The 142,437-nt window shown below is 45.2% G+C and overlaps 1 protein-coding gene across 2 annotated transcripts; it reads left to right on the top strand.

Annotated features, from left to right (window-relative positions):
- The first annotated feature begins 24,776 nt into the window (after positions 1–24,776).
- On the top strand, positions 24,777–92,122 carry T3dh (Type III alcohol dehydrogenase). 2 transcript variants are annotated; one of them, XM_075690789.1, is made up of 12 exons: positions 24,777–24,987; positions 25,871–25,911; positions 33,810–33,925; positions 35,715–35,869; positions 52,148–52,344; positions 53,660–53,843; positions 56,143–56,295; positions 60,424–60,522; positions 65,471–65,549; positions 77,393–77,489; positions 82,723–82,880; positions 87,493–92,122. In XM_075690789.1, exons 3-12 carry the CDS (start codon positions 33,872–33,874, stop codon positions 87,574–87,576), a joined length of 1,260 nt encoding a protein of 419 aa, XP_075546904.1. In that variant the 5' UTR covers positions 24,777–24,987; positions 25,871–25,911; positions 33,810–33,871; the 3' UTR covers positions 87,577–92,122. The 2 variants fall into 2 exon arrangements, with proteins under 2 accessions (XP_075546904.1, XP_075546903.1); XM_075690788.1 differs by lacking the exon at positions 24,777–24,987 and adding an exon at positions 25,122–25,332.
- Positions 92,123–142,437: the final 50,315 nt, after the last annotated feature.

Genomic DNA, 142,437 nt, shown 5'->3' with positions numbered 1-142,437 from the left:
TTAGCGGAACGTTTCATGTGGGGTGCGCTCATGCCGTGCGTTCATGCTGGGAGCAGGAGTCGCTAAACATACAGTGAGGCGTTGTAAGGCGTTGGGGCTCTTGGGTCCCTCTTCCGTTCAGAACGCGCAGCGAAGACGAACAAAGACAGCAGCAAGAGGGCGTTCAACTAGCGCGCCCGGCGCTCGCGTTTACGGCGAAGCGTTCGTTGAGAGCGACGTTGCATAAGCGGGGGCGTCAAAAGTCGCGAATGGAATTCTCTGGATCGTCTTCAGACTCGGTTCGGCCGAAGAGTTTGGCGGCGTATGACTCGACAGGCTGTAGTCGCGGGCCCGCCGCGATGTCCGGCTCGCTTTTACTTCCCCTCTCCCGCTCGCTTCGAGAAGCCGCTGCGAAACCTGCCGTTATGTTTCGCGCTTTCCTTCTTACCCTCGAAAATTTCAGAAAACTGTTGTTGTTGTGTGACTTCATGTCACAAGTACAGTGTCTGTATCAGCTGCACAGAATTTTATTTAATAAGAAAGGTGAATTTTGTAAGAATATTTCCCGATCGAGATTCTATGAAGTTACGTCTTTTTGTGATTACTAGGAACTCGGTAGCGCGAAAAATATGGTAGATAAGTAATAACCATATCCTTAATAATCCCGTAATTAGTACTTATAGAGGAAGCACTTTAATTCGAGAATTGAGGACTCAGAGTCATTTTAATAACTCAACAAAACTTCTTGAACGAAATCGTTTTGGGTGCTACAACCTACAGTACTTTGGCGATGCGAGCTGCACCCAGTATATGGCAGCAGCGAAATAAATGTGAAATAGTGGACCAGTGACGTTGATCCCTTAATCCTCTCCATTGCGAGTGCAAACCAACAGTAGTGCAAGCTTTCGCTGGTACGGGCTTCATCGCGGCCTTTTTTTTTTTTTTTTTTTTTATCTTGACGCCAGGAATCGACGCGAAGCGTGCTCTATTCTGTTCCCAATCTTGCGGTGGTGCCGCAGCTCGGATAATCACGTTTGTCCGTATAGCAGCAAATGAAAACAAGGCTTTATTGATCAGAATGAAGAGAACTCGTAATTGTCATAGCATTGAGGCCCGCGCAGCGGGGAGGCAGGTAGCATCTTCTAATAGGGTGGGGAGATCAGCGTCACTGACAAAGAATTTAGTTTTCGTTCAGGGCTGCCCACAGACAAACTACTGCGTGCCATAGTACCTACGACGATTTTTGTGAAGTTGTTGTTGGGCAAGATATAAATGTCAGGCTTCAGTTTTGCAAATGCAGTATTGCCGCTAAAATTGGTAATTAAAACTTTATTATAAAGATATTTATTGTTACTTGGGACGTGGGTCATGTTTTCCATGATGCCGCATTTGTATTGGCTGCCAAGCCTTACAGTCTGATAGAAGATGTGCACATGGGCTTATCACACGTTATCAGTGCAGCACCCTGTGTTATTTGGCGCAGGAAAAACAGCGTGTATATTTGCTGCATTCGCGATCTCTGGGAAAGAAAGCGAAGGAGAGGGGGACCCGGGGAACGTGCGCGGTATCCAAGGCGGCTGTATACTGGTGCTGAAACCCGGAAATTGTCGATATCCTCGCCTTCCTCGACTACATCAGGGGGGGGGGGGGGGGGGGGGTGACAGAAGACCTATGGGCCCCGGGTGCCAGACGACCTAGCTACGCCACTGTTCATAGGCCGCATTTCTTAACGCATCATTTTATTTTCTAACTTCGTCATTGTTTCGAACGCACCTCGCAGCTCGCACGCTGCCGCGTAGCTGTTATCGCTAGCATCACCGCTCATTGCTGCGCATATAAAAAAACAAGAATGCGAGATGGAAGTCAGCGTAGCAAATGGGCAGCAGCTGTTCATGGCTGCAAGGCCACCGTCACTCACCAGGCACTGCGACTCTGCCTTGCAGATTACGGCTGGTTTGAGCTTTTTTTTTTCCCCTCGTGGTGAAGTATTTCCTATGCTGTAAACACTACAGTAGGATGCAAATTAAATTATGGGGTTTTACGTGCCAAAACCACTTTCTGATTATGAGGCACGCCGTAGTGGAGGACTCCGGAAATTTCGACCACCTGAAGTTCTTTAACGTGCACCTAAATCTAAGTACACAGGTGTTTTCGCATTTCGCCCCCATCGAAATTAGCGGATTCGATCCCGCGACTTCGTGCTCAGCAGCCTAAAGTAGGATGCAACCTAAAAAAAAAAGCAGCAGTTGGCACCCTATGCACACGGACCGCGCGACGTTGTGTTACTCCGCTAGCCACTCACGGAAGCAAACAAAGTCGTCGTCATGCGACGTTTTCAAAATGGCGTCTTACTTTATAATTCCAGAGCGTCTGCTGTTCTTGAAGAGTCTTTTCATCGGCGGAAGCGATGAGGTGTGCGACAGACATGGACAAAGTGTATGGTGTCTGAGCATTTCACTCGTCAAATGTCCGCGGTACCGTTCATTTCACTGCTTACCCCGTTTTTCTCATGAAACTTCATTGCCAACCGAAGTGAAACTTTGCAATAAATAGTTGCAGCTAAGCAAGCGTTTTGTTTCAGTTCCATAAAGAATTAGGCTTTCACCCTTCCACTATAATATACGAGTCGAAACGTACAAAATTACGCGCTTATAATTTTATTATTTGTGGTTACTGCCTTATTTAGGTAACAGAGTAAATTTCAGGTGCGAACTATTTGCAACGCCTCGCGGAGGAACAGTGGCTGGCGGCTATGAGGGCGTGGTTGGGGCTTCACTGCAGACTATAGCTGTTTCCTCAATGATTCAGCGCGACGAGGCTGAACAGAGGCCCAGTTATGAGACGTCGCCAGTGAAGCAAAACTGGCAAGACCGCGTAGGCGCGCGTCGCTTTCGTGTATGTCGCTGTGAGATGGGGGCCACTGGCTTAGTGCAATGAAGCAAATGCAAACGTGCGAATGCAGTGTGCTGCACGTTTTCACAGCAGAACTCTTACTGATTCAGCGAGTAATTAGAGGCACCTCTCTATGCAAACGGTCCGCAATGCAGTCGATAATTTTTCATGAACTTTCACCCTCGCATTAAACAAGCAGCAAACAATAGCAACGGATTTCAACAACGCAGGTTGCATAACGGAGCAGTAACAATCTGTATACAAGTCAACAGGACGTATTAGACTAATAGAGAAACTAGTAGACGTCGTTTGTACACAGGGCCTATTTAATGTCTTATAGGTCAATCAGTAGAACTAATCGAAATTTCTATTGGTCTCATACAAAACTTATACAATACGAAACTGTATTAGACTAACACAAGCTTCTATTAGAATGTTTGCTAGGGACTGGTCTTTTGCTGGTGAGGTTGAGCATCTAGGCTTGTGGAAATGTTCTATAGCATGTGGTATTCCTGCTGTTTCCGTGCAGTGAGCGTGATTTCCGGATGCTCAGTGTCAAGCGCAAGCCACGATAAAGAATAGATGAGCCAGACTTTCAGAAGTGCTTTCGTGAACCGTAGTTAGATTTAGCGTCGGTGATGTAGCTCTCGCGAGTAACCCATAGATATGAGTAAATCTTGGTGCCATAGGGGAAGGAAAAAAAATTATGACGATTTCACGCCCTGTGGCAATCGATGTAAGCGAAGCTTTCCGTCCTGGATGCTTTGATTGACCATAATTAGTGGTTATGTTGGCGGCTAAAGCTTAATTTCCTCAACGTTTAAGCTAACACGGGGGTGGTGAGTTGGCGTTAAACGTTACCTTGCCTGCACCACTGCTGTTTGTCTGCGTACTACACAGAACACACACGGAGAGGTGTTTGCTTGACGCGTTGTTGTGCCCAATATTTTATAACTTATGAGAGGGTTGAACATTTCCTCACATTTCCTCACATGTGGCAGAAGTATTAAACTTGAAGTGGATGACGGGGCTGTACGTTTCAAAACCACACTCGGATTATGAGGCAAGCCGCGTTTGGCGGACTCCGGATTAATTTTGACACCGTGTTATTCTTTAACGCGTCCCAAAATCTAAGTGCACGTGCGTTTTCTATTTCGCCCCCGTCGAAATGCGGCTTCCACGATTGGGATCAAATCCACGACTTCTAGCAATGCCAGCCGCAAAGCTAACGCGGCGGCCACAGAAGTGTTGATTTGACAGTCGACAACTTCCGTAGTGTCTCCTGGACCTTCCGGTGCGTTTGAATTAATGCGGCTCTGCTTCTGCACGCCCTGCGTAAGTTGCCCCCTTGACATATTTGCATGGCGTTTATATTTCAGAAATAGCAGCAACGTACTGTACGGTATCGCGAACTTAAAGGGACCCTGAAACGCTTTTGACGATTTTCTACAAACGTATTGAGTCGTTAGAGTAGGTCCTTCTGATCATTAATTGACACATCTAAGTGCTCCGCGTAAAGCGTGTAATTTATTATAAGGTTTTAAATATGCACATCGCTGCCGATCGCAGCACACTGCTCGGCGGAATTTTAAGCCGCCCCTACCCATATGACCGAAATCACCCATACGACGTCAGTGGGGCGAGCTATCCGATTGGCTGACAAGGGCGCGTGATCGATAATTTTTCCAATTTTATGATAAACAAATGATCTTCGTAATAGTTGGAATGTTAGTTAATTTGTTTTTATGAAAAGAAAATAACATAAATAGAATGCACAAGAATAATTTTTCAGTACACTTAAGCACTTCCGGCACACAGCTAGGGTGGCTAGAAGGGGAGGTGTGAATACCGGTGGCGCTTTCCTTCGGGCGCGCGTGACCCCCTTGCGCACCGATGCCACCAGGGGGAATGTGGCACTGCCGCTCGCGGCGGGGGACTCGTAGCCGTGCTGGCCTGCGCCTCCGCTGTCAGTTGGTCTCGGCGCCCCTTTTGGAGTGTTCCTCGCGACAATCCGTAATTCGAGGGCGAGATGCAGTCGGCAGCGAAAAAGAAGACGGAGCTTTGTGCCCGGATGTGATACTGGGTGCAAGAAAACCTCAGAAAAGGTATCTCTTCCGTGCCCCTGCCTGCAAACAAGCATTTGCCAAACGGGATCGAGTGGTCCCAATGGTCAGGCCAGGCTCATTGAAGCTATGACGTCGAGGTTCCCTGCAGAAGTCATGAGGTTATTTTAACATAGTTTTTCTCTCAAAATGGTGCATGATTGTTCTCTTTGGTATTTCAGATGGGGCAGCAAGAAAGAGGCCACCCTTGATGAAACTCTTCCGTTTCTTGATGAATGGGAGGCTCACTCCAATGGGCTCGGCTTTCTTAGTAACAGTACTTCTGGGGGGCTGACGATGACCATCCATTCAACAAAACACCTTCTAAAGTACCTTACCGACAATGCTGACATCATGTACATGATGACTTCGAAACTGAGCCAAGACCGCCTAGAGCAATGTTTTGGCGTTGTGAGACAAGCGAGTGGGGCAAACAATCATCCTACCCCACCTCAATTCATTCTAGTCATAAGGTGTGTATACGTGCAAGCTTGGTAAATAGTACCAATGTTTTACAGAAGTTCGGCATGCTTAAGTAACAAATGTTGCTTGCGCACATCCAGGTGTCTTAGTTTCTAGAACCTCACAAGGAGCGACGGCAATGTGTCGTCGGATGTCCTTGTTGGAGAGGTGCTGGCTGAACAAGAAAGCCACAGTGAAGACAGCGTGAAGGCTGTGCCAACAGATGCCGTGCAAGTGGCTGTGGACCACCAAAGTTATGTAGAGCACCGCAGCGACGCACGGCTTAAAGTTTATTACATTGCAGGTTATGGGGCGAGAAGGCGTGTTTTGCCCACACAGTGTGAAGACTGCAAAGCAGCATGTCTTAGTGATAAAGGCAATATCCCCAGAGAACTTCCATCAGAGGCATCCAAAGAGTGGCACCTTGAGGGCCTTTTATATCCCTCAGAATCGTTCTATAAGCTGGACAATGCCCTTGAAAACAAACTCACTCGTTTATTCAGTATAACACCCGCGTGGGTGCTCAGGTGTTGGGCTGCTGAGCACGAGGTCGTGGGATCGCATCCCGGCCACGGCGGCCGCATTTTGATGGGGCGAAATGCGAAAACACCCGTGTCCTTAGATCTAGGTGCACATTAAAGAATTCCAGGTGGTCAAAATTTCCGGAGCCCTCCACTACGGCGTGCCTCATAATCAGAAAATGGTTTTGGCACGTAGAACCCCATAATTTTTAATTCAGTGTAACACGCTGGCATGCCATATCTGTGGCCGAGATTTTGCAGTCAATTGGTTAAACATCAAAGATTGGTTGCCTAGACCATTCTGCTACCCTGACAGCCTCAGTTATACGTTTTTATTGCCTCACAAAGATTCACTTTTTGCTTAAAGGTGTCAATCGGCAGAGCAGTGAGAAGAAACGGAAAACACTGAAACCTTGTGTGTTGTAAATTTTTTTCCTCACTTGTAAATAAACGATTTCATGACCAGATCTGTTGCTTCACCGTCTGCAATCATAGTAAATTGCTTATATGAGCGTCAAAATGACATGCTACAGGTCTGCAAGCGCAGACAAAAAGTGGTTTGTAAACACGTCCAGACGTTATCAGGTAATGTCTGCAGTTTACAGGTCTTACGGCACGCATAGGGTGATTGACTGCTAATCTCGAGGACGACGGTCGCATTTTCAGGGAGGCGATAAGCAAGGCGCCTGTGCGCCGTATGATGTCAAAAAAAAATTATGGGGTTTTTCGTGCCAAAACCACTTTCTGATTATGAGGCACGCCGTAGTGGGGGACTCCGGAAATTTGGACCACCTGGGGTTCCTTAACGTGCACCTAAATCTAAGTACACGGGTGTTTTCGCATTTCGCCCCCATCGAAATGCGGCCGCCGTGGCCCGTATGATGTCAGTGCGCGTTAAAGAACCCGAAGTGGTCGAAATTATTTCGAAGCCCCCACTAGCCCCTAACACCCAAAGCCAGCTCACGAAATGCGCACAGACGAAACGCGTTTGAATCTCGATACAGTGCGAACTGGGCCCTTAAAATTTCGCAGGTGTAACGATGTGGGCTGACATAACATTGTTGTCATGATAAAGATTAATTCTTTAACGCTCGCAGAAAGCGCGCGATACCAGAAACGGGCTCACTTTCCCTTCGGTGGTAGAGATGCAGCCGACGCGAGGCTGGCGAGGCGCTCATTTCGGCTGCGTGCTTACCCCGCCTTGGTCAACAGCGCCGCCCCGCGGCATCGGTGCGCTGTGGGGTCACGTTTGCGCCGCCGGTATTCACACCTCCCCTTCTAGCCACCCTAACACAGCGTGTGTCGTCTGCTTGTGTTACAACGTACTCCATTTTGAAGAGAGCTCCGCGGTCAGAGTCGGTCTGTCTTTTCGCGAGCACTATGATTCGACTTTGTTGCCTTGTGGACTGCAAACGTAGCGACTGGTAATATGCCAAGCTGCGACATCGTGTCCCTCTGTAAGGCATCATACGAGTGAATTGGCTGCTGCGCATCGGACTGCCGCTATCCGATCGGCGCCAGGATTTGCGCGTTTGTGGCCGTCACTTTACACCGGAAGATTACTAACGCAATAGCGTTTCCCGAGTCCGGTATTAGGGAAAATGCAAGCGCAAGGGGACAAAGTCTGGCCGCTTGACTTTGCCGTAATGGAATGAGCCATGAGATGAGCAGAAGCGCAAATGCGAATGGTCTGCACGGTGCAGCCACCTGGTGGCACAGAGCTCAACCATACAGAGTAGCGGCAACGAAGTGTATTCTTCTTTGCTGCTGGCGTGTATTTTTCGCAGGAGTGTAATCATGAACACGTTGTTTTTATAAATGTTTAAAATGTTTTACACTTGGTTAGAGCAATATTAGCGCTTTGTTTGGCTGGTTAAGCTCTGCACCAACAAGTGTATGGACCGTGCAGACCGATCAGGCCGCTCACGTACGTCTACGCTAAAGTTCCTTCATCAGCTTGAGTTTATGCCTACAGTCAGTTGCCGAAATGACCAGCTTGCCTGTGGTTACCGGAATACAAGACACGTTCGGCACTACGACAGAATGCTCGCAACGCACGCTGCTTCGATAGCTCTCGCTTGGGGTCGACGGCCAAGCGGCTAGCGGAGCGGTCTCGCGCGGGCGGTGGCGGGCTCCAAAACAACCGGAAGTGGATGATGTGACGTCGCATTGTGACGCTAAACCAGTGAAGGCGGAGCTTAGCCCCGCTCGCTCGGCGAACGAGTTGAGGAGGAAAAGCATGGCTAGGGAGGAGGGTAACTTCTAATCGCTTGTAGCTCCATTAATACGTAACGCTTCACTTAAATTGTGGTGCGAATGTTCTACTTAAGCTATACCCTACGCGTCTACAAAATTTGTCCGAACCGTTTCAGGGGCCCTTTAAGCTTATCCTGTTTCCCCGCAACCGCTGTCGGTTTCCTTGCCTTCTCACGTCACCTCCCCCCTCTCTCGTATGCGGACTGCCTCTTCTCTCTCTCCTTCTCTCTGCAGTTCTATCTGCGTCCACTCTGGTCTGGGCCGTTAGTAGACAAGGAAACGCTGCAGTTTCTGCAACGCTTCTGAGGGAAGTCACGGATGATTCCAGCTTGAAAGAGCGTAAATTTGGGCATGTTGGTATTCCATAACTTTTACGTTTTTAACGCACGAAAAGGGACGAGGACTTTAACTCTTGACGTGGGGGCGTTTCCAGCGCTCTTTCCGCTCGGACGTGTTTTTCCGTAGCTCCGGATTTTCGCCCCGTTTTTTTTCCGCTACTGGAACTCTGTTGTTTATGGACCGCTTTGGCGGTTCGTAATTACTACTGGCGCCAATCCACAAGGTCCGTCGTCATCTACACCCTCCTGCTGCGTCGTCCAGCTCGAGTTCTTGCGCGGCTTCGCGAGTGCGAGTGCCCCCGCGGCACTCGCCGCGTCGGCGCGGAGCATCCCAGCTGCTTCCCGCTGCGTCGAAAGAGCGGAACGTTACCGATGCAACTGCCATCCAATTCAGGAGCGTCTCCTTCGTGGAGACAAGTGCAACGTGCGAAGGCGGTACCCTGAGCATGGATACCACCAACATGGAGCAGAACAGCCCTGCTGTCGTGGCGCACACCTCGGCCAAGAGAACGAAGGAAGCTACTGGCCTTCCATCGGATGAAAATGTAGCTCCAGCAGCCACGAAAGGACCTCGCTCATCACAAGGCCTGCCCGCACGACCGACACGCACGTCTTCGGAGTTGCCAACGACATCGTGGTACAAAGTGGTTATCAATCCTCGTGCTAGCTATGACATGTCCACTCTGCACAACCGTATCATTCAATCGGTCCTGGACGCCTGCCTCGAGACTTCCCGATTTCAAGGTTTTGCTCTACACAAACCCACTAATACGGTTTCAGTATGGGTGTCCGCTATGGCACCAGTTTATAAACTCGAAGAACTGCAACAAATACAAGTCTCGGAAGAATGTGTCCTTCCAGTACAGGCGTACCTCGCCAGTGGTACCGATTTAAGACGCTACGTGGTTAATGGCGTTGGCCTTGGAAAGAAAACGAGAGGCTCCTGCAGGAACTATCGTGTCGCACACACAAGGTCGTGGCTGCTCGCTATCTAGGCAGCGGTCGTACGTGCCTAATCACGCTTCAAGGTCCTGATTCCCCACCTGAACGTATCCTGTATTACGGCTGCGTACTGCGCCCGCGTCCGTTCAAGCCTTCCGTTGTGTACTGCTACTCTTGCTTTAGACAGGGACACATGAAATCATCCTGCCCCTACCCACCCAAGGACGACTCCATGGAGCCTGAACCGTCAGCATCGTTTAGATGCGCCCTATGCGAAACAAACGATCATGACATCACTTCCACGCGTGTCCTACGAAGTTGAAGGCCACTGGAAGGTTCGACAATGCCATTCTCGACAGCCAGCAAGGACCCCTCGAGATCCATCAATGAAACGAGTCCCTGTGTACAACCGTTAAGTCGTTCTGGCCTCGCTGGAAGAGGACGCTAGCCAGGTGACAATAGCAAGTACAGCGACAAGTGATGCTGCCACTCGCACCTATAGCGCAGCTGTTAGGTCGTCCACTTCACGACCGCAACGGGCATCACAATCGATAGAAGACACGCCGCTTCCTTTGGCAGATGAAGAGTTCGAGATCGACGCTCGCCTGACCAACCTTGAAAAGAAAATCGAACGCCTCAAGGAATGTCGTACAGTGCTCCGGCGTCGTCATGACGGAGCGCTGCCGTCGCATTCGCCGTCGACGTCTAGTCCTGCTCATATGGCTAACCCGGCAACTGTGTCGAAACCTCTTTCGCCCCAAGAACTCCTGCGCTTCGTTGCGCAACAGCTCCAGCATCTCACCTCTGTTCTACTGGCCAATCTTAACCTATGATTCCAGAAGGCATCTTACAGTGGAACTGTCGCGGCATCGCGGGGAAGGTCGCAGAGATGCGTCAGCGTCTCAGATATGGGAAGCTGCGTGTTTGGGCAGTACTGCTTCAAGAGTCCAACGGCCTGCCACCCATTCCAGGATTTGTGGCATACTCATCGCCTTCAATGTTGAATCGTGTGCTACGCCTGATGTCCCTCCAGGAAAGGCTGCAGCGTATGTAAGATGCACTCTTCATCAGACTCGCGTTGATCTTTCACGATGGTGTACTCTATGGTAAGAAGTCGTGGCCGTATTGGTTCATCTCCAACGCACGGACGTTATCATCGTTTCGTACTATGCCCGCCCCTACAGCGGTCGTGCGGCTCGGTTGTATCTCGACTGGCTGGTGCACCTATGGCAGAAACATCCTGGTTGCCCCATTATGGTCGCAGGAGATTTTAACGCGCCCCACATCACATAGGGATACGCTATTTCCAGTGTGCGTGGTACATGTGTGCTAGACACATTTATGGACGCCAAATTCACTCTGCTTAATAATGTGTCAGTGCCTACTCGTCGGCGTGACCACCCTCGCGTGCCGCCACATTCACCGGACTTATCTTGGTGGCTAGGAAGGACGACCATCTCGTGGTCATGAGAACCCGACTGCTGGGGTAGCTACGATCATCCGATTAACCTTGGCTTGTCTTCGGGCGGAACAGGCCGCCTCCGCCGACTATGTCGAGTGGTGGACTGAAATCGATACAGGGCGGTGTCAGAAAGCAATGTATCCAACTTCATGCTGGACCCGTCCCATTTCTTAAGGCGGCATTAGTTGAGGCGACACGTACGTCGTGGGTTGATGAATCGCGAACCACTCCTGATTTGCAACTTCTTTTGCAAGTTCTGCTTGGCGTCGCGCCGCCAAGCAGAACTTGCATCAGAACGTGACCCTGCATCAAATATCCTTCGCTTAGAGGCCCAACGCCTTACTGCAGTAGCTCGGCGCCATGAACACCGCTTAGGACGTGGCCGCTGGATGGACTGGTGCTCTTCTCTCGGACCTTCGTCGTCCAATGCCTCCATTTGGCGCACCTTCCGAGTAATGGAACGTGGTCGGCGCCCTCCAGAGCCCGCAGCCTGCGCCCTGTTAGCATCGGGCCAGACACCAGCAGTATTCGCAGAAACTGTCGCCCACACCTTTTTTCCGGCTTTGGACACAGCACCGTTTCCCTTCGTTGTTAAAAACTGCCTTCCCGCGGACGCACGCACGCCGCCTGCGCTCTCCGACATCGAGGGTATACAAGCTGTCTTCACTATGGCGGAATATTTAGCGGCAATAGACCTGTCCAAGCCATGCAAAGCACCAGGACCGGATGGCATACCGTATGAACTTTATAAAAACACAGAAGGCAAGGTTCTCGAAGTGCTGTTGAGGGCCATAAACGAAGCTTGGGCTACAGGAGTCATTCCCGATTCATGGAGGCATGCAGAAATGGTCCCTATTCCCAAACCCGGAAAACCCCAAGATAATATCGCTCATATGCGCCCAATAGCACTAACCTCAACGTTAGGCAAGCGGATGGAGCGTATGCTCGCGACACGTATTACATGGTGGCTCGAGCGGTACTCATGGTATCAGCCTCGCCAAATCGGGTTCCGTGCTCATCTAGGCGCAGAGGATCTAGGCGCAGAGGATCTGCGTACCTATCTTCTATGGTTCTGATCGGAGGCCGCTCCCGAAGAATGTGCACGATTCTGGCAATGGATATTCCTAAAGCGTACGACCATGTGAGTCACGAAGCAATTGTCGGAATTCTCCATTGGCTTCAGTTCCCTAACCGTGTCTGCACATTCGTCGAAGCCTTCCTGTGCGCTCGCAACTTCTCCATTCGCCTGGCTGGCCAAGCAGCAGGTCAGTTCGTCGCACATCGGGGTGTCCCACAAGGATCTGTGCTCGCACCAGTCCTTTTCAATATTGCTCTCCTTCCACTAGCTTGGAAGCTAGCCACGATACATGACGCACAGTACATAATGTACGCAGATGACATCACTGTCTGCTCAGTTGATCCTGAAATCTGCCACCAAATACAAGCGCTCCAAGAGGCCCTAAACATGACGCATAACTGGTGCTCAGATAGGCCTTGACATTTCCAAGGAAAAGACGACGTACATGTCAGTAGCGAACAAGTATGGGCGCCGTCTACTGGCACTCCGGCCTCTTCAGTTACCTCGGCATCAGCAACCATTACACGAGACTTCAACTCTCCGTGTACTCGGCCTTGAAATGGATTCCTCCGGATCTGCGGAACCATGGGTCAAGAATGCAAAGCAACGGGCCACAGAAACGATACAGTTGATACGACGGATTGCGAAGAAATCTGGCGGAGCGCCCACCAACATGGCTCGCCTTCTTGTCCGTTCTGTATTGCAACCTCAGCTCGTCTACAGAGCCCAGTTTCATCATCTCACGAAGGCACAATGGGCTCGCCTTGAGGCCATTAATAACGAAGCCATGCGGGCCATAACGGGACTACCACGTCTCACTCAGTTGCCAACCCTACAGGCTGAGTCCCAACTCAACACTATTGACGAACTCGTACACCAACGTCGATGCGTGCGCGCCCTAAAGTCATCATATTTCTGCTCGGCTGCTACACTGGCCCGGTACATGGGACATGGAATAGACAATCCAGCATCTATGAGATCCGATGTAGCTCCGTGGAAAATAGTTACAATTAAATGACAATAAGCCTCTTGGTCGTCTGTATAGCCCGGTTCCTCGTCAGGCGAATGCCCATGTTTCCCGCCTTCATCGCCCTGATGGCAATCAAGACGATGCGAATCTTGTAGCATACACTGATTCCAGCGTTGATGGCACCATGATTCACACAGCTTTCGTGTGTCCATTGATACCAGAGGCAGACCAGACGTGCTCGTATGTTGCCGATCCTGCACCACCGGCCTACCTTGCCGAGCTTGGCCGCGTTGCTACCTACTGTTCAAGATGCCCGATACTCTCAACTCATCATTCGCACATACTCTACTCAAGCCATCCACGACATACGTAGGATATCTCGGTCCACTCTATTCTCAGACAGCATTCACCGCCTTGCTGCCACTACGAATATCCTCATACGAGTCCAGCGGGTGCCTCGAGCAGCCCTGCCGGGTCTCCTTGAAGCAGATATCGCAACCCACCCACAGATTACAACATACCCACTTCCACATTTTCCTGAAGACGCCTGTGGACAACTGATCCGGGAAAAGGAAAACCTCCGAAGTACCACACGAGCTCTCATACCTCCGTGTGGGTCAGACCTCCGTGGCGGGTTAACCCGCCGAGAGGAGGTTACGTTAAGGAGGCTACGTGTCAGGTTCGCGCTCACCCCGTCTGTGACCGCTCTCTGGCCACAACAGTACCATGGCCCTCACGGCTCATCGCGCCCATTTTGCAGCACGGAAATCCAAAATGTGACAGTGACACACCTATTATGGACGTGCCCAGGACTTCATCTAAGCTGTCCCCGCCACCTCCGGGCAACAGGCCTTCGGCCTGGCCGCCCACCCAAACTTGAACGTTGGATTCATGGACCACATCATCGTTCACTCCTAGATTTTTTGCACGAGTCGAATCCGTTCGTGTATTTTTAACATCTTTTGTATTATGCCTAAGAATGAATTAATTTCCGGTGAAGTAAACTGCTCATCCTGTCGCCCGCGTTTTACAGTCCTAAGGAGACCTTCGGCCACAGCTGCTATGATATTGTCACATGGTCGTGACGTCAAGAACACAGTAGCAATTCTGTGAAAGGCAAAACTAGATTTTATTGGGCAAACCTATGCCCACAAAACAGGCTACACTTATAGCACAACGAGAGCGGCGAACGCAGTCGGCGATCTCCGAAAAATCTGATCAGCGGGTCAAGCGCGTCGGCTTTTTTAGATCAGTCGTCGAATCAAATCAAATCAAATCAAAGCTTTATTTCATCTCTCAAACAAAGAGAAAGGGGGTGGCGGGAAAGAGCTGCATTACTGCAGCTTGACTAAGCCCGGCCCCCTATGGTACAATTCGACAGTGTGCAGCAGAAGTATAGGTACATAACATAAGTCAAGGCACTGAACAGGAAATGTCAAGGAGAAAAAGAATGGTAACATGGACGTACAGGCAGTAATTTTTTTTTTGTGCAGGACAACAACAACAAAAAAAATTGACGAAAATAGAATTACATACGAAATGATTTCAGAAAATAAGCTGTGAATGCAGTTAAAAAATGAACAAATATTGAATACATCAGATGTATCAAACTCGATATAAATAGACGACATAAGCATATGTGCATACATACACATATACATACACTAATACTAATGTATACCAATACCAATGTACGTACTAATATGTATACAATAATCCAATACAAGTACAGGAATCACACAGCGGGATTTTGCGAGAGAAAATAAGTGAAGAAAGAACGAGGAGACATAGTATCCGGGTTTAATCCACTTGTAGTTAGGGTGTTTAGTAGATCAGCTATGCGGTAGGACACAGATTGCTGTCCATAATTAGTACGACAAAAGCTTGTTAACCAAATGTCGGTATGTCTCGTGTTATAGGGAATTTCGCGACGATTCAGGTTAAACAACTTTACATAATCAACATTTCCCCTTCTAAACGTTGTTCTGTACAGGCATGCTTGACGAAATGAATAAATGAATTCAACCGGCATTATTTTGTATTCGTAAAAATATTTAGACGTGTGTTCTTTGGAGGAAAGATTAGCTACAGCACGAATTGCTCGTTTTTGACATAATTTTACTTTGGCGATGTTTTGTTTTGATGTCGTTGCCCAGACTAGGTGACAGTAATTTAGCGTATAAAGAAAAAGTGAGTTATATACAGTTCGTTTCACAGTGGTAGGCAAGACATGTCGGTGTCTATGTAACAGTCCCGTTATTCTGTTTAGCTTTCCGCAAAGAGATTCCACATGTTTGTTCCAAATCATATTTTCTGAAAATATAACTCCTAGTGTTTTAACGTCATTTAAAATTTTAATTTCCTCACTTTTTAAATACAACCTGTCTTCAAGATTTAGGGCCTTATGCTTTGGGCGAAACATCATCGCTTGCGTTTTTTTAGCATTAAGGCCGCCCCACATTCAGCGTTTTCCCGGCGTTTTCTGGCGTTTTGTCACCCGGCGTCGCTCGGCGTCGACGCTGAGGCTGGCGCCAAGCCAAAACGTCGTGCTCAAGGGACACCAGATCTCGCCGCCGCCGTCGGAAGCGGCTCGACAGCGCCGACCAATCAGCGCGTGGCAGGGCGTGGCCGCGCTGCTGGCAACTCGTGCAAGAAACTTCCGCAGATTCGCAGTTCGCGCCGCCATTGCTGTTTGTTTGGTTGCTTCAATCATGCTACCGGCGAACATCGATAACGAGCTTCTTATAGCCATTGTAGAAGCAAGGCCGATATTGTGGCAGACCAAACACAAGGAACACAAGAATCGTGTTAAAAAAACGTTTTGTGGATTGAAGTCGCCGCCATCGTCCTGCCGGGTGTACCAAATGAGAAGCAGGAGCTTCTTTTTTAGCAGCAAAAGCTGCTGCCTTCTTTCCATGATGTGGCGTATGGCGTCTAGCAATAAAAAGCACCTACTTCCCCCTCTATCATAGAATAAAGAACCCTCGATGCTCAGCTTCGCACGCCGACGCGCCGGCCGCTCGTGATGTTCACGCCGATATTGCTGCCAGTTTTCTGAAGCTTAGCCTTGTGTAATTTTTCTACACAGCCCTGAATATTTTATTTAGCGTAAAACTATGCAAAAGGCATAAGTATTGCATTGAAGAATACTTATGACAGCTCTTTTCATTGATATTACACAATTAGCTTAGGAGGTATCTGGTAAAATAAATCTGGTCACATTGTGCGACGCTGCGCTGGCGCTGGTCCGCGTGCCGCTCGTGTGGCTGGACGCCCTCTCTGGCGCCGTTCATGCGACCACGCCGGGAGACGCAACGCCAAAAACGCCGGTAGAAACGCTGAATGTGGGGCGGCCTTTAATTCTTAAATAGTTTCTATCACACCAATTTGCGATATCCTGGAGCACAATGTTTGCATAATTGACCAGAGTGTCCGGATTTGTGCCCCTGAAAAAAATGGTGGTATCGTCTGCATAGCCTATCCATTTGATGCTTTCAGCGGTCGAAAAAAGATCATTCATGTAAACAATGAAAAGAAGTGGTCCGAGAATGCTCCCTTGTGGGATGGCTTTTATTTTTGAATTTGAATGAGTATGGCAAACGTACTGACACCGATGTTGCAGATAAGAAGACAAAAGCTCGTTTGCGTGACCACGTACTCCGTGTTGTTCAAGCTTAGCTAAAAGTGTAATATGATTAACAGTATCGAATGCTTTGGTGAAATCTAAATATATACCTAAGACTAGTTCTTTTGCATCAAACGCTGTAGCTATAAATTCTTTTTGTGGTAGTAAAGCCAATTCCGTTGATTTGCCTTTGAGAAAACCATACTGTGATGTCGAGATGAGAGAGTGTTTGTCTAAGTAACCATACAATTGCTTGTGTAGGATTTTTTCTAAGCCCTTCGAAAAGACAGGCAAAATGGAAATGGACCTAAAATTATTTGGGTCGTTTTTATTTCCACCTTTGTGGACTGCTACCACTTTTGCAATCTGCATCTCCCTCGGAAAGCAGCTCTTTTCTAAGCATAAGTTGTAGATTTCAATTAAAATGGGCGCAACTATGTCTATAACAAATTTGACTGGTCTAACTTGCACATCATTTACATCACGTGCTATAAAACACATTCTTAACTTCATTTTCACTTGTGGGGAAAAACACCATACTACCAGAAAATTGTGCTGTTTTATGAATCGAGGGTATGCCTGTTCTGTTGCAACTTGTAGGCTCTCCAACAGCTATGAAATGATCATTCAAAACATTTGAAAGATCTGCTCCGCGGACAATGCGGTCGTTCACAAGCATGCTGTTAACATTAGAACCATGGGTCTGTTTTATAAGACTGTTTAGTCGCTTCCAGAACAGGGCCGAGTTGCTCACCACATCGTTAAAATAGGCTTGGTAATACTCTTTTTTTCGCGGCGTTTAGTTTAGCGTTGAGCTTATTTCTAAACAGCTCGAAGGCCTTAAACTTGTCAACGTCTTTGGTTTTCACAAATTCCCAGTACATGCGGTTTTTCAAATTTATCTGCCTGTAAAGGGAAGTGTTTATCCGAGGTTTTCTAGAGTTCTTACATTTTCTGATTACGATATCTGGAAAATGTTTTTATATATAATGTTAAAATCCACAATGAACGCTTCGTACATGCTATCTGCGTCAGTACAAGATAGAACTTGACTCCAATCATGAATTTGAACTTCCATTCGAAAAGCATGAAGGGAACGATCTGTAATATGCTGCGTATGCACAGGAATGCTACGTTCACGCTTTTCTTCATTTCCATCAGAAATGAAAGAAAAGACAGGAAAATGGTCGCTAATATCGCACATAAGTGTTCCACTTGACACAATTTCACAGTCTGCATTTGTGATAAGCAGATCAAGTAGACTCGATGTTCTATCAGTGATGCGGGTTGGTTCATTTATAACATTTTTAAATCCACTAGATGTGAGAATTGACTGAAGATCACTACCAATGCTGGAAACAGATAGCAAATCTATGTTCAGGTCACCGCTGAGATATAGTACATATTTGTTTTGGGACACGAATTCTAACATTTCCTCAAAAAAATCTAGAAAAACTTGACACCGAGCGTTAGGAGGCCGGTAGACCACTGATATAATCCTGAAGCCGTTTTGCACAGTTAATATTTCAAAATTATCATTTGAGACAGAGAATTCCTTCAGAACTTGCACGTCGTGAGTGCGACTAACCAACAGCAACACGCCACCACCCCGGCGTTGCGGACGGTTTAGTACGAAGGTTTCATAACCAGTACGCGTAAACGGAACGTTCTGTCATGAATACCAAGCTTCAGAGACCATTATGGCGTCAAAGTGAACATCAGTAGAATCAATGAGCAAATCTATATCATCATGCTTATTTTCTAATGATCGTGCATTAAGATGAAGGAAGGCTGGGGAGTTCTTGTTTCGCAGTGTTTTTAGGTTTTTCGGCGCAACAGCCATCTTGGCGCAACAAGAAAATAAGATGTAAGCTTGGGATTGAAAGAGATTGCTCTGATAGGCTTATCACGGCTCCTCAGCATTGTTTGTCATGAGCTGTATGGCATCGAGGCTGATGAGCCGAAGCACAGGGGGGCCATCTTCTCGACGTGCGAAGACTTTCCCGTCTTTGGTCCATACGTGCTTCCACCCCGCCTGCCTCTTTTTTGCTGTTGCAACGCCAAGTATCTGCTTGCTTTTTCGGATGAGATGTTCGTTAATGTACACGGCACTCGCTTTCCCTTGCCCCAGCACAGCAGTCGTGATCCGCATTTTCTTTGCTTTCGCAAGGACTGCATTACGCTTTTCTCGCCTCACGAACCGCACGACAATGTTTTTTTTTTTCATTTCCCTTTGCGGTTGGTACCTGATGACAAACATCAATGTCACTTTCGGTCACAGCGTCACCGATAAACTCAGCCAACTTCGCGACGGCTTCAAATGGCTCATAGTGTGCAGAGACGCCCTTAATTTCAATGTTGTTTGTTCGAGAATAGCGTTCGAGGTCTTCGATTCGGTCAGTTAACCTGCGGTTTTCCTCCTGAAGAGCTTGGTTGCTAGTCTTCAGTGACTTAATTTCTTTCATCAGTTCTTTGACCTCTCTGTGACATTCAGCCACTGTATCACAGGTATCGCTACAATACTGAACACTTTTCTTAAGCGTTTTGAATTCAGCAAGAACTTCCTTTCTGAAATTAAACAACTCTTGTCGTGAACTGTCGAGGTCGTCTGTATCCTCGCGCTTTCCCTTCGAGGGCGGCATTTCTTAAAAATTGGAAGCTGGTAACACCTGTAAACTGGTAACACACACACATACAAAAAGAAGCAACGACCAGTACAATAGCTGTGTTCGGCAGCGGTGCGGAAGGAAATAGGCGTGAAAAACACGTACAGAAAACTTTGCTTACCTGCAAAAAGCAGGAAAGTCAATGCGTGTGACCGTGTCGCACCACTGCCGAACTAAGCGTCTACGGCCGTATAGCAGGGTCCTTTTATACTTGATCCAGGCGGGGGTGATGTCGGCGCATGCTCGGTAGCAGGTCCAGGCTGATAGCAGTCGGCGATGACAATTTCTTTCTTGGCAGATTAGGATCCACCCCTTGGCAGTGCAATCTTGTCCAGCGTTGAAAACATGCTTTCGATGCAGCCTCCAGCCACCGTGTAGTCAAGCTGCAAAAAGCAGGAAAGTCAATGCGCGTGACCGTGTCGCACCACTGCCGAACTAACGGCCTGCGGCGTTTCCCACTCGAACTCAACATCACATTTAGTTAGACGTGTCAACGGCTCGGCGATGCATGAAAAGTCCTTGACAAAGCGCCTGTAGCATGTTCCAGATTAACCGCTGGGACCCGCGCGTCTTCCACAATGTTCTACACTATTCGCGTCGCGCATACATGCAATCAGATTACACAAGTTGTGGTGAAAGACAGTGGACGGAACCATCGATAACATTCCAGAAACTTCTTCTACATGCAGGCGCGTCCTGCGCTGCGCGATAACTTTTGTTAGGCGGCCAAACGTGGTCGCCCGATAAAGATAAGTACACGTGTCATTACCCCCCTCTTAAAAAGCATCGACCCGATGTTGCAAACAAACGAAAGTAATAAAAAAACAAGCACTCGTAGCAAAGAAAACAACAATATAAGGAAGTTCGTAGGTGTCCATAGAAGGGCTTAGGGCGCACCACGTGGACCACTTCAGATCGTGCGCGGCGCCGCTGTGAGTGCGAAATGCCGTCTGGCACGACCTCATAGTCCAGTGCGCCAATACGTCGGATGACCTTGTAGGGTCCGAAATAGCGTCGCAGTAGTTTCTCACTCAGTCCTCGTCAGTCCGCGTCGAGCGTCGTCGTCGGGTTCCTGCCGTAGACCAGCTTGAACGGCATGATCTGTGTTGTTTCTTGCACCGCCGTGTTGTAAGCGAATGTTACGTACGGCAGGACGGCATCCCAGTTCTTGTGTTCGAAGTCGACGTACTACATCGCTAGCATGTCGGCGAGGGTCATATTCAGCCGCTCCGTAAGACCATTCGTCTGCGGGTGATAGGCCATTGTCCTCCTGTGCCTTGTCTGACTGTATTGCAGAATGGCTTGGGTGAGCTCCGCTGTAAAGGCCGTTCCTCTGTCGGTGATGAGGACTTCTGGGGCGCCATGTCGCAGCAGGATGTTTTCGACAAAGAATTTCGCCACTTCGGCTGCGCTAACTTTCGGCAGTGCTTTAGTTTCAGCGAAGCGGGTGAGGTAGTCCGTCGCCACGACGATCCACTTATTTCCGGTTATTGACGTCGGAAAGGGTTCCAGCAAGTCCATCCCGATCTGCTGGAATGGTCGGCAAGGAGGCTCGATTGGCTGTAGTAATCCGCTTTTTCGCTAGAATAGCAGCTTGGGCTTGTTGGTTTTCCATCCTGCTAGTAACAGCGCAAAATGTAGACAAGGGACGAGACAAGAAGACACCACAAGCGCTGACTGTGGTCACAACTGTGACCACAGACTGTGGCCACAAGCGCTGACTGAAGTCAGCGCTTGTGGTGTCTTCTTGTCTCGTCCCTTGTCTACATTTTGCGCTGTTACTAGCAGGGTGTAGTAATCCGGCTGGCCTTGTCAGCGGTGTTTTGCGTCGCTGACAGTGTCGGCATCTTCTGACATAACGGGCGACGTCGGCGGTCAGGCGCGGCCAATAATACTTTTCTTGTACCCTCGATAGTGTCCGCGAAAATTCGAGGTGTCCAGCGGTCGCATCGTCATGTAGGGCGTGCAATACTTCTGGACGAAGTCCTGACGGGACAACAAGAAGCTAGTTGGCGCGGACAGGTGAGAAACGTTCTTCACGAGTAGATTGTTTTGAAGCGTGAACGAAGATAATCCGCGCTTAAATGCCCTGGCGACAACGTCGGTGTGCCCTTCCAAATATTCGACGAGGCCTTTAACTCTGGGTCTGCCCGTTGCTGCTCAGCGAAGTCTTCCGCGCTTATCATTCCAAGGAAGGCGTCGTCATTCTCGTCATTTTGCGGCGGCGTGTCAAAGGGGGCGCGTGATAGGCAATCGGCATCGGAGTGTTTTCGTCCGGACTTGTAGGTTACAGTGATGTATTCTCGTTGTCTGAGGCTCCACCGCGCCAGTCGTCCTGAAGGATCCTTTATATTCGCTAGCCAACACAACGCGTGATGGTCACTGACGACTTTGAATGGCCTGCCATAAAGATAACGGCGAAATTTAGCTGTAGCCCAAACGATGGCGAGGCATTCCTTTTCGGTCGTAGAATAGTTGCCTTCCACTTCTGACAGCGACCGGCTAGCGTAAGCTATCACCTGTTCGGCTACGTTTCTCCTCTGGACTAGAACGGCACCGAGGCCTAGGCTACTAGCGTCAGTATGGATTTCTGTATCGGCGTACTCGTCGAAGTGCGCAAGTACCGGCAGCGACTGCATATGCGTCGTTTGAGTTCTTCAAATGCGTCGGCCTGCGGCGTTTCCTACTTGAACTCAACATCACATTTAGTTAGGCGTGTCAACGGCTCGGCGATGCATGAAAAGTCCTTGACAAAGCGCCTGTAGTAGGCACAGATGCCAAGGAATCTACGCACTGCCTTCTTGTTGATGGGTTGCGGGAACTGTGCGATGGCAGCTGTATTTTGCGGGTCGGGACGGACATCAGATTTGCTGATTACGTGGCCTAGGAACAGAAGCTCATCGTAAGCGAAGCGGCATTTTTCCGGCTTCAGAGTAAGCCCTGATGACTTGATGGCCTCTAGTACTGTGGCAAGCCGTCTGAGGTGATCGTCGAAATTTCCGGCGAAGACGACGACGTCATCCAAGTAAACGAGACAGGTCTGCCACTTCAATCCTGCTAAAACCGTGTCCATCACGCGCTGGAACGTTGCAGGCGCCGAGCACAGTCCGAATGGCATAACCTTGAACTCGTAGAGGCCGTCTGGGGTGATGAAGGCCGTCTTTTCACGATCTCTTTCGTCGACTTTGCCAATAGCCAGACTTGAGGTCCATCGACGACAAGTATTTAGCGTTGCAGAGCCGATCTAATGCGTCGTCTATTCGTGGGAGGGGGTATACGTCCTTCTTCGTGATCTTGTTCAGACGACGATAATCGACGCAGAAACGTAGGGTTCCGTCCTTTTTCTTCACGAAGACTACAGGAGATGCCCACAAAACAGACTACACTTATAGCTCAACGAGAGCGGCGAACACAGTCGGCGATCGTCGAAAACTGATCAGCGGGTCAAGCGCGTCGGCTTTTATAGATCAGTCGTCGAACGTTCCAGATTAACCGCTGGGACCCGCGTGTCTTCCACAACGTTTTACACTATTCGCGTCGCGCATACATGCAATCATATTACACAAGTTGCGGTGAAATACAGTGGACGGAACCATCGATAACATTCCAGAAACTTCTTTTACATTCAGGCGCGTCCTGCGCTGCGCGATAACATTTGTTAGGCGGCCAAACGTGGACGCCCGATAAAGATAAGTACACGTGTCAATATACTGTGGAAAACCGACCTGTTTCAGGCGATCCTCTTGCGCCAGGGAACTGGACAAACACTTGTTAGGACATGAGCGGCGAAGCGCATTCATTAGGGTTGATTTTGTGGTGCTCCTCTTATCCAACTTAGAGTGGCCTGATGAAAATGGCAGTAGCAGCTTGTTCGCCCTCGATTCATATGCCCAGCACACCTGGTGTCCCTCAAAAAACATTCTTATATCGAGGAATCGCAATGTACCATCCTGTAGCGTTTCATGCGTAACAGTGAGCGGTTGCAAACACTTCTTAAAAAGATCTAGCACTTGCGTGACATCAGGACAAACCTGCCCGCTAGAACTTGAATCGAGTAGCACGTGGTAGTCACACAGCTGTCAAATGTCTAAAGTGTCGACAGCCAGGGAGCTCCAGAGGGCATTGTGCACATTCGACGCGTTGGGGTGGAAACGAGTTTCTCCCGTCGCCTTTTCTCTCTTACTCGCGCTGTCATCTATATTGGGGCGAGGACTTGCGGAGTCGTCATCTGTCGGAAGTGCCTCCCTTGCGCAGTATGAGGGATAACGCGGCGCGCGCCTCATAGGTTTGGTTTACGGCGCTCAATAAGAACACCACGCGGCTGTCAAAATACTGTCAAAATAATAATCTTGGGAAAACTGGAAGCACAGAATAGTTTACAGACGCTATCTCTTTACCGAATATGTACAGTGAGCGCCACAGCGCGCGGTCACCGCGATGTAGTCTCCCGAATCAGCTTTTTGCGTAAAAGGTAGGCAGACGCTGAGAGTAAACTATGTGAAATACGTTCTTATAGTGGGCTGTCTGCATAACAACTAACTATCAGCGATCGCACGGGTTCGCAGCGACCTACTGCGCGTCTGCATGCATGTGCGCGCACAATGTTTTGCTTTCGCTGCGAGCGCGTTTTCACACCGTGCCGTGAGCTTTAAGCCGCAGCATATGATCATTTGACAGTACACGAGCAACAATTGTTGCGTGGACGCTATCAGAGGTGTTCAAAAATAATTTCATTATGGAGACTTCGACGCTTACGGCGGACGAAGCAGTCTCCGCGCGTTGAGGACGGCGAGTCTTCACGGCCTCAACGGCCAGGCGGATTGCTCGACGCTGGTCGTCTTCAGCCGATCGATCTCGAGCAAGGCCTCCCAGGCTTCTCTACTGTCAATGTTTTCCTTGGCCCCTGGGGAGCCAGCACACTCCCAAGTGATCCCTCCACGAGGCTTACCCCGACGTGTATCGCGACGACGCCTGCCCGTCCAGCGGTCAGACCTCCACTCTACCTCACATGCTCTGGGAGTGCGGGTCGACATACACCCAAGTTCATCAAGGAGTGGGACTCGCTTCTGCGTAGCCCCGCTCTAGAAAAGCAAATCCTGGCCGTCCGGCGTGCCCGCGACCGGGCCAGTGGGCTAGACCTGCCGGTCCCGATGTGGGACCAGCCAGGTGCTCGACAAGTTCGCGTCCTCGCCGGACCTGCAATAAAGTTAATTCACTCACTCACTCACTCACTTATCCCATAAAGTCTTTTTCTTTCTCTATGCTTATCCCTCATGTCATGTCACGCCGACGGTGGCGCCAGCTTTTCCAGTGGCGAAGCTCGCCCCCAATACACGCTCTGAACCACCAACTCTCTTGTGTCGTCTGCTCGTGCCGTCGGCTAGGCCATCAGTAAAAGCCACCATGCTGCCGATCCAAGCCCGCGAATTCCCATCCCATGTCCTATCTGCTGTCAACCCTGCTGCTCTGCTACTGCCGCTACCCCGCAGTGCAATGCATCGTACACGGTGTCAGTAGCAAAACTAGAAACGCAAGAAGTATGTACCCCGCTCACCACTAAAGTTGCGATTGTTCCTTTCATGATTCCGTCGATTCCGTCCGACGAGCAACACAACGCCGACACGCCGACACAACTCGAGTACAAGGCTATCAATGCGCTGGTTGTAGCAGAACAGTCCCGTGTTATTTGGGAGGGTAAGAAATTTTATGCGTGTGTTTACAGTTCTTATGAATTTCCTAAAATCATACCGGCTAGCATTCGTATATATAGCATGCCGTGGATCTCAGAGGCTGGGTTTAACGTCACCTCCTCCGACAAACCTGGCTCATTTTTGCTCATACGTAAGCGGATGGCGGTTTCTTGCAGACGCCTCCGTCCCTCCGTGTAGTGTGGTTGTGTGGTTTATCACCGCGTTTGTCGCGCAAGTTCCCGAGGGTTTGTGCTAACGTAGCCGCTCAACTTTGTGCTAAAGCTGCCACCGTCCCAATGTCCAACACACTTCGCGTCGTCAACTTGCTCCAACAAGTGTCGCGGGCATCGTAAGTGTGGCAGCTTCATTTGCCCGTTATGTCACGCAACGTGCGGCTGTCGTGTTGGAAGTGGTGCGATATGTGTTCAGCGGCTTTCACAGCTCTTGCCTCCAGTCTGTGCATCAAAAGGACGTTCGGCCGCGACCGGCGCGTAGCCGCTTTTGCAGAGCGGTGGCTTGTGCTTTCAGAGTGTCGCAAAAGTATGTATAAATAGAGAAGCCTACCGCTATTAAATCGCTGCAGTTCGGGTCACCCGATCTATCAGTGCATAAGTAGCCACTTAACGTAGCGGTCAATTAATCAAATTTACCTTGCCCCGTTGGCGTATGTCGAGCCATTCCGCTGCTGCATCTATCATTGGTGGTTTAACTTGGGCGCTTCGCTTTAGTTTATCGGTTCTTTTAGTTAGCGTTACAAGAGTTTAGATTATTTCAGTCTTGCTTACTCTATTGCTTTCGGTAATCAGCTGGTAGCAATCTGACGCATTTCTTTTTCTGTTATTTTATGCCGCTTATCTGTGGTATGTTTTTTCCACCTTGATATGTAGATGCCGGTGTCCAGCTCACGCTGCAGTTTCATCCGTTCAAGGTGAGCCGTAGGCGCTGATGAAAAGCGCCGTATCATTCGGCTCCTCTGTTGTCTTCATTGTGACTGCCTTGGGAAGTATTCAAAATACTTGATATGTTAGAAAAATCGAAGCTCTTACAGAGCGCTAGCATTAACCATACGAGCGCTGGTGGCGTGATGCATTCTTGTTCTTAAAAGCTTAATTCTCAAAATGAAGGAAAAAAAAGCGATTAACGTTTATTACCAGTCGATTACAAGGAAACTAACTGTAAAAGCTGCACCAGAAATTTTATTACGGTTGCTGTGGCCACCTTATTGTGATTTCAGCTATGACACATTCTTTTGACATGCTGACACTTGTGGTGTAGTATTTGTTAGTTGCAACTTTTGTAATACTTTTCTTTTTTGCATTGCATGAATCCTCTAATGATCGTCTCTCTCTAGGACAATCAGAAGCTCTAAGGGATAGCCCAGCTCCTTCAAAGTGGTGGCAGCTACACACTGAATGAAACTAACGTGGTCTGCATGCAACAGGAACAAGAATGTATTGAATGAAGACGAACAGTCATTAAAATTAAAACGTGTAAAAGCTTGGAGAAGTGTTCACAGAAAGATGAAGGAATGAGCAGGGTATTTCGACATCAGGCACTTGGAAAATAAAGAAAAGAGCAGTGCAAATGCAATGTAAAATGCATGTGGCACACAGTCATTAACTAAAGCAGCAGGCTTTGCATTAAGTGCTACTTCAAAAGCTGTCTTTTTCTTGCCTAGCCTTCTGTATACACTTGACTTACACTAAAGTGGCAACTTCGGCTTGTTGATAACCCATTACGAGCAGCAGGTACAGCACATTGCAGACAAGGACAAAAGAAGCGATGAGACAGACTTGATGCTAACTCGCATCAGTTTTTGAAGCTCGTAACCTGTTCATATGCCAGACAAAGTTCGCTGTGCCTGCCAAGCAACAGCAGCATAATGAACGACTTCAAAGTCTTTCACCGCATTGGCAGATTAACAATCACAATACACAACCTTATCTCACATGTGTACCACTACTTAGGAATGCTAACAGCAGGCAAGGAATCCAGTGGCCTTGCGCCTACATAGGTATATTTCCAGCCGTATGAACAAACAATGAAGTCACTGGAAACATAGAGGAGAATAATTGTTTAATTTAAATGTAGAAATAATAAAGGAAAATGAAAGTGCACAAAAAGATAATTTGCACAGGTGGAAGCCATAGGTTTATATTGGCATTACTATTGGTGTTTCTTTATCATTATTATGTATAACCATCTCTATTTTTCAGTTCTTCAGTGGGCTGCCTAGCAATGTTCTTTATCTTGTCCATTGCCTGACAGGAGGTCCTTGTAAAGCCTTGTACTCTGGGACTTTCTGTATCTTCATTTATGCATTAGTAACCCAGGAAAACATCGTTCTGATTCTATTGCACAGAAAGAAAAAGAAGTAAAGGCCCACCTGCTATCATCGGTAGCGGACAACCAGCCTTTACATTTTGCTATAGTGTGTACATACAGTAAGAATCTCTGGACCCAGGCAGACCGCCAATGTAAACTGACTCTTGGAACATCTAATGCCCTAACCCTCTCGAATGAAGCTAGCCTAGTAGGACTCTTTGAGGAACTATCAGGCATTGTTTACGATATCATTGGCTTTAGTGAAGTTAGAAGAACTGGTGAAGCTTGTACAGTACTGACAAATGGCCACGTCCTCTACTATAGAGGAGTATAAGAAGCAGTTCGGAGTAGGATTCCTAATCCATAAGGACATAGCAGGCAACATTGACGAAGTCTACAGCAGTATTCTATAGCAGTAATCGTAACAAAGCTGAATAGGAGGTATAGAACCTGCGCTCCAACCTCCAGTCACAACGATGAAGAAGTAGATCAGCTTTATGAAAATGTTGAATTACCAATGAGAAAAGTGCAAACTCAGTATACTGTAGTAATGGGTGACTTCAATGCAAAAGTGGGGAAAAAGCAAGCGGGTGAACAAGCAATTGGCAACTACGGCGTCGATTCTAGGAACACTCAAGGAGAGAAGTTGGTAGAATTTGCGGAAAGGAATAAGCTGCGAATAATGAACCCTTTCATCAGGAAGTGTTGGAACAAAAGGTGGACCTGGAAAAGCCCTAATGGTGAAACAAGAAATGAAATTGCTTTCATACTTCCTGCCGGTCTCAGCATAGTGCAGGATGTAGAAGTGCTAGGTAGGGTAAAGTGCAGTGATCGTAGGTTAGTGAGGGCAAGGATTCACATCAATTTGAAGAGAGAAAGAGTAAAATTGGTCAAGAAGAAACAGGCCAATCAAGACACAGTAAAGGTAAAAGCAGACCAATTCAGGTTGGCACTTGTAAACAAACATGCAGCCTTAGAACAGAGAGATGATAACATAGAGGCAATGAATGAAGCCTTAACTAGGCTGGCTTCACAAGTAGCAATTGCAGTGGGAGGTAAGGCATCAAGGCAAACAGTAGGTAAGCTCTCCCAAGTAAGGAACGACCTGATAAATAAATGTCAAAGAATGAAAGTGTCCAACTGAATAGACCAGATAGAATTCACAGAACTTCCAAAACTAATCAACAAGGAGAAAATAAGAGATATTCGAAATTATAACGTGAGAAAAAATGAGGATGCAGTAAAAAATTGACGTACACTATTAGGCAAGATTACACCCTTTGGAGTGCCCCTTCTGCCACACAACGATAATCGTCATCTGCCTTGATGCGTTTCCTTTCTTTAACGCTGCGAGCCCAGTACTTTCCAGTAACGAACGGCATGCGCGTTATCAGCATGATAATATTCCCGACAAGAAAGTAGTGGGCGCGGCGTTTTCAAGAAAGGAAACACATCAAGGCAAATGACGATTATCGTTGGTTGGCAGAAGGGGCACTCCAAAGGGTGTAACCTTGCCTAAGAGTGTAGCGTGAAAACAGTCAGAAGGAAACTAGGCATCGGACAAACCAAAATATATGCACTGAAAAATAAGCAGGATAATATTATCAGCAATCTCGAAGTCGTAGTCGAAGTTCATTCAAAGTTGTAATGAACAGGTTGGAGAGGCTCCTTCTATAGCTGGCGATGAAGTTGGAAGGGTCTGGTAAGACATTAAACAGGGAAAAGCAGCTGGAGAAGATGGACTACCAGTCGATTTAATGAAAGATGGTGGAGACGTAATGCTTAAAAAACTAGCAGCCCTTTATACAAACTGTCCACCGACTTCACGAGTCCCAGAGAACTGGAAGAATGCAAACATTATACTAATACACAAAAAGGGAGACATTAAAGAATTGAAAAATTTTGGGTCCATTAGCTTACTTCCAATATTATATAAAATATTCACCAAGATAATCTCCAATAGAATAAGGGCAACACTGGACTTTAGTCAACCAATGGAACAGGCAGGTTTCAGGAAGGGATACTCTGCGATAGATCACAGCCATGTCATCAATCAAGTAATCAAGAAATCCACAGAGTACAATCAGCCTCTCTATATGACTTTCATAGATTATGAAAAGGCATTTGATTCAGTCTTAGAGGCATTACTTAATCAAGGAGTACAGGATGCTTACGTTAATATCTTCGAAAGTATCTACAGAGGTTCCACAGCTACCTTGATTCTCTACAAGAAAAGTAGGCAGACACCTCTCAAGAAACGAGTCAGACAAGGAGACACAATCTCTCCAATGCTATTCACTGTGTGCTTGGAAGAAGCATTCAAGCTATTAAACTGGAAAGGCTTAGGAGTAAGGATCAATGCCAAATATCTCGGCAACCTTTGATTTGCAGATGAAATTGTCCTGTTCTCTAACACTGGGGACAAGTTACAGCTACTGATTAAGGACCTTAACAGAGATAGTGTAAGAGTAGGGTTTAAGATCAATCTGCAGAAGACAAAGATGAACAGCCGGGTAAAGGAACAAGAGTTCAGGATCGCCAGTCAGCCTCTAGAGTCTGTGAAGGCGTACGTTTACCTAGGTCAATTAATCACAGGGAACCATGATCATGAGAAGGAAATTCACAGAAGAATAAAAATGGGTTGGAGTGCATTCGGCAGACGTCAGATCCTGACTGGAAACTTACCATTATCATTAAAAAGAAAGGTGTACAATCAATGCATTCTACAGGTGCTGACATATGGGGCAGAAACTTGGAGACTGACAAATAAGCTTGAAAACAAGTTGAGTACTGCACAAAGAGTGACGGAACAAAGATTGTTAGGCATAACATTAAGAAACAGGAAGAGAGCGGTGTGGACCAGAGAGCAAACAGGGATAGCCGATATTCTAATTGACATTAAGAGATAGAAATGGAGCTGGGCAGGTCATGTAATGCATGGGTTAGATAACCGGTAGACCATTAGGGTTACAGAGTGGTGCCATGGGAAGGGAAGCGCAGTCGAGGACGGCAGAATACTAGTTGGGATGATTCAATTAAGAAATTCGCATGCTCTAGCTGGAATTGGCACAGGACAGGGGTAATTGGAAATCGTAGGGAGATGCCTTGGTCCTGCCAGTGGACATAAAATAGGCTGCTGGTGATGATGACAAGCAAGCATACAATAAAACCAATGAAAGCTATCTCATCAACTTTCTGATGACAAGTATTTCCTCCACAGTATGCATGTGCGCTTACTTATTTAGAAGATGTAACAGAAAACATCAAAGCTGGTTGATGAATCCAGTCTCAAGCTTTGTGAAAGCAACCGATGAAGCAATAACACTCAAGAGGCTGTCGGCCTTTCAGCAGCATCAGCCTTGATCATTTCTTTTGTTAGCCATAGGCTGTTGTTATTATGTATGTTTGAGTCACGGTCAACTTCCTGGTGATACCATGGATATGTTGAGCATACGGACAACAGTGTGCGAGAAGAGTAGCGCCAGTCTGCTAGGCAAGTGCTTGTTCATTGCTGCTGCACAGGGATGCCTGTTCTTACACCAAGGAGCACGCCGGTCATGCATAGCACACGTCAGCTACGAGTGGTTGCCATGTGGCTGCCCCCAAGGGCAGAGCTGTTGGGCGATGATGGTAACACGAGTCAGCTCTTTTCGTGCTGTGAGAGAATTGGTGCCACTGAAAAGGAACAGGATGTAATGGTAGGGGGAGAAGAGGCGCTAACACACTGGGCAAGTTTGAAGCATTCCAATGCTGCAGCTTTCCGGCTGCCTTTTATTACAATGATGTAACATGAGTCACGATGCTTTTAAGACAGGTCCAAGGTAGTAGATATGGAAGCGAGGATATACAGAGTCGTGCTTGACAAGGACGTGAGTGCACAACTTTAGACATACACATGTTGGGAAGGCGCCAGACGTGTTGGTCAAGGTCGCACATTTATTTACAGGGTCCGCAGCTGTTGCACATAGTTTGACATGTGCTAAAATGGACGTTGAAGAAGTCTGCCAGCAGTCGGAGTGTTGTACCATAAACCAACTCTATGCTGGTGCAGTTCAAGTCCTACTTAACATGCAGAAAATACCCAGGAATGTTGAACCCATTGAGAAGGCTGAACCCATGAGCAGTGAGGGCTGACTTAAGGTGGTGATGGAAACACTCGACAAGGCCATTTGTTGGGAGGTGACATGCCACTGTGCATAGCCGAATCGTTCCGATCAGTTGTAAGACCTCAGTAAGTAGTGATAATTGATCTGTCATCCCTGGTCGGTTACGATAGTGGCAGTACACCCGACATGTGCCACCCAGGACTGTAGGATTGCTGATGCTGCGGTGACTGCTGGGATAGCCACCATGGGGACGGCTGTAGGCAACCAAGTAAATCTGTTAACAAGTACCGGTAGCCTTGGCAGAGTGGTAGAGGGCTCACAATGTCAATGTGAACCGTGATGGAATGGTCATTAGGCAATAAAAATTGCTGGGGTGGAGGGACGGGATAGCGGGGTATCTTGGCTCACTGGCAAGGATCAGAAACATGGACCCAGTTGCATATTTGTCTCATTGGGTCCACACAAAGTGAGACGCAGTGAGACATGGTGTGGCATGAACACGCAGATGTGTATCAAAGCATCAAATGTATGAATGCCAATGAGATTTGCTTAACACAATTTCTTTAATCTCATTGATATGCTTTCTTGTGACCTGAAGAATCCCAGCTAACCATTTCATGCTCTGGCGATGCTGTTTTCTCTTACCTTCTACTTTAGCTAGCTAAAATTTGTTCTATTAAACCAGCAGCTTGCATGACATTACCAAAACATAACACTTTAGTTTCAGGACCTTTGCTTCATAGGAACGTTCAGGTTTAATCACACTTATGACCGAAAGATTGGTTTACAACAGCTACAGCAATGCAGCACAGCTACAATGCGCAGCTGTAGGTTGTGCTTTGACAAAACACTGAAATGGTCAGAGAGCATGCAGTGTTAGTAACAACAGCGGATTCATGTACACTGCCTCAGATGGTGTTCCTATTTATTTACTATTTATTGATACCGTGAGTCACATTTGGGGTCATAAGAGGAAGGGCAAGATCAGGATAGTGAATACTACTGTATGAGGTGTAAACAAGATAAACACAAGATGGAATGAAAAAATAGTAATCTTCATTATTATTTCTAATTAAGTCGTCGTGATAGCTACACAAATGTTACTTGCACAGTTGGTTTATGATGTGCTTTTGCGGGCACAATTTTTGCGAACAAGTAGACTCGACAAGTACGTAATCTACAAAAATTTCTCAACTTGCTTTTCAAATTTTGCGGTTATGTTACATGTTTTATATGTTGGGGATCAATAAATTTGAATAAAACTTCATTTTTATGTGACACTTCTAAAGTGTTTGTCTTCATCATTTCTTCATGTGTCTTCATTTTCACCATCAAAGCTGAAGATTAGTATGCTAATTTTGCATTCATATGTGGGAGTCTCGATACCAAGACAAACCCCCATGTGATGCAGCCAATTGTAGGGGGAAAGAAAAAAGCCAGTCTTGTTTTTGCAAGGTGAGAGCAGCAGTGTAGCTGTTAGCAGCTCCATCCAGCATCTAGACTGGTGTCCACCCAGCTAATGGCTTCTAATCAGCTACATTACGTCGGGTAGGGAACGCTGTTAATTATTGCATCGGCACTGCTGCCTCTGAATTCTGAATTAGCATATGGTAACAAATGTTTTGGAATGCAAATCCCTTAGAATCGTCAAATAAAAAGTTGTCCTTGAATGCAACTGTCTTAGAGTTTCCAACATAACAATTATCATAATTGAAAAATTCAGAAAGGTAATACAGATGGTTTCACATATGTGTGAAGTGAAACTCTACCTGTTCTTGAAAGTTGTGCCGGCCAAAACGCATAAGTCACCTGGGCAAGCAGGATTTGCATAGTTAGCAGAGTTTGTATTAAAATTACTGGTGTTTCACGTTAGGACCCTGTGTGCATTATAAAAGAAAGCAATAAAATACAAAACCTTGCTTAAAGAGATAACCACAAGTACACGAAGGAAATCAACATTGTACATGAGAGCAGTTGGTAGTAATCAACATGGACAATATAGGAAAGTTGGAGCAAAAGAAACTGAAAAATAACCGAACACTATATTGAAAATCAGTGTTGACGAAAATAATGCATTCTCAGATAATTTCAAGAAATTTGCTTGTCAAATTGCTGGCACAAGGAACTAACAATGTATGCAAGTATGAACATCAATGCAAAAAAGAAATTTAGAGAGAGAACAAAAAAGGCATGCTGACACATGTTTCACTTTGCTTGATACTGTGATATGCCTGTATGACATCTTGCTGTGTCTTTTAACTTGCTGTTTTAATAAACTAGATCTTGCAAGATATGCTCATGCTCCCATTCTTTGCAATGCGCAGTCAAACCAAGACTCCTTGCTTGAGAACATGTTGTACGTCTGCTCTTACCATAACCAAGTTGTTTCATGCAGGTGTTAGAGACAGCCACCATGACCACCAAGTGGACCTCCCTAAGACTGACTATGCATTCGAGATGGCCTGCTCAAACATCCGCTATGGACCCGGGGTGACCCGCGAAGTTGGAATGGTGAGTGCTTTCGCTTGCTGTGTTTCTCAGAACTGGCAAAAGGGAATGCAAGAATTAGCTTCAAGTTTCTGCTAGGCCTGTCATGGCTGTGTACGTGTTGCAGTGAAGTCTGATGACAAAGGTGGTCAGAACCATGCAGATTCATACCAAGATACTATACCCGGTAAGAACCTTGCAATTTGTCACAAGCTCCATCCACAAACTGCCCTGCGCTTGCCCTCTAAGCTTCTGCGCTGCCAAAGATAGTTCCCAAGAAACGCCAATGTTGAAAGGAGTTTGTGTGTATGCCTTGATATTGCAAAAATGAATGGACGTAGACGGCAGTAATGTCTATTCTCTTCAGTTGCCAATATTGTCTATTAAAAATTTCATTTCACCACATTCCTTGCATCTCCAGAATTTCGAAAGCACGGTTCATGGCTACTGTACAGATTAAGAATTTGAAGTTACGGTGAGTTATTTAGTGAATAGAATAATTTGGTATTTGTGGGCTTCTTTCATGCTCGGAAAAGCATTTTTGTGTAGCACATATTGAGCAACATAAAGCTCTATTGGGAGTTTTTCATCTTTGTCTACGATTTTCTCATTGACTTTTTTCATCTAAATGGAACATTTGAGAAGTTTATTAACTAATTAAGACTAATGATGTAATTTAGGCAGAATAAGAAAAATAGTCTGAGTATCCCAAAGCGAGGGCAAACATTATGTTGGTTCTGTCCAGCTACATGGCATTTGCATATTTTAATGTTTGGCTAAATTAAGTGGGACACCCTGTGTATGCATCTGCGCCTGCATCCACGGCTGAGCCAGCGCCTACAAGGTAGACCTTTCTATGGCCCAAGCTGTTCATGCCAACATGACAGACTCCCAGTGGCCTGCCAAACACTGCCCTATGGTCAGTTCTTGGCCAATTTTACTGCCCTGTCTGACAGGTACGGCTACTAGATGGTGCCACCTGGTTGCTAAGAGTGCAACCAAGTCCTTTATATATATTTCTGTATATTGGTCATGGTAGCACATCTGTTCAAGTATGACTGTGCGTGTGGGAGTAATCTCTACATGTAACAACCAGCAATTTTGTTTTGGACTGCTTTAGTGCTCAACTTTCAGTAACTGAAACAAATACTGTAGTCCCATGGGAAGTAAACCTTCTTTGCTACCCCCTTCTGCTCTTGTCGCTAATTGCAATGGGCTAAAACGCCGGCCAAAGTGAAATAGGACAAGAACAGAAAAGAGTGTCGACAGGGAGGATGGTCTTTCCTGTCCTTTTCATAGTGACATCTTTATAAATTGTTTCCTTTCAGTGACCGTTTTTCACAAGGCAATCTCTGTTACAATGTTATCGCTCAATGCATGGAGCACTTTTATATATCGGAAGTTTCTCTAGTGTTATTGCTAGTTCTATCGGTTGTACGTTGTCACCGAACCTTGTGTGATCGGACTGTATGTGCGACACGAATTCTGCGGTACTTTCTGGAAGGCACACGCGCACCAGCGCCCATGCTGGAACCTTTGACGAGTCAAGTATAGAGCCCAAATCTTATTCTCCAATATTGCTGACTTTGCTTGCCGCTCTCGTTGTCTTTTAGTGTTACTTGTTTTGCTGGACACAAGCTTGCCGTATAAAGAGTTAAATTAGTAACTGACAGTTTGTACAATGCATCATTCTTCACCGTCACTACAATGTGACGACATTTCATTTTGCTTCACATCTTCACAATAAGTAGGAACCATCTCGCTCAGTAGCAAGTTATAATATGTTCCATTTTTCTTCGCTTACTCCATTCAGGACATGAACAACTTGGGCGCGAAAAACGTTTGCGTCATGACGGATCCGAACCTGGTGAACTTGCCACCTGTTAAGGACACACTGGACTCTCTGCACCGGTACAATGTCAACTACAGCTTGTTCAGTGAAGTCTGCATTGAGCCCACTGATGAGAGGTAGGTGCAGTGCTGCATTTCAATGACGCTGTTGTTTTAGCACTGGAACTCTCATCTGCTGAAGTTGTTTAATGCTATTAGCATTCTTCAAGCGCTTTCTGGTGTCTGTCTAGCTTTATGCTTATCTGTCTCTGTCAGTAACCCAGCGTTTCTCAATATTTTTGAGTGCATGACCCTTCTTTAGTAGTAACAAACCTACCATGAGCCCCCGCTTTTATAGGTCTTATGAAAATTTACTTTTTTCAATGATGCAGATACATTTGCATTTAACTTATTTAAGTGACATTAACCACAGCAGGTAGAGATACCAAAAATGTTTGCTAAGGTTGTTGAACAATGACTGGTTTATACATCATTTAATGAAAAGGGTGTAGTTTAGGCATTGAGGCCCCAAATTTAAATGCGATGGCCTTTCTTTGGATACCTCGCAGGCAGAATTTTGCCGTCCTGCACTGATAAACGAAGGAGTGTGAAGCGGGAAATCGATACTACTTTAAAGCTTGATATCAAACGTTGATGAGAGGCACAGACGTCATTGGTGACAGTGACAGTTGGACCCTCCACGACTCCCAGAAAATGGTTCATGATCCATTTGGGAGTCATGACCCACAATTTGAGGAACGCTGCTCTAACCTCTAATCTGGCAACTTGGGTGACTGGGTATGTGACACTAAATATATGCTGCTCTTCAATGGCAAAAAAATGCTTTAAGATTTATGCTGTGCTGGGCGAAGTCGAACCCACGGGATGTACCGTATTTACTCGATTATAATGCGCCCTTGATTGTAATGCGCACCCGTTTTCTGTGACCAAAAGAAAAGGAAAGAAATAACTTTCTCGATTGTAACACGCACCCATTTGCTGTGACCCAAAAAAAAAAGAAAGTCCTTTACAGTACCGCGCACCTCATTCTTTCATACAGAAATACAACTTTCACTCATTTGGAAAAAAGGATTTACTCCCAATGTTACTCCCAAGAATAGTAGTTTTATCGGCCGTATAAACTTTTGAACATTCGCTTAACTAGCCAACTTAACAAGCATGGTGACACGCCCGCACAAGCAAACATGAACACGTCTCACTCAATGACCGCGGAAGCTCTTTATCAAAACGCTGGAGCAAGGAAGTGCAGTAGCAGGAGTGAGGGAATTGACCTTTGTGCGGCCTCTCACTGCAACGCAAACTAAGTGACGAAAACACAGCGCGGTGCACCTAGATGCGTAGTGGGGGGGAGCTCCACCACTGGAAAAGGTGGCGCCACCGTCAGCGTGACATGGCACGAGGGATCACGTGGACACAGCGGCCGCGTCCGCTGCTTTGGAAGTGCTGATGCGAACTGAAAACGAAAGTTTAAACTCCCACCTGCGCCGCGGTTCCGATTAAGTGGTGAGGCTTTCCCGCCTGGTGTCGGCTTGACATTATTTTAAAGCATTATAATACATAGTGGCTGCATTTGGAAGCGTGCAGCATGGCAGGCTACTGTTCGGTGCCGCTGTGCCGGACGTACGCAACCGAGCCCGGTGTCAGCCTTATTCACACGTAGGACAAGAAGCTGCGTGAAGCTTGCCTCGTGAAACTTAGAACCGGCACAAACAGCCATCGGCTACAACTCTGATATGCAGAAGCACAGACACGAGGAAGATTTCTGCTGCAGCGCCGAGACTGCGACGGTCAGTGAGTAGCAAAAACGTGCACTGAAACGCTCGCCCGTGCCTCGCCCGTGGTCGATGAACTTGTTGATGCTAGATACTGGCAAGTTCACTGGAATGGAAAGGGAGCGGTAAGAAGCACACTAAAAGAAGCATGGCATATGGTCATGTTTGTGTTATGAATTATTGCACCGGACTACGAAAAAGAAGCAGCAGGAAATCGCACGCCGAGAAGACCGATCAACATACAGTGCGATGCAACTTGATTGAAAGGTCCAAGAATCTAGAAGAAAGAAAAAAGATTGAATCCTCATGACGGCACATCACAGTGACCGTAGGCGTCGAAGTCTCTATAACGAAATTATTTTTGAACAGCTCTGATAGTGTCCACGCAAAAATGGTTGCGTGTGTACTGTCGAATGCTCATATGCTACGAAGCTCACGGCATGGTGCGAAAACGCGCACGCAGCGAAAGCAAAACATTGTGCATCGACATGCACACAGACGCACAGTTGGTCACTGTGAATCCGTGCGATCGCTGCACTGAGGCTTCATTCTGTCATTTTCCATTTGGTAACACAGACAGCCCACTATAAGAGCATATTTGACCTAATTTGCTCTCAGCGATTGCTTACTTTTATGCAAGGAGCTGATTTGATTCGGGAGACTCCATCGCGGCAACCGCGCGCAGTGGTGTTCACTGTATGTATTCGGTAAAAAGATAACATCTGTAAACGATTCTGTGCCTAATATTATTGTATCGACAGCAAAGCCTTCCCTTGTTTTGAGGGTACTTACAGTAATTTTCAGGAGGGATGAAGCGTGAAGTTTTTATTCAATGCCCTAAGCCAAACCTGTGAGGAGCGCCCCGCGTGATCCTTCGTACTACACAAGGGAGGCGCATCCGACAGATGGCGACTGTGTAAGTCCTCGTCCCCAAGACTCTTGTCTCTGTCGCATATCACTTTCAAGATAGGGGCCATGCGGCCGTGCCGTATGTAGCAGCCGCCGGTGTAGAACGCCTCTCCCATTCGCACCAGTCCCGCACGCAAGTTTTGGGAATTCCGAATGTTGGTGATGTGGCCTGATTTCCGTCTGTCTTCGCACGTGTGATCGCCTTCCTTTTAATTGCAGCATCATGATGCACTCGGCATGTCCTTTCATTTCCATGGTGATAGAGCAAATGCAGAAAACGGGAAGACGGATGGTGCACTAACCTGAGCACGTGTACTACAGCACATGGAGGAAGCTATGGCAGCTAGACTCGAAGCGGGTGCGAGGGCACCATTTTGAAACGCCGATGGCCATGTGGTAACCCAGAATCTGACGCACACACAATTTTTGAACCTGTTCTGTCAGAAAAATGTGTGCGTTAGGTTAAAGTAAATACGGCATATTTAGACAATCTTGTGTGAATATATGATCACACACATTACCTCTAGATAGCACAGTGTCCAGAGCAAGTGCAAAAGGTGAGCCTGGCTGTATACATGCCTCCGGCATGACTCGTTTCAGTGCTGGCAAAATGGTGTCTTGCTACATTTCTTCATTGCTAATTGCATTAACATTGGAATTCTTCCTGAGACGGGTTTTACCTGAGCTTTTCAGACTGTAATTGATCCATTTACTATAAACAGAAGTCATAAGATTGGGAACAGGCCGATAGGAATTTTTTCATTCATCATCGTTTGAATGAGTTATAACCATAGAAGGCAACACACAGTGATGCAGCAAGGAAAGCTTAGGACAATTACCTAATGATTATATTTCAACACTGATCCTTTTTGTGAGGGGTGTGCGAATGAATATCAAAATTTTCAAATACGAATCGAATACATACCATAAAATCCCGAGCTAGCGCCCCCCCCCCTCCCCCCAAGCAAGTTGAAATTACCGGCAGAGTGGGTAGGGGCGCTTGCTCAGAATTCTATGTAGCTTCAGATATCAAATAACGATATGCACATGCATTTATTAGCAAGTTCGTTTAATTTGTGATTTTGAAACATTGCAATTACATTGGCAGCATTAAAAACTAGACTACTGGGCGGTTATACTAAAGCATTGCGTGTTTGGCTCATTGTAGCTTGGAAAATTTAGTGATTCCCACTAGCTGACCTCACCAGCCTGTGCCTTATTATAATGCATCAAATGCCCATAAAATCGGAGGCATTTGTCCCTGTGCCAGTCGTCACTCATTGCACTTGCGGATAAAATAAGCTCAGAATTGGCCATGACACTACAAAAAAAAGAAGTGCATCCTCGCTGTCCACAAACTCTTGGCCCGTACTATTGAGAGGCTGGTTTTCCCGCAAAGGTGAAATATCACTAACAGCATGAAATCATCGCAAAATTCAGCACAAGATCGCCCCAATATTCTTAGATTAGATCAATCCTAAGAACCGTGATTGCATCAGCACACCCAGCAATACTCCAATATTATTATCCAACTAAATATTCAAATGTTTCCAAATATCTGTTTTTTAGTACCTAATATGAATATTAAAAATATAATATTAGGTAAAATTCATACTTTTTGAATATTTGCGCACCCCTACTTGTTATTCCTCGTCGGTGGTCCAAGCGGCACTCTGCCTACTTTACACTACGCTGGTTGGTTGTGAACGGAGGAGGATTAGAAGGGAGTACAACTGAGTGAAAGAAATCCTTAAGTTATACGAGCCTTCTTTTTTTTTTTTCTTGTCGATTAGTTGAGGTACTGGGTTTATCAAGGTATCTGAGCCAGGTGGGATCAAGTCATTGATTTTGCCAGTTTCAAGCCCATCATTATAACTGCTAAGCCACAACTAATTTGTGCAAGTGAACGAAGAATACATTCAAACCTAGTTATAATGAAGCCGGATCTGACATAAAGATACCTTTAGTATATCTGTATTCAATATTCGTTATAAGCTTACACACTGGCATTAGAAAAAAAATCACTATCAGGTCTGTGTGAAACAGACACGAGTGCAATGAATCCAACAGGACACCAAGGTGTCTGCTGTGGATTTTCATGACCCGTTGGCAGCTTGCCATGATTGTATTTACAGAACTCGTAATGCGTTCACGGGACATTTGTTAATTATAGATGGGTGCGCCTGCTGTCTTGTGTCACAGTACAAGCATTCATACACCTGATAAGTGTACTGGCAGGCCTTCAATTCAATTCAACTTTATTGATGAGCACATTAGCACAAGAACAGCTGTATGCAGGAAGGGGTCCCAAAGTAAAAACTGCTGGTGGGAACCCTTATGATGAATTGTTAATCGAGAAAAAAGATGAGCCTAATGTTGCATAGGTGAAAAATTAATAAGCAGATGAACGATGAAATAACTACACTGATATCATGCACGATCATGTAATAAAAACAAGTTATAAAAATAAAAGGAGTATGAAAAATACAAAAGCAAACCAGCACAAAATAAAAAATATAATACCCTGGTATAGCATATCTTCACGATAAATTTGAAGTAGGTGTAGACATTCAAACACATTGTCAAGTTAATTAGTACAGTCATTTTTTTATTTAAATAGGTAGTCCTTTAATTGAGATTTAAAGATGGAAAGGGAGTTTCATTGTTTTAAGTTAGTAGGCAGGGATTGCCATAGTGATATAGCAGAAAAAAATAATTGTTTTTTATATTTAGTGTGCGCCTTAGGCAAAAGAAGATTGCCTTTAACAAAAAAAAAAAATGAGTGCAGTTAGCATTAACCAATATGTGTGACAGAATTATGTTGAGGTAGAGATAGTGATGGAGAACTTTGAAACATAATAGACCAAGATTATAGTAATAAGTTAGGGATAAAGGTAGCACAACATTGTCAATAAAAAATGGGAGTGAGTGCGATTGTCGAGTTACAAAATAAATAATGCGAATAGCTTGTTTTTGAAGGGTTAGGAGAGGTGATAGATGGATATTATAGGCTCTGCCCCAGGATTCAATACAATAAGTGATATGACTGTGAATAAATGCATAATATAAAGTGACAGGTGTTGTGATATCAAAAAAAGGCTCGAGAGCGAATGAGTGCCCAAGGTCTTGGTGCAATTTTCGTAATAATGGACAAAATACGGTCATAGAATTTTAGCTTAGAGTCAATAACACCACCTAAAAAGTTTGTGCTACTGTTAGTTTTTATTTCTTGGGATTGAATATATAAAGAATGAGGAATTGAAGTCTTTTCTGAGGATACGTAGAAAGCATAAAGCACATTTTCTTTACATTAATTTTTAGTTTACCAATTCTGAAGAGAGTTTAAATCTGTTTGGAGGTTGAACATTAAATGGTCAAGGTTGATATCAGAAAAAAAAATGGTGGCATCATCCGCATGTAATATGCACTGTGAAGAAGCTAAACTCTGGGTGAGGTCATTAATGAAGGTTAAGAAGAGAATCAGGCCCAAAATAGAGCCTTGAGGAACACCACATTTTATAGTAACTGGGTGTGAGCTAACGCCATTAACAGAAATGTGTTGTTTGCTGTTTTCACAAAACTCTGTAAAAGGTTTGAGGGTGGTCCAGTTATGCCCCAATGTTCCAGATTTATAAGAAGTATGTTGTAGTCAATAGAGTCAAAAGGGGCCCTTTCAAGGTCAACCAAAATAGCTCCAGTATAAGTGTTATTAGCAATACCTCTTTTACGTCAGGGAAGTTTGCAATAGCTATATTCGTAGAAAGCCCCTCACAAAAACCAAACTGACAACCAGAGAGTATATGAAACTTTGTGAGATATTTACTAAGGCAGACTTCAATGAGTTTTTTTAAAACCTTGTCTCGGAAAGGAAGCATGGAAATTGACCTATAATTTTCGACACGCTTACAGTTACCTTTTTTAAAGACAGGCAGTATCTTTGCCTCCTTGAACTGTTGTGGAAACACTGCAGTCTTAAATACCAAATTAAATATGAGAAAGCACAGGAGAGGTTAAAGGACGGGTTAATTTTATGACAGCACCAATAATGTTACCTAAACCCGGGCCTGTGGCACGCAAATTGGTGATAATCAATTGGACTTCTTCAGGGTGAGTAGGATATAACAAAAAGGAATGAAAATAACGGGGAATAGTACAAGAGTAGGAAAGGTAGAGGTATCAAAGCAAGCAAACGAGAAGTGTTCAGAAAAAGCGTTTGTAATCCCTGAAGCATCATTAATAAGTCACCCTGAACAACCGAAGTCACTTGCTTATGTGGTTTTACTTTGTTAAAAAACTGATTAAGCAGTTTCCATTTTCTTTTTGGATCATTTCCACAATCGTGAAGCTGCTGACTGTAATAGTGCCGCTTGTCTGCTTTGAAAAGAGAGGCCAATACAGCCGAATATTTTTCATAATGTGATTTTAGTTTGCAATTGAATGGCTGTCGTTTTGTTTTTTGTATAAGCTATCCTTCTTTCGTAATGAAAAAAGAACAGATTTAGTAATCCAGGGGGAGCCCAATATCACCTATTGGAATGTATAGTTCTTGTACAGCTCTGTATTGCATCAGTAATAGCGGAATAAAATTCAGACAGCAGCCTCAGGATCTGTGAAGTTGAGGAACTGTGACCAGTCAGTATTCGAAATAAGGACAAATTCATTGCTGTCAAAGGATGTGCGAAAGTGAGGCAGAAGGACGGGAGCTACAGATTTAGCAAGGTAAAAAAAAAAACACTGCTAGGTGATCGCTGATATCGCAATCGAGTGCACCAGAATAGATGTGTTCACTGAAATTTGAGAGTATGTGATGAAGTAACGAGATTAAATGATTAATGCAACGAGTAGGCACATTTATCAGACTGTAAGCCAAAACTAGAGAAACAGCTGATATAATCAGTACAGACGTGGTTTGAAGTGTCAAGTAAGTTACTATTAATATCGCCCATCATAAATATGTTCTTGTTCTCGAAGGCTAATTTATCAAGTACCTCGGCAAAATTATTTTAAAAATTCAGCAGCTTCAGAAGACGGGGAACAGTAAATGGAGGCAAATACAGATTTCTTCTTATTGATAATGCTGACTGGCTCAACTTCAATCCAAACGGTTTTGCACTTCGCAACATTGATTTCAATGCCTGTGCACCTGGTGTATGACAGTTGTTTTGATATGAAAATTGCAAAGCCTCCATGGGCATTGCTGGTATGGTGAGTGAATTCACAATGGTAATCATGGAAATTAATCATGGAAATTGTATAAATTCCGATCATCGGAGGAAAGCCACATGTCAGAAAAACACAAAATGAAAATGTGATGCTTAAGGCAATGAAGAAGTACGTGAATGTGATAAATTATATTTAGGGCGGTGGGAATTAAACTGAATAGCAAAACATTGTCATGTTTAGGTAAGGCATTACCAACTTCACTTGGTGAAAGAGCGTCCATGGTTGGTACTGTAATTACTATATCAACCTTATATTAGCCTTCACATGTCAAATATTTTTAGATCAGATTTGTAATTAATCCGAAAGACGTGGCTTGTCATTGTTTTCCTAGCACAATTGTCTGTCCAGAGGAACATCTATTCTTTCTGATTCATTAGTGAGCATACCTTGGAAAGCAGCTTATTGTTCTCAGGTGTTAGGTGGTCACTAATAAAAATGGCGTTTTCACCAGAGCCGCAGAACCCAAGAGAAGTGGTTGTAAGGCGAGCCTTGCAAGCCTTACAAACAAAAGCATCTCACTTTTCCTTTGAACAAAATTGTACAATGATGTTCTTTTGACTTGCCATTTACGGTAGGGACTCCGTGAACAGTGTCAAGATCAGTTGCGGACGCAGGACAACCAGCTTTCTCACGCAGGAGTTCGGCAATATTTTAGCAGTCCTCACCTTGAGACATGGGGACACCCCTGATCTCAGCATTATTCAAGCCTGAGTATTGCTCAAGTTTAGACACCTTAAAGGCCTCCTCACCAGGTCTGGCCATTTTGAGCTGACAAGCGCAGAGCATACAATGCACGCTAACGATCGTGTTTGCAAAGAATTACATCGCTAAGCGCTGCGAAAAGGTTCGAAATTTCAATCCAAACGCCATTTTTCCATTCCCTCGTGGGGACCGCGCTCCAACGCCACCATCTAGACCAGAGAAGGCCTCAGCGCTCGGCGAGTGACGCCACGGAGAGGAGGCTAGCGGTGTGCTTGGGGATACGGGTTGAGGGAAGGGATTGCACACTTACGTGCAATGTTAACCGAAGCGCAGTTATTGTTTTTCCTTTTTTTTTTTAGGCATAGTTGAACAGATGGGCCGCAGAGCACAGAGGGTGTTTCAAGATTATTTTTTTTATGCAAAACTATTTACGCACTGCATTATTAAAAAGCCCATCCATAAAAAATGAAATGGTTCACCCTTAGGATTGAGAACGAATTTCGGGTACACGATGACAGGGAGCATGGCTTATATTGAAAAGTCAGTGCTGCCCTCTTTTTCAGAGTAGCTTCTTTGCCTTGATTTATCGTCGGTGTCAAAGAGATTGTTGTTCATGTGACCACAAAATTTCAACAAAATGTTAGTACTGCACCATAACACATCTCATGAAAACTTCACTGGTGTGTCCTTCTCCACATTCAAGACACATGTATTTATTCCAGTCTAGATTAGGCTTTAAATGAATAATTTCGCTTTTGAGGCATTAATAAATACAGTACCACAGTCCACATATTTACAACACCTCAAATAAGTTTAGCAATGGAGATACAAAACATTGGTGCAACTATTGACAAAGAAACAGCTGCCTTATTCTACAGAGTTCCAGCTTTTCTCTTCTTCGCCTTAGCACTGGCATTCAATATTCTGTCATTCATCTTGCAGAAACATGAACGCATGATTTTTCGGCCCCGTTTTTTTAATTGCTCCGGCAATAGGGCACACAGCACTTATTAGGCATATCCTGGCGTGAACATAATCCACATTCCGCGGCAATGAAGTCTTGCCAGGCACACAACTGCAATCACCGCACAAGCGCAGAGATTACGTGCACGGTTAACACCAAGAAAAAGTGCGCTCAGAAGCATGTCGCAGCATGCCAGGACTTTTCTAACCCCAAAGCTATCCAAGGAGTGGCACAGTTCCCGGAACTAATCGAATTGTTATCGCCATCGTCGCCCACTCAGTCTTCCGCACCTCATTTTCAACACAGGTGCGCCGCTTGTAGCTTCGTAGCATGCTGCACGGAACTTCTATGTGGGCTTTTTTTGCGTGACGCAGCTCAAGAGAGGAAGGAACAGCCAGAAGGCCTTAAGTTCTCTAGAGGGTGTTGGCTCAAAGTCGGACGGGGGTGTACTCGTGCACCTGTACCTACGTACTCGTGTCTGCAGTGTGACGTCGCTCATGGTGACACGTGACTTCGAGAATTATTCAAGACAAAATCTGTTACCTGGGCAATGTGTTGCTTGAATTGACGAATTGAAGTTTAGAGAAAAAATAACACACAAACAGAATGTGCGCCTGCTTTTTGCTTTATTTCGCACCGAAGCAAGAGAGATGTACTTCCGCTTTGTCTGCTTGTTCCCACGGTCGTGCAGTCACATGTGCAGGTACCGAAACTATGCCATTTTCTACCGTGTTCCAGCTCGTGATCATGCTTTGCAATTTGCTTGTTCTGCCTCAGTATTCGTGTAGCACTGAATTATACCGCTAGTCTTGTGTCCTTGTGCACAGCGCCCAAAATCGTGCACTGCGCAAAACAATAACAGCTCACATGCAACGCCGCCAGCGGAAGTGTGCAGCGCCGAAAAAAAAAAAGCGAGGAGAAAGAAAATGAAGGTGGGGCCCGTGACATATGTGTCACGTGATCATCGAGGTCCTGCATGGGAGAATTCAGTCAAGGAATTTCCCTTGCGGAGTCTCGCGATGCAGCAGAGCTCGCCTCCTGAAATCATAGGCTCGGGCACTTTAATATTTGTAGATTGGCTATTAATGAGCCAATTTGAAAAATTTTTGTACCCGAACGCTCCCTAGAGGACATGCAACAACTTCCAGCGTATAACCAAAATTTGCTATGAGGCGTGGTGAGGGGCCGTTAAGTGAGAGTCGATCATCAGCAAGGTTTTTGTTCTTAGCAACCAGGCCTGGTGTTTTCTATTTTCACTGCCTCTAGCTCACTGTTCATGAAATTCATGGAGTTCCTGATGTTAGCTAGTTCTTGCTGTAGTTTTTTGGCTTCAGAATGGCTGCAGATGGTCGTTGTACATGTAACCGAATCAAGCTTCTTTGAAAGCTCAAACAATTTCCCCGGATAGGGTAGCAACCGCAGGAGCCATGAATGGGCAATCTGAGAGCGACGGCAAAGTAGGGCTTAGGAACACAAAGAATAATGATATAAATTACCTGTGTAGAAAAATATGCCGGTGAGGAACCATTTCAAAAAGGCCGCAGGGTCAGGTCACTTTCTCGTATATATATATTTTTTTTTTCAGATCGCTTGCTCAAAATTATTTCAGACATGCCTGTGGCGATTTGAACCATTGGGGGCAGTAAAAGGCATGCATTTATTTTTTCAGACTGGCAATTCTTCTGACATTTTTGTGACCCCTTATAGAGTCCAAGAACTTGGATGTTGACTGTATCTCTCAATAGATTAAGTAATGTTTCTTGCCTTACTTTTTTTTTCTGTGTGTGTGTTTGACTGCTATTGAGGTTTACCAATCTACTAGTACAGTTAATGGACCCTAAAATAATAATTTCTGTTGTAAAGGAGCCCAGAAGTGGTAACTTTCTTTTACTCCTAGAGCTCATATGTTAGAAACAGGAGAAACTGTTTTTTTGTCTTTTTTTCTTTTTCTCCCAGCTTGTAATATGAGTCCATTCACCAAACAGACGAGACCAGATGAGATTTATGTCACTCCTAGAGCTGCTCGATTCTCCCCTATCTGCTCCAATGCGCTAGAACCGTAAAATTCCAAAGGAGGCCAATTTTTAGTTTCAGAGATGCTCTCACTTGTGTTTGTACCGACAGTCGATGAAAGGTAGTACACGTTAAGCCGCAGCTGAGCAGTATCAGAACACAGAGCACAACCCCTCAGTACCCACTGCAGTAGCCCAGTGGCTATTGCACTGCTGAGCTTGAAGTCGCAGGTTCGACCTCGGCTGCAGCGGCCACATTTCTAAGGGGACAATATCCAAAAAAACACTTGCGCACTTAGATTTAGGCGCCCATTAATCTAGAACTTCGGGTGGTAAAAAATTAATCTGGGCTCCCCCACTACAGCGCGCCTCATAATCGGAGTGTAGTTTTGGCACGTAGAATTGAAGAATTTATACATTTGTTTTACACACCACCTGTTCTTTGCCATCCCCGGACTGTTTCTCAACTCTTGGCACCCATTATGTAACTTTAATAAACCACTGGTTATCTGCCCTGCGTATTACATGGCCTCTGCAAGTCTCCCTTTTTTTTTTTTTTTTTCTCTTAGTGTCAATTAGAATATCAACTCCCCCTGTTTGCTCTCTAATCCATGCTGTTGTCTTGCTGTCTCTTAACATTACACCTAGCATTTTTCCTTCCATCGCTCGTCCAGATTCCTAAACTTCTCCTCAAGCTTTGTTTGTTAACCTCTAAGTTTGTGCCTTATAGTCAGTATCAGTAGAATGCAGTGAATGTACACTTCTTTTTTCAAGGAAGTATGTAAGCTCCAGTGGCATAGCCAAGAGGAGGAACACCTGGCACATATCCCCTTCCCAGAATTTATGTTAGTATGCAGCCTGCACAGCCCTCACTCCTCACCCTCTCAGCCCCAGTCAAATGCTTGCCCCCTCCCACCCCCCCCCCAAAAAAAATTCTGGCTATGTCACCGATAAGCTCCCAGTCATGATTTGGTAGTGCTGGCTTTATGCACTCCAACCCATTTGTTTTGTTATGCAAATCTTCTCATGATAAGGGTCCCCTGTCACTAAGTGGCTTAGTTAAACATGCTCTTGCAAAGATTCTAGAGGTTGGCTGCCGATCCCAAATTCTCGCTCTCTTGCCAGACTATCGAACATTACCTTTGTCTTCTGCACATTAATCTTCAACACTACTCTTACTTTTTGTCAGCTAAGGTCAACCCGGAAGTGGCATCTAAGGCCGACATGGCATGGAGTGGAGATACAGCATCATTTCTCTATATTCAAATTTATTCAAGATCCCAAGTTTGATTTTTCATCCAGGTCGCTACACAGCCACGGCGGCTGCATTTCGATGGGGGCGAAATGCGAAAACACCTGTGTACTTAGATTTAGGTGCACACTAAAGAACCCCAGGTGGTCGAAATTTCCGGAGTCCTTCACTATGGCATGCCTCATAATCAGAAAGTGGTTTTGGCACGTAAAACCCCATAATCTAATCTAATCCAGGTCGCTACATTTTCAGTCTTGAAGCCAAACCGGCAAAGAAAGAAAAAAAGGATTGCCTAGCGCTAGCAGATCTACACTGGTCCAGGTGCAACAAATTAGGAATGTGCACTGTGCTTCATAAGAAAGTCCCTCGCCAGAACAGGAATTGGCCTCCATGGCACAGTTTTTGGCCACTGCCTGCTGCTTTAATCTTGCAGTTAACCTCCTTTTTCACCCGACTGTGATTGGACAGCGTTTTCTGATCTCTTGCTTTTTCTTCACACTGATCCCTGCCATAGCTTACCTGCCCTCCACTCTATTTACTATGAGATCAACCTTGAGGTTGATCACTGCACTAATAAAATAGGCGGTCAGCACTCGGCTGCAGACACTGACATATACACGGTGATGCTTTGACCCGACTGATTTGAGCTGTTTGGCTGCTAAAGAAATATGCATATTAGTATCAGTGACTAGAATAAAAGGTGATGGCCAAAACATGGCAGTTGTCACGTTGTCACGTTGGCTCCTGAAATCGCTTCCGGCACCTAAATATACAAAAGTATGGCATCTGAAATCCGTTTCCTCTACGTTAGGGGAGCCATGTGAACACCACCTAATGTACAATCACATGCAACTTATTTTGACACAAAATGCACAGAACGTTCCTATACTTTATTGAAAGAAGCACGAAATGTTGGGCATCAGGGTCTCGCATTCAACCATGCCATCCATGCGTGTTTGGTTTGCATCATGCCAGCCATTTAACATTGCTTTTGTTGCCTAATGCATTCTTTTGTAGCAGCCCTGCACTAGTATTCAGAAGATAGTATTCATTCTTAGATTGATCTTAGATTTTAAAAAGGCTTTTGACTGCATTCATCATGAAATGTTGCTTAATAAATTGTTAACGTATAGTATAAGGGGGACGGCATTAAAACTAGTAGCGAATTATTTAAAAGATCGTTTTCAAGTAGTCAAGGTAAATAATATATTTTCTTCCAAACAAATGTTAGCACAAGGTGTACTACAGTGATCAATTCTAGGGCCACTTTTGTTTTTGATTTATGTAAATGATCTAGTAAATATTCCTGATTCCCCTCAAATAATCATGTATGCAAACGACACAAACGTGTTCTTCGCATCTAAAGAGCTACAAACACTCGAAACAAATGTAAACCATTATCTGTCAGTTCTTTCATGCTGGCTAAGGGTCAGTCAAATGCAATTAAATAAAAAAGACAACATACATCATATTTCGTGCAGTTCATAAAATTATAAACAAAGAGTTGAAAATTACATTTGACGGAGAGTCTATTAATAGAGTCCAAACACAAAAATTTCTTGTTATAATATTTGAAGAACACCTATCCTGGAATGCTCATATCAATAGTCTAGCAGTAGAGCTTGCAAAGTGTGTGGGGTGTTTATACAAAGTGGCCACTTTCGTTCCTGTGTGGCTAATGAAATCTATGTATTACACACTGTTCTAATCCAAACTATGTTATGGAAATTTAGTATGGGGAACAACAACACATGGTAATTACGATAAATTACTCGTATTACAAAAACGAGTACTACGCTGCTACGAACTTTATAAAGGGAACCCACGGGACCTCAGAACACCACCTTTATTTTTAAAAATGATATGTTAAGAGCTGACCAAATATTTTATTACAGGCTACTACAATTTGTGCATCATGAAAAATTATACATAAACAGCAACATTGACAAATCATCTTAGTACTTTAGAGAACAAAAGCGACGCATGCCAACATGGACTAACTACAGAAAACCAATTTATGATATATCAAATAACATCGCTTCTTAAAAAACTGGAAAGAGATTTGGACTTCGAAGTTAGTTGAAACCTCTTTAAGAAACAGCTAAAGAAAGTATTATTAATCAATGCATCCACTTTTATTTTATCCAATTAAACAAAAAATGTCCTTGTATTTTAGGTATTTTTCTTTATATTGTCTGCAACACATATTGTTAAGTTGATTATAACACTGTGCATACGAAGCTCTCGTAGTTGTATTGTTAGGAAGCGTACACATTTTCAAGAGGGAATTGCGAACATAAAATTTTTTTGTTGTATAAATGAAAATTGACACCTGCTACAAACTTTTTTTGCTATGCGTGTATTATGTTTATGTGTAACCGGTACAGAGGCCTCTGTCAGGTATTGCACATACCTTTAGCTTCTGTACCTTTATTGAAGAAACAAATTTTAAAAAAATAAAGAATCTGAATTTACAGTGAAGGTAAAGTGGGACACTCTACTTCATTGCTTACAGAAATACTATGTACTACCTGTTTTAATTAACAATACCAATTATCGGAAAATACAGGGAAGGTGCCGAGTTCATGCAAATAAGCTATGCCACTCTGAGAGATAGCACATTACTAGAACTGCCAGATTGTGTCGCAGTACTTTCAACGAACGGAAACATTTTGTTAATGCATGTGCATTCTTAGGTTTACTTCATGCATTTTCCAGGAGCTATGTAGTTATCTTATCATTTTCCCGCCTACCTGGTTCACTGGGTTGTCTGTGGTTGAATTGGTAGTGCGTCAGGCTGTTGGGCTGCAGTAACAGGGTTCGAAACCAACCGTCAGACCAACTTAGGCCACACGGTACGTGGCAATGCATACATATGTGCCGCTCTTCAATGAACCTTGTTCACGCTGACATGGATCACTGTGAAATGCGAGACTGGATAGGTACCGATGTACGAAGAAACTCTTTGACACCAACTTGGAGCGCTGGGTGTGTTCCGCTCGGTTGGTGGTCGTCTTCAATGAACCGCCTTGACGCCAACCTGGGTCACTCGGGAAGTGCCAGTAGGTGGGCGCCACTCTTCAACAAATGTCTCCGACACCAACTTGGGTGACAAGGTATGTGCCACTGGTAATGTGCAGCTCTACAATGACCAGAAAGGTCCCTCAAGTTTCTTCAGTACTGAGCAAAATCGAGCCCAGGTCACAAGGGTTGCTCGAGAGCAGCAACCCAATTTGTGGCAGGCTGCACCAGAAATGCAGTGGGTGTGTGCTGTTCATCAATGAACCTCCTGCCAACCTGAGTCACTGAGCATGTGCCACCGAGTGTGCGGCGAGCGAGAAAACAATTCTCCGCATTTGCAGGCGCCAGCACACCATGCTTCTCGTCTCGTAGGCTATGCGCAGGCTTCTTGGCAGTGCCACTAGATGTCAGCACCGCCACTGCGTTTTATTGGCTAAATATGCAATATGTTTTATTTACTGTAGTGGTTGCAGCCATTACCTACTATGACTGTACAGCCAGTCCAGCCAGTCTACTAGTTCTCGTGCTTTGCGTGTGCAGCTTCCAAAAGGCCATAGGGTTTGCCCGTGCATCGGAGTACGACGCCTTCCTGGCTGTGGGTGGTGGCTCTACCATCGACACGTGCAAGGCCGCCAACCTCTACTCGTGCAACCTTGACAAGGACTTCCTGGACTTCGTCAACGCCCCTATTGGCCGTGGTGTTCCCATACCTTCGAACCTCAAGCCCCTGGTGGCAGGTGATGTAGCTGATGTGTCACACAGCAGGTCATTCCACTATCCTCTGTCCAATCTGCCTCAAATTGTCACAAGCTCTAAAAACAGATGAAGAAGTTCACAGTGGTGTGCAACATGAAAAAAATAAATAAATAGGACATCTGTAATTAAGCGATTGCTTTGACTCGATTCTTTGCCCTTCCCTCATCCTAAAAATTAAAAACTTAATTATGGGGTTTTACTTGCCAAAAACTATGATCTGGTCATGAGGCATGCCGTAGTGGGGGACTGTGAAAATTTGGACTGCCTGGGGCTCTTTAACATGCACCTGAATCGAAGTACACGGGCGTTTTCGTGTTTAGCCCCCATCGAAATGCGGCCGCCGTGACCAGGATTCGATCCCGCGACCTCGTGCTCAACAGCCCAACACCATAGCCACTCAGCAACCACCCAGATTTCCCTCGTCCTGTGTTCTTTTTGTGTTGTCGTTGTTTTCAACATTGATTTCAAGTATGCATGCATGGCAGCTAGCCCAACTTTCTACCTTCTTGTCATCCACTGCTCATGATCGGTCAGTCCTTGATATAACATAGGCAAAGCACTGCTTGGCCCACTCACAAAGCATCAACAAGGAAATGGATGGTAATAAAATTGTCGCATTATACCAGCCCGGGATCCTTTGACATGCATGGAAAGCAGTCACAGCATGTACACATTCTTTGCGCCCTTGCAGAGTACATATTGCAGTGGCTTTTCAACGCAAGTTTCTGGTATGACAGCTACAAGTAGTGTTCTCTAAGGAACCACACAAAAAGATGGGCATTATTGCACTTTCTTCGTCACCGATTTCATCTTTGACCTTACCGTTGAAGTCTTCTAATGGGGAAAAGACGCCAGAGGGTGCCTTCTTTGAGCAAGTCTATAGATGCACTTTTGTGCAGTAGGAAATATTGACAGTAACAAATTCGCTCAAAAATTTACTTTTACCTAAAAACAGTGTGTTGCTTGTCAATTTCTGCTGTTCCGAGTGTGCTGCTTCTAAAGGTAAATCATCATTAATCAAGGAGGATTCAATCGTTGATGATTGTACCCCACAAGAGGTGCATGCTTAGGGCAAGCTTTAAAGAAGAAATGCATGCTAGTCACCTCATCCCCATCCCCTCTAACCCTCCCCCCCGACCCACCAAGTGTCGCATCCACATGAGTTTTACAAATTTTAAGTGCTCTCAGGTTGCAGGCATGTCTTCAACAATAGTGCATTACCGACCAGCTCAACATGCTGCACTGCTTCGGCAGCATGGTTGCTTTCCTCCTCACAGTTTGTTCGTCTGCCCGCAGTGCCCACAACAGCTGGCACGGGCAGTGAGACCACAGGCGTGGCCATCTTCGACTACCTGCCACTGCGTGCCAAGACTGGCATCGCGCACCGTGCCCTCAAGCCAACACTCGGCATTGTTGACCCTCTGCACGCTCTCCACATGCCAGAGAGAGTGGCCGCCTACAGTGGATTTGACGTGCTCTGGTAAGAAACCTGCCATTGTCCAGTGTGCAACCTGACTCTGCCTAGACTAACCTCTTCTAGACCAACCTCTGCCTAACCTCTCCTAGCCTAACCTAACCTAACCTCTCCTTGAGACAAGCAGCACAAAAAATAATACAACAGAAAGGAAGTCATACACAGAGCTTACCATATTCCTTTTTGCGTTAGTTGCCTCAAGAATGAAATACCAACTCGCCCAGCAAACCATTCTTCTAGCCTCTCTTAAGCCAATGTCTCCTAACATGGCTTGTCCTAACTCAGCCTAACCCAAACTGTCATGTCGTGGTCATGTTGCCCTGCCATGTGGGTTGTTTTAGGTACCATTGCCAGTATTTCATTTTAATACTGGCAGAACGTGAGTGTGTCTGTGTGTCAAGGTTGTGCTGTACACAATAACCATTCTTTATAACCTTAATTCCTTCAAATAAAACGCAAGTTATTGCTGTGTGTGCATCTCGTGTACCTAATGCTTTTGTGTAGACATACGAACAGACCCAAACCGCATACTTGTCTGTCGCACTGCACAGTCATTTTCACTGAGGTGGAGTTCGTCAACCGACACTTACACACTGTACCTCCGCTTTGTAACACTTACCCTCAGCAGCAATAGCAGCTCAGCAACGCTAGTGAGGTGAGGAACTGAGCAAGGCAAGGAGTGACAAGGGAGTGGTTATGACAGTAACCTGGGCCACATCTCAACTGTGCCTATTTATATAAAACTAGTATTAATCTACTGCCACATTCTGTTTTTGATAATAACTGGGAATCATTAACACATCCAAGCCATGAATGTTGCCTTAAGGGACTGTCACCTCTAACACAAGTAAACAGAGTACAGTCAACGCTCGTTACAGTGAATAATGATAATCCAGCGAGAAAGGCCCCTTATATCCAAGGTCCGCTCTATCCAACCTTAGGGTCACGGCATGTGGTAAAATGGCGAAGCTTTGCATACACCATAGTCTAACTCATAAGCAAACTCAAAATGATGAAAACAGAAATTCAAATAAATTAGTACAACTTCGTCTGCTCTTGCCTTGACGAGTCTCCGAAACTTGAGATTATGCAACCTCCAGTGCTAAACATGCAGGAAGACCGCGCACATGGTACCATACCATTTCTTCTGGGCATGCCCACTCTGTGCAAGCGCGACGGATTACCTCTAAAAGCAGGGTGTGCGTACTGTGCTTGCACTCAGCTGCAAGCACGGCTGCGCTAGAAAACGAGATGTGTGCCATCCTGCCCTCCACTTCCCCCTCCTCTTACACACGCTCGATTGCGTTACCGTGAGCTCACTCCCCCATTTCCCATTTGCTCGCACGGGAAGATGGCACTCAATAAGTGGCCATCCTTCTCCACTCACCCTCGCACTCTTTCGCTCACACTCAAAGCATACACTGCATGCGATAGGACCTTATCGCACTTAGACTTTAAACAGAACATGACACTGTTCCACTTCGGCAGTCGCTCGGCACGTGATTTGAAAGGAGTGTTCGCAAGTAGCCGCTTGTAATTCATCCATTTGACCATCTGCGTTGTCTGCGGAAGTCTCCTTTTATTGTCTCAGTATTCCCTTGTGGCAGCAGTGAAATTTCGTCACATTGAAATCGCGTATAAACACGCTTAGCTTTGTTAAATTTTAATAAATATACATTGTGTTCTATGGACAAGAAGTTATAAAAAGGTAAGTACTTTGTTGTATCAGAACTTTCGCTATGTTGAAGGTTCATTATGTCGAGGTTTAAGTTATTTACACCATGTAGACAAAATTTGCCCAAAGGTTTGTCTTTTTTTGTCGGGTCTGTTAAAAGTGGAATTCATTGTGCTAATAACATAGGCAGACCAAATTAAGGAGAAGAGTGGTCTGTTATAACCGACAGTGTGTTGTATGCGGATTTCTTGTAATGGGCGTGGACTGTATCGCAGCAAGATGGAGACTTGATACGATCAACCGTTGTCTAATGAGGCATGTCTGTGGAACCAACATTATTACGAGGGGATTTGTCTTTGTTTGGGCCGCAACAAAAAAGCCATTGCTGCCCTGACATAGACAAGTCAATCGTCTTGTTGGAACTTTGGTTCCACAGGCACCCCCTTTGGACCTCTGTAGGATGATGATGATGATGTGGAGTCCTTTCCTGAGGTTCTCTGTAACGTTAGCCAACTCTTGGTGTTCGCCAAAGAACTGATTAAATGACGTTGGTTGCCTCCACAGCAGGATGGGAGCGTACAACTGTTGCTTTCTAGAATTTGTGCAGGTTTCTTTTATTTTGTTACGCAGCCACGCACTCGAGTCATACACAGCCATTCCCTTTAACAAGCGCACGCCCTGCCCGCCCAATCCCATCCAGAGACCTGCCTACCAGGGCAGCAACCCCATCAGCGACGTTTGGTCCCTCTATGCACTACGCATCATCAACAAGTACTTCAAGAGGTACATATATTAACCCTTGTTGGATTTCTTCATACGAAGTAAAATGTTTGCCAAACAACTCTAATCATACAGTCAAACCTCGATATTTCAAACACAAATCTATTGAATTATTGCATATATCGAACACTTCTATATCCCCTGGAAAATCGCATGCATTTTCAATTTTTATTTCGAACGAGGTCGGACGTACACTGAATATATTGAACTCTGCCACCCCAGACCACGTGCGCTCTGTTGACAGGCGGCTAGCTTTCCCACAATGCCATCAAAGACAGTGGTGGCACAATGTGCGTTCCTGAATGCAGCACACTATAGCTGCACACATCAATCGCACTGAGGGCGCCATTTGAACGTTGTCATGTACACACGCGGCGTCTTGGCTAGTTCGACAACGTCGACGCATTGCATTTGCCACACTGACTCCTCCTTGGTGCCGCATTCCGCACCTGCCGCTCCTCGCAAGGAATGGCGGTTTTATTGCACAAAGATGCACGATAGCGCACATTCACTGGGCTCGCTCATAGGAAAGGTCGCCATGGGAGAGGTCGCTTAATACTTTGTTATTGGCAGTGTTTCAAAATGCTTTGATTGATGAACATAGAGATCGCAGTGGAAGTAGCGACCAAACAAAGATACTGTCGAGGTTGATCCTGCAAGTGCTGGTGTTGCCCCGCTCCCAACTTCAGCTGAGGTTGTAGCTGCTTTGGCCCCCCTACGCCGCTACTGCCACATAATAAAAGGCACTGGCCTATTGCTTGTGGATCGTTTAGATTATGTTGGGGACACCATGGTTAAGCACATGGCTGCCAATAAGAATCAAGCTACACTGCTGCAGTACTTTCAGCCAGAGGAATAAATACTTTGTGTGACAGTTCAAGTGAGTATTTACTGCTCCACGATTGGTTCATTGATTGATTTGTACAAGTTTTTTATGCATTCTTTATTTGATTTTATATGTCTAATTCTGACTATATCAAACTATTTCACAATCACCACGCTGTTCAATATATCCAGGTTCGACTTTGTAAGACCATGTGACTTTGCGTGAGCGGTTCACCATCCTCATCATCACAGACATCGTGCACGTTTCTTGCCTGAAGCCCTTTCATCTCCGTTACACTGTCTAATGTGCGGCCAGGCTGGCCGCTTCCGTCCACAGCGGAAATTAGTGTAAGCATTTATGCGGACATCATCATCATCTGTACAAAGTCATCGTCAATCATCGGCTCGTGTTAGTTTTTGCGTGGGTGCCATTCTTCCTTCTTGGAATAAAGCGTCGTCTTGACCATGGTATTTCAATGTATAAGTCACATCAGTGTATAAAATGCACCTGTTCATTCAGTGAGGGATCTAAAAAAAAAAAAATACAGTGACGTTTCACTTCGTGAATACGGGTCACGCGCAAGCAATGATATAGACACTCCAGGTGCATTTCTGTCATCATGGTCGCTGCAATGTTCCGTACAAAGGCAAAGGGTGATAATATTGTCCCCACGTGCCGTATACTGTATGTGTGAGTGAAAGCATGCAACGGTGACCCAAATCATGCACAAGGGAGGAAAGCACGAAGGCAGCATGGGAGGGAGGTGGGGTGGCTTTACTCTGGTAGTAACTGCGTACTTTCCGCATCGGCGCACCCCGTATCTTGAAAGCGATCAGCAGGTGCGACGGGTTCAGAGTCTGTCAACTCGTGATTGGCTTGCCGCTGCTTGCGTTGCTGCTCCGTCCTTGTCGCACAGTGCTCAGCAACTCGATCACGAGAAGAAGCTGGTGCCTCCATAGCGTGCACACAGCTCATAGCAGCTGCCAGAAGAAGTCAACCCAGCATGCTTCGCATGGCCATAGCGTCCAACCTGATTTTGACGGCAATTTTTTCCTAAAATAAAAAAAAATTATATAAGTCACACCAATGTATCGGACGGACTGACGAAAAATTCTGAAAAGAACAGCGGCTTACAAACCGGAAAAATAGGTGGGGTACTCACTGATTGTTTGGCAGTAGCCAATAAGAAAATATCAGCAGCAGTCTCTGGCTAGACAAGAAATGGGCCTGATGAAAGAAACGAAAGTTCTCAACACAGTAACTGACTGGCTGTGATGTTCAGCAGTTCATGGGTCTGATTGTCAGCTGCGGCTGCATGTTCTTATGGTACTGGAATGCAACAACATTCACGTGCCAATATTCAGGTGCCTGTTAAACTCTTCTGTGCCATTTTCTTTTTCTTTCGGAAAACCATTAAAATTTTCCAATTAATAACTTTGGTTATTACAATAGCATCAGTTCATTTGCTAATTCCTATTGTCTGTTCCCATCAATTTTTTTGACATTTTTTTTATGTACAGAAAGGCATGGCCGCAGAAAAACTCTGTAGCTTGACATTTCTTGGAACGGAAGCCAAGAGTGATTTGGTTGCCCTCTATGCAGCGCATGATTCCTGGCTCTGTGAGCAAAGGAAATCGCCAAGGCACAAGCGGCAAAGCGTTCCCATCAAACCACATCCTTGCGAGAGAGGTCGAAAAAAGCTCGAACCCTGCCTCATAATCATCAACACTAATTTGCAGTGTTAAACATGACTCGCTAGGCTTTCAATATCTACTTCATTACATTAAGTGAAAAAACATCGGAAAGTGACCCACTTGTAGCATTGAAAAGGGTGCCTGTCATTGCCGCAACCCTTAATTCCGCAATTCCATATTTACAAATGCATGCGCATAGCATCGCAGGATGTCTCACCCTGCAGCTGGGTAGGTAAGAGCCAGTTTAGTCATTTTCCAAACACAATCGCCATGCTTCCAATAGTCATCCTAATGCAAGACTTGAAGCCTGTCGTCCGAGGAGTCTATAACTGTTCCCAGACATGCAAAAATCTGATGCTGCTAATTTCTGCAGCATAAGAAATTCCAGACAATGTCGCTTAAAAGAACGAAACTGAATACAGAAAGATGCAACTCTCACGTCTTTATCAAACGATCACCATTGGACAATCTGTTCACGCCTCACAGCTGCATGAGCACGAAGCATGTGCCCTTATCAAATTGCAATCTCACTGAAACTACGGCGCAGGCTTGCACGCTCGCCTGGTTTGGGTGCAGCAAATGGACTGATTGTGCCTTCTCAAAAGCGCTAGTCGTTTTGCTGAAGTTCAGTTAATATGCTGTAATTACATTCATGTAATTACATTGACATGTCACTGACAGTGGCCCAGATAAGAGTGAGAAAACAGAAGGAAGTGACACGCAGTTTGTCGCTCTTGCACACGGCCACAAAGAAGCGGCAGTGAGCAAGTGCGCGCAAGCAGTGATAGAAAGAGGGCGGAAGAAAAAAGTGGGGAGCACAGTGTGCGTCTCAACTAGTGAGCTTGCAGCTACCTGCCAAAAAGCGAGTGCAGGCGATGCTACGTTGTTGCCTAGGTAACCTGTGTGTAGCCAGGCAGAAGGTGCAGAGGCTGCCCCATATACGCCGGCGATGACCCGTTTCTGGCTCCTGCAATTGCTGCTGACGCGTGTCACCGACAAAAACATGGCCCATGGCCTTCAAGATCAGTGTATGTCATTCGGAGGGAGCTGTCATTTGGATGCCACGGTTGTGTTCTGGCTGCTCTTTTCGACATTAACTTGGTCAGCACAGTGCAAAGTGTGAAGGCATACTTGGCTCTTAGAGGAAAAGGGTACGTGAAGAGGCTTCTCCAAAAGTGACTTTGGGGCTTTTACTGCAGAAGGTTGCACCAACCACGACGCAAGTGCCAAGTTTTGTCAATGCCATTAATCTGAAGTCGCCGTGGCCACAAAATTCTGTTTTCACTTTTTGGTGACGTCACACATGCACACAAAGTATAGAAACATTTTGGTAGTGAGATTTCTCTGGTACATTTTCACAGTCAAGATTCAGAGATATCCGGAGTCCGGCATAACATTTTTAGAAATAAGGGGGTGAAAAGTACCTGGAATTGACTTTGCAGCCGGAAATAATTTTGACTTAGCAGATATAGTGAGATATCAGAGTTTGAGTTAATGGGGGTTTGCTGTATAACGTAATAGGTCTTAATAATCCATTGCAGTTTTTTGTCTAGAGCCCTATCTGCAATTGTGCGATTTTGTCTGATGTGTCGCTTTTTGTCTTTTTCACAGAGCTGTGTTCGACAAGGGGGATGTCGAGGCCCGTTCCCACATGCACCTGGCCAGTGTCTATGCCGGCATTGGCTTTGGCAATGCCGGGGTCCATCTCTGGTGAGCTTGCAGCTGAATGTAGTTGCACACTTGTCTGAACTCATGGTTGTGAGCAATCACCCAGTGGCTGACGCCTGTGAGTTGTCACACGGCCTATGACATATAGGTAGGGTCCTTCATTTTCAGGTTTTATATTGTTTGAAATTTGGGGTGTCAATATCGGGTGCTCTATTTAAAAAGGAAAACCGGGGAGACATCGGACTTTTGTTGCCCGGCAGCTGAAAGTTTGTGATTTTCCTAATGAGGTTTTAAAAGCACTCAACAGAAGCAACAGTCTTCTTTTGGACACATTCTGTTTAAACAAGCGAAGTCACTCGCACAAACATGTACGTGCAAAGAGAGCTGCTTGCAAATTATATAACTAGGGATGGGCGAATATTTGGTGTTGTCAAATATTCGATTGAATTATTCTACATTTGTTATTTGCTTCAATTCGAGATCAGCTGTTAGATATTTTCGAATTATTCGGCGCTCACATATAGGCAGCCAGAAACAATGGACGGCCGGTACAAATGCACATCTCGAAGGCTATACATTTTTGCATAAAAGAGTTGAAAACGTCCGATGCAAAAGAGCGAAAACGACGCTAGCATCCAACCAAAATGGAGTAGCAGAGTCTGCATCACCATAGCTATCAGCGGAAATCGTACATGACTGACAGCAACGCCAGAACACTTCATGCCTATTTGTGCCTTTAAATCCTTTATTGTTGTATTTCCTGGCCCACATAACACCGTGCTGACTGTGGGCTCTTATAGTTGCGTAGTCGGCATCCGTGATCGCATCAAAAACGGCCGCAATTTCTTTCACAGTGGATGAGGCAAAAAGTAGTTTCGTTTTGACTCGATATGCGTGACTGCCAGGTGCCTAAAAAAACTGCATAGTTGCCATCCATAATTGCATAGAGATCAACTGCAGTTTCGTATGCAATTGTTGCAGTGAACGGTAGTTTCATTCCGACTCTGTGCATGCATCAGTCGCAGGCTTTAAGCACTGCAATGTCTCCATTCATAATTGCATTGATGACGGCCGCCGTTTCGTCCGCAGCGATTGCAACAAATAGGTGTTTTGTTTGGACTCGGTGCAAAGCTGTCAAGGATGAAAAGCACCGGCTATACATCGCGATGGACGTGTGACCTGTTGAATATCAGTTCACTGGTGAAAAAATTATCAGGATGAACGCGCAGTAGTACTAAGCGCGTTGCAAATGAAGGCGTTCGCCGTGGCCGTGCTGTAAAGGGAGTCGCGATGTCTCAATTGCCGCTGCAAGAGCCAGTCAGTTAGGGGATAACGAGAATTGCAGCTTCCGCACTGCTTTTGTGCAAAATAGCAAAAGGATTTGCGGATCCATTTACTAATAAAAGCATGTTGCCGTATTGTTTTCTTATTGTTTTCTGCAGGCCCTCGAAAAGACGGCATTTGGTTAATTTAGACTAGACTTTTTTTTTTGCCCCGTGAAATTTTAACTAATGAGGTTCAGCTGTAATATGTAATATATATACTGTTCGAACTATTTGATTCAAAATTATTAGACCACATCACTACTATTCGCTCTGATTTCCCTTCGAACCTCAATTTCACTATTCGCCCATCCCTATATACAATGAACGATCTCTACAAGTCCTTGTTGTCAGACATTATTAATACATCTTAAGGAAACTACATTCACAAAACGGCAAATAGACGCAGTTTACTGATGCATTTTTTACATTGTTCTCAGCACTTTTTTCTATCACAGGAAAAAAAGTGCAAGTAATTCACAAGGGCATGTTCCGCAGAGCGTATGAGGCTTTTTCTTATAATTACAAGTGCTTGTTGATGTAGGTATATGTATTTGGAGCATTTCTGCGGCCATCCTAGACCTGTCAGGCTTTTCATCCTTGTCTTCCTGTTTCACCGAGTTCAAGTACACTCACTGGCAACAAAATTAATGGAATACCAACTAGACAAGTTGGCCACACTCGTTTGAGCATAAACATAGTCTCAACATCACAGCTATCATTTGCAATGCACAGCAATGTCAACACTGCATTAATTTGCTTCATAGTGCATTACCGCTGTTTGCATTATGCGACGTTCAGAAAATGCGATGTAATGGGTTGTTGTCGTATTCATTTAGATGTGGCTATCAAAAAAGCAACGAGCTTACGTTCACTGAGGGCCGGCATGCATTGAATATATTATACCTTTATACATGCCAGTTTTTGCTTGAGCGTTAATCGATAATGAGGCATATACAGTAGAACCTCATTCATACGTATTGAAAAATAAATGAAAAAAATAAAGTAACTGAAAAAACGTATGGTCCAAAGTAGCTAAAAAATTTGACATGCTATACTTGGCGTCTGCTTAGTGTGAAGCATTGCACGAACTGTTGCACATGAAACATGAGACGCTTGTTGAGTGGGTGGGGCTTTGGCAGCCCAAGGCACGTTTTGATGTTTTCGTTTTGCGCAGCGCTTTAAGACGACAGGAAACTGTAACAAAATCGAGTTGGTGGGCAACGCCGGATGTCGCAAAGTGCAATGTGATGCTCACACTGCGCCTGCAGCAGGGAAGGGCGGCATGTTTGAATTATAACCTATGAACAGCGTGCCGTACGCTACCAACAACAATATGTCCCACGCACTGCATAACAGATAGGTGGAGATGCTTATCGCAGTAGATTTGGCAGCGATAGCTGTCTATGTGGTGTACGACAACCCCAGGGAAGATTTGCTGGTACTGGAATAGGAAATTGCGTGCACAAGGCGTTTTCACGTGATGCGGGCAGGCAAGTGTTGCGGTGAAGCTGCCGTGGTGGGCAGCTATATGCTGTTCTCAATCACGTGCACCTCACACATTTGGTTGTTTACATAGAATCTAGCGGCCTGAAAACGTATCATATTATCGCAGTTTGGCAATGTACTGAATGTTGGTGCCGAAAAATTGCTTTCCGGGAACGTATGAACCGGTCCAAAAATAAGCGTAACTCTATTGGGTCATTTCTTATGTTCTCAATTACAAATGTTGACGCCGGGAAATCGTACATAACAAAATCGTATGAGCGACGTTCTGCTGTACCATATATATTAATAATAATAACAGTGATGCTGCCACTGACCGAACTGCACCAAGAGGCGAATCCTGCTACGTCCTGATGTATTTCAGCGAAATGTGAGAAATCTATGCCCACTCTGGGGTGCCGGAAGGGCTGCTTGGGCTTTCAAAAATGGAGCTAGATCCTCGAGCACCATTTCTCCGCACCACCGAAAAACGGCATGGCATTGACCAGTGGCTGCTTTAGCTCTGCAGAGGACTAAGCCAAGCCTATCCAATTAAGCCTGGATCGTACCACTGTTTCTTCCATGGGCTGTTCTATATTTTCATTGCCTTCCACACCGCCATGAGCAGGTTGCTCAGGGAAGGGGCAGCATTGATTTTCAGGTGGCAGCGAGCAATTGCACTGGCGCCAGACCCTGCACTCCTCTCTTGCATGGCTAGTGTGTAAAATGGGGAACAAATTTTCAAGACGTTGTACCATGTCTTTCTCTATTTTTCTCATATAATGCACACGATGTGGCAGACATGGCAGCCGCGAACAAAGTTGCTGCTACTCAGTTTGTCGCCTATCCCTCACTTTTGCTAGCAAGGTGATTTCACGGCTTTAAGGATGCCATACGGCTGCTACTAAGTTTTTAATTGACTCCGTACCAAACAGCAACTGTCACCGCTAGATACCAATGAAGTGGCGCTGGTTAGGCCTAGCCACATTGTACAGCCATGAAAAAAATTATTTTCAAGCCAATACGGTGGCAAGGAGCCGGCCATCGCAGCAAGGTGGCTGTCAGTATGTTCGGACCATTGAACCAGTAAACCAGTTGGTGGCGGTGCCACAGGGAATTTTGATAAATCGAGCAGGTCCGAAGATTTACTCGGTGACCTACTTTCCACTATGTTTCTTTCCTTTTTCTGTTTTCATATTTTCGTTTCACTTTTTTTTTTTCTTGTCTGCTTCATGTGAAGACCATGGGCCCTCGGAAATTAGCCTTTCAACGTTCATAAATTTAAATGAATGCAAACATCTCGGTCACGCGCTTCAACTCTCAGATACATGTGGCTGCTTCATCTACGTGCTTTGCATGTGTGCAGCATTTAAGAAATGTTGTTTTGATTGTAGTGCTGTACCGCTTATAGTGCAGATACTATTCACAACTTTGGTGGCTTACCCGACAAGTGGTCTATGCTATATGAGCATGGTGAATAGCAGAGTGTCTCGCTATATTACCTAGAGAAAAATCTGGCGCTGCTGTGCTGTAGTATGAATGGGAATGCCGGTATATTGAGAGTTCATATTGGCATCGTTTTCACAGAGCTGAGACAACTTGAAGACGTGCCTGGCTAGCACCGTTCCGTCTGTCACAATGATTCGTTTCCGACTAAAACAGCATGTAAAAAGGGGTTTTATGTTTATTATTACACAAAAACATGTTTTATTTCATTATGATGGTTTATGATGGCATGCAAAATTATATGAAACGTAAGAAGTATCAGCGGGCTGCTAAAGTTGAACAGACAACAAGCTTCCCGCTCACTTTGGAATAGCTTGTTGTCTGTTCTTGCTTTTTTTCACTTGATTATGCACTACAGGTGAGTAAACTTCACTAAAAGATTTAATACGAGTGAACGAAAACGTCTTATGAAGATTTTATTATAAGGATGCATTATCCATGTAGCCATATCCACGTTTTGGACGAAGCCTCGTACAACACCGGCCAACACAAGCGTTGCACACCGATATACCATAATTCCCATGAGGGCGCAGCGCCCATTAGAAAACTCCCATAGACGGTGGCACCAGATTTCTCTCTACGTAATATAGTGAGAAACTCTATAGCGAATAAAGAACTCTACATCCCTTTATATTTTTTTTCCCTCCACGTTTTCACCTTTCGTCATGGGCTTCAAGCCACGGGATGTCTTACCCCATCGCTGGCCAAGTGAAGGACTACAAGGCGGCTGAGTACATCACGGATCACCCCATCATTGTGAGTGGCATCAAGCACTGTTTGTTAGTCTGTAAGAAACAGGTTGCACGAAATCCAACTTTCCTTGTAGGTGTTCTCTACCTTCTAGGGCTTGTTTGCCATTGAAAAAAAAAACAGATTTCCTCCAGTGATTTCATATACAGCTGAACCTCTATATATCGAACAGCGTGGTGATCATGAATTAGGTATAGCCAGAATTCGGTATATAAAATCACGTAAAAAATGCATCAAACTTCTGCAAATCAATCGATGAACCAAGGGCTTTACCAGGGATCGTTGTTCGGAGCGCGCATTCGGTTGTGCCGCACTCAATTGGCCTAGGCCGTGCGCTTCACCAGCCGGAAGCGCGCGGTCGATCGCACCGCACGCAATTAGCATAGGCCGCACCGACTTCGTCAACGTGCGCTCTTAACAACTATCCCCGATCGCACCCCAATCATGGCGCAGTAGTAAATACTCACTTACTTATATATTTTATGCATTTATTTATTTGGCTATATAAAATCACGTAAAAAATGCATCAAACTTCTGCAAATCAATCGATGAACCAAGGGCTTTACCAGGGATCGTTGTTCGGAGCGCGCATTCGGTTGTGCCGCACTCAATTGGCCTAGGCCGTGCGCTTCACCAGCCGGAAGCGCGCGGTCGATCGCACCGCACGCAATTAGCATAGGCCGCACCGACTTCGTCAACGTGCGCTCTTAACAACTATCCCTGATCGCACCCCAATCATGGCGCAGTAGTAAATACTCACTTACTTATATATTTTATGTATTTATTTATTTGGCTGAAAGTATTGCAGCAGTGTAGGCTGCTTCTTATTGGCAGCCACGTGATTAAACACGGAATCCTCAACATAGTCTAAAAAATCCACAAGCAACAGGCCGGTGCCCTCTATTGTGCCGCAGTAGCGGCGTAGAAGGGCCAAAGCTGCTACAGCCTCAGTTGAAAGTCTGGAGCGGGGCAACATCAGCGCTTGCAAGATCAACCTCAGCAGCGTCTTCGTTTGGCCGCTACTTCTGCTGCGATCTCCACGTTTGTCAATCGAAGCATTTTCAAGCACTGTCAATAACAAAGTATTAAGTCTGGGCTGAGCCCAGTGAGCGCGCGCTGTCGTGCCGCAGGCACAGAGCGCGGCACCGAAAAGGAGTCAGTGCGGCAAATGCAATGCGTCGTTGACGTTGAACTAGCCAAGCCGTCGCGTGCTTACGCCGCTATGTTTAAATGTCGCCCTTAGTGCAATCTATGTGTGCAACAATAGTGCACAGCAGTCGGGAATGCCCGTTACACTACTGCTATCTTTGAGGGTGTTGCGGGAAAGCTCACCGCCTGTCAACAGAGCGCACGTGGTCTGAGGTAGCAGAGTTCGATATATCCATATTGCGTCCGACCCCATTCGAAAAAGAAAAAAAGCATGTGATTTTCCCGCCAGCCCACAGTAGTGGAGAACAGAGATCAACCAACCACATACAATGAAATTACGCAGCACTTTTATCTCAGCAGGAGAGACATTCCTCTTTCTCGCAAGAAGTTAAATAGAGCGCTGGCATTGTCCCTCAGATTATTGCAAACAGGCTCGTATCCCAGCCCATCTTTATTCCACAAGCTTTATCCCGACAGTTATGCCACTAGTTCTTGCAGGCACTGTAATGACTTCGCTAGCCTAGACCACATGCTCTGGCATTGCCCCTCGTTACGAGGCACAGAACAAATCAATGAGGACAAGTGGATCACTGCTATCAAGAGCGCCTATGCCGGTGCGCAACTATGGGCTGTCCAGAGGGCCCACGATGCGGCGGTCGGGCATGGCCTGACTGTCCCAACGTGGGACCGACCCGCAGCGCGCTGAGTCGTGTACCTCAGGACCTTCACTAAAGTTTTGCATCCATCCATCCATGCGATTTTCCAAGTGATATAGAAAGTGTTCGATATAAGCAATAATTCAATATATCTGTGTTCAATATATCAAGATTTCACTGTACAGCACTTTGCTCTTGGCAAGTTAGGTTAGCTGCTTGAGTAGGTTACTAACAGAAGGTTTTTTCTCTCTCTCTCTGTCGTGCATTTCTGCGTGTGGGCATGTGTACACCTGCACATGTTCTTTTTTCTTTTTACACATACTCTAACTTCGTCACGAAGAAGTTTAAAGGGAGCCAAAAAGCTTCGTTATATCCGTTATTGCCATTTACTGTAATATATGTGCAATTGGGTGCACAACTGTGAACATGAAAATAAGAAGACGGCTTTGCGGCCTGCAGAACTGTTACAGGGCCAGGCATACGATGAACTTCGAATAAAATGACAAAGGAATCTTTGACGTGTGCAACATGCAACTAAGCACCTTATGCGACAGCCTTTAGATAGCTGCCTTCTGCTACATTGTGATGTTGTTTCGCATCGGCCTTCCACTTGGCTTGTCGTGGTTGAGCAGCACGTGGCACACAACACAGCACTTCACTGTGTGGTCGAGGAGGCAAGCTAACTATGCCGCACTGGCTTTGCTTGACCGGCTCGTGGCCTCCAAGGTTGCACCGATGCCCATGTGATCTCGGAGACCACACCCAGCTGACAGCCTGTGTGGTGCACCACAGTGGGAGGGCAAAGTGGATGCACTAATCTTTCGCATCACCGTGCTGACCGCGCAGCATGGCACGACTCGCACAGGCTTGCGTATGACCCCCGAGATTGTGCCGGCGAGATCTCGGAGTCCACGACCAGCTGCGCCTGCCTGTGCTGCACACCGTGTACAAGTGAATGTACTAACCTTTCGCGCCACTGCGCGTAGACACACCCTGTGGCGCGGCTCACTCAGCCAGGCATGCGCTAGGGAAAGGTCTGTGGAGAAGTGCGATAGTGAACTGCTGCTTGTGCACGAGTGCGCAGCTACGCAAGGTGGCAAGAAAGACCAGTGTTGCTCGACGACATATTCGATGCGGGGAGGCAGGAGCTTTATTGCGAAAGGAGGAGGAGGAGGAGGAACTTTATTATTGCAGAAACCGTTGCGCGGTTTATTCCTGGGTGGTTCCCTCTGACAGGGCTCCACTGGCGATCGCGGCTCGCCGAGCCTGGTCAAAGGTCGCCAGTTGGCTTCCCAGGTCCAGTTCGGAGAGTCTCGCCTCGCAAGACCACGTAGTGAGTGTGTGTGTTGTGACTCGTGGTGAAATTGCGTCGCCCAGACGGTCGGTGCATTCGTGTGTTATGTGCGCGAGTGTCGCTGTGTGGTTGCTACACCAGGGACATGTTCGGGACGTATAACTGTCTGGGTAGATTGCGTGTAGACGAGACAAGTGTGGGTATGTGTTAGTTTGCAGGCGGCGCCAATCCTTTGCCTGGAGTTTATTGAGAGCTTTGTGTGGGGGAGCGTATTGCGTTCTTCCGAGCCGTTGGTCCTGTAGTGTTTGTTGACCTGTCGTCAATAACTCGTGGGTCGCTCGTCGGTCTGTCGGGGGCTGAAGAAAGCAATACTGCTCGAGGTTTCCGCTCTTGGCCGTCGTCCCGGAGAATCCACCATTGACGTTTAGCGTGACCTATGTGTGACGTCATGCCAGCTGTGGAAAAGCGCCCCCCCAACTCAACTCGTCGCGATCGTCCCAGTGAATCCTCCACGGTATGTTGGATGATGTGTATAAGGTGAAGCTGCAATGATGTGCTGCAGCGAAGAAGCGGCGGCATGCGGAAGAAACAGATGAAGAGCGGGAACAACGTTTAACTAAACGGCGTGCATATTATGTAGCCAGGCGAATGCGTTCAACATCTCTTGATCTGGGTGCATCTACAAGTATCATGCATGCTCTCAATGCTGACGCGACTTTGGCGACACTTGATCGTTCGACAGCAAGCCTTATGGATGCTTTAAATGGTGACGAGACTGCATATACACGTTCGATGAGCAGTATGAAACTCTACAACCTGAACAGAAGATTGCTTTCACAATCCGCTAGGCTTAGCCAAGCTAAGCCTCTGCCAATTTTTTTAACTGCTGCAGTGAACGAGTCCTGAACCCTGCGGAGAGTGTTGTACTCTGTGCGCTACAGTCAGGTATTTTTTTGTTTCGGAGATTAATCTTGTTATATTCATTGGCAGAACGATTTCACTTCATTAAAACAAAGTTTTAGATACATGGATCTCTGTGGAGATTTCAAGGGGAATTTTATTTACTTTGTTATATCCTGTTTTGTTATAACATGGTTGGAGTATATATGATTTTGTTATGATGTACAAGGTCACTAGATGGAAGTAATGTCCAGAATGAGCTGTAACAGAATGTGTTTAGGAGAGGATGCCTGAAAGCGATTGTGCATGTAAAACTTTTCATCACATTGCCCTCAGTTAAGTTCAAACATCATGATTAGCATCCTCTTATCAGCTGTTGTGAATTGGGCAGTTATTATATTTGCATTTTATATAATTGTGGCAGATCACATGTCAAAGCTGTTACACAGCGAGTAGCATTGGCACTAATGGTTATTGTCAGTGCCTTTGTTGGAACAGCAGCTGCAGTTTTTCTAGAAGCATTCTAACAGGGCAAAAGACGAATACAAAAAAAGAAAGAACAGGGACGAGACGGCCACTGCGATACTGACTAACATTTATGCCGTACATTTGGTGCACTCTGCATATCAAGCAGACAAATGATTGCAAAATTCAAACGCACACAACTGATCGAAAGGAGTGCTAGACCACCTTGCTTGCACAGAAAAGCTGATCGAAAGGAATAATCAAGCGTGAGGAGGCTTCTGCATGCTCTCTCACCTGACAACCATTGCTTCGTTGGCCTAAAGAATGCAGTAAAATACGAACTGCTGGAATGAGTAAGAAGAAATGCTGCCTGTGCAGCAGGAAGTTGCCCGTTTTCACATTTGCAAAGCTACTGCTTTCCCACATAGCATGAGCATCACTATGACGAGTATTGATGCCAACAAATCTTTATAATTGTTGTTTTCCATAATTTGACTTGCAAGAAGTTGGGAAGTAGGAACCAGGTACATATTTTATAAGCAGTCGAACCCACTTATAACAATCCCAGATATAATGATCTATCAGTTGTAACGACCACATTTCAGTTCATTTACAATTTCTCAACCCTCCCTATGAAAGCTGCTTCTTAATGTAATGAAAGAATTTTTTTTTTTTTTTTTCATATCACCATGCTGCTACAATGAACGCTTCGAACCCGGTCACGGTAAAAATAGGGCACTCGCAAACTGCCAAAGCACGGAAGTGCGACCAAACTGGGCACAGGGCAGCGCATGCCCTGCTCCTGTCCAACTGCATCAATGATACAGTCTTCATGATGAGCGAGCCGCTGCTGCCTCGCATGGATTTCGGAAGCCGCTAAGATGGTCAGGCGTGGTCACGCGTATTCAAGGCACATCTGCAGCACGGAGGCATGCTGCATACAGCATAGACAGCTTGGTGCTGGCACATGCGCCAGTGCAACATCGGATGCCATGATGGCATCACTGTCATTTTTTGCACAGTGGTCCGTTTGGCACCATGTGCATTATATCTGTTTCAACAAATTTGAAAAGACCATCTATGTATTTCCACCATGGGAATGGCCGCTCAAGCATTCCTGTCGATGCGGCTTGAGTCGGCGAGAACACTGCACTATGCACTGCCGCTATTCATTACTGCAAAAGGTTGGTGGTTACTACACCGTTATCAGGAGATCACCGTTTGGCAGCGCTTCATTTACGCATTGCCGGTTGCTGATAATGGTTCATGGCAATGTTTTACCTTTCAAACATCACATTTTCAAATATTTTTTTTGTCCGAAGTGGGATAGACAACGTAATTTTACAGCTCTCGTGTGGTTCACACGCATTCGTAGTGCTAAGAGCATGGTGTCCGAGACCTTTGCGGGATGGCAGCATGCTGCAGTAGTTCCATAAGTTTACTCTTCCGGCCAACCAGAATGCTTCGCTCTTGTGTGCGGAATACAGTGGTGTCCCACTGATACTAAAATATATCACAAGCGCTCGAATAAACAACGGCAGCTGTGCTTGCAGTTTCGAAATGACAGGTGATCAGAACCGAGTGCAGTGTTGAAAGAGCTACACAACGACGCATTTGGTTCTTTAGATGGACGTTTCGAAACGAAGTTTGCAGCTAGGTGCGGGAACACACTGAGAACAAAAATGGCACTGATAACCTGGTTTTCAGACCAAAGTGCTGCTAAATTGTAACTGTTGTTGCCAGCTTCAGTGCGATTAATTTCTGAGCGTATTTAAGGGCGAGTCCATATATAACGACTACTTTTCATGGACCTATCAAGTTTGTTATAAACGGTTTGGACTGTATTTCATTTTTATATATACATTTTATATATCCATTTTTTATATATTTTTTACATATGTATTCCTCTGGTACCTTCGCTATCCTTCTGTTATTGTTTCCAATTATTCTCTTTTGAGTGCCTTTGCTGTGTCCTGAATTATAGGTGCTTCAGTATTTTTTATTTCTTCTAATTATGTGCTAATTTCATTTCATCTGAACTTTGATTTTACTACACAGAGTCGTGTTTGCACATATTGTCACGTTTGTTGTGTTTTTCTAACAAATTGTTATAAGACCGTGTTTGCGTGCCCCCCACCCCCTATGTAATCACCCTCTTCCAGAGGGCCTTTAGGGGTATTCTGAATAAATAAAATAAATAAATAATTTTTTCTTCTTCTTTTTTATTTTTTATTACTCAGTGCTTATACTAAAAATAGCAAATTATTACTTTCATTCACTTTTCTAAGGAGCTTCTTTGAAGTTTCACAACCTGCCGTGGTTGCTCAGTGGCTATGGTGTTGGGCTGCTGAGCACGAGGTTGCGGGATCGAATCCCGGCCATGGCATGTTAAAGATCCCCAGGTGGTCGAAATTTCCACAGTCCTCCACTACAGCGTGCCTCATAATCACAAAGTGGTTTTGGCACGTAAACCCCCCCACCCCCCTTCCTTTTTTTTTTTTTTTTTTTTTTTTTTTTTTTTTTGAAGTTTCGCATAAGAATTCTCAATAATTGTCTGAGCAATTATTATGGCTATATGTCTATTCAAAGCACCAGTTTCCGGGCTACAGTTTTAAGTATCGCAATATTCGTTGAGACTGCTACACCTTGAAATAAAATTGTAAAAACATAAAAGAACCAGAAATGAGCACATTTCCAGCGGTATCGAAATAGTGAAAGCGGCACTCAAGAGTAACACTAAATCATTTTATACTGATGTAAGTGTCACTTCAAAACTATATTTTTCGCAATGTTGCAGTAATGGGCTGATTACTGGAAGAGGAGATAAAGGTCTAAATCGTCATTGTATAAATTTTGTGCCAGAAAACCAGGTCTGCCACTTAAGTGGGACTCACAAATTTCAATGTATTTTTTCATGTTTGGTCCAGTATGCCCCAGTGAAAGTTCTCGAAATGTGCCAAGTACAGTTCTTGGTCACTGAGCCTCAGCAGACACTGTGACTGTGTGAAATGTCACGGTGAGCTGCCGCAGGCACCTCCAGGTTATGTTGCCACCGGTCTTTTGTTATTGCATCTTTTCTAGCTTACCAGTGCTCTTGTTGTGGTAAGGGTGGCTTTTTAGGAGAGTATAGAATGGGCAGTTTACTAATATAGCTCACCTTCAATGTCCCTTCGTCCCTTTCAGGACGGGAAAAAAAAATGAAAACCACTAGCAAATAAGACAGCGTGCACAGTTTTGTCGACTATATAAAACATGAACAAACAAAATGTTTGTATCAGAAAGACAAAATTTACTACATATAATAAAAAAATGCTTCACAGATGTATGCCACTCTGACAACTGTTACATCAAAGACAGCGAAGCTGTATGATTTCTCGCCCCCTTTCAGTATACTCCGAGTCTGTTTCCTGGCTCACGGCCTCTGTGTTCAAGTGTGGCAGTAGCTGGCTGTTCTTAATGGTGGCTCACACGCCGACTGCATTGCGGCGTGGAGCCGGCACCTTTCACTGCCGCACTGGTATGAACTCCTTGCTGACCTCCAACGTCGAGCCATTAAGCAGCGTTAGAAATAAAAATAGCAGGATTACTGGCTAAAGAAAATCCGCATCAGCGAGCTGTTGTCCATTCAAATGGGGTATGCCCTAGGCATCCATTATTTTATAACATTTTGTTAGCATTGATAATTATGTTTGAAAGTAAATTTGAAGCTCTGACACACCTTGCATTGCATTTGATATCAACCACGCCACTGCACGAAAACTGTTTCAGAACTCCCCTTAAGAGGTTCAGCGTAAATTTTGTTCCACACTGTGACAAAGGGAGGCTTCACTGCACGTTTTGGCTGCATTTCGGCTCATTGTTTGTCTTCTTTTATAAGGGTGCGTTTGATGAGCTCATCTCACCTTTTGTCTGTAAAGGTTGCGGATAAGTCTAGGGTCCAAGCCGCGGCTAGCAGGCCCGAGTCCACAACTGTGCTGGTCTTCTACCTCTTCGGCTTCCTTCTTTTGTCGTGGCCCGAGTCCCCACAAGGGTTAAGGTGGTGTGTGACCCACTGCTGTAGCTCTGTAGCTACAGCATTCTGCTGCTGAGGACGAAGTCACGGGTTCAATTCCTGCCCATGACAGTCGCATTTCAGTTTGATGCTTTTTTTTACCACACCACTACGTGACAGAACAGTACGTGAGTGGCACGAGTAGTGGGGGAATAACGCTGCATTACGGCAGTGTGACTGGCCTCACCATTCTTCAAACACACAAAGGCATCAACGAGGAATGGTGCAGGAGTTTAAACATAACATCTTTCATGAAATACACAATGTAAACAACTCCAAAACTTACGAACACACATTATAAACAACCATTTCTTTCATCACTGAACAGCACATTAGACACGGTGCAAAAACACTCGCTTAGATTTAAGTGCATGTTAAAGTATTGGAAGCAGTCAAAGTTAAGGTAGAGCTGTCTGCTGAGGTGGCTGTCATAGACTTTTGGGCATTAATTCCTGCCATGCTGTATACAAGCTGGGTTCGTCCACGCATTTGTGGCAAAAGCACCCAAAGACAAGCTCAGTTTGACAACATGAAATTTAATTTTCTAGCAATGCTACAAACGAGCTAGTTGGTTTACTCTCGGTGCTCTGTCATGCTTCTCATACGTGGCCGTACATACTCTGTGGGGTAGTCGCAAGCAGAAGCAAGTTTATTCTGGTGGCGGAAATATAACATGGTGGCAACGGGGGGATCTTTAAATATAATTGCACTGTTTTTGGTGAGAATTAGGGATAATAGATAGCGTGGTATGGAAAGAGTTAACCCTTTACGGTCACATGCAATTGCTGAATTTTTGGTCGTTCCAGTCAGCAGCCATTTTGTGCATTTTGGCGCCACACAGAAAAAGCACTTGGACAAATGAACCCATGTTAAGTGTTTTATTTAAGAAAATTCACTTATTCCTGAAGCTCTCAACAGTTCTGGACCAGTGCGGAGCAGCGCTTGACGCACTCTCCTACTGGAGTCCAGGATTTGTAATACAGGTTTGCAGGCTGCTCATGTTCACTGTCTTCTAAAATGCTCTCATCCAATGACGTTTCCTCACCATCTAAAGGCAAAATAAGGTCATCCATGGCAGTAAAATCATTTTCTCGTTTTGCCAAACTTACATGAATTTTGTCAATAAACCACATGCGCAGGAAACTGCGCCATCCTGTTGGCGCTTAACACCACAAATCACGCAAAAGTTTCTTTAAGCATGAGGGCAGGAAAAAAGTGTACCCCCCTTGCCTGGAGACATTGCAAAGTACAACAATTACTCTCAAACGCTGGTGCTACCAAGTCCAGTAACCGGCAAACACGAGCTTGCTAGGGCATCGCTCAACATCTGAGCAGAAGAGATATTTTCGCTTCCCAGGTCCAACACATGACCTGACCGCAAAGGGTTAAACCCAATGAATGAATTGATTAATCAATCCAGTGTGCTTGAGGGGAAAGGACCTGATTCTCTGTATGTGCTTCAATATTATCCTCCTAGACGCAACAATCTTTTTTTTTGCATTGTTGTCTGAATAAGCAGCAAAACTTCAAGAAGACCATAAGCAAGTTCTATGCAGTAGTGATAGACATACTGTGCTCATTTGCAGGTAAAGTCCGTGTGCATTCCGAAATATGTCATGGCAGTTGTGAAAGCCATCTTCACTCTTAATTACCCAGCTGTTTCTTGAGGCTGATCTTTATCATAGGTTGCTCCCTAATAGGTAACTCAGCTTTATTACGGTATACTAAAGCTCAAAAGTGTCGTCAGTGGCAAGTGCAGAAGAATGGTTGGAAGGAAGCTTCAGTGAGAAAAAGTCGTCATGTGGTTGGCATCATTTGCATTGCTCTTTTTTGCCTTTTTCCAATGATGATTATCGCACACCGCTAGCGCCATCTGTTCAGAGTCCTCATGGTTATTTATTTCTCATAACAGTGTAAAGGACAACCGTGAGAGTCTCTTCCGATGCTTTCAGGGGAATCACATGAAAAGGGGATATGCCAGACAGATTTGTGACGGTCTCTTGTCACTACTGATATCTGGGATGATGAGGCTGGTGTCAGACTACATTAAAGGTAATACATGTCATTCTGATTATAAGTGCACAGCGACAAAGCAAGGATTACTAAAACATTTGGAGGTTTCCTCATGTGTGCTGCTTGCCACAAGGCTTCTGGCTTAGGTCAGCTGAGTCTCCATTGACTCTGCTTTGCGGTCATTAAAGGGACTCTAAAGGCAAATCTTAAGTCAACCTAAAGTGATAGATTAGTGCTCGACAATGTTAAAGGCATCAATATTATCACTTACAGAGCTTTAGTAACCTAGAAATTGAGGTAATTGCAGGACAAGATTAGAGACTCCCCCGGTACATTCAAGTACTTGCCTGATGATGAAGGCGCTCCTAATTTATATTCTATCACTAGTACTCAACCACTCATAATAAAAAGCTCATTGCATTTGTTTTATAAGACAAAAGAAACTTGTACTTGTCCAGTTCTATTTGATTTTTAGAAAACATAATTAATTGCTTTGACAAGTATCAGTGTCGCTGTAAAGGAGTACTGCCAGAAAATGTTTCATCTAGTTTACATTTGTTTATTGAAGAGTGTTGTCAGCCCAGTAATTAATTTCGACTCCTTGAACACACAACAAATAATTAATTGCATTACCTTGTATTGCAACTGGTTAAAGATGCACGAGAAGTGCAACGTGACTTTGGATGTGAAAAAGGAAACTCATCACATCACTGAAGCTTGATGTGGTGGTCTTGTGGTACAGGATGCAGCTGACGCTTACGTAAACACCACGACGATGTTGCCAAAAGACGAGTTCATTCGGCGCTCGACGGGACAAGAAGGGTTCCGCTGCGTTTTCGAGAGAAGCGCAATCGGAAGGGCCAGTTTGGCAGCTTTCAGCGGCACAGTCACTACGGCCTTGAATGGCTGCACCGGGCTGACTGGCACGTCTTTGAGCTGTTTGTGACACCACACGACTACTAGATCTGCTTTTGGTGATGAAAATGCGAGTCTCCTTTCTGTCTAAAACTACATTGCATTCTGAGGCATGCATTTTGAATGGCTCGTATAGGAGGTGCTTTGAATTACTTGTCGCTGCGGTACAGCAGCTATCTAAACAACAAAAGAAAAGTGGGAGACTGAACTTTTGTGTCGATACTAACTGTAACTAAAATGGTAACCTTAGTGTTGTTTTGTTGAATGCCACAAGTGTGTCTCTTAGAACAAGGCTGTTTGTTTCTTTCGTCTTAATTCACACACCTGCGTAATCTACTGGGCTTGTCGGGCATTTGCTTAAGATTACCCACTGTAAGTCCCATTTCTTTGCCTCCACCCTGTGCAGCCCCACGGCCTCTCTGTGGTGATGACATCGCCAGCCGTGTTCGAGTTCACCGCCAGCATGTGTCCCGAGCGCCACATCGAGGCAGTGAAGGCCCTTGGTGAGTCTTGTACAGAAGATCCACAGCCCCCAACCAAAAGCGCTCCCAACTGCGTCCTTGAAGTTGAGATCTGCCTGGCGGCTTAGTGGCTACATCGTTCTTCTGCTAAGTGCGAGATCATTCGTTCTATTCCCAATTCATGCCAACCACCTTTTGATGGGAACAAAATGCCACAAGAACAAAAAAAAAAAGGAAAGAAAAGAAGAAAAGAAAAAAAGCACCTGTAAAAAATTTCACCGTTTTGCCATAAGGGCGAAGCAATGAATGCGACAGAAACATGTTAGAATATCACACCAAGTCTAACGCTCATAGCTGTAGTCGCAGCAAGAATTGAAGCAGACGTAAGCTGACTAAGTAAAAACAAGCTGCCGTGCTAGGGGTCCTCTGTTTGAATCCTGCCATCGGACAATTTCATTTATGTGTTTTAATTAAAGCTGACATCTTTCTTAGCTGCTTTACCACCACTTCTCCGTACTTGGTATGTTTAAAACGTCTTTCCCGGCCTAATCCGGGAGGTAGTGCACAGCCACGTCAATATAATTGCACCATTTTTAAGTTTGAGCTCTCTTATTGTTTCGCACTTTTAAAACTCTGAGAAGACTTAAGATAACAGGCATGCCATGTCGGTGTTTTGTTTCGTGACATTTGTGGGCTGTCATTCTCAAAATTCTGAGGAATAATTTTTTCACGAATGTAAGACCTGGTACGAGCAACTTTGGTGACAGAATGGCATGGCAATACAACCCACATATACCCAAATATATACAGAACCTTACAGCAACGACAGCAAAAATTTGCTTCAAGTGTCCCTATAATTGCTATTGCAATAAAGAATCATAACCTGAAGTTTTACTTGCCGAAGCCACAATCTGATTGTGAGGTACACCATAGCATGGAGATTCCAAATTTATTTTGTAGCCTGGGCTTTTCAACCTGCACCTAGATCTAAGTAAACAAGCATGCATGCATTTCTCTCCTCATCAAAATGTGGCCACAGTGGCCGGGATCGAATGCTCGAGCTGGGCAGCACATGCCTTTTTTCAGAGCTAATTCCTTTTCACTTTCATTTCTTCCACGCTCGTCTGACGAGTGGAATCACCTTCCCGAGAATGCTGCTACAATCCTAAACCATGAGCTCTTTAAGAATGCGTTAGCTAGTATTGTGGAGATAGAACTCATTTTTGTACTTGCCAGTTTTATGTTAACCATGTTAAGCTTGCTTTATTGTGTTATGTTTTATTCTTTATTGGTCATAGCTAATGTTGCTACCTGCTACTTTTATAATCATGTTAATCATGCTTTATTCATCACGTTTCACCTAATGCTTTCGTATATACTTTTTCTTGTATTTCTAGTTTCTCACTCCCTTCTGTAATATACTTTGGCCAGGAGGTATATCAAATAAAAATAAAAATGCCATTGCCACGGGGCTGCTGCAGCGGGTTGCAAAAACACTTGCGCATTTAGCTAGGATCAGGTACATGTTGAAGAACTAACCTTGAGCCATCCACTACGGTATCTCTTTCGCCTTGGAGCTTTCGTAAACCCCATGAATCAATCAATCAGCTACTAGCTCAGCAGGGGGGGGGTTGTGAGGTTTAAGTACACAGCATGAAAAGTGGTATAAGAACAGTCACTCTCACTTGCTCAGCATGCAGCCTCAACCGTCAAGCTGCTATCAGATGCTACAAAAGCATTTGCTACAAATACAGCGTGAGCTTCCACAAAAGAAGGGGGTACCTCTGAACCCACCCCCCTACCCCTGGAATTCTCGGGCACTGGCACCGAACGGCATTGGCTGATTTCAAATAAGCTTCGAATCTTGAGGGTTTGGGTGGAACTTCTTGTGCAACAACACACCCATGTTGCAAAACACGCTTTATGGTAAATGCCTTCTTGGGGTGTCTCTTTTGCTTTATTATTTAAACAAAGTTTTATTGGCCTTGATGGCAAAAGAAATGTGATGGTGGCTGCACCGCTGGCAATCAGTTATACCTTTGACGAAATTGCTCGTCTGACAAAATGTTGTAGCCGTAATAGCAAGGTGTTTGCAAAATGCCAGCATGCCGCAGCTTTAGTTTTTGCTTCCAGCCAACTGGAATGCTTCGCTATCCTATGCAGTATCCACTCATGTCCCGCTGATAGCAAAATTTATCACCAGGTCTCGAAGAAAAAATGCCAGCAGATGCGGTCGTAGTTTTAAAATGGCAGGTGATTGGAACAGGCGAGGCACTGTTTCGAAGGGGATATGATGCCGCATTTCACTCTTTAAATGATGTTTTTAACGTAAACTTGCAGTTAGGTGTGAAAAAGTCTCGGGAACAAAAATGAAGGTGCCGAAAATCCTATTTTCAGATCTAAGTAGTGTCAAATCGTTACTGCCGACACCTGCATAGTGTCGTTAATTTTTTCACACTTTGAAGGGGGAGCCCACATATACTAACAAACTACTGATACAATGATCACTTTTCGTGGAACTGTCGAGTTCACTTAGATGGGTTTGGCTGTATAATGAACCAAATCTTAGAATCTATTATTTTTTTTCACTGGCATTAATGTTATGCTTATTACGAACATAGAATATAACGAAGGCATTTTCATGTCAGACATGAATTCCTCATAACACAGTTCAACCATGTAACTGCCTTTCTTTCACTTGTGGTAATCACTACTAGCCTTCCGTTGCATTTTGCATTGATTGTGCCTTTTTGAGCACACCGACCTATGTCGTTTTGAAGCTCTGATATTACCCATTGCAGTGAGCTGTTACAAGATGGGCCTCATTTACTTTGATGTAAATTTGCTAAACACTTGTCCCCACAACATCTGGGTTTCACTGACATAACCTGTAAGTCATTATCTTCAATATATTGGCCTGTACAGAACATTTACAAAGTTATAACCAATCACATGGTGACCATACCAGAAACTTGTTGCAGGCAAAGTGCATTAGTGTTCGACGCATAATTTTCCCACAAGCACCCCCTTGAAGCAATGTGGAACACCTATCTATATTTTGTTGCTTACTATACGGACTATGTTTGGAAGCCTGCCGTCGGCATCCTTACTGCTTCGGCTCAATTCTGGCTACGGTGTCTGCATTCTGATGGTGGTGGAATTCAAAAAACCACTCGGTACCATGTTAACGGGTGCACATTAAAGAACCCCAGGTGGTCAAAGTTAAACTGGGATAACACAATGTTAGAAACAAAAACCATGTTATCATATCTTGGTTTTAGCACTAAAGACACCAGAATTTTAATTCATACTGCGTTCACCTTGCAACATCATTATACTTGCTAAGATTGCTTTAATTACACATGCTAATGTTAATGTACTAATTAGTACAATGTTGATTTGAGAGGTCATTGGTTTTCTATACATAAACTTCATTCACTGCTGTGATTCAATGGTTGTCTTTTCTTTCTCATCAGATATCCTGTTGTTAATAATTGCAGACAGCTGCCACTGAAACATACCTTAACTTTGCCTGCACAAGCATACCTTTAAGACGTACCTTGACTTTTTCTGTGCACCTGATCTTCATACTGCCCATAGCAAGAATATACAGAGGAACTGAGGGCGTCAAATTTATTGTTAGCAACAACAGAATGAAGTCAACGGATAATGAAGCCAAGGAAGACTTTTCTCCTAACTAACTTGTGTACAAATAAGAAGTAAAAATATCCTTAGAATAGATGTATGCCAATCTGACGACAGATAGTATACATCAAAGACAATGAAGCTGTACAAGGGAGTTCTCACATCCTTCGGAAGTGAAAGGGGTCAGTTTGCTGGCTTACGGTTTCGCTCAAACGCAACAGTAGTTGCTCTTGCGTTAGAGTGTGGGCCTGGTTCTCGGTGATGGCTTCTATGCAGGCCGCATTGCAGCACTACGTCAGCTTTCACCACCACAGCCATACACACTCCTAGCTGACCTGCAACAAGGGACCGGGATAATGTGATGTCGGAAACAAAAATTACGGATTGCTGGTTAAAAAAACAACAACACGCATAAGTTGTCTGTTTGAATGAGATATATGCAAGGTAACTTTTATTTTGTGATCAATGATCACAAAATAAAGCATGAAGCAAGTTCGGGATAGATGTTGTGCTGCATTTACATCTGATATAGGCTATGCCATCCCACGCTGCCTTTCGTCACCACACGAAAACCACTGCGAAACTCGCCTTAACAGCTTCGCCACAAAATGGAAATGAAGGTGGATGGAGAGAATTTGCCGTGGGTGGTAGTTGAACCCACAGCCTTCGCTTTACATGTGAGACTACATTGAGCTACAGCCGTGGTTGTCCCCCTGTCCGCTTTCTTGGGTACTTCTTTTTTTCGTTCGCTTGGGTTGCCACGAGGCATAACTTCATAATGAAAGTAAACATAAGCATGTTGGCCCGTTTCATGAAGGTATTGCAAGAGGTATTGCATATGTGTGCTACATCCATCCGTGCAAGTGTTAGCCAGTGCCAGTCACGGCCATGGTGGCAGACGCAGAGTACACTGTCAACCACGTGTGGCACATAGTGTAGGAACGTAAAAGCTGCAAACTGGCCACTAACTGCTGCCGACGTGCACCATTCTTGAGCCACTGGGTATGTTCCCATCCTTGGCCAATTTTCTAGAACAGCCGTGTGCTGCTGTGGCAGTGGAAATAGGGGCTCCTCTATGCCACACACCTCTCGTCGCTATTCTTCCCTCGGCGAGAACCAAGCATCAGCTTCGTTCTCGCGACATCGTCTCACACTGTGCGTCCACACAATTGGTGGCTTTGCATTACGGCCTGCGGCGCTTGCATCACAAAACGTCATTCTGCATAAGTCTCACAGAACTTGTTGCTGGGTGAGTCGCCACATCTTAATGACAGCCTGTAGGGTGCAGGCACATGCACATGCAATGTACAGCGAAGAAAAAATAGGAGACAAGTGAAGTGCTCCATTTTTCTGTCTCGTATTTTTCTTCGCTGTTCATTTCATGTGCTTGTGCACTGCAGGCTATCGTTATAGTATATAAACAATGCACAAGATTAAAGTGACGACATGTGTGGTGTGTATAAACATAAACTTTGCATGATGGCATGCGTTGTGTAGATCACATTTAGTTGTAAGTATAGTATTTGACGCACCCCTTCACTAAAGTTTTCTATCATATAGATACTGTGCCAACTTGTGCGTTGGATCTGCGTAACATATTTACCCCTGTGATACTTCCTGTCCACTGCAGGGGGTGATGTGACCAATCTGAAGGAAGCGGATGCCGGCCGGGCCTTGGCCGACGTGCTGCGCAAGTACATGCAGGACATGAAGGTGGACAATGGACTCGCTGCCCTGGGCTACAGCAGTGACGACATCCCCGCCCTCGTGAGAGGCACCCTGCCACAGGTCAGTGCACGCCCGCTGTTCCTTTCAGAGCAGGCACCTGCTCGAGTGTGGCTTCGTGGCCACAGCATTGATCTGCCGAGCACCAAGACCGCGCATTTCAATTCCTCATTTCAGGTAGAATGTGAGGGCACTGATGTTGCCGACATTTTGCTAAGCTCTAAGCTACCTAGGTGGGGGGGGAAGTTTCTTAAAACTTGATTTTTGGTTTTCTATTTTTTTTGGAATGCTCAGGCCTTTTTCAATTGTATTCAGCACCCCACATATTTTTCCGCGTTTTCATTTATCCAAAAGAACCAGCTTTTCGAAACCAAGTGATAAGCAGCCATGCTCCCTTTCTTTAGACCTTGCACAACCTGGCACGCTCATATTTCTTCCGCATGTAAATTTTGTTCAGAACCGAAACTGGAAATTTCTCTCAGCTTAGCAGGTTATTAAAAAGCAATCTGGCAACCTAAAGGCACATGTTGTACTTTATTGCACGCAGGTGGCTGGAGCACACCGAAAAATGTGTTCGTCGGAAATGAGATGCTCAAAACTGCCACCTTTGATGCTGCGCCCATGTTCAAATGAAGGCTGCATGGCCCAAGTTAACATCTTGAGGGCATTTAGCATGTTTCCAGGGCACAACACTGTGATGTGGTTAAGTGCAATTGAGATGACAGTTGGCAACCATATTTTGCCAAAAGAGAGGTAAAATAAATGACAAAACAAACAAAAAGAACGAAAAGCTGACTCTGGCGATGACTGTATGGCTGGTGGCTATTAGGCAAATGTGCATCTTCTTTTTTTTTTTTTTAATAATGTTGGCATGTTTTTTGTTTATGACCCTCAATATCTCAAGATGAATTTTTTTTGTTACATTTGCCCCATTACAAAAACTTGAAATCACTAAAGGCTGATTTTTAGCTATCATGAGGTAGACAGAAATGCACAGCTGCTGAACTAGAATGGTACACGTATACTCAATAATTAATTTTTCTTGGAACTGTTTCCTTTGGATTCTTCTTTAACTGTTTTCTTCGGAAAAAAGCAATAAAAACATGCTATGTTGGTAAAAAAATCATTAAACTTTCAGTCTTTGAAAAATAATCTTAGTTCTAGTTTCAATGCATGACATAATCGCAAATAAAATGAAACAGTCCTGAATGCGCCACGCGCAGTAGTTACTGAGAAAATGTGTCTTAAATAAGGCTCGAAATTCATGGGAGATATAGGGCCCACCCTGTGCCGTTAAGCGATCACAGCTGGGATGATGTAACAATTTTGTTCCATTCATTTCTGTTCTTCGCCAGTGGTCGGAGCAGGGCTCTTCCTAGGTTTTCAGCAGAATTGGCCAATTGTGAATGGTGGATGATAAGAAAGGAATAGAATTGAGCAAGAGGAATCCACTGGTGCAGAATTTCATACCAAATCAACGCAGATCTATTTGCAGTTCTAACACAAGACTCTGAAAGCCAACAAACCACCTCGCCAACAAAAGCGAATGTATGGCATGACGGTTGTTCACGGTCGACATCATTCTCTTCTCGTAGCTTCGAGCAATCTGCCACAAAACTAGCATTGGATTTACATGGCATGCTTGGAAAATGTCATGTACCAATTTACACGATTGTAAGTCGACTCGAATGTAAGTCGACCCCCCCATATCGCCTATGACAGGAAAAAAAAAAAAAGAAAGAGCATACCCGAGGGCACATTCCATAACGAAAATTTATTAGTAGCTGGCATGGTCACTGGACTACTCATGTTCACTTGTGTCATCGTGCTCACCGTTGCTGCTGTTGTCATCGCTGCTACAGTCCGACAGTGCATCGTCGTCCAGCAACATTCCACATTTGGCAAACAACCGCACCATGACATATTGTGGAACAGCAGCCCCCCCCCCCCCTCCCCGATTGCATCCAACCACACGCACCCGTCAGGGAGGCTCTTTTGACAAGTTCAGTTGGCGTAAGTTCAGGTCTTCTGCCGCCAGCCACTCATTGTACTCACGGCGGAGCAAGTCCTTCAAAAGCGAAGATTCGGGCTTGTTTCATGACCATGTCACACTTCAGTGGCAGGGACCGATCACGCATTTCAGCGACGTACTCCGCAAGCTTGGCCTACAGCTCTGGAAAGTGTCCCGACTTTGGCCCATAGGAAATCCTTCGCTTCTCGTCACAGGTGAAAATTTTGCTTCGCTGCAGTCGCCACTCTCGCACCACCCGTTCAGAAACATCGAACTTGCGGCCCGCTGCGCACTGATTCGTTTTTTCAGCGTGAAGGATGGCAGCCCTCTTGAACGCTGCTGTGAACAAGTGCCGAACGATTAGTGGGCCTGGAGCACTCGTGACAACTGAGGAAGCTTGGAAGTAGCACGTAGCCGGCAGTCAAGTCGCTTCCCCGTGCAGTGCTCTTGAGGTTTCCTCCTCTCAGAGACAGTTACGGCACTACACTTGTCTCTTCCATTTCACCTTCAAAGTCACTACACACAGTCAAGTCGAACGCGTCAAACTAAGAGCTACAGGGAAAGAGAAACACACGAGCAGTGTCTGCTCTTCCGTGAACTATCGATACCCCCCACAAGCACTGCCGTTGTGAGAGTACCACTGCGAACTGAGCAGCGGCACTTCCATCAACTATCGAAACTCCTCCAAGAGTGTTGTGTGCACTGTAAACCTCTCAAAATGTTGAAAAACCCTTCCAGAAAGCGAACAAATGCACAGGATAGCAAAAAGCTACGGGTAGGGCCATAGAGCAAACATAAAATTGTAACTACATTGTAGCTTCCCTGATATCTCGTTGGTCTCGCTTTTTTGGCGGTACCATGTTTTGGTTTCGATTGCAAGTCGACCCCCCCACTTCAGATTTTCAAGTTTAGAAAAATAGGTCGACCTACAATCGTGTAAATACGGTAATTAGTGCACTGTGACCTCCCTGCTGCAGATGCATTTACACGCGCGCCAGGTGGACGTGAGCAGAAGTTAGGAGGAGGGGTTCTCATGTCGCACAAACTTCCCATGGGCCTCCCGATTTGAGAACTTGGGACAGGCAGCAAACAAGGCCAAAACAAAAAGTGGCAAAAAAGGTACCCACTCTTTACCGTCGGTGCCCACTATTAGTCGACCCGTGCGTTGTCGATAAACACGCGGAGCGGTACCAAATCATGTGGTGGCACAGTCCCAACTGTTGTCTATTGTGCAGATTGGGCTCAACGACCTGACGACAACCCACGGAAACCGCTTGCCATAAAGATTGAAGAACCCCTTTTGTTTTCTGGGAGCAAATTGAAAAACAAAACTTGCTAAGCAGTAGAGGGTTGCAATTAGGCACAGTATGGTCCACTATTAAACTGAAAACCTCATTGGTATTCAGTACAACATAGCTTTTCTATTTCATGTTCAGAGGGGAAAAAAGCGCTGGATATTATTCAACAGACAATCTATCGGTAAAAATATTTTCCAGACCTTCATATACAAATTGAGTTGTTATGAGTGCTGGCATACTAATCTGATATTTCCTTTAATTAATAGGAGTAGACCATACAATACATCTTTGTTCCTAAGTACCTAAGTTACTGATAGCTAGTAACATTCTTGTTACATAGTGTGAGTAGCCCCCTGAGTCTGTGCAGCGCCGTGTTTTTCTGCACAAAATTTGTAAGCAAGAAGCTTTGTGTTAAATTTTCCTCTATTCAGTATTCAATTCGATATTTGGCTTTCTTTTTTCTTGGTCCACTTCTATATTTGACTCTAAATCTACTATTCAGTATTTGCACACCCGTACTGATAGGGGCAGAATGTAAAGACTCTTGTGTGCTTAGATTTATGCGCACTTTGTGATTTATGTTAACCCCAGGTGCATGAAAATTATCCTAAGCCCTCCGCCAGGGCCTCTCTAGTTCGTAGTAGTCCGGCGTTGATTAAGAACATTTAAGAACATAATTTTTAATTTGCATTTCATAAGTTACGAGTGTAACACATCTTATAGTATATAGGCATGTATGTACAGCAGAGAGTAAAGATGCAGTGCCTAGTGTGGAGCTACATGCATCATCTGTGTAGCGAAAAGTACTAGACTTGCATTTTTTGTTTGTTAACATTAAAGAAAAGACGTAAAAATGCAGTGTTCATTTCAATGACTACCAGCAGCAACAAAAACTTAGAAAATGCCTTTTCTTTGTGTTGCCCGCAATTAAAAAGTTGGAAGAAAAAAAAAACTGCTGTACCATGATGCATTGCCTAGGGGAGGATCGTTAAGCAAGTAACTGAGAAGTAAAGGGTGGAGTGTTCAGTAAGTGACTAATGAAAACCAGTTCTGGTCATTTGACCACACACTGATTTTCACCAACTCGCTGAAGTGGCCCAGTGGCTATGGCACAAAAGGTCACAGGTTGGATTCTTGGCCGAGGCAGCCGCATTTTGACGAGCGGGGAATGCAAGAGCATTTTTGTGATTTGACATTATGTGGAAGAACCCAGATCTGTCAAAATTAATCTCGAGGCCCTTGCTGCCTCTCACTGGCTCGCGTAAGGATGTTAAAGTCGGCTAGTCATGAGCTGCTATTGCCCGACTTGCACTTGCTGCATGCGTCCCGTGTGCCCTGCCGAATGGATCCCCTTCACTCTTTGCAGGAACGAGTGACTCGCCTGTCGCCACGCACCCACACCGAAGATGATCTTACGCAGCTCTTCGAGGACTCCATGACTGTGTACTGAATGCCGACACGGTTCGGAGAGCGAGGATTGGCCTAGAGGATCGACCAAGACTCTTGTAATGGAGCCGCCGTATTTCAGCAATACAGAGCTCTCTAGGTGGGACCGAACACTCGTCAACTTCATCGCCTCTTGGGCACCGGCGCTCATTGGCAGCGCATACTGGCAGAGCACACTGGAGGCCCGAGCCACCCAAGCAAAGCCTAAGCTTCTACACTTGCACAAGGCTGCCATTGAAGACCCTTTCATCAGAAACAAAGGAGCAGACAGGTTGCACTCGTTATTCAGCACCTTCAACTTCACCAGCGCATGTAGCGCTGTTCCAAATTAGACCCATCTTTCATGACGGTCGTTGAGTTATACAGTAGAACCTCGTTCACACATTTTAAAAAAAATGCGAGAAAACATGTACTAACCAGGAAAATGTACGATCTGAAGTAACTAAAAAAATTTGACAGACTCACTTATTGTTGACATCTACGTAACGCAAAACATCACGCGGATCGTTGCGGCACGAGACGCCGCCGCATGTCGAACTGGTAATGCTCTGGTGGCCCAAGGCGTGTTTTGTTGTTTTCCTATTGCATGGTGCTTTAAGAGGGCGAACGGAAACCGAAATGAAATAGAGCTGGTGGGCAACGCCGGATGCTGCCGAAGCAAAATGTGATGCCAACATAGTGCCACCTGTAGCAGGAAAGGGCGGCAAGTTTGGATTGTCGCCTGCTAAAAGAGTGCAGTATGCTGCCAATAGCACTGTGCACCACGCACTGTAATACGGATAGGTGAAGATGCTTATCGCAATAGGTTTGGCAGCAATAGCTGTGAATGCGGCATGCGACGGTCCGGGCAGAAATTTACTGGTACTGGAATAAGCAACTGCGTGCACCGTCATACTCACGTGGAACGGGTGGCTACATGGTGTTCTCAGTCGTGCCTTTTCTTGTTCACATGAGATCTAGCAGGCGGAAAACGTATACGATCACAGTCTGAAGCAGGGAACGGTGGCGCGTTTCAATTATTACTTGTTAAAATCATGCGCTACGCTACTCCCGGCACCACACACTGGAAAACAGATAGGAGAAGATGCTTATCGCAGTAGGATTGGCGCGATAGCTGTGAAAGCTGTGTGCGACGACCCCAGAGATTTGCTGGTACCGAGATGACAAACTTAGTGCATGTCGGTGTTCTCACGTGAGACAAGCGGGTGAGTATTGCGATGAAGCCGCCTCAGCAGCCAGCTGTATACTGTTCGCAATCACACATTTTCTTATTCACGTGGGATCTAGCGGCCAGGAAACATGTCATACTATCGCACTTAGGCGACATACTGAACGTTAGTGGCAAAAAAGCATGTTTTCCAGGAACATATGAACTGGTAAAAAATGAGCCTATCTCTATTGGGTCATTTTTGGTGTTCTTGTTTCCGAACTTAGACGCCACGAAAACGTACATAACAGGAACGTATCAATGAGGTTCCACTGTACATGAAACCAGACAACATGGACAAATGTTCGCCTCGTCCATGGTTATGTCTGGGGTTACATGCCTTCGAGATGCCTTACAGTGACTGTGCTCATGGCAAACTTTAAGTGTACCTGGTGTCGTAGCATACTTGGAGCGTGTGTGCAAAATGCATATACCAGCCAACCTCTGAACCTTCAAGTTTATAAAAAGCCTCCTCACACAATGCTGAGAGGGGGGACTAGCATGGATTTTGCTTTTGTCCAGAGCACGCATCTTTTGTTGAACAAATATGTTCCTTATCACAATTATGTACTGTTACACACAGCACATGAACAGCACCAAACCCAGATCAGCGGAGACTGGCAAGCAATACATTGGTTTTAGATCACCCTAACATTTTCAGGGAATTTGTCATTGTCGATTTTGCCTGTTATAGGAATGTGTCTGGACAAACTTGCTTGAAGCAACTACTACCCCCTCTGCTGTCCTTTTGCCAGCAGATCTCTGACCAACAAGCAAAATTTTTTTGCATACACAATTTTTTTTTGCGAGACCTGACACAACATTCTTCAGATCGTAGAACTAGCCCAAGGTCAGACTTATGAAAACGTTCAGACGAGTTGGTATGTATCGAAATAGTCCTCAGAGCTTGTGCCAAGGACTGCATTCTGGAACGGTCATCTCGGGGGCATCTGTCTTTCAGCACGGTTTAGTAGATCGACTTCACAACAAATTTCACTAGACCACCATTGCAGCAGAGAGTGCCAGTAGTGGTAGTTCTTAGTGCACTGAAGGGCAAGCCCGGTTGATTATCCATAGTTTTTACTTTATGTGACAAAATGGTTTCGTCCTTAAAAAGCAACTTTACCCCAGGGCTAACTCTGATTTTCCTATTCAAACACATGCAAAACAAAGAACTGAATGCTCTTGTTGAATGACTGCTGAACCAATACAAGTGAGATTTGTCACATTTAGGAGAGCTTAACTTTGCCATCTATAGGAAGCAAAATTATGATTTATGGCATCTTAGTGACTATGTACAAATACAGTATAATCTCAGTGATACAATCATGCCAGTATGAATTCCAGGTTGATATGAGTTTTGCAAAGTTGCCGGCCTAAGTTCATTAGCTTACAACATGCTAAATTTCTAATGTTGTGGACCGCTCTTCACGCTGCACCGGATCATATGAACAGTCGCGCTGCCATGTGACCCTCTACGGAGATGGTGAGAAGGCACCGGTAACAGCTGATACTGGCCATTGTCAAGCCGGCAGAGTGGCCTTGGAGGCAGATACATTGGTCGCATTTCTGTTGCCAGGGCAATCTACGTCACTCTGCCATGACTCCACCTCACCCCCCCTAGAAGAAAAATACATTCTGCTTTGTGCAGTATCATGCAACTTGTCAGCCATTTTCAAACACCTTGTAACTTTATCAGGAGCCAGCAGTCACATGCAACCCAATCATGCCAGGTCAGAAATATCGGCTTGGGTACCCAGTAACAAATTGAAGATTTACTACCTTTGTACCAGTCAGATTGCACACTACGAAGCAGGTTTACTGCCACAAGGAAAAGATTCTCTTGCGCAAGTCATGTCCTTATCACCATCAGGAAGTAGCTAGGATTCAGCTATCAGCAGTAGCTAGGATGCAGAAGAAAACTTGAGATAACCAGGCGAATGTTGAAATGTCAGTCTTGAAACACATCGAAGTGTGCAGCTCGCTGCTGCCAAAATTTATATGAAACAAGCACGCCAGTGATTCAAATTCACATCAGCCAAGAGGAGCACTCCCTGTGCACCATGCGACTGCAGTAACAAATTGCGACGCCAGTATTCCCTTTTCGTACTTGCTTTTGTTGCTTCTATTTCTGCATGAAGAAATACAGCACTGCAGCTACCTAAATCTCCATTGTTTTATGTTTGCAGCAATACCAATATGGCGGTGCTGCGTCAATGGAAAGCCGTGCACGCAATCAGCAGTGTGATAACATCCCCCAAAGCCTGACTTCGGAACAACGCAGTAAAAAAGCACAATTTTCTCAAATCTGCTGCATATTTTTTCAAAATACATTACCATGAGATAAGGGATTGCTTAAGAAGAACATTTTTTTAGCAAGTCGGTCATTTCATTGCTACACAATTTCAAAATTTTTTTACTTTATTGGGTGATATGAATTTTTCCGCTGTCCCGAGAGATTCGTATCACTGAGTTGTCAAAAAAGGGGCAGGCTTTACAAAATATGATCCATGAAGTAATTGCCACCTAGCACTCCACCAAAAATGTGTATTGCACTTCTGTAAGCTTCTTGTTAGAGAATCTGAAGCATTTTATCTGAATCTGAAACAAGTATTTTACGTAAGGTTACAGTTTACAAGAAATTGTTACAGGGTTTTCAAGGGCTGTGCAAAGGTCGCACTTGCAAATTAGTGCTTTACTTCAGAGCAGCATTGAACACAGCAGTTCTGTCCGCTTTAAATTTCTCAGTAGACAAAATTTACAGAATTCAGATGTCGTTTCTTACTTCAGAGTTAGATTTTCATGCTTGACAGTTCTTTTTTCTTCCTAATTTCACAGCAAAAATGGCTGGCCTCAATATTAACCATGGCATGCATCACTGCCTGCGAAAAAAAAAGAAGGCAAGCAATAAAAGTACATAGAGTACAGAGGTGCAGTTGTCTATCACGTACCACTGTCATGCACTAGATGATTAGTCTAATGTATAAATGACCAGCTGTGGGACCACATGCACTTGATACGTGGATCAATTGGCAGCCACCTAGTAGTGTACACTGCTCTCGGTGCAAGTGTACCCTTTTGTTTGAAAACTGTGCAACTGTGACAAAACATAAGGACCAAAAGGCTGGCGAGATTTTTCAGACTTATATGTGTGATGGGGATGTTGCTCCCCAAACAAAGGATTATTAATTAGATAGTGAGGCTGCTTATCTGTCTTTGTAAAACAAGTGTTGTGCTAGCCTTGCCATGTGCCCTTTCCGATTTACCTATCTGTTCTCCCCCATTCGCCCCTCACTTTATATTTCTGTGCTGTGCGAGCAATAAAGTTGGATGGTTGTTAGTAGTGTTCTGTCTTGACACCTCCTTTCCTTTCTTATGAATTGTGCACCAAATAAGCTTTTTTTATTACGAAAGCAATACTGCTTGAGGTTTCCGCTCTTGGCAGTCGGCCCGGAGAATCCACCATTGACCTTTAGCGGGACCTATGTGTGACGTCATAGCAGCTGTGGAAAAGCGGTGCCCCAACTCTGCTCGTCGCGGTCGTCCGCTAGGAGAGGCCGTACCCCCTCCGCGCGCTAGGAAAAAAGTGTGTAGGAAGTGACGTAGCCCGTTCTCCTCTTTTTTGTTGATTTTTTATTTCTTTGCCGTAGCAGCCACGCCTTTCGGGCTACATGGGCGGCTTTGTTTTGGTTCTGTGCGCTCACACGTGTTGCTCCGTAGGTTTCGTACTGTGGCAAAGCCGCCGTGCGGGCAGGTTTGCGTTGGTCTTTGTGTTTTGTTGTGCTGCGTTATCTGGACCGTGCTCTCCCGGATGTTGCTGTGGCCAGGTGGGACAGGCGGAACTAAAATTCGTAAAATGAACGCGCATGCAACGCTGTACACTATGTACCGCGCCACGAGAATGGCTACGGACGAAGGAATATCCGCGGGAAATTTTGCCCTTTATCGCGGAATCATGCTAACATGCTAACCATTGCTTAGTATTGCTGCGGAGCGCGCGGGTCCGAGCAGCACGGTTGCGCTCAGCGCGGTGTGGTTTCGCGAGAAATGTAAACAAGAGAGGAGAGCTGGCCCGATAGGTGGAGCAACGCCCTGAGCAACGCCAACTTCCGGCTTCACTTTAGCTCCTTAGTTTCCTTCCTCCGTGGTCCCAGCGAATCCTCCATGCTGCAGCTGCGCGCCGCTGCCCCGAGGGGCGCTCGCTGTACGTGACGTCATGCCAGCTGTGGAAACGCGGCCCCCCAACTCGGCTCGTCGCGATCGTCCCAGCGAATCCTCACCAAGGCTGACGACTGGGCGTGTTGGTATAGCATATTAGAGGTTGGATTGCGCAACGTTTTGACGAGACACACAGGAGAGAGACACGCCACAGAGCGCTCTGTGGTGTGTGTCTCTTCTGTGCGTCTCGTGAAAATGTTGCGCAATCCAACCTCTAATAAGCGAATCCTCCACGCGCCGCTACCGTGAGGGACGCGCTCGCTCTACGTGACGTCATGCCAGCTGTGGAAAAGCGGCCCCCCAACTCGGCTCTCGTCGCAGTCGTCCCAGCGAATCCTCCACGGTATGTGGGATGATGTGTATAAGGTGAAGCTGCAACGATGTGCTGCAGCTAAGAAGCGGCGGCGTGCGGAAGAAACGGATGAAGAGCGGGAACAACGTTTAGCTAAACGGCGTGCATATTATGCAGCCAGGCGAATGCGTTCAACATCTCTTGATCTGGGTGCATCTGCAAGTATCATGCATGCTCTCAGTGCTGACGCGACTTTGGCGACACCTGATCGTTCGACAGCAAGCCTTATGGATGCTTTAAATGGCGACGAGACTACATCTACACGTTCGATGAGCAGTATGGAACTCTACAACCTGAACAGAAAATTGCTTTCGCAATCATTTAGGCTTAGCCAAGCTAATTAAGCCTCTGCCAATTTTTTTCTTCGTGTTGAAGTCTTGACATCCTCTCAAAGCATGCCCATGAGGAACACTGCAAGAAGAGCACATTAAATAAAGAACATGAGCTTATCTATCACCAAGGCCAACCTTCATGTCTTTTTCCTTAACATATTTTTCAAAGCTCAAACTCAAGACTGATTTTGAGGTGAAAGCTCTCCATATTATATAGTACCGTGTCAATGAACGAAAGCATTGTGGTGCCTAAATGTCGTGGACCAACTCGCACATGGAGATCAGCAACGCAGCACAGTCTGCTTTCACTGCAAGGCCCAGCCATAGCTATAGCAGCATTAAAACAAGTGAGCTTAGTGGTGCAAGAAGAGAAACAGTATAAACAGTGACACTTTGAACAAAGCAACCTTCATTAGGCATAAATAGGAATAAAATGCAGATATTCTGTCCACAGCAAGCTTCATTTTGAATCACAAAGCCTGCAAGATAAGAAAATGCGATGTGTGAGCCGTCTAGGCAAAAAAATTAATCGGGGGTACTTTTTTTTTTTTTTGCCTCCTTCCACCTCCGGTGTGGATGGCAGACAAGGAAACTGGGTCAGACAGCCACATTGTGTAAGCAAAGGTGGTCGCTTGGTGGGCCAATCCTGACACGCCATAGCACGACATGCATCCTTACAATTCTTTTAACGTGTCTTGTAATTATGGCTATCCTGCCGGCACTGGAATGTTGCAGTGTTGCAGCCCCCAAAAGCCTATAGATAGCATTACCCGGTAGTGCTTACCAATAAGTCTCCCCAGCAGCATAACTGAGCATGTGTACCGCCAGCAACTATCCTCCTATGGTTTCAGCCCAATTTTTGTCAACATGGTAAAACCGTTTAAGAATCTGCACAAGCTGAATACACTAGGGCATCGTATATAAGGGATGCCACAATATCTTCCTCCCCAATTCCACCTTTAACAAAAAAAAAATGGCAACTTCAGTACCATCTGTAGAACAATGAAATTGTTCTGGAATCGAATAAGCTATTTACATGCAAAAATCACCAGCACTACTAGCATACGGTTACCTTGGAGACAAAAAATAAGCGCAAGAGTTGAAGCCTGGGCAAGCGAGTAACAGTTTATGTTGGTGGTGTTCAGATCACGCACCTGCCAAGGAAATAAGCAACAGACAGTGAAAGAGTACCGTGCTGTCTCGGTATATGTGCGCTGTGAATTCCATATCTACTTGTCCCTTATCTCTTTAGTACATGTGTACTGTGAATAACATTGAAAGAAACATAAAGACCAAATAATGCTACAATAGATACAACGAGCAAGAAACATGCTCTCTGGTGCAGCATATCTTTATGCGACAATTTTCCGCCAACATCCTACCTGCCACTGCTGGAAAAAGCTTATTCAAGTTCCTGTGCAAAACGACAGTTTGTTCTTGCAGAAAAGAGAACGATATTTATTCACTCATTCTGTCAGACTGGTTATAGGCAGTATTGTGAAATGGCGGTGTGATTGAAAAGCGCCTTAATTTTGATGTAAGAAATAAAGCATACAATATTGGGGCCGAGCTCCACCACTGGAGAAGCTGGCGCTGCCGTCGGCGTGACGTGAATGACGGATCACGTGGGCACAGCGGTCGCGTCGGCTGCTTCGGAATCGCCGATGCGAGCTAAAAACGAAAGTTCCACCTGCGCTGCGGTTCTGATTAAATGTGGAGGTTTTCCGGTTTCTGGTGTCTGATTGACAACGCTTGAAAGCACTGTAATAGGTAGTCGCTGCCTTTCAAGGTGACCAACATGGTAGGCTACTGCTCGGTGCCGCACTGCCGGACATACGCAACGGAGCCCAGTATGAGCATTCACATGTATTCATAGGACAAGACTGCGCGAAGCTTGGATTGCGAAACTTAGGACCGGCAAGCAGCCATCGGCTACAACTCGGGTGTGCATCAAGCACTTCCGCGAGGAAGATTTCTGCTATGGCGTTGGCGCTGCGATGTTCCGTGAGCAGCACAAAGCGCGCACTGAGACGCTCGCCCGCGCGCGCTGACCGGCTGATGTCGTGAAGCTCTGGTCTATGAACTTGTTGATGCTATAGATACTGGCAAGTTCACCGGAATGAAAAGGGAATGGCAAGAAGCACATTAAAGATAAAGGTATGCATGCAAATGCTCGTGTTTGTGTTATCATCAAAAATGATGAACGTACTTGATTAAGAAAAAGAAATCAGTGGTAAATCGCTCGCGGGGAAGACCGATAAACATACAGTGCGATGCAACTTGCGAAATAATGATAGTGAAACGTCCAACTATTTAGAAGAAAAAAGAAGATGGAATCGTCAAGACGGCATATATCAAAAGTCGCCGTATAGGCGTCGTGAATATAGTTCTAACGAAATCATTTTTTAACAGCTCTGATAGTGTCCACGCAACAACTGTGCTGTCACATGCTGCAGCCTGAATCTCGCGGCACGGTGCGAAAACGTGCTCGCAGCGAAACATTGTGCGTGGACGTGCAGAGGCAGATCGACGCGCATTCGATCGCTGCACTGAGGCGTCATTCGGTTATGCTCCGTTTCGTTACACAGACAGCCCACAACAAGAACATATTTCACATAGTTTGCTCCCGGTGATTCTTTAACGCAAGAAGCCGGTTCGGGAAACTCCATCGCGGCGACCGCGCGCAGTGGCGAGTTCACTGTGCGTAATCATTAAAGAGGTGGCGTCTGTAAACTATTACGTGCTTTCTATTTGTCCAAGATTATTTTGGCAGTAATATACTTCTTCTATTTCTAGAGTACTTACAGAAATGTCCAGGAGGGCTCCCGCGTGGTGTGTTTATTCAGCGCCGACAACCAAACCTCGTTATCCCTCATATAACACAAGTGAGGCGCTTCCGACAGATGGCGACTACGTAAGTCCTCGCCGACAGTACGAAGAGAACCTATAACTCATAATTAAGTGGCAGTGACCGTTTTGTGCGCAGCTTGTCACATCATGCAGATATGACCTGTTCAGGGTGCATTAGTGCTGTACTAAGGTTTCTATGTGGTGTAGAGATGCTTCCGACTCACGAAATCGTTACATCCCTAAACAATAAATGTTCGGTTTATTGTAATCATTGCTGAAACTGCAACTTGTAATTTAGCAACATCGCGTTAAACTGCCTCATACAGCCAGCTACACGAAGCTGCATCCGCTGTACAAAGATCTGATTGTTATATCCCAGGCGGCTTTTTTAACGCATCAAATGCAGGAAAACACACAGCACAAGAAATACAAGCTGTCTTGGCACTATATCAAGTTAAAAATTTACATACAAGCTGAAAAGGTCTATCGGGGGAGGAGGAAAGGGCGCGCGGCCAGCCTCTCCTCCTCTCTGGCTTGTGCGATCCAGCGCGGCGCTGCTTGAAAGGATTGCTGTCGCGTGCTGCGGAACGATTTCGAGCTGTTTTAGGTCGTGCTTTGTGAAAGTTACGCAATTTACGCTCATATAAGGTCGTCAGGAAAGCCTTTCGGTGCATCGGCAACTACGCGGAAGTATCCCTCGGGGGCGCGAACATGTGACGCGCATTATCAGCCGCGGTGTGTGTATGTGTTGTGAACTATTTTGCGTATATCGGTTTTAATTCAACGAAGAGAACCGGCGTCCCTATATTGCCAGCATGAAATGGTAAACCTGCTCCCTATCTGATCGCTCGGCGTAGGGACTAAAACATATATGAGCGCATGCTCGTGTACGGCCAACCTACGGCAATCATGAAACATCTAAGCGGCAGCCGCTATCAAATACCTGCGATGAGCCGGCTCATCGCAGGTAGGGGGGAGCTCACGTTGGAGCTTGGCCTCCTCATAGAATTTGTCGAGGGATCAAATACATGAATAATAGCTGCATTGCCACTGCCAAAGATGCTGCAAACGGATTCTTGAACGCTACGCACTGTCAAGACAAGTAAAATATGTATTTTTTCATAGAAAAATATATTTTTATGTCCCCAAAATTGTGCGAGAACTAACTGATATCAATGCTTCCACGTTGTTTGTATATCTATTAAGAAAGAAAATATCACACAAACTTTAGAACTATATCAGTGCGAAACCAGCAAAGCAGTGCATGCCGCTGATATGATAAATGTAAGGGCCGTGAAATGAACAAGTTCAAGACAAATACGTTAATGATTCTTTGTCATTGGAGAGCCTTGTCTACATTTTTGTACATATGCAACGGGCAGGGAAAAATCTCAGTGACGCCGCCCTTAGTTCCAATGTACTGCGCAGGAGCAGCTGTCACCGGTTGCGTACTGTAATTGCACCGAAATCGTAGTCGCAACAGAGATCGCATATAGAAACAGCAGTTCTACAAAGTATACATAATAAATTCGAAGCAAGATGGAATACACAAATGCGAAGATCAAGCTTGATAAAAAACAAAAAAACTGTCTCTGGAAACAAAGTTCACTGTATGTTTCCGCAAAACCTCGCAACAAGATATTTAAATATGTGTATAAGTATCCAATAAATATACGTATCTAAGCAAAAGTCACTTTATACAGGGTGCCAGAGTTTAAAAATATGCCGATGCACTCTAAGACGACTTGACCAAGTGGATGTTGCTCACTTTTGTACGTAGTGTGTCACGCTATTTTTTGTATTTTGCTTAATTAGATTTTTAGTCATGGTTATTAAAGCACCTTCTGAAGTAACGAAGCTAGGAAAAAAATTCCATTTAGAAAATTGCAGAGTTGTTTGCAAAACGTCCGAATAAGCAGTTCTTTCTTTATATATATATAAAGTATTAGTGTATTTCAGCTTACTGATGATGCCCGCGAAATGCAAGACAAGTGACATACCCGCTTGCACGTCGTGATTGCACTGCTTCCAAGCGTTCCACGCGCAAACAGTCATAGGCGAGCTGCCGCTTAAAAGGAAAGGCGACAGGGTAGCGACGTATAGCGTTGTCTGTGCCATTTTACGCAAGCGATGTGCTCCCCTAGCGAAAGTTCGGTATAGCGACAAACAGACGCAGCGGTTATCGCTTGTGCTGCCGGAAGCAACAGGTCCGTCATTTCGCGATAGCTGTAAGCAAATTGAACCATCCCTCAATAATAAAACTCAGATTTAAGAAGGCTGAAAATGATGTAATAAGAGTATCATTAATGACCAGAGGCAGTCTTTCACTGAATGTACGTTTATTTTTCATGCGCTTTCACAGCAAGCGCTCGAAGAGGTCACCTTCTGCAGCGATACAACACTGGGACCTTCTGAGAGCGCTTGCTGTCGCTGCCTTGAGCACCGTCGCTGAAATGCTTTGGCAGACTTCAGTTATCTTCTCCTGGAAGGCTTCTGGAATCGTTGCTTTCGTCGTGTATACGTGATCCTTAATATAGCCCCAGAAGAAAAAGTCAAGAGGCTTGAGGTCGGGTGACATAATACCGGTCACAGCACAAGTCCATTTGTCCCTATCCATTGCCCTTGTAAGGTAACACCGAGGCTTGCTCGTGCTTGACTTCAGCTGTGGGCTGAAGCCCCGTCGTGCCGACACCATATTGCGTCAAGCTGGGCTAGTGGCATGTTGCAGCAGAAGTCTTCAACCTGCCCTTTGAGGAACTCACGTATACCTCTTGCCTGTCAGAGTGTTGCTGAAAACACTGGGCCAATGACTGTACTGTCATATATTCCGCAGGAAACGTTAAAAGACCACTGATATTGGTGGCGGGATTTTCCTAACCAATGGGGATTTTACTCACTTCTATAGTGGGCGTCGTGGATGATCACTTGGCAATTTCAGGAAAAGTTCATCTCGTCAATCCGGATACCTTGGTGACAAAGTCAGAATCCTACTCCTCCTGAATCAAAATCCAATTCGCAAAGTTGAGTCTCTTTTGAAGATCCCTTGACTCCAGGCATTGATGCAACTGCAGGTGATAAGGGTGCCGTCCAGCTGTTTTCAAAATCATCCAGGCAGTTGAGTTGGACACACCGAGCTGTGCGCGTGCTAGCGTGTGGACTAGCGGCCATGAAAGACAAAACGTTGGAGTGAACCTCATTATTTATGACTGAAGCTCTCTGCCTCTTTCTTGTAAAGCTGCCGGTTTGCTTCAGCGACTCGTAGGTGTTGAATATTGTCATCGGGCTCACTCGCGTACCCGGGTGCCAGCTTCGAAATATTCCTGCAGCCTGCTGTCTCTGTCTGCATGCAGGCAAGGGTTACGTCTGCTTTTTTTTTTTCTCTCGTTGGAAAAAGGCATCACGAAATTGCTCGCGCTTTAACAGCCGATGCACGATGGTCTGTTTATCGCTGTCTGAAATTACCACCTACCACTACACCACGTCCATAAGTCGCTTTACACAGCACAGGAGATAACGGTTGCTAGTTTAAATCGAACAGCCAACGCTTTCGTCGCTGCTCTATCGCTTTTTAAGTGGCAGCTAGCGCACCTATGGCTGTTCGTGCGCGGAAAGCTTGGGAGCAGTGCAATCACCACACGCAAGCGGGCATGTCACGTTGTGGTTTTTGTATTTCGCGGGAATCCGCAGCGAGCTGGAAAATACGAATATTTATTAGATAGAAAGACAAACTATTTACTCGGATGTTTCGTAAACCGCTCTGCAACTTTCTAATTGGAATATTTTTCCTAGCTTCGTGGCTTCAGAAGTTAGTTAATCAAGCTTGACTAATTATCTTATTCAACAAAATTCATCATAGCGTGATACAATGCATACAAAAGTGAGCAACATGCATTTGGTCGCGTCGTCTTAGAGTACATCGGCATATATTTAAACTCTGGCTAAAGTTAGATAAAACACCCCGCATAATGCGTCAAACAAAGCACATAAACATTTTGCGCAATCACGAAATCCTAAAGCCGCCCCCCCTCCATCCACTCCCCCGATACATCGCGCGCAACGGAAGGCGGCGCGCTTCCTTCCCGCTTTTCTCCGTGGCACACACAAGGCTGACCCACCATCGTCGGCTATAACCCGCATCCCCCCCTCCCCCGCTACGCTTTCACTCGCACACATAGAGCATGCGGCGTGCGCTGACGATGTTATCGCCATTGGACTTCATACGGAACATGACGGCATGACGCCAATTATATTGCCTTGCTTAGTAACTCAGGGGACCAACTGCAATGCATGCTCACTGACCTGGAGAGGCAAAGCCGAAGGGTGGGTCTAAAAATTAATCTGCAGAAAACTAAAGTAATGTTTAACAGTCTCGGAAGAGAACGACAGTTTACGATAGGTAGTGAGGCACTGGAAGTGGTAAGGGCTCTCTACTCAGGACAGGTATATCTCAGGACAGGTATCTACTCAGGACAGGTATATAGTGACGGCGGATCCGTATCATGAGACTGAAATAATCAGAAGAATAAGAATGGGCTGGGGTGCGTTTGGCAGGCATTCTCAGATCATGAGCAGCATGTTGCCATTATCCCTCAAGAGAAAAGTTTATAACAGCTGTGTCTTACCAGTACTCACGTACGGGGCAGAAGCCTGGAGGCTTACGAAAAGGGTTCTACTTAAATTGAGGACGACGCAACGAGATATGGAAAGAAGAATGATAGGTGTAACGTTAAGGGATAAGAAAAGAGCAGATTGGGTGAGGGAACAAACGCGAGTTAATCACATCTTAGTTGAAATCAAGAAAAGGAAATGGGCATGGGCAGGGCATGTAATGAAGAGGGAAGATAACCGATGGTCATTAAGGGTTACGGACTGGATTCCAAGGGAAGGGAAGCGTAGCAGGGGGCGGCAGAAAGTTAGGTGGGCGGATGAGATTAAGAAGTTTGCAGGGACAAGATGGTAACAATTAGTACATGACTGGGGTAGTTGGAGAAGTATGGGAGAGGCCTTTGCCCTGCAGTGGGCGTAACCAGGCTGCTGCTGCTGCTGCTGCTGCTGCTGCTGCTGCTGATGATGATGATGATTATGATGATGACGACGACGACGACGGCAGGAATGCGCCTTGAGTGTCCATCTAATTGCTATCGCAATAATATTAAGAGTATCCGGCAAGTTAAGAGCCCCGTGGCCCATTACTTTTCGCAAAAGTAATAACAAAATCGAACTTTCAGCATGCGAGAATTCGCTGCTCCGCAACAATGTCTTTTTGTGTGTGCCGGGGGGGGGGGGCGGCGGGGGGTGGGGTAGGAGGCACCGAAATGAAGAAACGCAAAGGAAAGAACGTTGGCCACAGTCGAATGCCTACTTTGGGCACCTAGTGTAGCTACCTAAGGAATATCCAAGAAAACTTGAGACGCTTGGTCCACAGAGAACCGTTTGCATGCTGCTCGTTATCCTACACTGGCGAGATAAAAGACTTTCCGTAGACTTTGCGATAACATCGAAACGATGGTGATGCCCTCAAGTGAACGCGCTGCAATCTGTCGAGTCCCCACAGTGGTGAAGGCGAGCGACCATTGCTTCTTTTTCTCGTCTGCTAGCCAGAAAGCGTCCAAAACTCTCCGAGGGCAAAATCCACTCGGCCAGAGAAAAACGAACGCAAACCGCAGTGCGCCGCGCGGTTGTCACGGCAACACGTGAAAAACGCATGACCTCTGGCTGGTTCTGGCATTACCGCGGGTAGCAAGAACAAGAAAAATTGAAGAGGCTCAATGTGTCCTCGCGAATAAAAGTCAAAGTAGAGAAAATAAAGACGAACCAAGTTACCTTTGCTGGCTTTAGCGTCTTGACGTGGACGCTTTGGCGCAGGTGAAAAAAAATGTTGATATTCTTTTCTGTGACATGACGGCACAAATGACAAATGAACCATCACAACGCTTCGTCTCATTGGACCTCGCTGCGTGCTTTGTCAACTTGTCTGATAGTGTGTTGATTTGGCTTGTCTCATTGTATGGTCCGATGTGCGACTTTAGAAAAGTCAATGCAGCTTTGGCATCAAATGTTTACAAGAACATTAAAATCACAGAAATCCGGAATTGAAAATGTAAAGCACGACTTTGGAAATGCCAATGCACCTTTCACATCAAAAGTTTATGTGATCTTTATACCCATAAAGTTTCTGAATTGAAATCCATGCGCTCCATAGATTCCGCGGCCTCTGCGAGATGCCGCGACGAACCTGCTCGCCATCAAAGCGCCCTTGAAACTTTGCGCTCGGATGGGAATCTGCGTTACGTGACTCCGGGTACATGGGCGTCGCCACGAAATCCAGCCTGAGTTCACAATCTTCGCGCCGAAATGTCTTTTCGGGCGTGAAAAATACATTGTAGAGAAAATCCAGAATTATTTGAGGCGCCGTGGGTTGTTTTGGTCGGCGGTGCATCACAGCACGAAAAAAAAAATTTCGGGGGGGGGGGCTGAAGCCCCATAAGCCACCCCCCCCTGGCTACGCCCCTGGTCTACGCTAGCCTCCTGCATGAAGCCGATGGCGCTACTCAACACATCGATCACTGCGGATGGTGAACCAGCATGATACATATATCATGCTGGTTTGCATGATATTGCCTCAAAAGGCAATATGCTTCGATATTGCCTTTTTGCCCTGTAAAGCCATAATATCCGAGATGGATCGCATAAAAAGAATGCGATGGATTTTTTTTTAGGACAACATTTCCGTAATACGTGTGAGTCCATCGTAGATAACGAAAGGAACACAATCGAAAAAAAAAATTCGGTTATCATCCTCTTTATCGAAAAAGAAAGAGAAAACTGGCTAACGCCGCAGTGCGACCTCGCATATAGTCACGCCGCGCGTTTATAGATCTATAAACGTTGATGCCGTATGCTTGGACCATGCGCTATATAGAACAACGATATCTGTAATCCAGCACCTACCACTGCTTAGGATGCTCGCGCAGTTCGTAAACGGTCGCTTTGCTGGACAAGTATAGTTCACACTGTAAGATATGCTGTTATTACTAACCAAAACTATTTTATTCATGGGTGGAAACATCATCCACCGAACCAAGTATACTCACGCACTGTAATCTGCAGCTAGCAGTTTGAACGCTTGTCAAAGTGTAACACCACAGCTCCTATCGTAGCAGAACGGTATACCACGCTGTTACGATCGTCACGAATGTTTCATTGCTCCTGAACAGCAACTTAGAACTAGAGGATAATACTGCAATAAGGTCACATTAGTGAATGGAACATTCAGAAATACACAATTGATCTCCGAGGCTGATTGTAGGCTCAAACATGAGCGTCACACATCGCGCTGCATGCTTCTTCCGCCTCAATGCCAGCAGAAAGTCCGGCCAAACCGACTTAAACCACTTCAGTACGTCTCACAGAACCGTTTTCCACGTAGAAGACGCCACGTCATACTAAGTAGAACACACGAAAGCGAAAAGAAACGCCAAAAACTCGCCCAAGCCAGCATGGAGCGATCGTCCAAGCCAGCATGCCGACTGCCCATAGATGGTGCCACTGCGTAGCAATATGGTGGCGCCCATAAAAAAATAACGGTCTATAATTAGCACCGAAGTAATGGAAACGAGCTTGCTTGCTGGGGGGCTTCTGAACGTAGGGAAATAAGCATCAGGTCATGCGGCACGTGCTGTCTAAACAAAACTGCAGTGTCAGCGGTGCACACGACACGCACGTGCATGTGGTCCGCGGTAGCTATAACTTATACAAAGGCACTGCGACTTCTTCGAGCAGTCGGGCCTCGCCACCCCGCTGTTCCACGCGACCTAATGGGGCCGCTGACAACCTTTCTCGAGGAAGTGACTCCGTAAACGAACTCTCTTTCTTCTTACGTAGTCGCTCTGTTGTAAATGTTGCGTTTTTACTCTACACTCTCTACTAACCTTTACACCTAATCTTTTACTGCCACCCCCCTTCCACTGCTGACCGCTGTTCAGGTGTCAGCAATCTGTGCCAGACAGTTAGTGCGGTCGATAGCAATTTCGTTCCCTTTCTAGTTATGTGTTTGTAGGCACAGAGCTACATTTAACATTTCAAGCCTAGAACATTCGTTTAGCGGGCCAGTACTTTGCATAATGCTAAACAGAGAAAAAGAAGTAGACACTATAGGGAGAAAAATAAACAAAACTAGTTGACGATCAACGTCACTGAAGCTTCCGTCCATTTTAGTGTCAATCTGCCTTTATTATGGCAAGTTTCCTGTTCCGCCAAGGTAGTGAGCACTGCAGTCTGCAGGCCATCTACCGAGACGGTTTTCGAAGCAGCAGCCTGCACTGACATGACAGCCACGTCAAAAGCGGCAGTGACGAACCACTCAGCACGCCACCATCACCAGCACTGAGCCTTTTACATAGAGAAAGGTTCGACGGAGCCATTGTTGAAAGTATCAGCGGGGAGAAGGCCACCACGCGCGGCAGCAAAACAACAATGGTGCCAGGCACAAGTCCTGAAAAGAAGGGAGGAAGTGGCATTGTCTGAACTACAGCAGGTCACCTGTCGCAGCGTCGCAACAGGGACAGACCGGAGCATACTGCGACGGCTAAAAGCTGACTTTTTTCCCCCTTTTTCCATGGATGGATGGATGGATGTAATGAGCGTCCCTTTTGGAATGGTGCGGTGGGCTGCGCCACCAAGCTCTTGTTATTTTATCGCCTAAAAAATAAGGAAAGAAAGGAAAGAAAAGAAACCTATGACGAATTCCCATAACCAAAGTTTCTGAAGCCTATTGTGAAGTTTGTTTTTGTACGCCTCCGTTGTTTGTCGTTTCCCAGTTTTTCTTCCGCCAATCTCCCAATCGCCTCTTCCTAATCCGTATTGCAGACATGTTTACTTTCCCCCTGCTCTCGCTGAACCCAAGAGCTTCAAGGAGGCCAGTGATTCCTAAATCGACCGCTGGGCAGATATGTTCACATTCTAATAAAACATGCTCCGTCGTTTCCCTATCTTTACCACAGCAATCACATGCTTCTTCTTCCTTCTTATATCTCGCTTTATAGGTGCGTGTTTTAAGGCATCCCGATCTCGCTTCGAAAAGTAATGAGCTTCCCTTTGAGTTATCATAAATTGTTTCTTTCCTGATTTCGTGTTTTTCCTCTTAAGCAGTTACTCATGGCAGGTTTCTTTTCCATTGCCGCCACCCACAAAATTATTTGAGCCTCTCTGACTTTCCGCTTGACGTTCCTTGTTGCTGTGTTGTTCACCATACAGGCCGCATGCTTGCTGGTAAGCTTCCCAGTTATTTTCCTCCACTGGTAATCAATGTTATTCCTGTATAAATACCTGAACGCTCTCCCAGCCCATTTACTTTCTTCCATATTCCTTAGTCGTTCTTTGTAATTAATTTTACTGTAAGCTTCCCTCACTTCAAAACTTCTCCAGCCCATATCACCCTGCACAGCTTCATTTGTTGTCTTCCCGTGAGCGCCCAATGTGAGGCTTCCCACTGGCCTTTGGTTGCCATCGAGTCGTGATTGTACCCCTGATTTCAAGGAACCAACCGCATTTCCAAATGCAAGTCCTGGAACCATTACAGGTTTAAACATACTCCGGAGCACGTCGTATCTATTGTATCCCCATAGCGCTCTGTGCTTCCATTATGGCTGAATTTCTCTTCCCCTTTGCTCTTATTGTTTTTTCTCGCGTTTCCATATATCTGTTGCCTTCGTTTATTCATATACTATGGTATTTATATTCTTTTACGCGAGGTATTTTCAGGCCCTGTATTGTCACTGTCTCATAACTGCGAGTCGGCCTAGTTGGAAAAGATTCATTTTTAAAAAACCTTTTGTGCGCAAACAAACATGGAAAAAGAAGATGAGGAGGAGGAATAAACTTTTATTGTAGAACCAGCACCTTATGATGGCCGGGCCTAAGCCTCCCACGAAGGGACGTCGAGGGCTTGCCTCGCCGCCGCCTCGCAGGCGTGCTGGGTCGCCCAGGTTTGGTCGTCGAGGGCGGAGCTCCGCAGAGCCTCATGCAACCTCGACGAGAGAGTCGTGGTGTTAGTCTGGGTGTACTGTGCTGGGCACTCCCATAGCATATGCGGAAGCGTAGCCGGGTGAATTCCACAGCACCGGCAGTTGGGGGTAGTGTAGACGTCCGGAAATATAAGGTGGAGGCGGGCGGGTGAAGGGTACGTGTTTGTTTGTAGTAGACGCAGGGTGGTAGCCTGCGCCCGGCTGAACTTTGGGTGAGGCGGGGGGAAGATTCGGCGACTGAGGTGAAAGGCCTTAACGAGATCGTTATAAGTTGTCAGACTGTCCCTGGTGTCCAACTCATCTCCAGTGACTCCGGCGCGGTTGACTAGACCTCGCGCAATGGAGTGGGTGACCTCGTTGAGATTGGGGAGGTGTGGGTGGACAGGGCCCGCATGGGCCGGGATCCATGTTAGGGAGATTATGCTGTCTTTAGAGTGTGGTGCCTGGCAGAGGATGCGAAGAGCTTGGGGAGAAATACGGCCTTTGCTGAAGTTAGTAACGGCTGAGCGAGAGTCACACACTATGGTGTGACAGGTGGGATCTAAAGTGGCCAGGGCGATGGCCACTTCTTCAGCCGTCTCGGAAGTGGGGGTAGTGACGCTGCAGGCGTGGTGTAGGGCTCCATCGCGTGTGGCGACGGCCACAAATCGTGTGCCATGGGAGTATTGGGCTGCATCAACAAATGTGACGCCAGGTACGTGGGCAAGGGCTTTTATGATAGCTCCGGCCCGAGCATGGCGCCGGGCCCTGTTATATTCAGGGTGCATATTTCTAGGCATAGGGTCTATGTAGATCCAGCTACGGATGTCGGTCGGGATCGGTTGTTTGGGGCCCTGTTGCTGATGGTAGGTGAAGCCAAGCGTGGACAGAATAAAGCGCCCCGTTTCAGTAAGGGTGAGCCGTTCAAGCTGAGAGCGTTGTTGGGCTTCAATGAGTTCGGAAAGGTTGTTGTGAACTCGCATTTGGTTGAAGAGTTCAGTGCTGGTGCAATGCGGGAGCCCAAGTGCTTGCTTGTAGACCCCTCGTATGAGGGTGTCGAGCTTGTTTTGCTCAGCCCGGTACCAGTTGAGGTACGCAGCAACGTACGTAATGTGGCATATCACAAAGGATTGGACGAGTCGGAGAAGGCTTTCTTCTTTGAGTCCTCCTCGTCGGTTAGATATACGTTTAAGAAGTCGTACGATGTTTTGCGATTGGGCACAGATCTTGTTGAGAGCCAAGGCGTTGGAGCCGTTGGTAGAGATGGTGAGACCGAGAACCCGGATACTAGGGACGTGTGGGATAGGACTGCCATCTTGAAGGCGTAGGGTGATGGCGTCACAGGGTCGGTGATCAGATTGGTGTTTGGGAGGGCGACCCCGCTGAATGGGCTTGTATAACAGAAGCTCCGATTTAGCCGGCGAACAGCGCAGTCCGGTCCCTTAGAGATAGGCTTCAACCGTGTCAATCGCCGTTTGGAGGGCTGATTCCACTTGACCATCACCGCCTCGGTACGACCAGATGGTGATGTCGTCGGCGTAGATGGTATGGTTGATATTGTCGACTTGCTGTAGGTGCTTGGCAAGGCCAATCATGACTAAGTTAAATAGCATGGGAGAGATAACTGAACCTTGCGGGGTGCTTTTGCTGCCAAGGGGAAGCTGGTCTGATCGTAAATCCCCGGTCGAGAGGGTAGCCGTGCGATTGGAGAGAAAGTCACGGATGTAATTGTAGGCTCGCTCTCCCAGGTGGAGGTTGGAGACCTGGTCAAGGATAGCTGCATGGGAAATGTTATCAAAGGCTTGAGTGAGGTCGAGTCCGAGGATGGCTTTCATGTTACGGGAACGATCGTTTAGCACTTGATGCTTGAGCTGAAACATAGCGTCTTGAGTAGAAAGGTGAGGGCGAAATCCAATGATGGTGTGGGGATAGAGAGAGTTGTCCTCGAGGTGACTGTTGATGCGTGCTAAGAAGGCGTGTTCCATCACCTTGCCTACGCATGAAGTGAGGGAGATGGGCCTTAAGTTATTGAGGCTAGATGATTTGCCAGGCTTTGGGATTAGGATAACGTTGGCAGTCTTCCAGGCGGCTGGAAGCGCACCACTGCGCCAGCAATCGTTGATGTAGTCAGTCAGATGGGACACGGACTCGTCATCGAGATTGCGAAGGCTTTTGTTAGTGACCCCGTCTGGCCCTGGAGCAGAACGACCGTTAAGCTTGCGTAGAGCGGCATGTATTTCAGATACGCTGAAATCGGCGTCTAGTGTAGGGTTGGGGCTACCGATGTAATTGCTGTGTGGACTGACTTGTCCCCTGGAGATATATCTGGTGCAGAGGTAGTCAAGCACCTGTTGTAGACCTTGCTTAAGGGTCTCCGTATAAAGGAGCTTCTGCAGCCGATCCTGTTGGGTGGTGCGGGTGGTGGTATTATCAAGCAGATGTTTGAGGAGTTTCCACGAGGAAGGGCGATGAAGTTGTCCATCCACCGTGTTACACAGCTCAGTCCATTGTTGCCGGCTGAGGGTTTGACAATGCTCCTCGATGGCTGTGTTCAGTTTGGAGATCTTAGTTCTGAGGCGACGGTTTAGGCGCTGCCCCTTCCATCGAGCTAGGATAGAGGCTTTAGCCTCCAGAAGATGGGCGAGGCGGCTATCCATGCGTTCAACTGAGGCATCTGTAGTTACCACCCGAGTGGCCGTTTGAACAGCGCTTGCATCCAGGTGTTAATGTCGGTAATGCCTTCTGCTGAGGTAGAACCTATGCGTATTTTTCGAAAAACGTCCCAGTCGGTAATGGTGAATTCTTTAGTGGGGGCAGGGGCGGCAGCGAGTTGGGGTAAAGAGAGAGCAAGGATATAATGGTCGCTGCCCAGGTCTTGCTGGGTATTGGTCCAGTGTGCATTGTTGATATGTTTGATGAAGGTGAGGTCGGGGGTAGAGTCCCGGGTAGTGGAAGTACCGAGGCGTGTAGGAAAGGAGGGATCCGTGATGAGCGTAAGGCCTAAGTCGTGGTAATCTTTCCAGAGGTTGCGAGCTGCAGCTTCCGTGCGAACGTAGCCCCAGCCTGTATGGGCGAGGTTGAAATCACCGCCGATGAGTAGGGGGTGCGTTCCAGCTACGTGAAGAGCCTTCTTAAAGAGGGTGAGGAAGCGACACCTTGCTTTATCCTTGCTTTGTCCCTGTTTGTTTGCGCACAAAAAAAAGTGTTTTGAAATTTCACTGTCTGTTCGCTGTTTTCGTTGAATACCATAACACCCGATTTTTTCACGCTGAATTTGAGACCTAACTTATCGCCTTCCTGTCCACAGATATATTAGCAAGACTTTGCATATCACTTGCACATTTCTACAGAGTACGGAGATACTGTACATGTGTATACCGATGGCTCTGTCACACCATATGCCTCCACTGCGGCCTTCGTCATTCCACATATGATCATCGCTCGCCGGTTTAAACTAGACCATAGCTCAACATCAACTGCCGCAGAACTTGTTGCTATCCGGGAAGCACTTCGATTTCTCTCCGAGGAGCGTCCTCGCGCATGGACGATATTCTGCGATTGCAAGCCAGCTCTGCAAACGATTGACTGTGTCCTCAGACGGGGCCCGTATTATTCTATGGCTATAGAAATTACAGAGTATCTCGACCACGCAACAAGAAATGGCCACAATGTCACCTTTCAGTGGATACCATCACACTGTGGCGTGATAGGGAACGAACAGGCAGACGCTGAAGCAAAAACTGCTTTAGATAATGCTTGTGAAGTACGCATTCCGTTCTCACGAACAGACACAAACGCCCTACTTCGTCGCGTAAACCGCAACTCTACGTTGGAACACTGGGCCCAACCAGATCGACGACACAAGCGATTACACAAATGGGACCAAGAAATGAGATTTCGTATGCCTCACAAGTTCAATAGAAACCACACGAGCATGGTGCACCGGATTCGCCTTGGTGTCGCATTCACCAACCGTTATAGAAATATGATAGGTGCCAGTGATACTAGCCCAAACTGTGAATGCTGTGAGGTGCCAGAAACACTTGAACATATATTTTGCGTGTGTCCCGCGTACGCGCAAGAACGACAGCAACTTGTCTCTTCCATAGCAAACATCCATGAGAGACCGCTATCGGACGAGTTTCTTTTAGGTCCTTGGCCTAATGCAACCAGCGCAGCCCTGGTAACAAGAGCCGCTGTAGCTTTTCTCCAAGCCACTGGGCTGGACGCACGCCTTTAGAGATACCACAACTCTGTGAATTTGTATATACGCATCTCTTCCTTATACCATCATCATTCATCAGCCCTTTCCCTCCCCGTCCCTTTTCCCCAGAGTAGAGTAGCAGGCCAGAGCAAGTTATAGCTCAGGCCGACCTCTCTGCCTTTCTGTAAATAAATTTCTCTCTCTCTCTCTCTCTTGCATATCACTTTGCTTAATACTAGCTAGCAACACAATGTCGTCCGCATTGGAAGCTGGAAGCTGCTGTACTACTGTACCCACCTGTTTTTATGAGAGATCAAACCCGATATTACTCCCTTCTACCACCCTCTCCATCCTCACCATGTACATCATAAATGGCAGTGGGGATAAAAGGCACCCCTGCTTTAGTCCCGTGTTGATATCAACTTTCTGCTCGCTCCTCATCCCTTCCCATTCAACGCAAACGGTATTTTCCAGGTAAATCTCTCTCAAAAGCTGTAGACAATCGTCGTCTAAGCCTTCCATTTCCAGAATATCCCACTAGATGTTGCGGTCTACGTTGTCATACCCTCCTATGATGTCTAAAAATGCCACATATAACGATCTCCTTTCTACTCTTGATATATTTATACACTGAGTAAGGACAAATAAGTTATCATCCCAACGCTTACCTATTCTGAAGCCATTCTGAAGTTATCCCAAAATTCCATTATTCTCTGCCCATGCTTGCAGCTTTAACTTAACTGCCTGCATTGCTAACCTGTATATTACCGATGTAATGGTATTTACTAACTTTAAGTTATTACTGATTTAATTATTTAGTAACTTTAAGATAAAAGAGATAGTCCTCTCTGCCCGAAAAAAGCTAAAGGACAAAAACGTCGCAGTTAACGAAGGTTATTCACCTGCTACACTCGAAAGAAATTAACCGAGTTTGCCAAAAGGGAATCCAACGGAGGTCCGTATCAGCCGCGATATAACAAACTACTAATGAATAAGAAACACTGCATGTATGATCCCGAATCTAACTGCGTTAACGAGCACGCGAAGGAGCAGCCGTCAGCATCCTACTAACTCTGTGAAACAGCACGCGTAGAAACCGCCCTCAGCTGATAGTCCCATCAGCTCGACTCACGGCAGTACACAGGGACGCGCGAGGGGATGTGGACGTTCTTTTTCGCAGATATCCGTTCTTTTTACTAACATCCGCAGTATCGTCAGCAAACGTGACTGCCTTAACTCCGCCATCGACACCTGCAGCGTTGATAACATAGTACTAACTGAAACCTGGTTACGTCCTGAAGTTCGAGACCGTGAATTTTTTCTCATCGCAGATAATTTCTCTATCTATCGCTGCTATCGCACTGGGCGACAAGGAGGAGGCGTACTGCTCGCTATCACGAAAAATTTTGCTTCACAGTGTATACACGTCAACACCCCTTTAGAAACTGTCTGGGCATGCGTCGCCCTAAATCAATCAATCAATTATTTTTATTTCAATATCAAAGACACTTGGTGAGTACAGACAAAAAGCCGTTCGTCAGGCTTGACGAGGTCTGCACCCCCGAATACTGGCAGGCAAGGCGCATAACAAATACAGCACGCCAGCATAAATAAACCGAACAGTGTACACAAGTCAGGTGCATATATATATATATATATATATATATATATATATATATATATATATATATATATATATATATATTGTTTTTACGGTCTTAAATCAGCCGCTATTGTCATAAATACTAGTAAAAGAAACATAACAACAAATCATTGTGTAGAAATAAATAATAGAATAAGAAAGAAATACGCTTGAACATACGACAGGGTCACATGAGTACATGAATACTACATGAGATTACACATTCTATTGCGAAAGCAAAAAGCACCGATAAATAGAACGTCACAGCAAAGCATATAAAACAAGTAGATGTGGCATTGTGTTATATTTGGAACTCTGGATTATTAAGCAGCGCAGGTATCTGGTATTTTAACATCTGAGTGCCGTACTTTGTACGCGTTCTAGGCACCTTCCAAAGCTCACGCATTCTCAATGTACGGGCATGCTCAAGCCGGCGTAGTCCGGACAATTCAGTAAGAAATGAGTCGTTATTTTTTACTTCCAATTTATAGCGTTTATTTAACATTATAGGGTAAAGCTCATTTATTCGTAATAGATTTAGAGCCTTAAAGATTGATTCCGTGTGTGTGTCGTATGCAGCATTAACGATGTTGCGAAGGGCCTTCTTTTGAAGTTTATGTAGTTTCTGAGTGTTTGTTTGTGTTGTTGTGCCCCAGACTAAATAGCAGTACGATAATTTCGACAAAACCACGGGTTTGTAACTTAACAATTTTATATTCTGAGGCAAGATGTGGCGATATTTGCACAACACCCCTACAGTTTTTGAAAGTTTATTTAATGTTTCATTTACTTGGAACTGTCCACGTCATGTGTTCTTCAAAAACGACGCCAAGACTTTTAGCTTCGCGCGATATTGGTATATCTGCTGACCTAATTTTTAGACTGCTGGTTATATCGAGTGCTTTGTGCTGAGAGCGAAATAAAACTGCTTTCGTCTTTTCAGCATTTAAGTTTAATGAGTTAACGACACTCCAAGCGTGAAGTTTATTTAACACCACGTTGCCTTTTTCTATGAGGCTAGACGGATCACTCTCTTTTATGAAAATACTTGTATCGTCTGCGTATATATTAAATTTTGCGTTTATGTCTATGTTTACTATATCGTTCACATATATGGTGAAGAGTAATGGGCCTAAGATACTGTCTTGAGGCACACCGGCATGAATTGGTTTTACTTCAGATAGAAAACCGTTAACAGTGGTTTGCTGCCGACGATGATGAAAATACGATGTGAGAAGTGTTAGGAAAGCGCCTCTAAAGCCATAATGTTCCAGTTTCTCAAGTAAAGACTGGTGATTAATTGAGTCAAATGCTTTAGAGTAATCAACGAATATGCCTAGTGTGCATAGTCGATTTTCATAGGACTGCAAAATGTGTTCTTTTTGGCTGAGAAGGGCCGTTTCGGTTGAGCAACCTCTCCTAAAACCGTACTGACATGGCGTGATAATGCTGTGCTTTATTGTAAATCTGGACATGCGTCCATATATCAACTTTTCAATGCACTTTGAAAACACGGGAATAATTGAAATTGGCCTGTAATTACAGAAGTCGTTAATATCACCGCCCTTGAATATCACTGATACTTTTGATGTCTGAAGTCCTTTGGGGAAAGTGCCGATGGAAAACATAAGGTTGACTACATGTTCTAAGATAGGTGCGATTATATTGATGGCATATATTACAGGTTGTATCTGGAAGTCATCAGCATCGGTACACATACCATACCGCAGGGACATGACGGAACTTACAATTTCGTGCACCGTAGTGGGAAACAAAAATGCACTATCCATTATTCGTGTTGTTAGGTACTCAAGGCATTTGGGATCGTGCTTACTCTTGACTAATGATGTGAAGTACTCGTTAAAGGAATCCGCTAATTGGGTATCTGTTAATGTCTCGCCTTTATTGGTGATTGATAAAATTGATTCCTCTTTGGGGTCGCCTTGCAGTACGGTATTTAGTCGTTTCCAGGCTAGGTGGGGTTTCCTATACATTCAGGAGAAAAAAGATTGGTCATGTATATCCGTTTTGCTTCTCGGAGCTGTTTGTTTAGATTGTTTCGGAAACGCTTAAAAACCTGCAAGTCAGTCGGGTGTCTTGTTTTCATGAAACGCTGGTAGAGCTTATCTTTTTCTTTCATACTCTGCAGGTGTTCCCATGTGACCCATCGCTTACGGGCTTTCCGAGTTCGTTTTCTTAACTTACACGGAAAACTTTGGTCATGCGCCGCCTTAAAGACCCTTATGAACTCTGTGCAGGATCCTTCTGGCTCAGTAGAATCCATGACTTGGCTTCAATCAGCGAGACGCAGATTACAGCAAAATGATTCCAGTGTACGAGAATTTATCTGCCTGTAAGTTTTGGCAGGCCGGGGTTTTAATGTGTTGGATGGTTTAGCGTACTGCGTCAAAAGAAAAATCGGGAAGTGATCGCTCATGTAAGAGCTGACGACACCAGCACTGATATGCTCGGAGGTAGTATTGGTAATAAAGACGTCAAGTAGGGTCGATGAAGTTGGTTGCACTCGCGTCGGTAGGCTAATTGCGTTGGTGTAGTTGTTCGCATGCAGGATTCTACAAAATTCGTTATGATTTGATGATTGTTGCAAGCAGTCGACGTTCATGTCACCTCCAAGGATCACAGTGTCGGCCATATTGTTAAAATAGCTTAGGAATGTTTCCAGAAATGCAAAGAATTTGGAAACATTCGCATTGGGTGGACGATACATTACGCTGTACACTCTAGCACCGCTTTTCATGGTGAGTATTTCGAAGTCAGGGGTAATTTTCGAAAATACCTGTACAATAACATAGCTCCTGCTAGTAACAGCAAAAAATGTAGAAAAGAGACGAGACAAGCAGACACCACAAGCGCTGACCTTCAACAACGTTTATTCCAAGTTTATTCCGAAAGAAACACGGCTTCTTATAACCATTGCCCACAATGTCGCAGTCACGTGATCGCACATCATGCGAAACATGCACTTTTTTTCTTTTTTGCACTCAAGATAGTGGTTGCACGTGCAAAAGCTCAAGTTCTTTTTTTCTCAGTAACAAGGACGGCGTGCTAACGCATTGGTCACGAAGTCTGGTAATCTCGGCTGCCTCAATTATCTCCCGGACCAGCTGGTCATTGTGTTTCTTCAGCACTTTACAGCGTCTGAATTCTGCGGCGCAATCTTTTGAGGGGCAATCCCTTATATGGATGCCTAGATTCGTGTTAGCCTGCTCGACGCTAAGTTTGTGTTCCTTTAGTCTTTCATTTGTGCATCTTGAAGTTTGCCCTATATACCTTTTTCCACATTTCAGAGGTATTGAATACACCACGGCTTCTGTGCACTCCACAAAACGATTCTGGTGATTAATCCTCTCCAAAGGGAAGGTCTGCTGGGCCTATGAACCCAGAGGCGACAAGGCGCCACTGCCAGTCGGATCAGCGCATTCAAAACTGGTGAAGAGAGCAATTACAAACCTTTGTCTAACAAATGCGCTCAAAAAATCGTGCATCCACGCAATGGAACAAAGTCTTCGTCGGCAGGTTGACCGGCTTACTAGGGCTGGTTACCCGTCGCACCTTCTTGTGTCCGTTGCGGAAAAAATGAGCAAGAACCTAAATCTCGAGCGTGCCTATGGAGAGCCAGGGGGAGAGAAGCCAAAAATGAAAGAAAAGCGACGCACCGTGGCCCTGCCATACGTGCACAACTTATCTCACCGCTTGAAAAAGATTGGGCGCAAAGCTGGAGTTAATGTAGTGCTTACGGCCCCGAAAAAACTAAAAAGCCTCTGCCAACGCGTCAATGCTGAAGAGCCGATAACCAGGAAGGGTGCACGATTAATCACCAGAATCGTTTTGTGGAGTGCACAGAAGCCGTGGTGTATTCAATACCTCTGAAATGTGGAAAAAGGTATGTAGGGCAAACTTCGAGATGCACAAATGAAAGACTAAAGGAACACAAACTTAGCGTCGAGCAGGCTAACAGGAATCTAGGCATCCATATCAGGGATTGCCCCTCAAAAGATTGCGCCGCAGAATTCAGACGCTGTAAAGTGCTGAAGAAACACAATGACCAGCTGGTCCGGGAGATAATTGAGGCAGCCGAGATTACCAGACTTCGTGACCAATGCGTTAGCACGCCGTCCTTGTTACTGACAAAAAAAGGACTTGAGCTTTTGCACGTGCAACCACTATCTTGAGTGCAAAAAAGAAAAAAAGTGCATGTTTCACATGATGTGCGATCACGTGACTGCGACACTGTGGGCAATAGTTATAAGAAGCCGTGTTTCTTTCGGAATAAACGTTGTTGAAAGTCAGCGCTTGTGGTGTCTTCTTGTCTCGTCTCTTGTCTACATTTTGCGCTGTTACTAGCAGGATGGAAAACCAACAAGCCCAAGCTGCTATTCTAGCGAATAACACAGCTGATATTACATTTAATTAGCGTCATAACTCCGCCCCCATTTTCATAAGAATCATAAGAAAGTCATTTTTGGGGTCTGTTATCGGCCCCCTTCCTATACACAGAACTTTGTAAATGAATTACACGATGTTGTTAACATCGTTTCATCCCATTACCCAAACTGCCCATTATTTTTGCTTGGTGATTTTAATATGCCAAACATAACCTGGTCTAACACTGTCTCCACAATACAACCACCTTCCACGCTAGCTAAAGAATTTTTAGAAATGTGCTCAGTTTTTTCTCTCGAACAGCTTGTAACATAACCTACTAGAACCACAGACTCTGTTGCTAATACCCTTGACCTCGTTCTCGCTTAACAGCCCGGCCTAGTTTCCAACATCACTCACGTTCCAGGAATGAGCGACCACTCTTTACTCTTTTTTCACTTAAATCTCGCACAACCTAAATATGTCAAAAGACCTGTAATTATCCGTAATTACAATAAAGCAGACTTTGATGCAATTAATAGAGAATTATGTTCATTCCTTGATGTTTTCCTCCAGGACTTCGACAGTCGTACAGTAGAAACTAACTGGGCAATCTTCGTAGAAAAAGTTACCTAATCAACAAGTACATTCCCATTCGCATCGTAACTAGCAAGCAAGACGCTCCCTGGTATAATGTTCACATAAGACGCTTATCAAATAAAAAGAGACGATTGTACAGGCCAGCAAAGTTTTCCTCGAGTGAAGCTCGTTGGAGTGCCTACCGATTGGCTTTAGGCGAATATATATCAGCGCTGAGAAACGCCAGAAAGAATTTTTTTTATGTCACACGCTGCCATCCATGTTAACAAATGGTACCAAGAAAATCTGGCGCGTTATTAACCAAAAAGATGACGACACCATAACTCTTGTAGATAATTCTGGAAATGCCATACCCTGTGAGCATATCGCGTCCGTCCTCAAGGAAACATTTATCCAAAACTTTTCTATCACCTGCAATGTTTCCCCACCCACTGCACCTTGTTATGATTACCAGGCTATGTTTCCAATTACAATTGAACCATGTGGCGTTGAAACCGTGATTAAATCGTTGCGCCTCTCCTCTGCTCCTGGCCATGACCTAACTTCCGTGAAATTTTTGCACAGCACTGTTGTTTATTCATCTATTTTACTAGCAAAACTTTTTCAACAATCGCTTGACACAGGTTGCCTGCCCCTTGATTGGAAAGTCGGTAAGGTGATTCCACTTTATAAATCAGGTGGCAAGCATTCTCCACTCAATTATCAGCCTATTTCGCTAACCAGTATCCCATGCAAAATATTAGAATATATCCTATATTCACAGCTTGCTAACTTTCTTGAGTCAAACTCATTTTTTTCAAGTTCACAGCATGTCTTTCGAAAAACATTCTTGTGAAACGCAGCTGGCTTCCTTCATACATAAGCTAAACCTAATTCTTGATATTTGTTCAATGGCAGATTGAATTTTCCTTGACTACTCCAGAGCTTTCTATAAAGTGTGTCACAAACACAAGCTACAGCTCATGAACATAGACCCCAAACTTCTTGTTTGGAATGAGTGCTTCCTTAACCGTTCGCAATACGTGTCAGCTAATAATCTTAACTCTCACTCAAACCCTGTTCATTCCGGCGTCCCACAAGGCTCCGTCTACGGGCCTCTTATTTTTCTAATTTACATCAACGATTTGCCTTCTTCTGTTTCCTCTCATATCCATTTATTTGCGGATGACTGTGTAATTTTCCGAGAAATAACAAGCAGTGACGATGTAACCGCTCTTCAGTCTGACCTGAACGCTATTTCATTGTGGTGTAAAACATGGCTAATGGAACTTAACATCACAAAATGTAAATCTCTTCGCGTATCCAGAACTTGCAACAGTATCCCCACCTATTTCTTAGATCATGTCCTCTTAGAATCGGTAGGCTCATACAAGTACCTTGGTGTACACATCACTTCCACTCTCACTTGGTCTCTACATATCACATACATAATTAACAATGCTAATCGTATGCTTGGTTGCATCCGCCGCAACTTTTCCAAAGCGCCCTCATCCCTAAAACAGCTGTTGTACAAAACGTTAATACGTCCGAAACTAGAATACGCCGCATCCATCTGGGACCCTCATCATGAAAACCTAATACATTCACTAGAAATGGTCCAAAATAGCTCATGCAGTTCGCTTCATTCTTTCCAACTATAACAGGACCGCTAGCATATCTTCAATTAAATCAAACCTTAATCTACCATCCCTAGCCTCAAGCCTCACGTCGCAAAGCGTTTCGTATCTTCCATAAGATGTTTCATCATCCACACTTGCGTAGCGAATTAATCCCTCCCCCACGTCACCTATCATCGCGATTAGATCATGCCTACAAGGTCGGTGTCCCATTTTGCAGAACTAACGCTTTCTTTCAGTCGTTTATACCTCGTACAGCAGCAGTGTGGAATCACCTTCCCGCACTGACAACAACCATCAAACATTACCAGCTTTTCAAGAACGGCTTAGCTAATATTGTATGAGTAGACACACCTGTTAACTTTTTATTGCAATGCTCCTGTTCCTTGTATCACATTTCCTATTTTTTTCTTGTTTTGTATGCCTGTAACCACTACCCTCTCCAATGCCAATGGCCCTGAGGGTACATGAAATAAATAAACAAACAAATAAATAAATAAATAAATAAATAAATAAATAAATAAATAAATAAATAAATAAATGGTCAACGGTCTATGTAAGTGAATTCTATCTTTTTTCCCCTTACCTTTGCAAATAAATTCCTTCTACTTTGTCGCTAACCGTCTGGTATTCGTCTATGTCTTAGACTCTGCTTTCAACAGAGCTTCCTTACTTCTTGGTCCTAGTTCATTAATCAGCCTAACGGGAACCTCGTCTAGCACTGTGGCTGAGCGCTTCAGAATTTTCTCGTCAGCTTTCTTCCAATTGAAATTTGTTAGTACTAGCTCCTTTTCCACCTGGTTCTCTTTCATGCCCCGTTTTTCCTCAACTACAACCTCGTCATTGCCTTGGAAACATTCGGATGTAATTTAATGCCGCGCCCCTTACAGTTTGTTTCCATCTTCGTCTAGGATATGTTGTTGTATTGTTCCAGATTTCCTGCTTAATAACTTTATGTGGTGGCAAAATATTCTAGGTGCGACCTTCTTTTCATCACGTATTTTTGACAAACAACGTTCCCTTTCACCTTTTGTATTTGCTTGCACCAGTATTTTAACCATGGATTTTTTCTCCCGGTATATTTCGCATTTTCTGGCTGCTTCATCCTGCGACAACTGCGCTTTTTTTGCCTTCCTGTGCTCTTTGGATGCTTTCTATCGGTCGGAAGACGACGAAGTGTCTTCTTGGCAGAACACTTGTTTCTGTGCTCTGTGAATTTTTGGTAAAATCTTCGGCTTTCGAGGTGCCTCGCCTCCCCGTCTTGCAGCCATGGACGCGGAGCATGCTAGAGGCCCGCCTGGCCAGACGTCATCACTGCCGTCAACCGCAAGGAAGCGAGTTGGCTCCCCCAGTGACACCGAAGACACCGAGCTGTACTCCATGTCGGACGACTCATCCGACGACGGCTTCATACCCGTCCGGAGTAAGAGGGCGAGAAGAAAAATCGTCAACACAGCGCCGTCAACTCCTGCGAGCACAACGACTATGAAGTCAAGGCCTGCGCGCTGGCCACACGTCATCATTTATATGCCGGAAGAGCCATCAAGCAACCTACGATTGCTGAACAGGCAAGCCCTATCCATTTTTCTGGAACGTGCGGTGCCGGATCAACTTAAAGATATAAGAATAAATCCACGCAAGAATATACTCGCCATAGACGTGTACAACGCGAGCGCGCTTGGAAAACTTCAAGCGATCACGGAGCTAGGCGGAATCAAAATGCGCCCCTTTATCCCGATCGACGACACATCCATAGCCGGTGTGATTTACGACATCGACATAGCCATTCCTAATGATGACTTACCTAGCCTCATCAAGCCGGCATACGAAGGCACGATCATTACGCAAGTGCGCCGCCTTGGGAATACGCGCTGCGTAAAAGTAATATTCAAGGGGGATTGTATCCCATCCCACGTTAAAGTCGGACATTTTCGACATCCGGTCCGACCATTCATCCAGAAGCCGCTTCAATGCCATCAGTGTTTCAGGCTAGGACACGTCAAGGGCGTGTGTCCCAACTCGCTACTGTGTCCCCGTTGCGCTGAACCTCATGCAGAACAGACCTGCGGTGCCACGGTCCTGAAGTGCGCTAACTGTAGCGGCCCTCACGCGGCCTCGTCGAAAGACTGTCCCCGCATCAAGAGGGAACGCGCGGTTCTCAAGCAAATGGCCAGAGACAATTCGGCCCACAGGGAGGCAGCCAAAGTAGTCCGGCGTCGGCGTCGACGTCGGCACCATCGTACGTCTTCGAAGAAGACGCATGCGCGAAGTGACAGTACCCACTCCTCTGCGGTGCCAGTTAGCCGCGCCGCGAAAGGGCCCACCACTTCCACGAAGGAAACAGAAAAGACTCTATCTTTAGAGGAATGGCCTACGCTACCGAGCCGCTCCCTTGCGACAGAACCTCAAAAGGTCGGGGCCCCACCTGATCCTTCTCCGGCCATGGATGATTCACCTAAAACAGACCGTCAAGTCATCTCGGTGCTACGTTCTCTCATGGAGGCCATTCGAACGCTTTTAGTGGACATGAGGACACCATCTGCTCGAAGCGCACTTAAAGTGTTGGACGCCTTAAGCCCAGTGCTTGCATCCCTCAACTAGACAGATGGCTACTCCTACCCCATCCTTCCGGAAAGAAGTCAAAGCAGCGTCCGTCATCCAGTGGAACGCCAGAGGGCTAAAATCACGAATTTCAGATTTTCGTCAGTTTGTCTACACCAATGGGTTTCCACTCATCGTCATTTGTGAGCCCAACTTGTCGAAACCAATAAGACTGTCAGGATACGAGTTTATCATCTCATCAACAAACGGTGCATGCAGCAAAATCGTCGTTTTTGTTCGTCGTGAACTCACCTATGTTTTGCAACCAATTGCGCCCCACGACGACAATCAATATCTATGCATCACAGTTAAAAAGAACAAACTCTTGTTTACTCTCATAGGCGTGTATATATCGCCTTCCAGCAATTTCGATACCAAAAGATTTGCGGATATCTTGAGTGTTTGTCCCGCCCCATGGGTCATCATAGGAGATTTCAATGCACACCATCCAGCATGGGGAAGTACAAGGACAAATGCAAGAGGACGAATATTAGCAAGTATCGCCCACAACTATGGCCTTACTCTCCTGAACGATGGTAGCCCCACCTTTCTTCGAGGCGTGACATACGGCAGCTGCCTCGACCTTGCTTTCGTCTCCAACTCTCTCGCCAGATGTGTGAAGTGGTTTCCAGACATTGAGACACATGGGAGTGACCACATTCCCACCTATCTGAACATCAAAGGCTTGTCGTCTAGATCAGGCCCACGGAATACCATTCGGACGATTCAATGGGCCAACTTCAAATCTGAGATGGAAGATGCCTGCCGCGAGGGCCTACCCTCTGGGTTAGAGCAAACGATTAAAATGACGATGCAAAACGCCACCCGCATGATGACGATCTCTTCCACGCGAAATGACTTCGACATAGAATTAGAGCGACTTCGAGCGCTTCGTCGCCGGGCGGAACGTCGATATCGACGTACAAAATCAATCCATGACCTTAGGGCAGCCAGGAGGATGCAAAAGAAGATTCAGCGTCGTATGGATAGATTAGCGTCGGAACGGTGGGCAACGTTTTGCCAGACACTCGACCCCCGCAAGCCACTGTCTCACATTTGGAAAACGGTGCAAGGTCTGCGTTGCCTTCCGGAACGGCGTTTTCCATTCAAGGCGCTAGCGCTTTTCCAAGGGCGGCAAGACATCGATGTCGCAGAAGACTTTTGTGCGCGGATCGCAGACCAAGCGGCTCGTCCAGATCCTCCAGCCCGAGCTGACGTCCCCCATTCCCGTGATTGCCGCATGGACCTTCCTTTTACAATGGAGGAGCTCGAAGCGGCACTAGCTCTCTGCAGGCGCTCATCATCTCCGGGTCCAGATGGTATATCATACCGGGCCTTGTGCTATCTCGGAGAGTCCGCTCGGATAGAATTGTTGAGCCTTTACAACTCCTCATGGCAGGAGGGAAATGTTCCTGACGAATGGAAAGTAAGCCGCCTGGTGCCACTCTTAAAGCAGGGCAAATCCCCATTAGAACTCACCTCTTACCGCCCAATAGCACTGGCCAGCTGTGTCGGAAAGATAATGGAACGGATGATCCTTGGCCGCCTGGAATGGTACCTTGAATTTTACAAGATTTATCCGCTTTCCATGGCTGGTTTCCGACGTGACCGCTCTTCCATCGACAGTGTAGTTGATCTCGTTTCATATGTCCAGCACGAAAGGTCCCGTAAGCGTTTATCTGCAGCTTTATTCTTAGATGTGAAAGGGGCATACGATAACGTATTACATGAGGCCATTCTCGACGCTCTTGCGACGGTTGGCCTAGGTGGTCGAGTTTTTTTGTGGATTGCAAGTTACCTGTCTGCAAGATCATTCTATGTGTTAACTGACGATGGCCCAACTACGCGACGCTATACCAGCAGGGGCGTTCCTCAAGGCGGTGCTCTCAGCCCGACGCTATTCAACCTCGCTCTTGTTGGACTTGCTGAATGCTTGCCAACTACCATCAAGATTTCAACATACGCTGACGACATCTGTGTCTGGACTTCGGCAGTCACACGTCCTCAGATACGTGCGCGACTTCAAAGAGCGGCCACTTTGACAGCGAACTACTTGTGTAAACAGGGTCTCAGCATTTCACCTGAAAAATGCGCACTAGTCGCATTTACTCGGAAACCGATGACGCCTTATATCATCTCAATCAATGGGCGGACCATTTCCTATGTCCGAAACCACAGATTCCTTGGCGTCATTATTGACCGAGACCTCTGTTGGAGCCCACACGTGGCCTACATGAAACGGCGCCTGACAGCTACTTCCCAGTTGTTCAAATACTTGACAGGGAAGACGTGGGGGATGTCAGTAGACGCAATGCTTAAACTCTACAGAGCTCTCTTTCTCGGTTTTTTAAGATACAGTCTACCTGTACTGAACAACACCTGCAAGACAAATATTCGTGTTCTGCAGGCAGTACAAGCTCAAGCACTCAGAGTCTGCCTTGGTTTGCCCAGATGTACGTCAACAGAGGCGACTCTTGCGATTGCTCGGGACCATCCAATGCGAACTCACATTACGGTGGAAGCCCTGAGAACGCACATCAGACATTTTGCACGTGCTCCCTATCACCACCTTGCAGCACTACCTTCAGACAGGCACCAATCATCATTCTCTAAAACTATCAACAAGTACAACGACAAACTTCCCTCGGGCTTCACCGCTGCATCTAAACCATCGATACCCCCTTGGTGTCTTATCAGCCCCACAGTACATCTCAGTGTACCAGGAATCGGAAAAAAGTCTGAACTGTCGTCGCCTGTCCTCAAACAACTGTCTCTGCGTCTTCTGCACGAGAGGTACGCGGACAGTGAACACATTTATACTGATGGTTCCACAAACATCCAGTGTTCGTCCGGTGCTGTGGTTGTCCCAGCAAAAGCTATTACCATCAGCTTTAGGACTGACCACCCGACAACATCGACATCTGCTGAACTAGCTGCTCTTCGCGCTGCACTCCGTTTCGTCAGTCGGGAGCCACCTCGACAATGGTCCATCTTCAGCGACTCAAAGGCAGCCCTACAATCTGTACTATCAGCTCTGCGTCGCGGGCCGTTCGAACAGCTCGTATTCGTTATTAGATACCTACTCCATACATCACAGGAGAAAGGACACCACGTGACGTTTCAGTGGCTGCCAAGTCACTGCGGCGTCACTGGAAACGAAGACGCCGATAATGCAGCTCGGGCAGCTCTTGAAGACGCACAAGAAGAGGCCATACCGCTTTCACGATCCGACGCAGCTAGCAGACTTCGAGTGCTTGCACAGGAGATGACGCTCTCTTCATGGTGCACACCAAACAGCCAGACCAACCAGAGCAACCGTCAATACCACCTGCCCTCTTTGATGCATCTCTATATGCCAACTGGACTCCGCCGAAGCGAGGCGACTCTGCTTTATCGCTTATGGTTAGGGGTGGCTTTCACGAAATCTTACTCATTCCGCATTGGAATGGCCGACAACGCTCTCTGCAATGCCTGTCTTTGCGAGGAGACGCTGCAACACATTCTGTGCGACTGTCCTGAATATAATGTTCAGCGACAGTCCCTGGCATCCGTTCTCGCGCACCTTGACACTAGACCATTGTCCCTCGACACGATTTTCACATGCCGCCGACAGAAGACATCGCAGGTGAAGGCGACGAAGGGACTACTTCAGTTTTTGAAAGAGACGGGATTGGACAAGCGGCTCTGACAGTGTTATCACGTACAATGCCAGATTGATAGACTCTACCGGACGATGTTTGTGTGCTGTACTATGTGCTCTCTCTCTCTCTCCCCCTTCCCCATCTTTCATCGCACCCATCCCTCTCCCATGTGTAGGGTAGCAAACCGGTTACGCTAAACTGGTTAACCTCCCTGCCTTTCCTTCTCTACTTTTTCCTTCCTTCCTTCCTTCTATCGGTCGGCGATCGCTTCTCGTATCTCCCTGTTCCACCTGCTTTTAGGTTTCTTTTTTCCTTTCCAACGAACATGTTGCTTCTCTTTCCGTATTTATGTCATTATTGAAGCTAACTATATTTCCGTTCTTCGCTTGACCATTTGCCAAGTTCTTCCTCGACTCTTCTGACTATATTTGTTATTTGTTCAGTGTTCATATTTGCACTGGTGATGTTGCGCTCCTTGCTTTCTTTCCCAACTGCATCATCATCATCATCATCATCATCATCAGCCGGGTTACGCCCACTGTAGGGGAAAGGCCTCCCCCATACTTCTCCAACTACCCCGGTCATGTGCTAATCGTGGCCATGTCGTCCCTGCAAACTTCTTAATGTCATCCGTCCAGCTAACTTTCTGCCGCACTCTACTACGCTTCCCTTCTCTTGGAATACAGTCCGTAACCTTTAATGACCATCGGTTATTTTGCCTCCTCATTACATGCCCTGCCCATGCCCATTTCTTTTTCTTGTTTCAACTAAGATGGCATTAACTCGCGTTTGTTCCCTCACCCAATCTGCTCTCTTCTTATACCCTTAACGTTACACTCATCATTTTTCTTTCCATAGCTCGTTGCGTCGTCCTCAATTCAAGTAGAACCCTTTTCGTAAGCCTCCAGGTTTCTGCCCCGTAGGTGAGTAGTTGTAAGACACAGCTGTTATACACTTTTCTCTTGAGGGGTAATGGCAACCTGCTGCTCATGATCTGAGAATGCCTGCCAAACGCTCCCCAGCCCATTCTTATTCTTCTGATTATTTCACTCTCATGATCCGGATCCGCAGTCACTACCTGTCCTAAGTAGATGTATTCCCTTACCACTTCCAGTGCCTCGCTACCTATCGTAAACTGCTGTTCTCTTCCGCGACTGTTAAACATTACTTTAGTTTTCTGCAGATTTATTTTCACCCACCCTTCGGCTTTGCCTCTCCAGCTCAGTGAGCATGCATTGCAGTTGGTCCCCTAAGTTACTAAGCAAGGGGATATCATCAGCGAATCGCAAGTTACTAAAGTATTCTCCATTAACTCTTATGCTCAATTCTTCGCAATCCAGGTCTCTGAATACCTCCTGTAAACACGCTGTGAATAGCATTGGACAGATCTTATCTCCCTTCCTGACACCGTTCTTTATTGGGATTTTGTTGCTTGCTTTATGGAGGACTACGGTGGCTGTGGAGCCGCTATAGATATCTCTCAGTATTTTTGCATATGGCTCGTCCACACCTTGATTCCGTAACGCCTCCATGACTGCTGAGCTTTCGACAGAATCAAACGCTTTCTCGTAATCAATGAAATCTATATATAAGGGTTGGTTATATTCCGCACATTTCTCTATCACCTGATTGATAGTGTGAATATGGTCTATTGTTGAGCAGCCTTTACGGAATCCTGCTTGGTCCTTTGGTTGACAGAAGGCTAAGGTATTCCTGATTCTATTTGCGATTACCTTAGTAAATACTTTGTACGCAACGGACAGTAAGCTGATCGGTCGATATTTTCTAAAGTCTTTGGCGTCGCCTTTCTTATGGATTAGGATTATGTTAGCGTTCTTCCAAGATTCCGGTACGCTCGAAGTCATGAGGCATTGCGTATACAAGGTGGCCTATTTTCTATAACAATCTGCCCACCATCCTTCAACAAATCTGCTGTTACCTGATCCTCCCTAGCTGCCTTCCCCCTTTACATAGCTCCCAAGGCTTTCTTTACTTCTTCCGGCGTTACTTGTGGGATTTCAAATTCCTCTAGACTATTCTCTCTTCCATTATCCTCGTGGGTGCCACTGGTACAGTATAAGTCTTAGATCTTAGAAGCCTTATAAATCTCAGAAGCCTTACAGGAGAAGATAACTGAAGTCTGCCACAGCATTTCACCGACGGTGCTCAAGGCAGCGACAGCAACCCTTCTCAGAAGATCCCAGTGTTGTATCGCTGCAGAAGGTGACCTCTTCGAGCGCTTGCTGTGAAAGCACATGAAAAATAAACGTAAATTCAGTAAAATACTGCGTCTGGTCATTAATGATACTCTTATGCCACCATTTTCAGCCTTCTGAAAACTGAGTTTTTTTTTATTTAGGAATGTTCAATTTGCTTACAGCTATCGCGAAATGACGGACCTGTTGCTTCCGGCAGCACAAGCGATAACCGCTGCGTCTGCTTATCGCTATAACGAACTTTTGCAAGGGGAGCACATCGCTGGCGTAGACGGCACAGCCGATGCCTACGTGGCTGCCCTGTCGCCTTTTAAGTGGTAGCGCGCCTATGGCTGTTTGTGCGATGAACGTTGGGGAGCAGTGCAATCACGACGCGCAAGCGGGCATGTCACTAGTTTTGTAGTTCGCGGGCACATCAGAAAGCTTAAATACACTAATACCTAATATAGATAGATAGATAGATAGATAGATAGATAGATAGATAGATAGATAGATAGATAGATAGATAGATAGATAGATAGATAGATAGATAGATAGATAGATAGATAGATAGATAGATAGATAGATAGATAGATAGATAGATAGATAGATAGATAGATAGCAACTGTTTATTCGGACACTTTGCAATGTTATAAATATAATTTTTTCCTAACTTTGTTACTTCAGAAATTGGTTTATTAATCTTGACCAAAAATCTAATTAACCAAACAACAAAATATAGCGTGACACACTACGTACAAAAGTGAGCAACATGCTCTTGGTCGCGTCGTCTTAGAGTGTATCGGCATATCTTTAAACTCTGGCTAAAATTAGCTGAAACAACCTGTATAAGGTGACTTTTGCTTAGATACGTAGATTTATTGGTTATTTATACGTATATTTAATTATCTTGTTGCGAGTTTTTGTGGATACATGCAGTGAACTTTGTTTCCAGAGACACTTTTTTGCTTTATAACAATCTTTATCTTGGCATTTGTGTATTCCATTGTACTTCGAATTTCTAATGTATATTTTGCAGAACTGCTGCTTTTTAAATGTGATCTCTGTTGCGACTACGATTTCGGTGCAATTACAATACGCAACCGGTGACAGCTGCTCCTGCGCAGTGCATTGGACTGCAGGACAGCGTCACTGAGATTTTTTCCTGGCTGTTGCATATGTATAAAAATGCAAACAAGGTTTTCGAATGACAAAGTATCATTAACATATTTGTCCTCAACTTGTTCGTTTCACGGCCTTTACATTTATCATATCAGCGGCATGCATTGCTTTGCTGGTTTCGCACTGATATAGTTCTAAACTTCGTGTGATACTTTCTTAATAAATAGACAAACAGCATGGAAGCATTGACATCAGTTATTTTTGGCACAATTTTTAGGACATAAGAATATATTCTAAGTATGGACAGCTGGGCTAGTTGGTTATGATTAGCATTATGAAACATCGTGCCAGCGCACAATTGAACAAGGACGAGAAGAGGCGTTCGTGTTGTCTTTCTCTTCTCGTCCTTGTTCAATTGTGCGCTGGAACGATGTTTCATTATGTTAAGAATATAGTCTTTTATGAAAAAATACATAATTTACTTGCCTTGACAGTGCGTAGCGTTCAAGAATTTTTTGCAGCACCTTTGGCAATCGCAATGCAGTTATTATTCATGTATTTGATCCCTCGACAAATTCTGTGAGGAGGCCAAGCTCCAACGTGAGCCCTCCCGAAACGAAATTTCTGGCTACGCCACTGCCTACCCCTACTCTTTTGTCGCCTTTCACCCTCGCCACAATTGCTTCTGAGCACCTAGCCAGATTTGAGTCGCCGGTGATAATCACCCTTTCACTCTGTCCTACTGCCGATGCCTCTCCCTGCTTCCCTTTGTTATCCTTTTCCATGTGATTCGGACTTGACAAGGGTCATTGACCCCGGCGCTCTTGCTTTTCCTTTGTGCCGGCCTCAAGGTAGGTACAGCTATTTCCAGCTACCCCCTCCCCACGTTCACCCATTCCACGTGCTTTGCTTACACTCCCGGACCTGTCACGTCGGGAGACCGTGTTCCATTGTCATGACCATTTTCGTTCACAATGGCGACGCTGTTCAGATTTTCCTCGGCTGCTTTAAGTCTTTACCACCGCCTTCCGTGCATCACGCTCCATATTTAGCGCATTTTGAGTTCTTTGACTGTTTCACAAGCTCATGCTGGAAATGCTCCATATTCTAGCAAACACAAGTGTAGCGTCGACATCACACTGTCTGCCGATTGACTCGATTTCTTCTCCTTTCTCATCCTTCCTCTCGTCTACCTTGATGGACGCCTCCCCCCCCCCCTCGCACACTGCACGCTTTGCTGTCTTTCTCACCATGTGTTGTAGTTAGCTTTTTTTAATGCGAACACCGAAGCTTTTAGAGCGCGTGCCTTCTATCAAAAGCCGATACGCACAGTATCTAAATCCTTGAAAAGGCACAAAATAATTCTCACCAATGTTTTAGAAGCAATAAATGCCACCCATACTTAAGGTATGACAGGTGTTCACACGTGTACATCCACGCGGCCACGCTCTCACTGTCCTGCTAAAGCAATATTCCCGATACCAATGCACACACACTAAAACCACTAATAGTTAGTCTTGCCACTTCCAGACTACTACTTAAAGGCTGTAAATATTTAACGTCCCACACGTTTGCGCGTGCTGAAGCACGTGGCGCGAAAGGACGCTGCGACAATCCTGCGAAACCAAATATACACGAAACACACCAGCCAACACGAAGAAAAAAAGAGAAAAAGAAAGCTACCCAATTATTATTTAAGGGCTAGCAAAATCTGCAAGTCAAAAACAGAAGCAACCTCACGGCATGCACAAGAAATGTTTTCGTTGCCACCACACAGCCGTAGAAAAACACGTCCGTCCGTCACAACATGACTGAGTGGCATCGCCTGGTGGAAGAATCTGAACTGCACGCAAGATGGCGGCCGTGATACCTTAAAAAAAATTATGCGGTTTTACGTGCCAAAACCACTTTCTGATTATGAGGCACGCCGTAGTAGAGGACTCCGGAAATTTTGACCGCCTGGGGTTCTTTACCGTGCACCTAAATCTAAGAACACGGGTGTTTTCGCATTTCGCCCCCATCGAAATGCGGCCGCCGTGGCCGGGATTCGATACCGCGACCTCGTGCTCAGCAGTCCAACACCATAGCCCACTGAGCAACCACGGCGGGTGGCCATGATACCTTCACCCATCGTTAGTAGAATTTATTTTATAGTACTGTTGCCTTCACCCAAGTTTCTTTGTTTTTTCCAGTCTACGATGCGCTTGCTGAACCGCTGGCGTTATGTACAAGTAGTATACTGAGCTCGTGGGGTGTTTTCATTCCGCGGCTGGAAGTGCGCGTCAAAAAATAAAAATAAAAAAAGAAAGCTGCATACTTGACTAACCTTGCAGGATTGAAATGAAAATTCCAGTGCAGCTGTCTCTTCTTTTTTTAGTTGTATTACCAATTTTGTTAACCCTTCAATAAACCAAGCATTTCTATCGTAGCATGTCTATCCTTTTGTGTGTATTTAAAGCTGCTATCACATTCTGTTCTTAAATAACAGCGGCAAAACACGCGTACGACGCTTGCCTAGTGCTTTCCAGATGTAGAATAAGTGATTCACTGCAAACACTGAATTGAAACAACACAGTTTACAAAATTGTCCGCATATGTCCTACAACATGGCCCCCATCTTAGAGATATTCAAACTTGCTGGCACGTTTGGTTCTTCTAGAGCGCGGAAAATCATGCGTACAACGTGTTGAAGTCCTTGCCCGAAGCTTTGCGGTACAGGAAAAGTCACCATGCGTGCTGCGGTGCGGGACTGCTCTTCAGAACTTTGATATTACTGCAAGCACGAACGACGTGCTTTCTTTGCATGTAGTCAGGCTAAATGTGTTCTTGCCAGCTTTCGCGAAACACTTGATTTCAATTGCATATGAACAAATCTGGTGCTTTCAACTTTCTGATACCATTGTGATCGGCACTCATAGGGAATTTAACTCATGATACACTATACCAGCTTCGGCCGCATTGAATTGTACACAAATAAGTTTTCCTGATAGAAAACACTAACGGTCGTTTATTTATTTGGTTACTATGGGGCGCCGTTGAGTCGTTACGGATAGGAGGGATAAGCATACTTACAAATCAATAAAGTAAGGAAGGTTTTAAAAGAACACAGGTGATGAAGAAGCGCAGGTTTGAAAGTTTCAGATTCAGAAATGTAGATGGTACAGGCTGACAGCTAGATGGTTCCAGTCTGAGCTGGTCTTGGGGAGGAAATAACGAAAATTTTCATTTCATTTTCATTTCTTTTTATTTCTACTCTTGCCATGCAAATTATCAAACACTGACTGAACCCATAGCCAGAGGCTAGTGTGGGGTCCAGAAACAAAAAATACACGACGGCAATGACACAGCACTTGTGTAATATAGAAAGCCCAAAATCACGGCGAAAGACCAAAGTGCAGTAAACAATGAGGAGAAAATAATATAATATGCATTTTACAGCAGAATGAATAAAGATCTGTAATGAGCAACACTGTACAACAAACACAAACCGCGAACGACTGTCACATAAATCAAATAAGGCTCAAAAAGTATGTTCTTAATGCTCTGTTTGGTTCGTGGGACTGTTTTATTTCTGGGGGTAAAGCATTCCAAACCTTGGCTCCTGAAAACTGCACCAATCTTTCACTGTAGATGTTATTATTCGGTGGCAGATTAAAGTTACTATGTGTGAGGGTTCTCGTGAGTCGAGAAGGAGAGCGAAACAGGGAGGCATTGAAAGGTTGGTTATATTTTACTATATTGTTCACACACACCGCTATCTTTAAAGACCGCAAAACATCAAAAGGAAGGATATTTAATAACTGGAAAATTGGTTTACTTGGTTCAGTATACTTGCTTTGTGTTATAATTCGGATAGCCCGTTTTTGTAATCGCCGGATAGCATCAAGGTAAGTGTTGTATGTCAAACCCCATGATTCTACACAGTATGGTAAATGACTGTCACTAAGGGCAAAATAAAGGGTACGCAGTGTATGTGTGTTAAAACAATCACGGGCCTGTAATAAGGCATAACAGCCAGAAGCCAACTTCGAACAGATGGCGCTAATCTGATTTTTCCAGTGAAGATGTTCATCTAGAATGGCCCCAAGATACTTAAATGAGTGGGTTCGTTCGAGTGAGTGGTCGTTAATGAAAATGTTAATTTGGAAGCTGTCAATGACTTTTGCTCGTGAGCTAAATACCATATATTTGGTTTTGCTTGAATTAATCGTTAGCTTCTTGGTGAAAAACCAGCTTGTATTTTTTTTTTCAATTCAGCGTTTGTCTTTGCTTCTAGATCCTCATGGTTGTCAGCTGTTACTATGATCGCAGTGTCATCAATATACATTAAAATATCACAGCATCTTAGGACCTTCGGCAAATCATTCAAGTATAACGAAAATAACATGGGCCCTAAAACGGTTCCTTGAGGAACCCCGGTCTGTAAATATTTAAGTGATGATATGATGTCATTGATAACTACAGCTTGTTGGCGGTTTTCGATGTAACTGGAAAGTAAGCTGTAGACTTCACCGCGAAATCCATAGTGGCTTAATTTGTTGAGCATAATAACGTGATCCACGGTATCAACGCTTTCTTTAAATCAACAAATACAACAGCGGCCAGTTGGTGGTCTACAATGCTGGTCTACTTTGAATCGATGATCAATGCGGGATGATACGTAATTTGGAAGCAGTGGAGAGACTTTGTTTCAGTGATTCGTTTGCGTAATATATATTGTGGAAAGTAGAAAGCCTAAAAAGATGACACCGCATGGAAAGATCTGGAAGGTCTGGGGATCTTTTCATATGTTTGACTCTAGATGTACGAGAGTAGTTAGTCGAAATGACAAGAGCTGAACGATTCCGAACAGATTCTAAAGTATTAATCAAAGACGTTATGTTAGGGTCCCATACGCAAGACGCGTATTCATCTTAGTTCGAGCGACCGTTTTATACCGAAGTAGCTTGAAAGCTACCGGAGAAAGGGAAAAATTACGGTGAAGGAAACCAAGCATGAGATTAGCATTATTAGATATATGTTCGATATGCGTTTTCCATGAAAGTGCACTGCTGGTGTATACGCCAAGATGCTTATATACACAGACAAATGATAAGGAAGAGCCGTTACGAACATACGGATGGGGTTTAGCTTCAGAAGGAACTCGCGTTACTTTCATTGTTTTGCATTTGGATATATTAAGTTTCGTGAGCCAAGTGTAGCACCATGCAGAAATGTTAATGTCATTCTGAAGAACATTAGTATCAGGTTGGTTAGAAATTTCTCTGTATATAATAACACAGTCGTCAGCGAACATCCTGATCTGATGTTACGAAATCAGGAGGATCATTAATGTAGATCAGAAAGAGAAGTCCAAGTACAGATCCTTGAGGAACGTACGCCCGATGTTATTGATGAGTGATTGTCGTTATGGTCATTAGCGGTCACGTACTGAGTGCGATCAGGTAAAAAACATTCAATCCGTTTTAATACGGCATTATTTATGTTTAGTTAACTAAGCTTAAGAAGCAGCAGAGGATGAGACACGATATCAAATGCTTTAGCGAAATCAATGGATATATACAATCAACGACGGACGAACAATCCAAAGCTGCAAGAAAGTCAGTAACGGCGATTAACTGCGTTTCACTAGAATGATTTCTTCGGAAACCATACTGATTGTCTGTATAAAATTTAGTTGGATTCAAGGTGAGCGACGAGGGCAGAACACATATGTACAAGTAATTTGTATGGAATATATGTTAAAGATAATATTCTGTAATTTAAATGACTGTGAACATTACCGGACTTGTATACTGGAACCACCTTGCCCACCTTCCATTTATCGGGGAGCATGCCAGCCTGCAAAGATTGAGTAAAAATCTCAGATAGAATAAAATTAAGTGTTGGTGCCTGCGGAGGATGACATTGTAGCTTTATCGACGAGTGTGGAAATTACCTCCCAGTCAGTGAAGGTATCATCCATCAATGGGAAGTTTAGAAAAGGTATGACCCTTACCTATCGGTAAGGGTAACCGCAGTAGTTGTTGTGAAACAAAGAAAATGTGTTATTTAATAATGCGCAAGATTGGCATGGTGGAACCAGAGCATTGCGGTTACATTTCAGTATGATGCCTTGTTCTGGATCACATTAAGGATGGTTCAGAACTTGAATTGACTAGTAATCAGCAATCGAGGCAGGATGTCTTGGAAAAAAGTTGCGTTTCGCGCTGAGAAGAGCATTTCTGTATTCCGATGCCACAGCATGGTAAGCATTCCATCTGTTAGTAGCGTTTGTTAACCTGCAGTGACGAAAGATGCGCTTTTTCTTGTTTAGCAAATGATTCAATGAAGCAGTGAACCATGGTGAAAGTTTCGTACACGTTATTCGACGAAGCTGGGTGCACTTTTCAGTAAGGGATATTAATCTGTCTTTAAAAAGAGACCAGTTATCGTGTAGCGAGCGTTCCCAAAATCTGAGAAAGAATACGTCAGTGAACGCTCCTAATAGTGTTAATTGCAGGATTATTTCCTTTTTTGTAATCACGAATCATCTTGTGATGTTTCACTGGACGAGGTGAGCACGACGGCATAGTGAAGTTGATAACTGAATTGTCGCTTAGTCCAGGTAGAAGTGTGAGAGATGAAACGGAATCAGGGGCAGGTTGTTAGCACAAGGTTCAGTAAATTGGCAGTGGATGCTGTAATGCAAGTTGGTTCTTTCACAAGTGGACAAACGTTGAACGTTGAACATAAGTCGGTGAAGGCTAGCGATTCTGAAGAAGGGGAGATAACAGCAGGGTTGACTCCCGTCCATGATATGGCAAAGAAAGTAAAATCGGCCAAAAGAAAAATGGGTGCGTTTGGGAACCCGAGAACAATTTCGTTAAGACAGTCGTGAAGGTCATCACAAAAACTGCTTGCTCATCGGGGCGGTCGGTAACACAAAAAACGGTCTCATTATGGTTTATATTAATACACGTGCGCAGTTTCTAGCTCAAAGGGTATCAAAACGTCATTTTAAGAAAAGCCATCCGCAACAGCGATCAAAATCTCGCCATCCGAACGCCCGAAGCGATCTTACCTATAAATACTGTAATGCCGTTGACAGTCAAGTAGTTCAGAACTATAAACTCTGCCTGACAAGCAAGTTTCAGTAACGACGACCACATCGGCACCACACGTGTCCGTCAGAGAAGACGGGGCGCCGCGTTTCTTCAAGGGGCTTCTAATGTTCGTGAAGAGGAAAAATATGGTCACGAGTACGTTTTTGTGTCAACGGCCGTTGATCCATGAGGACCATTAACAGAGAAGTTTGAAAAGCTTGTTGCGTCATTCACCCTTGTCAGGGTTGTCAAGGCCGGTTCAGTTTCGCACACCCAATGAATTTGTGAACAATAAACATAGAATTTTTTGTACACATATGGTTTTTTATAGGGCAAGTTATAAAACGATCCGGTTCCTTTTCGGAATTCTGAAAGTTTTTTCCAAGATAGTCTGGTCGCCTTACAGAAATCTTGCCCAGAAACGCGGGTCTTTTTTAGCTTTGACTTTTTCGATAAGATGTATTTTGTCTTGGAAGAAAGAAATTTAACAATTATTGTCGGCATTTGCTTGTAACTAAAAGTCCCAATCTATGTGCTCAAGAAATGGCCTCATCATTCAGCTGCAAGAAAATGTAATCTGCTAAAAATGATCGCTCTTTTTGCTCGGATTGGGCCCAAGTTTCGGTTGATTCATCTTCAAATCCATTTAAAAAAAAGAAGTTATGTATTCTCGACGTGACCTACCTTCCCACTCATCGAGACGAGACTGGATCGTGGCAGCCTCGTCTTGAACACCTTCCGTAATTACGCAGCTAAATTCAACAGACTCGGGAAGCGCGCCCAGCGTGTCTGCTCTATCCTCAACTGCTGCTAGCCTCACGGTAATATGGGACACACGTTGCTCAAGGATCTTATGGCTTCACTTCGGTAAGGGTCGACATTACTTATACATGGCGTTATTTCATTGTTCTTGCGAGCGATTTAATTGCCGCTATTCTTTTGCTGTTAGTGTTCTGCATCGCATTTTCCTGAGGACCGGGATCGCGTTCAACGTCCCCGACATGAAAAGCAACATCATTACATTCAGGCAATCAACGGCAACTACTGACAGAACATGCGAACATGGAATGAGCAGCAGGCACCAGTTACTTGTACGGTTAGGGTAAAGGGAATAAGGTTGAATAACCTGGGTAACGAGGAGGAATGCTTTTAGAATCGTCTGCATCCTTGCTGCTCCCCCACTTTTGAAAGCGGGAACTTTCGGCTGCACGCTGGAACATCTAACAAAAGAAGAGCTGAGGCCAAGTTTTCTTTGTGAATGCATTAGCCACGTAAGTGATGCTTTCTCTTTTACCTATCCTCTGTTTGGGCAGTGAGGACTGTCTTTCGTGCCTCGCCGCGAAGAGTGGTAGCAGGTGACGAACGAGGCGTGCCATACATGCTGACATTGAAGAGAAGGCTGGCGCTGTGCAGTTCCCGCCATAACAAATTTCACGTTGCGCTTCCGCCATCATGCCTAGATTTTTGGGACCGCATAACGATATTTGCAAACATAAAGTTAGCCTGCTATATTTAAGAAGAAGCTTTAGCTAGGGCGCTCCTGTCTAAGTACACGTAAAAGGAGAATTCGTTTTTCTCGGCAACCACTGTACTAAATTTGACGAAGTTAGTTGCATTTAAAAAAACTTAAAATCTAGTGATTGCTGTTTCTAATTTTTGATTTAGGTCGTCAATGTTTCATTAAAAATTTGCAGAAATCGCAAAAGTTTCAGAAAACGAAACTATCAAGTTCACAACTCTAAATCAGCAAGGAAAAATGATACCACAATTCTGTAAATTGCATCTGATAGTACATCTAAAGTGGACAAAATTGATATGTTAAACATGAATCTAAACAAAATTGTAATATGGAAATACAGCTTTTGCAGAACCCTTGTACACAACGTAACAAATTCACGTAAGATATCATTTGGCATATCGAATTTTTCGCTTTGAATAATCTAGTGGATGCCGTTTAGAGAACCGAGATATCTGTTCTTAATGCAGAGCTATTAATTGATAAACTTCGTGCGTCTATCTTCGTGCGTCTAACATGCGAAATGTTTAAAATTCTTTTAGCGAAATTCTGGCTCTAAACCACCGCTTCCAACGGTCACTAGAATTTAACTTTCCCTCTAAAATGCAACAAATTCGATTAAAATTGATGCAGGGCTCATCTCAGAAAAGCGTTTTTGCGTTTTACATGTATTTGAATAGGCCGAGTCGGAGTTGGGCCCGAGCTGAAGCTTCCGCTTACCTAAGGGCGCGTGATTGTAAAATATAATCAGTGGCACCCAACGATGGCGTGCCTTACAGTATGAAATTGTTGGGTTATGAAATACCAAACTATTGAATATATATATATATATATATATATATATATATATATATATATACAGAGGCTGCCGAATTTGATTGTGCGATCACCACTTATCCTAGATATGTTGGTGAAAACGATTTTCAGAAATGTTGACAGTTAGACTACTTGGTGACCAATAATTTTGGCAGCAGCAGCAGTTGTCCTGAGCGATCTTTCTGCTTTTTTTTACAGCGAAGCTGTTAAGGGGTAGTTCCGCGAGGATCGTGTCCGTGTGTAGACACAAAACTCCCCATACGTGGGCCGATCCCGAAGATAGTGAAATGGCTTGCCGACCCACGGCGGAAGTGCAGTTCGCCATTAAGGAGCCCACATACACAGCTTCGCTGGTCAGCCTTCTTCACAGAATGGAAGGGCACTCAGTTTCTTAGAGCGCAGCTCTTAGGAGCCCCTACCTGCGGCGAGCGTCGGCGTAACCGAGCGAACAAGCGCAACATAGAACGCGGAACGCAATGGGGGGAAATAAAAGACGCGAGGAGGAAAACGGAGAGGAGGGCGCAGCGTAACCAGAAGGTGAAAAGCGGAGGGGGTTATGACGAAAAGGATGAGGAGGAAAGCGGTGTACCAGCACAACCGGGCATGCGGCCAGTGCGGAAACAAAGCGCTGGCGTGGGCTTCAGACCCACTGCGCATGCGCTATACTTCGCCTGCGGTGCCGCCGCCGCTAGAGAAGGCGCTCCACGCGAGGGTGTTCACAGTGAGCGAGACAACCGGTGTAAATGCTTCGACTGCCGCTGCTGCTGCAGAACGAGTTGCCCGAGCAGAGGCTCAGCGCAGCCACCGAGAGCGCATTGTCCTTCAGAATTACATTCTTTGTCACAATATATCGCGAATTCAAAACACTTAAACAGCTGCGCTCGATATTCACATTATGGAATATCGTAATCGTCAGTGAAATTTTTTATCGTGTTTTTGTATTGTGCTTCGTGCGTGAAGAAGAAAACGACACTGTAGAACTGGAGAGTCATTACACTACCATTAAAACACTGCCTTGAATTTTTTTCTATCGGTCTGTATGACTTTATTATGATGTTGTCTGTTAATCTTATGTTTAGGCTGTTTCAACATAGAGTTGCACTAGCATGCGTTCCCTGACTGAAGCAAAATAAAAATAGAGATTTCATATATTCAAGAAATGGGTGTCACATTTTGAATGATATATACCGAAAGTTTGAACTGTGTTTGTTACCAATATGCTCTGAAGATATTGACTAAATACCTGCTTTCTCCCAACGTTTATGCGTTATACAAGGCATTTAGTTGCTTTTCCTGGTTTCCTCGGTAAACTATGTGATTCACGGTGTGTATATTTCGTTGAAATGTTTAACCTGCGTGGGTTCATTGCAGCCTTCGTAGAAAGTTACTTTTCAAGCGTTCCAAGGTGTTAAACTGTCCTTAATCCAAATATTTGTTTCTCGGACTCCTGAAACAACGCCCGATGTACGAACTATAAATTCCGTGAAAATCGGGATAGATTTTAGTGTCGCTGCGAAAATTTCACATACTTGTTTTAAATGTAAAGTTGTAAATAATTACTGCACCCTCGTTCCTCCTCCCCTCCCCCCCCCCCCCATTTTCGTTCGTCATACGAGACTCGCGCTTTGTTTCTCCGGCGGGAAAATGCGAGACACGGTATGTCTAATGTGTAGGCAACGTCGCAGAAAAGTGGACTAAATGCCCCCTTTTGCAATAAATTACTTATGCAAAGGGTCCGTGCTGTATCGTAGATAGTCAGAGGCATGCGCAGGAGAACAAGTCGATAATAGCATGTGCCTGGACGGTTTGTAATTGCGCATGTAATTGCGCACAGGGTGAAATGTAGACGGATTTTATTGTACTCCAAGTAGCATCCCAATTTTCAGTGAAGAAAGCCTTGGCGTGGGCGAAGATCGCTGTTTTCTTCAACATGACGTGTAACATGTGAAATGAGGTCAAGCGCGTAAAATCGTATTCGCCCTTAGTAGATCGCAGTAATTAATTGCGCTCGAAATCTCTATTGCGCATTCGCTCAACGGAAGTCCCTCGCACGATTTCGTATGCCGCGTCAAGCACGAACTTGTTCGCTCGGCGCACTTAAATTTTTTTGTATTTCCTTCTCCGTAATATTGTCCGCTGTCAATCACCTAATCAGCGATAACTTTTCGGTGACTTCGATGTCAGTGTGGTAGGAGACGATACTTTCTGACTGTCAGTATTTTGCATCAATGCACATGCATTTAACCGGGAGTTTACTTATATATGCACCTTCAGGAGTATTATGCGCCTTCAATTCGTACTTTACGAATTTTCTCACGCAATTTGTTTTGAAACATCGAATTAGTTCAATAAGGCACTTGCGCTTGGCGGAGGGAGGCCCTGGAAGAATTAGGATGTGTGCTGCGCATGCGTGCGTGCGCGTGTGACGTACGTACGTCGCTCGTGGTGGTGGTGCTCGTCTAACGTCGTCAACAGCTTCGCTGCACATCTGCTTTCACAGGGTGGAGTGGAAGCGGATTTTTATAGCACACTTCTCGCGAACATTTAATACGCAGTCCGACAATGTCTCGTTCCAAAAAGACAGCCACGCAAACAACTAATGCTGTTTATGAAGTTATACGTGTGATGTATGTGTTCCATTTCGCAGGAAAGTACGTGTGAGGCGAAATTTTAAAACTTGAAAGATCTCTATTCCACGATCATGAAGGAGTCAACGCGAGTGTGAAGGGTGGCGTCGCTGCGTCGCAGATTCCTCTCGTGAAGTGGCCACACTGTACGCGGCCATGATGGAGACGACGGAGCACTCTGAGACAGCCGTGCGTGTCTTTCACGACAGCAGCAGAACTTCTAAACCTTAAAAAATATGAGATGTAATTTCTTTTCTTCTTTACTAGTCTGAATTCTGCTTTGAAAGCGAAGCATATTCCTCCTTTCTTTTTTTTTTAACTCAGAACTGTTGAACCAACTGTATGCACTTTCCGTCTGCATGGCCGACGTGAGTTTCGTTTCACAGATGAACAGAAATGATGGCAGAAAATAACTGCGATTGGTAATTGGTAAAAAGAACATGTTTTATCCTTCTCATAAAATATATCTAATTTCCAGGAAAATTATAAAACAGCAAACAAGCTAAAAACACTGAGAGGGACACGCTGTACGAGTATTTTTTCGTAGGGCGCCTTCACAGCGCATCATGCGAAGTGATTGCTCAGCAATGAGATATTTCACAAAAAGTGGTATATTGGGTCCTTTTTATGGCATGGTTTATGTTACGCTGGTTTGTTCTAGACAGTTCTAGACCATTTCTAGATAATGTCTGTACAGTTAAGTGATTTACCAGATCATGTTCTTGTTTTGTAGCGCGATATGACACGCACACAAACTAGAGGAAGACAGGATTAGCGCTAACTCTCAGCTGAATCTGTATAGAAATTGTGGTTGTAAACCTTTGTTTGAAGACACAAAAGTCCTTTAAAGACACAAATGCCTAACGACACGTGAAATAATTTAGGCATTTCACATTTAAAGATTAGGAGAGACTTGTGATAGCTGAGCATCAATATCTATGCTAGAAAGCTATTTTCAGTATCTTCTCAGCACGTGTGTGTGAATCTCAAGTAGTGCCTTTTGTTTGGTTATGGCTTTCCTACCTCTTGATATGCTTAACTGGTAGTCTTTAGACCTTGTCATGTTCGTATGCTGCGGTATTTGCAATCACTTATATATACATATATATATACATATATATATACATATATATATATATATATATATATACATATATATATATATATATATATATATATATATATATATATATATATATATATATATATATATATATATATATATATATATATATATATATATATATGATAGTTTCAGTAAAGATTTAGTTGACAGCGCTCGTCCTTTCCTCTTCTAGTCTGCGTGTGTGTCATTTCGCGCTACAAACCAAGAATATGTTAGCATACTAACTCGCCCAACTTCCTATCCTTTTGCATTATACCAGAACAGTTTTCTGAAGCTATTATCGCTGCACACGACTCATTTTGTTGGGTGAAAAAACAAACAATGCCCAAAAAATCAGGCGACAGCAAATTAAATACGCTGCTAAGCATTGTGCATTCTGCTGAATTAGCATTCTCTGTGAATTAGCATTCAATTAGCAATTAGCATTCTGCTGAATCATTTAGTTATTTTCGCAATGATGTCTCATGTCAAAATCTTTTTAACTGTATGCATGTCCAGTGAGCTAACACGTGGTCATGCTTAGTGGTTTGCTGACTGCGTGTATGGGGAAGCATGACGCAAACACATACTGTGAAGGCATGATAACTGTTGCACAATAAGTCACACTGCAACTACAGCAGGAGCGACATCTTGCGCACGGCTTCTGCGGCTCCGCCTGAGGAAGCCCTCGTTGCATACGCGTCATACGAGAAACCAGTGCCTGGGCGTTAGATCCGCGCACCTTAGTT

Source organism: Dermacentor variabilis, chromosome 4, assembly GCF_050947875.1.
Source record: "Dermacentor variabilis isolate Ectoservices chromosome 4, ASM5094787v1, whole genome shotgun sequence".
In the NCBI taxonomy this organism is placed as follows: Eukaryota; Metazoa; Arthropoda; class Arachnida; order Ixodida; family Ixodidae; genus Dermacentor; species Dermacentor variabilis.
This window is presented reverse-complemented; position numbering and strand designations above follow the sequence as displayed.

Excerpts from the sequence above, each read along its gene's own strand:
- T3dh (XM_075690788.1), top strand. The coding sequence starts at position 25,280 with ATGTCCAACACACTTCGCGTCGTCAACTTGCTCCAACAAGTGTCGCGG. Across the intron at positions 60,523-65,470 it reads AATGCCGGGGTCCATCTCTG|CCACGGGATGTCTTACCCCA; the intron begins GTGAGCTTGCAG and ends ATGGGCTTCAAG. Across the intron at positions 65,550-77,392 it reads TCACGGATCACCCCATCATT|CCCCACGGCCTCTCTGTGGT; the intron begins GTGAGTGGCATC and ends CACCCTGTGCAG.